Consider the following 144,179-nt stretch of genomic DNA (forward strand, 5'->3'; position numbering starts at 1 on the left):
GTAATTCTTATGAATTTTTTTTTTAAATGTAGTTTGTTAAGGAAAAAATGCTGGTTGCACTGTACATGGGCGGTAAGCTAACTAAGGGTGTAGAGGGCGTGTATTACTCGAAAGATGCCTCATTCGGCTTGCAGGTTAATGAAAGAACCACATTTATTGAACTTAAGCAACTACTATACGAAAAGACCGGTGTAAACCCCAACCGGTATGACTTAGAATTGGCTACCCGAATTGACACACAACGGGCTGGGGGGGTAGACCTTACTTTGTGAGTTTTCCTATAACAGGTGAGGAGTTGTGGAAGGCTGTGTACCAACAATTTGAGTCTAGGGGGGTCGCGATGATAGACTTATATTCCAGGAGGGTTCCCCAGGCCGGGGCTAGACCTTTTAGTGCGGCTGGGGCTGGACCTTCTAGGGCTCCCCCTGCTGGACCTTCAGGTTATGACAATTCGGCTTATGACAGCCAGGGGTACCACTGTTGGGGTTTTTGACGGTTCAAACCCATTGATTTAGCTTAAGGTGTGGAAAGAGTAAAACAAAAAAATTTACATCTACCTTAAGCTACGGATTAAATGAATCAAGAAGATCCGTTTAATCCTATTTACATATCTACTCGATGATTGATTTCTAAAACTTTAATCTACTTACCAATTAAATAGATTAATATAACATATTTATACCTTGTTTCCAAATCACAGTTGGAATGCAGACCGAGCGAGTAGAGCCTCACCAGGGAAGGAATCGACTCGGAGTATCACACGTGTGATACCTCTATTAGTTATCCACCAGGACTAACCGGAGAGCGGTTTATTTCTTTTGCCAGAAATACTATAAACCGCGGAATTCTGCAGAAACACTATTCACCGAAATAGGGACAGATTAAATATATTTAAGACTCCAAGTTATTCCGTTTCACTTAAAAGCAAAACAAGAAATACCGTAGAGTTTGCAAAAATATATTTTTCCGAATCTCGTAATAACCGAAACCGGGAAAGAGAGAAATTCCGATTAACGAATTAATCAGATTAACATGTGAATTAGTAAGTTTTCTCTCTACCCTCACCCCTCTATTTATAGTGTTTTGAGGAGGTTCGCAAAAGACCGAAATACCCCTCAAAACAAATCTATTTACCAAAAACCCTTGACACCTCATCCTTTAATATGTGAAAAGACCAAAATACCCCTTCCACACTCTTCTCCATGCTTCTACACCCTAAGGTGTCATGCAAGGTGGCATAGGTGTGAAATGACCATTTTGCCCTTGGCCCATTAAGGCATGAATAGTAAAAGGCTTTGATTTTGGGCTTTGACTTTGGGCTTTTAATTTTAATTAAGGCTTTGATTATTTTGGACTTTTAAACCCATAATTCAAATCCATAATTAACAAATTAAAATCCAAATCAAATATATATAATTATCATATACAATTATATTTCTTTTCGGTTGTTGTTCGGTAACTTTTATACAACGTAACGTGTACGTTTATAAATTAACCGTTGTTTCTGCTTGTCATTCTAAATGACATTTATAATTTAATTATATCACGTATAATTAATTATAACCATCTTAATATTAATTATAATCAATTTATAATTAATCAGTAAGATTCTCCGAGTAGCTCCTATATGGTGTGACCCAATAGGATCTGTGTTATGTTGGTAAACAGAGTTAAAACTGTTTTAACTTCTATAATCATGAGTGGTATCTGGCAACACATCATGACCATTCAATTACACAGATGATGTTGTACTGTACAATATCACGATCCAGTAAACTATTTACTTGTGTCAGTTCTTTTGTCTCATAGCTATCAGATTAGTTTCAAGGTAGATGTGTGTCATCCTTGCAAACTTAATCTTTTCTTGATCTTGAGCAGATTATCAAATATAATTACTCTTGTAATTATACTGCTAGCAGATAATCCTACTCTATCAAGGGGCCCAGTGATGCTATAGCTCGTATAGAGATACGAGGGACAATAGTACTTTTGGTAAACCATCACTACCTCAGCTAAGCCATGTATACCGAAGAGCTACCGTTATAACTGCATTTTACCGACAGCGTTTGATAACAATCACATATATACATTTCTTAGTAGGAAAGATGAATACCTCATACTTTAGAACTTAACACTGAATGAAAACATTAATGACACGAACACAATTCTATTTAATGTTTCATTCGGGGTCTGTCAAATACCATGTTCCTAGAACATGTATCTATGTGATTAAAATGACATCTCGTGTCAGGTGGTTTGTAAAACTTAACCATCTTTTAATCCACATACTAACCTTATCGCGGTAATTAGTGTTCCTGCTAATTACCTTGGTCAGTGACTTTTAAGAGTATATATCATCTATATTATGGAGTTTCACAATTTCAGTCATGAACTCGAAATGATCCATAAATTCAATAATACTCATGGCAACAAAATGATATATAAATAAACATTCAATTCATGAACAAAGCTTTATGATAAATTATCGTATTATTGACTTATAGATTATTACAAACTAACAACCACTGTTACATTCCGAAATTTTAAAACACGATTAAATTTCTAAATCGATCATTTGGCTTAAATAAAAAGTTTAATTAACTTAACGATCGTTCAGAAATTTTCTGACCGACTAAAACGAAACTAAAATTTCGTAATATAAATAATGTATGAAATTAAGTATAATAAAATTTAGAGATTTAGAAATAAAATAAAATATAGCACTAGGAATAAAATTATAATTATTCGGTAAATTAGAAACTTAGAAAATCCGTTACAATTCTTTTTAAGTTTTAGGAAAGAAGAAATTGATTTAATTAGATTCGTGTAAATAAATAAATAAATTAAATTCCAAATTAAGAGTATAATTATACGAAATTATTCATACGAGATAAATTATATAAAAGTTACCAATTTCGTTTATTTGATAATTTTAAGGATTTGATTTGATATTTATATATAGAGTTAGGCTGGGGTGCTATGGATAGCATAGAGGCCTCTATGCTACGGCTCAATATTCGAGTTTTCAAAATCCAAACGGTCGATCCGAACCGTTCATCTTATTCTCCATATTAATATCTGCTTGGAGACCAAATTTTACATTTTTCTGAATTTTTTTACTATTTATTAAGTATTTTACAAAATTGTTGATCCAACGGTGGCTGCACAAAACAGTAAAACCGTTGGATTAGCGATTTTCAAAGTGGCTTAATAAATAGTAAAAAAATTCAGAAAATTATAAAATTTGGTCTCCAAGCAGATATTAACATGGAGAATAAGATGAACGGTTCGGATCGACCGTTTGGATTTTGAAAACTTGAATATTGAGCCGTAGCACGGGAGGCCACTATGCTATCCATAGCACCCCAGCCTAACTCTTTATATATATATAGACTTATATATACTATCCGATATCGAATTATTCGGATTTTAAAATTGAATTATAAAACACGTAATAATATTCATACGACACTATAATATTTTACGAAACTTCGATTCGAAGTTATAAAAAGAAACTTAATAATTAACATAGAAGGTATTCACACCATATACATATGCATCAATAATTAAAAGAGAACTATTTACAAAATATCCCTTTGATTTCGTCGGAATAAGTTCGCACCATGCATATATCCATCTAGGAATATTTTTGCTCTTTGAAATATTTCAAATAGAATTGGCACCAATCTCAAGCCATTTCCACGTTGAAAATTTTGGAGCAAATTCACTTCTAACCATATTTGATAATTGGATCGGATCCGCACCATATGCAATTTGAAATTAACCCAATTGAATTTGAATTTCGGGTCCACCCTCAAATTAATTCACCTCTGAGATATCTCATACTTGCGTGACTTTTTGGAAAATCTCAAACCGTTTAGATATGTTCAGCACGAATCTTAAAGCAGTCCAAATAATAAAACCTTTCTCTCCTCTCCCTCCCTGTCCGTGAGACCCCCCCCAGCCCTCTCTTCTACGCCAAAGAAAAGAAAAAGAGAGGGGCTCCGCCCCCTCCCGTCGCCGGCGAGCCGCGCAGCGCCCCAGTCCCATCCCTCTCCTTCTCTTCTTGGTCCGACCCGCCAGACCCGCCAGAAACCCGCCTAGGATCCGAAACCCTAGAAATTAGGGTTCGGCTTGGTGCTGTCCCGGTGCTCCCTTGGTGCTGCTATGGTGCTTGCTTGTGCTCGAGTGAGATGGCCGCGAGGCGAGGCGAAACCCTCGGAACCGATCACTTCTTTTGACATCCTCTCTTTTGGTTAATTTCTAAAATAAATTATAAACTTCTTGAATTGTGTCCGGATGAACCGATTAATGTCGTAGGATGTGAAATTGCTAGTTTTCGAGTACGGGTTGTTGATTTTCCCGACTCGATCGATTTGCTCGAATAAATTAAGTATAAGGGGTTATATTGCAAAATGATTTTCATTAATGGTAGGAATTGTAAAATATATAACCATTGTGATTTGTATTAATTAAAGGGAATTGTAGTTAATTTCACCTTTGCTCGGGTTGTTGATTTTCCCGGCAAAGGTGCTGCCTTGTTGCTGTTCTGGTGTGTGCCTTGTTGTGCCTTGTTGAGGCTGTTCTGACCTGTTTTGCTGGCCTGTTCTGACCTGTTTTGCTGGTTCTGTATTGATAATGTGTATGTGGATGGTGTGTTGTTGAATGGTGCTGATTTTGTGTGTGTACCAGCCCTTGACTTGACAGGGACCAAAAATGGAAAAATAAATTAAATTGAGGGTTGTTTTGTGCAAAATACAAGCCTTGGAAATTTTTATAAAAATAAGGGGTATGAATTGTAAAATATAAGGCCTTATGTAGAGTAGTATAAATTAATAGCCTAAATGTGAAAATGTGAGGTTTTGAATTAATGACCGGCATACGCATTAGAAATGTTATAAATGGACTTGGAGTAAATTGTGAATTGGTAATTAGCGGCTTAAACCCTTACTAAATTATGAGTCTTTAATTAAATTGAATTGGAATAAAATAATTGATACGTCCAATGGACCAAAGTGTAATAAGGTGAAAGTTTATATAAGGGCCGACCATATATATATAATTTTGGAATTGGACTTGAATTAAAATGATTATAAATGAGCCGAAAGGTATAAAAGAATTGATGAATTGAAAGACGGCTTTTGGAATTTAAGTTTTGATAATGTAACCGAACTAAACCAAGTAAACGTATAATATAGGTGTAGGCTCAGTCGAGCAAGATTTCGCGAGGTAATTCGAGACGCCTGATCTTTAAATTAAGCGGTACGCTTGTCAATCAGGTGCGGGATTCTTGGACTTGTTTGATACTTTATTTTCAGGAATTAAACTGTGTTTTCGTTTGTCATGTTGAATCTCATTGATTGCATCATTGAATTGTGTATAGCATTTGCATAGTCCAATCAAATTAAACTCGAATTGATATGACTTGAGTGATTTACATGCTGGTATGGTTGTAGGTTGTGTCGATCTATTATGATATGATTTGATTGAAAGTCACCACGATTTGATTTGATATGTATGTGAATGGATTTACGAAGTTAAGCACTTGGATCCAATGAATTTGCCAAGTCGGGCTGTATGCTGACTTGGATTCCCAGGATCCTAAATGGCCTTAGGTGAACGGCCCTCGATATGCCCAGTACCGGTTGGGACGAGGGAGGGTGATTATGTTATGAGATGTGATTGGAAATCGTGGGTGACATGTGTAACGTCTATGGCTCGGTGGCATTCTCCTACTTGTTAATGCATTTGAAAGGTCAATTGAATATGACGAATATTGGAAACGATTCTAAAAAGGATTTTCTTTATATGATTCAAACCAGACCTTAATAAACTGTTAAGCCAAGCGATTGCAGATGGGTGTCAGATAAAGGGTCCAGCGGTTGGCCATCTGTAGGTGTCAGTAACCCTACAGATGTGGGTTTGATAATGGTTCAACTCGAAAGAACATCTGTAATTGCTACAAGCCCTAATGAACTGAGTTATGAATCGAGTTAAGCCAAAATATATGTTGTGTTTGAAATTCATCTTGGAAATTCCGTAAACTGTGTTTCAGGTTGATTAAATTGTTGTCGAGCATTGGCATTCTGTTATTTATGAATATATATATCTGTTTGAACTGTTTTGAGTTTGGGTTTCATTTTTGAATATAGAGTTTGATTGCAAGTCCAATAATTCAAACTGTGGCAAATTTTCGCACTGAGGATTTATTCTCACCCCCCCACCCTCCCGATTATTTTCAGGTTTATTGGACGGACGCAGCAAGTGAGGATATTGGTAATGCATATAAAAGATCCACTGCCTTGCGTGTATATGTGACACTTGATTTATACACGCGGCGGGCTGTCAGACCCGCGGGATTTGGGGTGTGACAACCACCACTCCCCTCATGACAGCCAGGGGTACCACCACTCCCCTCATGAAAACCAGGGGTACCACAGTCCCTGTTATGACAACCCGGGATACCATAACTCCCGTGAGTTTACTGAAGTTGTACCACCACCACCACCACCCAGGCAGGCACCCATAATCCCTACATTTCCAGCTATACCAGAGTCAGTACCAGTACAGTTATCCGTTAATCGAAATGATACTAATATTGATGTTGATGCTATTGATGCCATACCGAAAAGAGAAATGGAAACTGGAGATGAATACTAAGGAATTTGGGAATCTGATGACTTATCAGATGGTGATGCAAATGTACCAGGTTTATCCAAGGAAGAAAAATTCCCAATCAAAGGTCGGGGGAATAGGCATCCGGTCGCCACATTCAACGATACCACAGCTTTTGAAGAGGCTGACATTAGTTTCTTTGGTCCTCCTGTTGTATACAATCGTGAACTTGCCCCATGGCAACTTTATACCAACATAGATGAACTTGTAAAGAAAATCCATGAGACTCATGTTCACGGCAACTGGGAATGTATATTACAAAAAAGGGAATAAAAAAGATTGGTTGTGATATGCAAAAATGCCCCTCGTTGCGAGTTTCGCCTTTATGCAACCCCTGCGAGTTCGGGAGAAGCATGGATAATTAAAAAGTGTGAACCACCTCATACATGCAAGTCTGCGTCCACAAGGACAGACCATTCAAATCTGACAGCATCACTAATTGCCGATGCAATTGAGGCAGACATTAAGTTGGACCCATCGATGAGCATCAAGGTGGTGGCTATGGCCGTCAGACACAAATACATACATGTAATCCCAAAATATAACAGGTTGTGGAGAGGTCGTGAACTTGCAATTTGCAGAATATTCGGTAGTTGGAAGGATTCATACAACTATCTGGCACCATTGCTCCAGGCCATGGCAAGTACAAATCTTGGCACTGTATTTCAGCGGTGGCATGGCCCCATTTATGACAATAATGGAGTACTAATAGAGGGAGTTCAACAATTCAAGGGCATAGCATGGGATTTTGGTCCTTGTATCCAAGTTGTGCCATTCATCAGACCCGTTATCAGCATTGATGCATGCTTCATGTCTGGCCGTTACGAGGGGAGGCTACTGATAGCATGTGCATATGATGCTGAGAACCAGCTGTTGCCTTTGGCATTTGCAATTGTTCAGAAAGAGGATGGTGAGAACTGGGGATTCTTTATGCAGTTTTTAAGAAGACGGGTGGTTGGGCCAAGAAAGTTTTTCTCTGTAATATCAGACCAACACAAAGGAATAAAATATATTTTTGATCGTGAAGAATACGGTTGGTCAACACATACTGGCGAGTGTGTGCACAGGTTGTGTATGCAACACATTGCGGAGAACCTTAGCAAGGCAACCGGACACGATACATGGGTCCTAGAAATATTCAGACGTAATTGCAAAGCCGAGAAGGGTGGAAGAGATGAGTAGATAATTTGCAAAGGTATGTGTTTGTTAATTGTTTACGTCTTATTGTACTTTGTGGACATATTTTTATTTTAATTGTTTACTTATATTATTTTATTTCCTTATTTATATGTAGTATATGCCGAAAGCAAATCTCTACTTAATGAAGGTGGGCAAAAATAATCCCAGAGATGTCCAAGAGCCACCAGCATACGAGAAAATATATCAAGCACGTGATGGAGGTTATCGTTGGGGAATTATGACCACCAACGGTTCTGAATCGCTGAATGCAGTCTTCAAGGAGAGCCGGACGTTGCCTGTGGCTGCAGTTGTAGAAGACACTTTTTACAAGTTAAATACCTGGTTTCAGGAACGGCGTGCTAAGGCCGCAGAATTAATAAAGATGAACCAGTCATTTTCAACAAGGGTGGAGGAGAAACTAAGAAAACACAGGAACAAAGGTGCAACTATGACCGTGATCCCGATGGGTAATGATGGTACAAAATTCGAAGTGCACAATCTAAATGAGTACGTTCCTTCCAGCCGTAGACCAGATGGCACTATGGAGTTTGTGAAGAGGGCTTTCAAGTACGTAGTGCAATTCCGAGAGGCAAGAGAGGTGACCTGTACATGCCAAGGACCCCAACTAACACAAATACCTTGTAGTCACGTGATGGCGGTATGCCGAGTGAGAAACTTCTGCGAGGATCACTATGTCGCTGACATGTATCGTACCGATTACCTTGCTTCTACTTGGGGTGGATCTTTCCATTCTTATCCCAACCAGCATGAGTGACCTGTGTATGTCGGTGATAGAATACTCCCTTCAGAAGGATGGATAAGGAAAGGAAGGAGGAGACACAAACGTGCTATAATGACCATGGACGAGATGAGTGGTAGGAGGCCATCGGGAAATCAGGCTCGCCGTTCCGTTTCTGACAGGCGCAGGGCAGGTATGTAGCATTTTTCGGAATTAATTTATGATTTTATTATATTAATAACGGGATTCTGTTGTTATGTTCAGATGCCATAAACGAACACAATGAAAGAGAAAATGCGAGAGTTGTTGCTGAAGCAACTGGTAGAACACAACAACCTCTTGCGACCCAATCATCTAGTAGCCAAGGGTCTACAAGTACTGCCGCACCTGCAGCTGGCACCAGAAAATCTTCTCGTCTATTGGGTTTATTCCGACGTCGTGAAAGATGAACTTATTATTTTGCTTGGGTGAACTTATTAATTCGGAGATAAATGATAAATTGTTTGACAAGATGATAAAATACATTAAGAAACATCTCACAATGGAAAAACTAAATTGACGAATTTAAAATCCTATTTCTTAGCAATCGGCATCTTACCAACTGACTTCTTAGCAGCCGGATTCTTAACAACAGTATTCTTAGCCGCCGGCTTCTGATTGGTGACACCCGACGATGTGCTCGCCTTACTAGTATAAGTACATGGAACAAAGTCTGGGGTTGGAGGGTCTTCATGAATTTTTTTTTTTCAGACCATATCCATATGGATTTTCAACAAAGTCATCGTCTGAAAGGGGTGGATTTTCAATGAGATATTTGACACCAACTCTTTTCAAAAGAAGTATTGCATTACAGTGACATTTGGCAGCATGAGTACCTCTTTCGCTATTGTCCATCCTGTTCAACAGAACCACAAACATAGACTAATTGTACAGTAAACATAGACTAATTATAAAATAATTACAAAGGAATGAAAAAAAAAATTTACATGTAGATTTAGTCGTCTGAAATCGCCCAAACAATCGCCTGTGCTCGTTCTTTCTCCTTCTTTGCAGTGTGTGCTGGAGAGAGAAAATGCTGGTTTTGTAGGACAGCTAGTGGACCGCCAGGGATACCAGCGGTCTGGTCCCTGGCGGACCGCCCAGGTGCCTGGCGGTCTGCTATGGAAGTGGACCGCCAGCAACCCTGGCGGTTTGGTCATATTTCGAAAAATTCAGATTTTGAGGTTATTTTTGTAAAAAACCTTTTTTTTAGGTTATTAATAAAAATGGCCGTTTAGAGGACAAAGTTTTTTCTCTATTTTATAATAATTCTCATATTTTATATATATGTAAACATTTAAATAAATCAATTAATGAAATGGTGGAACCATCGATTCGTCCAATAAATCGTTAATCCAAAATTTTACTGGGTCGATATCCAATCCAGTTATGATAATATTGGTGCTCGGAGACCAAATTTTATAAATTGGGAAATTTTTTTTACTATTTTTAATATGTATAAACTCATTGATTGTCAAAATATTTCGAACTATCTAAAAATAATGATTTGTACCAATATAAAAATATGATTTTTTTTCCCCAGAAAATATATAATTGCTTGGAATTTTAATATGAAGATCATGTTATACTGTTTAAATTTATTGTTTGAATTTTGAAAACAAGAATGAAAATGCAAAGTACAATTGAGACAATGAAAACAATGAAACAATATTTATTTTTTGTTATATTTTAAAATTAGATTATACTGACTATCAATTTATTAATTCTCCGTTAATTTAACACGTAAAAGTCAAGTTCGGTTTCTTATCCGAGACATGAACCTTTTGCTCCTTTTTCTCTTAAATCTTTGTCAGATGACATAATTCTTCATATTAAAGGAGCTAGTGTTACAACTTGCAACTTATACTTTATAATTCATTAATGACATTATACATGTTTAGGAAAACCTGCCAACTAAGCGTACCTCCGGGCCTCTGAAACTGAATGAAGATAATTTTAAACAGTTAAAATGCAAAATTATCCGAAGCATCATAAAAAAATAAGTCTAGATTACGGACCTAAACAATGCTATCACTGGATAAGTACTGAAAGATGAATTATTGAATTTAAAAAGGTTATTTCCACGAACTTTCCCGGTTCCATTTTTTCTTGTTTGTTAGAAGTCAATAGAAAAAGAAACAGATGAACGGTCTAGATGTCGTTAGAAACCGCATCGATCAACCAAACGGAGAGGTTTGTACGTATTCAAGTCGTAACTCGCAACACACGCAATATCAAACAAGAAATTGGTCCGATCGGAATGAATAAATAAATATTCGCATCGCGTAAAATCTCCTGTTATAATCACTTAATACATGAGCTCTTTAATCAAGTAACTTGTGTCCGGATCCTATGAAGTAGCTCAAATTTTGAGTTTATATCAGGACCGTCCGATCAGAATCCGGGCCAATCCAGCCGAGGTGGAATGCAGACTCTAATATATTTGCCAAAAGATTTGACAGTCCAGATCTAAACTCAAAATTTGAGTTACTGTAGGTGATATGAATTCTCCTTTTTTTCTTTTCATCCCCAACCTCGACGCTTTTTATTCATCTTTGCTCAAGGGCAAAGAATCAGTGCCTTTCTCTAATACCCTTCCCCCCTCTCTGGGTCTTACAAGAGTTCCTCTCTCTCTCTCTCTCTCTGTTATTCTGTTGCACTCGCGGAGTGACAACCACCTCCGCCGCCGCCGAGTATTCGAAGCTTGTGTGAAATGGCTTTACCTTACCTGGAATTGGTTTTAGGTATGTTCGATTGTCTCTCGCTGTTATGCGATTTCCTTGGGGGAAAATGATTAGGATGCAACAGTGGATATGTCTGAAATTCGGAAAATTTGCATTATTAGAATGGATCTAACTACGCTTAAGCAGTAATAGAATGGGGACAAAAGTTAAGATCGTTTTAGATAATTTACTAGGTATGGTAGTGCTCAAAATTCAATAACCTGTCCTTGAAATGCCTAGCCAATTCTTGTTTATATGGTTTTATATATAACATTTTTTTTACAGGGTTTATGATCCTAATGTACATTTTTGAGACATATTTGGATATGAGACAACATAGGGCCCTTAAGCTTCCGAGATTACCTCGGCCACTCGAAGGACTTGTTAGCCAAGACAAATTCGAAAGATCTAGGGCTTATAGTCTTGACAAAAGGTCAGATTTTAGATCAATATTGTTCATATTTCTCAGAAGTTATTGGCCTTACCTTAGATTCAGTTTAACACTTGTTATCTTTTGAAATTTACAGTAACTTCCATTTTGTTCATGAAGCTATAACCATATTGATGGATACTGCAATATTGTATTATGGACTTCTACCCTGGTTCTGGATGGTAAAATATAATATATTGATGTAATTATAAACTGGCATGTGTGTATTTGCTTGTTTCTCATCGGGTATTTTGTTATCTAATGTGTTTATCATACAGAAATCTGAAGAGTTTGTGACGCGTGTAGGCCTAAATCCTGAGAATGAAATAATACACACTCTTTCGTTCTTGGCTGGTGTCATGATTTGGTCCCAGGTATATAGTTACATTTCTTTAATTACCCATTTTGGAATTGGTTTATATATTTATAGCAGTTCATTTATGCATTGTAAAAGATTGTATATAATTCTTGTTGCACAATCAGGTGCAGTGAACCTCATTAGGAAGAAGAAATATGTCATATCTTAACTAAAGCATAAACAAAAACAAAAAAGGAGGCTCGAAATGAGGCTAGTATTGGATATTATTATCCTTGCTTCTCTAACTTGTTATTTTAAATTATTCTTGTTTAATGATGTACGTAACTTTCACTTTCACTTTCACTTTTACTTTTATTATTTTTATTACTACTTTATTACCACTCATCTTTATATTATGATTGTGATTGGGTTTCATTTCTAGCCTACCCCAACTTGTTTGGGACTAAAGGCTTTGTTATTGTTGTTGTTAATGATGTACGTAACCTATTGCATTTAACAGATTACAGACTTGCCATTTTCCCTTTATTCTACTTTTGTAATTGAGGCGCGCCATGGATTCAACAAGGTTAGTTGTTATTACCGCCATTATTTTGTTGTTCTTAAATGGTTCCAATGATAATTTTTCATGATACATCTTGTATTTATTTTTGTAGCAAACCATATTGCTTTTCATTAGAGATATGATCAAAGGAATTTTTCTCTCCATCATACTGGGCCCACCTATAGTTGCTGCTATTATTTACATTGTTCAGGTACCTTTTTTGTATATAAATGCTTGTTCAATGACCACAGTTTTAGTTTTTTATTTGATTTTCACAATTTGATCAGATAGGAGGTCCATACTTGGCAATTTACCTCTGGGGCTTTATGTTTGTCCTCGCAATTGTAATGATGACATTATATCCCGTGCTAATCGCTCCTCTTTTTAACAAATTCACACCTGTAAGTCGATTTCTTGCATTCACATTTAGAAATGCTAATTTCATACATTTACATATTCACATAGAAATGTATCTTTTCATGTCAATTCAGCTTCCGGATGGAGAACTTAGGCAAAAGATAGAGAATCTAGCAGCATCTCTCATGTTCCCTCTTAAAAAGCTGTTTGTAGTGGATGGATCTACTCGGTCAAGCCATAGCAATGTGATATTTTACTTGTCAAACTATATCTTTCTTTTTCTTTTCTTTTTTGGATCTAATACATATATTGTTTTGATAACAGGCTTATATGTATGGATTTTTCAAGAACAAACGCATTGTTCTCTATGACACATTAATTCAGCAGGTCTGTGTAGCAGTATCTCCATTTAGATTTTTTCTGCTTCAGTGTTTTTTTTTTATAAACTAATGTTGTTTGTTAGAGCATCTCCAACGGCTTGCAAATGCAATTGCAAAGTCCTTGCTGGCAGTTACAAAATCTGAGTTGGCAATTTCATTTCTATTTTCAGAGATGCAGAACCCTTTCAAATTTTGAAAGCTTTCATATTTTCAAAAGCACTTTCATGTGACGAAAATTGGCAGTTACTATTCTTTTAAAAGCGCTATCATCCATGTAACATAAATTTTTGCAATTATTATTCTTTCATGAATGCATCTATTTTGCAATTAATGACTACTTTCAATTTGACAACTGTATTGCAATTGCTAATGAATTGCATTGATGGAGATGCTCTATGGAATATCTTATAATAACATGCTGTTGACTGAGTTGATATTGCAGTGTACAAATGAAGAAGAAATAGTAGCAGTGATAGCACATGAACTAGGCCACTGGAAGCTCAACCATACGCTGTATTCCTTTGTTGCCGTCCAGGTAATCCTTTTCTCCATATTTGAAAAGCATTTCAATTCTTTTCAACTCTCTTTTTTATCCCGTAAAGGCTAGCTAGAACTTTTAAGCTGCAAAACTTGATTGGTACCAAATTTAAAGAGGTGATTGTTTTACCCATATTTCTATTTCATGAGCAGATTCTTACATTTCTGCAATTTGGAGGGTACGCTCTGGTGAGGAACTCGAAGGATCTTTACCAGAGCTTTGGTTTTGATACACAACCTGTTATTATCGGCCTTATAATATTTCAAGTATATATTTTTTTCTCTTTTTATTATCTACTTCTTGTCAGATTAGTATGATATAGCACCTAATTTACTGATGCTATTTCTTTTGTAATTTGGTAGCACACAATAATACCACTGCAGCACCTTGTTGGCTTTGGCATGAACCTTGTCAGCAGAGCATTCGAATTTCAGGTAATTTCAGGTTCTTTCTTTACTCAAATTTTAATGCAATTGAGTCACATGTAAAACATACATTTTACTCTTTCGATGTATCTTCTAGGCTGATGCCTTTGCAAAAAAATTGGGATATTCAACATCACTTCGAGCAGCTCTTGTGAAGTTACAGGTGAACTAATCAATTTTAATTATTTTGTTCCCTTTTTGGTATTTAACTCCACGGATTATCATTTTAACTGAAATTTTGAATTTTTGTGGAAAGCAGGAAGAGAATTTGTCGGCCATGAACACTGATCCATGGTACTCTGCTTATCACTACTCACATCCTCCCCTTGTTGAAAGGTTATCTGCTCTAGAGGATTCTGATAGTAAAAAGGAAGATTAAAGTGTTACTGAAATTTTGTTTTTGATTTAAGTGTCAATGAGAATTTGTAATGAAGTTTAATGAGCTAGCAGCTTAGTGGTAGTTCACAGTGTATTTTAGATTAAAAATGAAAGTAGTTTTATTTTTTTTATGTGAGTTAAAAAAATTGTGGATTTGCAACGATATTTATGATAAAGATCAATAAGCTCATTAATGTTTTCTCACATGCCAATATAAAATCAAGCTCTAGTGGGTTAATCATATCTTTTGGTGAAAGCTTGATCTTTTTTTTTACTATTTTTAGAGAAACAGTTCATAGGACTCCTTTTTTTTGTGATTTCCGAAAATTCCAAAGACAAACAGTTCACACGAGTACACGACTCTTTATCTTAATCAGTTTGGTCCTGAGATGTTTCATTGCAAAGAAAAAGATGAGAAATCTGAATTGGCGCAAATTAAGGAACTATTTATTTTTGCGGATATCCTTCATTGAAAACTGAAAAGCCACTCAATATTAACAAGAAAGGATTTCATATAGCTCAAATTTTGAGATTGGATCTGGACTGTCCGATTGTTTTGACACAAACATATCACCCTGGGCTGGGCTAGATTGATAGGATTCTAATCGGACAGTCCGGATCCAAATTCAGAATTGGAGTTGCTTTAGCTAATAAGATGCGGTTAGCTTCGCTTTTTATTTATTTTTGAAGAAAACAAAAAAACTTGTTTTATTTTGAACCAGCTCATAACTCGCAAATGGATTTTATTAAAATTGGAGTTTCTTCAGGAGTCCGGACTCACAAAAGGTTACTCTTTAGTATTTTTTTGCTTTTCACTAAATCACGTCTATAATTGATGGAATTAAGTCAATACAAAATTACCTCAAAAAGTTGAACACTGTAAACCTCACCACAGAAGAGCCAACCCCAACCTACTTTTCTCTTGAAATAAGCACCACAAATTCAAGGCAAAGAACTTCCTCATACAACAATAATTCCTCTAAGGGGAGAGAGCAAACAAACCAACACAAAAAAAAATGGCATCCTTTCTCAGACCAAATTCTATCTCCTATCTTGAACCCACCCGTTTTGCAACATCTCCACACCGAATTTCTCGCCGGCACTGGTGCAACATCCAACTAAAAGCCAAGAAACAGGGGTCCTCAGAGAGCATTGATAGTTCTCAATCAGAGAATGCAGTGCTTAAGGTAGCATGGTATGGCTCAGAGCTCCTTGGCATAGCTGCGTCGTTCTTCCGGCCGGGTTCTTCAGGACAGATGTCAGAAGAAAGCACAAGGGATGATGATGATGAGTCAGAGTGTGTCGGCCGAACTCAAGTGGTGCAGGCCATTAAGGAGGACTTTGAGCGCTCCTATTTCGTCACAGGTTCGAGATTTATAGTGTATGTTTCAAATTAATATAGCCAATTTCTGTCAGAATACATACATTTAGTCAAATTTACTTCTTTTTCTTGTTTTGATAAAAGCAGCCTATTGATACCAGTAACACCAGCTTCCATTTTTCTTGTAACTTTTTACAGCCCTTACAGTAAAATAAAAATCTAACTATCCTGCTAAGCTCACGGTGTCAGTCAAAGGAGAATGAAATAGAATCATGTATTTGAACCAAACAAACTCAATTCCAGTAAAATAGCAAGAAACTAACATCATTGTATTGGTTCCTGGTACAGTTCTAGACCAGGTACCAGAAACTCACTAAAAGAAAAAAGGCCAATGTTATATATAGTTTCTATGGCGCCTTTCACTATTTTCGGAGAAGATGCACCTATTAACAGACTAACAGTACAAACATTAAGCTTTGATACTTTTATTATTTTTACAAATAAACCCGTAGAAACTCCAGGTTTTCTGCAGATTATTATCTCGGGCACTTTTAAAAGTATTAGTGTATAGAAAGAAAAAGATGAACTTTAAACTTTTGATTGAACAATATTAGTAAAAGAAAATGTGGTAGAGTAAAGATAAGGACAATTTGAAAATTTCACCTGGAAGATTATAATTTTTTTTAGATATGAATTATGTTGGCCTTTCCAGGTAACTTGACACTTAAAGCATATGAAGACGACTGTGAATTTGCTGACCCCGCTGGTTCTTTTAGAGGCCTTAACCGTTTTAAAAGGAACTGTTCAAATTTTGGATCCCTGCTAGAAAAATCTAGTATGAATCTCATGAAATGGGAGGACCACGAGGTAAAATTTGTTCTTTTATTTAAATAATCTGTCTAATAATTGATCCGCTAATAATTTTGAGGTACACCTAACTGCAGGATAAATCAGTAGGACACTGGCGTTTTAGCTGTGTAATGTCATTTCCCTGGAGACCTATTCTTTCTGGTATCAATTAATTATTTTTGGCCTTTACATTTTCTTAGGATTTTTTCTTCAAAAAATAGATGGAACCACATCAATGGTGCAGTTCAAAAAGGATGTGCTGCTGGAATCGTACCAATGTTGCAGTTCCAGTAGTTTTTGGTGTAAATCTGTTGTCTAGATGGATTTAATGACTATACCGGAACTGCGCCATTTGTGCAGTCTCAGAAACCTGCACTTGCTAGAAAACCATAGCATTTGTGTGATTACATCTATTTTTTGAAGAAAAAACAATCCATCTCTTTTCTTTGAACTTTTAATTTCCAAAAAGAAAAAAAAATCTTTATTTTGCCATGTGTTGTTGCTCATATTGGCTATTTTCTTATTTTCAGCTACTGGGTACACAGAATACTATTTTGATGCCGAAACAGGCAGAATATGCAGGTAATACGATTTTAACTGCTATGTTCGATTATTTGTTTAAGTTCACTGCTACTATAATTTTATTTTCTAATTTTAAATTAGGCATGTTGAACACTGGAACGTTCCCAAAATGGCTCTACTGAAGCAAATTTTCAGGCCAAGCCGCTGGATTTGGGAGAAGCAATGAATGAACTGGCATGTCAGCATGTGTATATCAATGTTAGCTATTTAGTTAGATATTATTGTGAATAATACTACTTTAATTTTACTCATGACCTATTGGAGGCGTTGCGTAACCCGTTATTTCAGTGTTCTTATAAGTAGTCATGCTATTTCACGTAAAAGAAAACTATCACACACAATTCTGTTGCTGCTCAGAAGAGCGCTCTTTCGCTGTCACTTGAAGTTCGACTGAAAGTTGAATGGAGGACCAGAACCTGAACACTTGTTGGGGCCTGAGTTTGTTCGTTTATTCGAATTGAAAGTAATCAGATTAATTATTTTTTTCATTTTTTTAGATATAAACAGAATTAACTGAACAAACTAATCAATTTAATTGAGAATTGTAACTAAATAAAATGGACTTTAATTCGATTTATACAGTTCACGTGCATAATTGTAGCACTAATATAATAGTTATTAATACCTTGATTTATTTGGTTTATCAGTATATTTAATTTTCCATCTGTTAAAAATTAATCTGCCATAATTTTTAATAAAATATTACAAAAGTCTGAAATGAAATGGGCCGAAGTACTAACATTTTGCTTCAAGTACTACGGGCTTTTGTTTTGGAAGAAATGGGCCGGGTATGGGTTTTATTTTTGTTAAACGAACAGTTGTATCTATTAGACCGGATCTAACAAATACAATCCCCTCCAATAAGGGAGAAACCCGGCCCATTTGTGATGGTCGCGCTGCGAACAAAATTTTTAGGGTTTCATCTCTAGTATTTATAATCACAAACGGAGCCGCACGATTAGTACCCAATTCAGATACTTCCCTTTGCAATCGCCTCCGCTGCCTGTTCTCTTTGTTCCCTTTACCAATTCATGTGTGGTGTATATTATATTTTACAAAACAATTCAATGTTTTTTCTTTGATCTTTCTGTGAAGTTCGCCAAAATAATTTTGATTAGATAAATAAAAGAATCAAATGATGAAGAAATACTGCAACAAAATGATGGAGTAATTTCTCCGTGATTATTAGTATTTAAGTCTCTGATGCTATTTCAACAAATTACAATTTTTTTTTTATTTGTGTTTAATTCTTATTCTATTTTATTGTTCTGTTATTTCGATTGTTTTTATGGGTGGGAATGATGATAAACTTTGGTCCGTGTTGCTGATTACATTGTGACTGAGAAACTAATCTTTTGATTATGTCTGACCCTCTTCGTACCTGAAATTCTTTTTATTTTTGGAGATCTTTTATCTAATTTTTTTGAAATGAATTGCTATGATGAATTATGGTAATTTCGCATGTCAGACTTCGGAGATGCTACGGTATCAGTGAGATTATATCCATATTTCTGAGCTAAATGTTTACAATATATGTAATTTTTGGTGGCTTTTGAAACTGAAATTTCGTATAATATTATTTCTGTGTAAATGTTTAAATCTTTTGGACTCTTTTCAAACATAAATCCCACGAACTTTCTTACTTTTCGACGCATAACTGCAGCAAAAATAATTGAGTTTTAAATGAAACAAGAGGTAGATTTAAAGAAAAAATAATTTCTAAAATAAGCAATAAGATCGCAAAACGGAGTATCTGAAATCAAATTTGAATATCAACCTAAACAGATTTAAGTTATGAAATTGTTTCAATTTGGATTTTGCTTTGGCAGTACCCATTTTGAAAGTTAACATAATGATTATAAATTAGGACTCGTTCGGGTCTAAATTGTGTAACTATTACTTCAATCAAATTTGATCTACAGGATGATGCCATAAATTTTTGATGGCACGGAGCTAGTTTGTTAAAATTTGAATTTTGTCAAGAGTTACAAGTTAGGGAAAATTTCGGGCTACTCATGTAAAGTTTCAAAATAAACAGTATCCATTATCAACAGTTCAACAACCCCTCCTGCGAATTCGTATCCTCTGCATTAACAGAAAAAATCTGGACCACTGCGTATTAACAGGAAACCACTTTCCAACATAAGAGCTATAACAGGAAAATATAATTTTTTTTTTTTTTTTTTTTTTGGTTCTTACATGGCCCGTAGGCCAAAATAAAATTATATCTATGATTACAATGTCTGTTTATAGTGCTTGCAGGACGCGCATATCAAGTCAGTATATGGGCTTTATGTTCAATTACTAACGTAGAACAGTTTGAAATTTGAACGAGCATTATTTTTTTGTTTGTTATTCTTTTCAGTATTAACTAGAATTTTTTTTTGTTTTTGTTGGATAACCAGTTTATCATCCCACATAAACGCAAAGATTTCCAAAAATCATGGATTTAGATTTGATCAGCCTTTACAAAAATATATACACAAGCCTATCTACCACCTCATCAGTAGCAAGTAGAAGCACACTACTAACATTTCCACGAATCTAACATCAACTATCTCATCATGGAAACCTTCAATATGTAAACATTACAGAGCAAAGTTGACTTCTCTCTTTCCAAAAAAGCCTCTCCAGTGGACCAATTCAGGCGAACCTAAAATTGATGGCCTTACAAAATACACTATACACTATACATGCATCTTGGCACAACATTTTCATTCCACGGGCCCCCTGTTCCCTTTTTCTTCTGCAAATAAAAATCATGTTAGTAGTCTAAAAGGAATATGAATATAATATGATTATTACTAGCGATCGCTGAGCTTCAGTTTGGGCTTACATATAGGAAGTGGGCTCAAGGGCCTATTGGGTTGAAATACACTCTCAACTGCTCCTAAGTCGAGCTCATCCGAACCATCATAAGTCGATAACAGGTTCCTCTGCATTACACCATATTGCTTAGACAATCAGGTCATGATTTACAGAATTACACAACTGAATATGCAAAAATCATAGTGTAATTCGTTGAGATCAAAATTTAATGCGAGGATTAAAAAAAGTTCAAGTATCAAAAGGAGCTTACATGATCCTCAAAATCAGGACTAGTCAAGTTGATTGACAGATTTCGCATCAACAAAAGAGCCTACATAAATAACACACAACAGAAATTCAATACATTACTAACGACTATACCAAAGTTAAATTGAATTAAAATTGCTCCTACTTACAGTATTATATTATAATATAGAACTTGTGGTTACATACCGTCTCCACATCAATAGGAGCCATCTCCTTGAGCTTTTGCAAATGGCCGTCAGTGCTGGGGTCAAATATGCTGCCTAAGAAGGTGTACACTAGCGCAAAATCTGGCATAACTTTTTACAAACAGATTGAAAAAAATAACAAATTAGAATAATTAACCACAACAATTAATAGTACACAACTTTTGTGCATATGCATATTATAATTGGATCACAACAATGGTTATATATTTCAAAAGAACTAGAAGGGTTTGGAGTTCACAGAAATACTAACCCCGAAGTGATGCAACCTGATTTATTTGATCAGTTGTACTACTTGAACAGTAATTATTTGTCCCGAGCTCTCCACCCCCTCCATCCTCTGCATACAACAGAGTAAATTCATTCAAAATAATTGTTGATTTATTATTGAACATAGTAATGCTATCAATTTGGGTTTATTATAAGAGAGGAACCTTTGACAGCATAAGATGCAGCAATTGGTTGAACAGAGCTATTGGCCCAAGATGACACCACTGCAAAACCGGGCTCTATCACACATGACGATGATCCTTGCAATGGTATCGGAGGTTGGGATAACAAAGGGGCTGAAAAATTAACCAAATCAACATTTTTATATTTAAAATCTTCAAAAGAATTTCAAAGGAAAATAATATTGTTACGATAATGGTGAAAGTAGGCAAATACTAACTATTTTTGGATGCTTTCTGAGGATATGGATGGGCCGCTTTACGCTTGGGCCGAGGAGGCGGAACATGTTCACTGGTCCCATTTTTCTGAACTTTTAAGAAGTATTTTTGTGCATGACTCCTTATCTGTAAGAGCAAGTCATATTCACAATTAGAACTTGTTACGGAAAAGTAAGCCTAAATTGCATACAGATAAACTGACTGACATTACTTGACAATTGACATCATAGAAAAATAAAATCCACAAAACCTAAGTACTAAGAAACATTGATGGGAACTGAAACATCTTGTTATGTGTTAGTGTAATGATTGAAATAAGAAGGATACCTGGATGACTGTCTTTGAGCCAACAAATGCTTCTATCTTTTTCCAGTCACGGTCAAAACTGCACAAAGGTAAATCAGATAACCACATTATTTTTAAAATAAATCTTACTAACAGATACATTGGCCCATAGAATTGGACAAATGCTATATGAATTTTGGTTAACTTAAGCCACTGAACAAATCCCAAAACAATACTGTAATGCTACTTTTAAATTACTGACACCGCATTTTTTTCCTTATTGCTAGCCTAAGTGGAAAATGAAACGAACTATCCAAGCTACAGCAGACGGGAATTGGATTACCAGATCCCTCTATTCCCCAACTGGATCTTGAATCTTCAAATTTTAACAAAAAAACTAGAGACAAGATTAAAATAATTCCTCCTGACCATAAGAAACCTCAAATTTGCCCCAAAAACAAAATCCAAGTCAGAAAAACACAACGGAGATCAAACAACTGATAGTCTAAGACTACAAAGGAAAGATAAGAGTATAAAAACCCTTACAGCTGAAGTGCTTCTAGAAATTTATCGTGCTCCTGCTCAGTCCAGCTCTCTCTCGACTTAGTAATCGTATAAGGCTTACGAATCTTCTTGCTCAGATCCTCCACCGCCGCTCCAGAAGCCGGTGTCGCAGCCGAGGGACTGCTCACCGTCCCAGGCACGGCCATGCCTAAGCTGCTGCTGATACCTTGCTGTTGCTGCTGTTGCTTAGGCGAAGGTAGTAAAGAAGCACCGCCGGTCGAGCCGCCTTTTGAGCTGCCGCCGCCGTCGGACTGAGGGTTAACAGAGACCATAAAAGAGATTTCGATTCGGATTCGGATTAGGACGACGACGTGTCGACTCGAGGTGTGCTCTTTGTGTGTATTTGGTCTGGCCCTCCTTTTACTTTTTTAATAATTTTAATATTTATTTTGTGGTGGGACGGGGGTGGAGTGAATTCCTATCCCTAGAGTAACCAAATTTTTAAGTTTGGATCTGAACCGTCAATCTTATGTGGCACGATTATTAAAGGGATTCCGTGCATTTCACCTCGGGCTGGATTGGCCCAGATTCTGATCGAACGGATCTGATCTAAACTCAAAATTTGGGTTACTTTGTGAATCAGGACCCGGGGAAGGTATGCTATGGGTGCCGACTGCGCGGGGCCTTGCGTTCCTTCTCGCTGTACACTTCCTTAGTTAACGACCTTTTGTTCTCAATTTTTTTTAATAATATTTAATTCTGAAACTTTCTTATGTGGTTGGATGTGCGGCCTTGCTTGAAGCGCTACCAGCCAATAACTTGTCAAGCATCTCACCAACTGGAAAGCACGACCAGTTCTTTTCCACGCAACGTTTCTACGATTACTTACAATATTCCCACTTAAGGCGCTCTCATCCAGAATTTAGGTACTGATGAATTGTGAAGCACAAATATTTCATACTTTAAGCATTGGTGAATTTATGTAAATAATTTGATGTGGTCATAGGCATAGCCTTCCCACATTTTCAGTGCCGGCCCTGACCCAGAGCCATCGCCCTGGCCTCAAATTTGCAAAGGACTCTGAAAAAAAAAAGTTTATATGTATTAAAAACTTAAAATCATAAAACAGAAAGATTAAAATTTCATTTACAGACAGCTGACTGGACAAAAAAAATATTTCGAATTTTTTCATTTTTTCACCAAAAGGAAAGGTTCAATAATTTCTTTTTTTGCTTTTTTTTTTACCATTTGTTCAAAGTTTTTTCATTTTGACAACCTACCAATTTTTTAACAGTAATAGCTAACGGGACTCAAAAAATTAAAAACCTAAAAAATTGAAAACCTAGTTCCGCCGTTTTTTCTCAGTAAAATCAATAAACGAGTAAATGAGGGAGAAAAAAAATTAAGAAATCTTGCTCTTCTCACGAGCAATGGCAGCGACATAGCGCGGCACGGCAACGATTGAACTGGATGAGACAAGGCGGTGGACCGCGACCTCGAGATTGGACTGCTCTGCCTCATTACCTAGGTTTTATCGTTCTATTACTTTGTTTTATTTTTAATTTAAAACAATGTTTCCTATAAAATATGGATCAGGTAACGAAAAGAGAGGGGAAGAATTTTTTTTTTGTCCCCCATATTTTGTATGGTCTATTGACATATTAATAAAAAAAATATTTATATTACGATCACAAATTTTTCTCTCGTCCCGGATCCTAAAAACTTCAGGACCGATCCTGCACATTTTCACATTACGAACTATATATATATATAAGAGTTAGGCTGGAGTGCTATGGATAGCATAGTGGCCTCTATGCTACGGCTCAATATTCGAGTTTTCAAAATCCAAACGGTCGATCCGAACCGTTCATCTTATTCTCCATATCAATATCTGCTTGGAGACCAAATTTTACATTTTTCTGAATTTTTGTACTATTTATTAAGTATTTTACAAAATTGTTGATCCAACGGTGGCTGCACAAAACAGTAAAACCGTTGGATTAGCGATTTTCAAAGTGGCTTAATAAATAGTAAAAAAATTCAGAAAATTATAAAATTTGGTCTCCAAGCAGATATTAATATGAAGAATAAGATGAACGGTTCGGATCGACCGTTTGGATTTTGAAAACTCGAATATTGAGCCGTAGCATAGAGGTCACTATGCTATCCATAGCAACCCAGCCTAACTCTATATATAATATAGTTCTTGGTTATCCGTTTACTGTTTTTTTTTCTTTTCTGAAAACCGTAGGCACTGGGCAGTTTCTATATATATATATATAGTTCTTGCTTATCCGTTTACTGTTTTTTTTTTTTTTTGCTGAAAACCGAGGGCACTGGACAGTTTTATTGATAGAAACTTAGAAAGCTGTTTACTGTTTCGGTGTATACTTTTACAGATTTTTGGAACTGGGAACGTTTCTAATTCGGGACACCAAATTATACACTCTACAAAGATAGGTAACATCCGAAGTTGCGGAGAATTTTGAGCCTAAGATCACATCTCTGCTGTTAGATTATAATGAGATTCGTTCGATCATCTCATCGGAGGGTTGATATTTAACTGAGATAGCGGGAGAGGGGGCATGGATGAGTGCGTATCCTCCGAGAGACCTACACAACCGAACACGCCCTAAACAATTCAAAGGTGAGCAAAGCGAGAGAGGAAGAAAGTACTGCATGGCGGGCCCATTGGTTAAATAAATTGTCCATGTTCTTTTTATTTAATAAATAATATCACAAATACTTCTCAAAATATTACTTACATTACATATTCAAACTGTTGCATCTACTAATCAAATTTATATTTTTTTTAGAATTGTTTTACTATTTTTTTAAATAGATAGAAAATCACAAAAATATAAATTTGGAAAAATAATTAAAAATTAAAAATTTTGATCTTCAGTACATTGTCATATAAGATTCATATTGAATTTTTGGATCGATAATTTAAATTTTAAAATGAAAATATGAATTAATGGTACAAACTTTATGTGCGCATTCAAAAGTAGCCTCATTCATTTTTATAACCAATCTATCATATAAGGTTAAAATATATGTTAAAAATAAATGTAGCTATAACCTGGCTTGAAGGCTAGTTTTAATATTTATAGAGTAAGGCTATGGTGCTATGGTTTGCATAGAGAGCTACGGTGCTATGGCTCAATATTCGAGTTTTTAAAATCCTAACGGTCGATCCGAACCGTTCATCTTGTTCTCCATATTAATATGTGTTTAGAGACCAAATTTTACATATTTTGAAAAAAAATTACTATGTTTTTAGATAGGTAGAAAATCACTTGATCTAAAAAATTCTGCACTATTCAGATATTTGATTTTCTATCTATCTAAAAATAAAATAAAAAATTTCCAAAAAATGTAAAATTTGGTCTCCAAACACATATTAATATGAAGAACAAGATGAACGGTTCAGATCGACCGTTAGAATTTTAAAAACTCAAATATTGAGCCGTAGCACCGTAGCCCTATGTGCAACCCATAGCACCGTAGCCTTACTCATATTTATATCACTAATGCTTAATGATCTACATGACGATATTATATTTATGGTTAATATTTAGGAAATAAATCTGCTGTTATTCGAAAGGGATAACAGGACCATGTTATTCCTATCCCAACCATTTAAAGTTTTTCATGTGTAAATCTCAAAGAATTTTTTTTCATGTGCGAATCATGACAAAAGTCAACGGCTGTGATCGGAATAACAGGGTCTTGTTATCCCTTTGGAATAACAGCAGATTTATTTCCTAAAATTTAAAATCCAAAAGAAAACAGCTGCGCTGCGCTCAGTATCATATAGGGTCCATGCGGGACCAAATTTATTCTCCGGTCTCCGTTGTTCGATATATCCATGGCGAAATCAAAGTATTCTAAACACCTGTCTCTTTAATTTGGTTCTGACCTACTTTCTAGAAGTATGTTTCTCTGGCTGGGGTATGGAGTCATGATATGTAATCAGCTGTCAAATTTGATTATTCAGATCATATCTTATTAATTCAAATTCTCATTTTGATCATCTCAGACTTTATCTCTTTATCCCACCAAGCTATTTGTTGTCACACTCGCATGCATGAGACGCGATCGCAACTTGTCAGCCACTAAAAATTCTCTTCGGATGGTTATTTTATTTGGAGACATCTTTTATGGATTTTTAATCTAACGTAGAGATTTCTATTTTAATTTTAAAGATGTACTGTAGTCTTTTATTTATAAATTATTGGACAAAGTTTCTTATTAAGAAACTGTTTATAACCTCCATACTAGTTAAATGATTCACTCAAACTATTTTTCCTTTTCAATTTATTGTTGATGTAGTTTAATAGAAACTCTAAAAATTAATTTCAGAGATATGAAAGTTTATAAATTTTAGAGGCTTTAATTTCTAAAAAGTGATTAATAGTTATTTAGAAACTCGTTTTAATTGCTCGGATGGAGATGTTTTAAATCAGACTTCACATGCTTTCTTTAGATTTTACTAGTTCAAACATTCTTAAAAGTTTTGAATGGTTTTTTTTGCATTTGATTGTTTATGTTACAATGTAACTGATCTGTAGAAGTTGATCTTGAAGAGTATTTATTATGTTTTTTTTTTTCAGTAGACGATGAAGTTTGAAAGTTAAATTTTTTATGAATATTAGACAATATTCTTTTCTGAATGTGTAACTTTTTGAATCACAAATGTAACTTGTTTCATAGTTGGATATGTAGAGAATTTTCTATATATCTTTTCAAGTGATTCATTTGTTTACAATCATTTTATTATTTTCGATTCTCTTTAATTGGATGATGATTATTTAAAAATTATTATCTGGTTAAAGAGAATAGAAAATATAGTAAATATGTACATATTATATTCTCAAGATGGTTAAAAGATTATTATTTCAAGTGTTTAAATTTCTGCTTTGTCATTTTTAGATAAAAAGATACACATTCTAAAATATGCAAATAACTTATTTTCTTTCGAACTATGAATGTTTGTATATATTAATAAAAATGTCAAGTTATTGGCAAAGATTAAATTAATCAATCACACAAAGATTAATCAATATTCGTTCATCTATCAATTACATACCGATTTTTACAACACTTATTTGAAATTCATGTATGTTTTCCCTTTTTTTTTTTTTGTCTAAAAAGACCCTACTATTTCTATATATTTTGCTTATAATCCTAACTTTATCTTTTTTTTTGAGTTAAAGCCCTTAGGCAATCCTAACTTTATCTCCTTTTTAGCTCGTGCACTAGAGCGTTAAAAAACTACCAAAATTAAAGGAAACTCATGATTAAGCCTACTTATTAATTATATTGTGTGTTTATACTTTGTAGTTTAGTGGTTAGAATTTTACATTGTGATCGTGAAAATTGAATTCAGTGTGCATGTAGTACAAAACGGATCCTCTAAGATAACTTAATTTTTGAGTTTGTATAAGATTGTACTCCGCAGAAAAAACGGACTTGATTGAAATTCACGCAACAAATTCAATAAAGTCAAAGAACCTCAAAATTCGACTAAGTTATTATTATTATAATACAATTCGTTAATCCCGAAGCCCATACTGCAATATATATAATATCATTGAATCAACGAAATCATGTATCAACAAGGCGCAATAATCTGCGCAATGTCAGCTCAAGCTATTAAAGCATGCACAAGAAAAATACCAGTTCTTTTCACGCAACATTTCTACGATTACTTACAATATTCCAACTTAAAGCGCTCTCATCCAGAATTTAGGTACTGATGAATTGTGAAGCAAAAATATTTCATACTTTAAGAATTGGTGAATTTATGTAAATAATTTGATGTGGTCATATAGCCTTCCCACATTTTCACTAGGGATGTCAACGGGTATGATACGGGTCGGGTGGAGATATTTTCATACCCGTACCCGTTATGATAACGAAAAAAAAATCTTTACTCTTATCCGTCTTTTCGAATACGGTACGGGTCGGGTAAACGGATAAAAAAATGCTATTAACATTTCGATTTGTGCTTTCGATAAAATATTTTTTAAATAAAAAAATAATAATGAATACAACTAATTTTTATTATAAAAATTTAATAAAATACAAAATTTTATTGTATCATGTATCATCTTCATACCAATATATATATATATATATATATATATATATATATATATCGATAATTTTTTTTTAAAAAATTATCTTATACGAAAACGGGTAAGATAACGGAAAAAAATTATTACCTGAGAACCAGATCTCCTGCCCCCAGAATCACTGCGGGGTGGGCTCGGTTACTGTTAAAGGATTTAGGGTTAAAGTGGTTTTGGGTTTAGGGTTATATAGGGACCAACTCTGCAGTGACTCTGGGAGCAGAAATTTCCTGCCCCCAGGGGGGGAGACGATTCGGTTCCCTGATTAGCTAACAGAAAAAAAAAAAAAAATCTTATCCTTGTATTTTCGATACGATACGGATAAACAGATAAAAAGGTGCCACTGACACCCCTAATTTCCACAGTGCGAACTTTTTTTTTTTTTGAGTGAAAAGCCCGTTACCCGTAGGCATCACAGTACGAACTATATTAGAATATAGTTCTTGCTTATCCGTTTACTGTTTCGGTGTATACTTTTACAGATTTTTTGAACTGGGTACGTTTCTAATTAGGTAACATCCGAAGTTGCGGAGAATTTTGAGCCTAAGATCACATCTCTGCTGTTAGATTATAATGAGATTCGTTCGATGATCTCATCGGAGGGTTGGTATCTAACTGAGAGAGGGCTTGAATGGGTACCTTTCTGGGGTCCATACGGGGCCTAATTTGTTCTCCACCGTAAACGATTCAAAGGTGAGCAAAGCGACAGAGAGGAAGAAAGTACTGCATGGCGGGCCCCGTTGCCATGTTCTTTTTATTTAATAAATAATATCACAAATACTTCTCAAAATATTACTTATATATTCAAACTGTTGCACCTACTAATCAAATTTATATTTTTTTTCGATTCTCTCTGATTGGATGATGATTATTTAAAAATTATTATCTGGTTAAAGAGAATAGAAAATATAGTAAATATGTACTTATTATATTCTCAAGATGGTTAAAAGATTATTATTTCAAGTGTTTACATTTCTGTTTTGTCATTTTTAGATAAAAAAGGTACACATTCTAAAATATGCAAATAACTTATTTTCCTTCGAACTATGAATGTTTGAATATATTAATAAAACTGTCAAGTTATTGGCAAAAATTAAATTAATCAATCACACAAAGATTAATCAATATCCGTTCATATGTCAATTACATACCTTTTTTACAACATTGATTTTTGAGTTTGTACAAGATTGTACATGGCAGAAAAAACGGACTTGATTGAAATTCACGCAACAAATTCAATAAAATTAAAGAAGTTCAAAATTCGACTTAGTTATTATTATAACACAATTCGTTAATCCCAAGCCCATACTGCTATATATATCATTGAATGAACGAAATCATGTATGAACTATGAACAAGGCGCAATAATCTGTGCAATTTCAGGTCAGCCTATTAAAGCCTGCACAAGAAAAATACAAATAAAAGAAGAAAGGATATTAGAAGGATAGGATTGGCGGGCCATATAATATCTTGTTGGGTTAAGCTCTGATCCTTGTACAGATCCACCTTCCAAAATAGCGAATAATGCATGTTCTGATTAGACGATGTGGGTTCAGTTCGATTTGTTCCCTTTCCAGTTTCCACAATGCTAGCTGCTATGAGCCTATGAGCTGTTTTTAGATATGGATTTGGTTATGAGCAGAGCAGGTTTATCTTCCCTGAATGTTTCAGGTTCAATACAAAAGCCTACGCGGCCTTTCTCCAAAAAAACCGTTTTTTTTTTATGTACCACCCTAATAAATAAGAATTAAATCAATACCACCCGTTAATTCCGAATTCAAATTCCGCCACGTTCGCACACTGGATCTGCGAACGGGTCGCTACTCGTTCGCGCAATGGATATGCGGACTGACCCGTTCCCGACGACCCGTGCGCGTAACAGATCTGCGGACGAATGACCCGTGCGTGTAACAGATCTGCGAACAGACCCGTTCGCATTGTTGATCTGCGCACGTGGCACATTCTCCCTATATAGATATAGATCAGTTCTGCAGAGTCTACACCCTCATTTTCACCGAAGCTGCTGCATAGGTACGTTTTTTTTCCTTTTCATCCTTTTTTTTTAAAATTTATTTTTTGTAGTTTTTTTAATTTAGTTATTTTTTATTATTAGGTTTATTCAACCAATTATGATTGGAATTGCTTGTTATTTTGATGGTGAAGTATTACAAGGACCAAATGGCGCTTATTATAGCCACCAAGTGCCGAAAATGTTCAATATCCGGCTTGGTTTGGATTTTAGAGGTTTAAATAGGGAAGTGTACCAACAACTCGGTATTGACCACCGTAATTATGAACTGATAATTACCGCAAGAATCAATATTGGCAAGGCAATCAAACCTGGTTCCAACAGCTACCGGTACAAGACGATAGCAGTTGGGAGTTATATGTCCAAATGACAATGAATATGACTTTCAAGTTCCTGGAGTTATATGTTGTAGCCAACCCCAGACAAAACTCTAGACATAACTCCAGACAGAATACTAGGCAATTGTTGTAGTTGACTCAGGATTTGGGGCTCGAGCAATCTGTAACGGGTCCTAGCCGGGCCCCATCTGTAGCGGGTCCTAGTCGGGCCCCATGTGGAGCGGGCCCTAGTAGGGTCCAATCTGACAGGGGTCGATCTCAGATTCCATCCTCGTCCTCTAGCCGAGTCCAATCTGAGAGGGAGCGGTCTGAAACCCCTGAACGACTTTATTATGCTGACAATACGGACGATGATCCTGAAGAAATGGAGGCAGAGACTAATTGGGATGATAATGGGGACGGTGGGGTATCAGATCACAGTGATGAGGATACTGGTATTCCTGTGCTTGGTAGACGGAAGTGGCCTATAGTGGATCGTGGGGAAAGACATCTGTTTGAGGAATTTCATGACACATCAGGGTTTGGAGAGGCCGATAGCTCTTTTTTTGCGACTTGTGAGGTATGTTTGTTAATTTATATTTAATTTTAATTTAATTATTAAAATGTTGTTATTAAATTGATGTTGTTTAATTTTTGTTGTTTCTTTTGTACAATAAAAGGGAGAAAGACATGAATTGTCTGAGGGGATGACATATGACAACAAGGATAAGATGAAAGATACAATTAACCACTGGCACATCAAACAAAATAGGGAGATTAAAAATACACACAGCGATACCACCAGGTTGAGGTACAAGTGTGTTAGTGCCCGGTGCAGGTGGGCGTTGGTTGCGAGGGCTACAGACTTTGGTAATACTTGGGCCATCACGAAGAATGTGGCTAAGCACACATGTCACGCATCGGCATCCAGGTTAGATCATGCACAGTTGACGTCCGCTATGGTCGCCAACTGTATAAAATTGTCATTGGAAAAAAATGCTGATATTTCTATCCGGGCAGTCGCTGACTTATGCGCTGAAAGGTACGAGGGCATCGTTCCAAAGTACAACAAATTATGGCGTGGTAGAGAGTTAGCAATTGCTCGGGCCTTTGGTAGTTGGGAGGGGTCTTACGGGCTGATTGTCCCTTTGTTGGAGGCAATAAAAAGGTCAAATCCGGGAACCCAATATAAAATTGTTTCAAAGCCAACCACTAAGCCAGGGTATCGTTTTTTCATGAGAGCAGCATGGGCATGGGGACCATGTATTGCCGCAGTCGGTCACCTCAGACCCGTCATCAGTATCGATGCTTGTTTCTTGTCTGGCAGATACAAGGGTAAGCTGTTAATTGTAACCGGATATGATGCAAAGAATCAGTTAATCCCGTTATCATTTGGACTGGTAGAGAACGAGGATTTTGAGAATTGGGGATGGTTCATGAAGTGGGTGCGGGAGTTTGTAATTGGGCGAAATAGATACATGTGTGTGGTATCTGACCGACACAAAGGCATAAAAAAGGTGTTTATTCAAGATGATTTGGGTTGGTGTGAGGAGAAAGGAGAGTGTGCTCACCGCTACTGCTCTCAACATGTGTTTGAGAATTTTGGAAAGCACACTAAGGATAAGGTAGCTTCCACTTTTTTCAAGGTTATGGTTAAAAAGAAGAAGAGAAGAAGATTGCAAGGACTTGATGCAATCGGGAGGCGAAATCCTGCTTGGTTGGCTTATTTGGATACATGTGGCAAATCCCCAAAGACAACTGACATCCTGGAGAGACACCGTAATCTCTTCGACAGGCATGTGAAATGTGTGTGTCTCCGGCCGCCACCTCTCGACCAACGCAGATAGAAGAGCGACATCTGCGACAATGGGGGTCAGCTGTGAGACATGCCACAGACCCAAACTCTTCAACACGGGAGCGTATCGATCGTCGTAGAGGATACTCATCTGATTATTCCGCATATTCGTCAAGGTATGAGTCTGCATTCAATTTCAAAACAAAGAAACATATAACTTACCTATTTTTATCTAAATGAAAATTAAAATTATTTGCATTTCTCAAAACAAAAACTTACATATGCGTTTTTGATCTTGTGCTCCTCGAATTTATACCAGCAAAGAGGACTGATACTCTCTTCCGTCATATTTGGAAATACGTGACGGGCCAGTGATAAATCTAACTGTAAATCATCTTGCGTCCGATTTTGATTGGTACCGCTGGTTGACGCCATACTAACAACAAATTTAACAATTTTATCAATTTTGACCTCTATTGATAATTTCAAATAATACAAATCTAACAATAATACAAATATCTATGGTAATTCAATAATATATCACCATTCTTGAATGAATCGGTAAAAAATCTTACAATCTACGCTAATTCAGAAAAAAAATAAATTCTGAATTGGTGCATTTATACTCTATTTTGGTCTAAATACAACATTTCTAAATTTGTCGATTTGTAAATTGGTACATTTCTAAATAGGTACATTTCTAAATTCTAAATATAATTTCTAAATTCTACATACAATCACAATTCTAAATTGGTTTAAATACACAAATATTTTGGTACCCAACTAAACTACTATTTTAGTGTAATTTACAATATACTACTATTTAATAAAAAATATACACAAATAATAGTATATCGTAAATTACACAAATATTTACAAATAGATCACAATATACTATTTTGATCTAATTAACACAAATATTTACAAAACTAAAAAAAAAATAAACAACTATTTTGGTACCTAATTTACAATATACAATATACAACTATTTTGATCTAATTTACAATAAACTATTTTGGTACCTAATTTTGATCTAATTTACAATATACAACTATTTTGGTACCTAATTTTGATCTAATTTACAATATACAACTATTTTGGTACCTAACAAAAATAAACTACCTAAAACTAGAAAAAAAATTAATCTAATTTATAATATACAACTATTTTGGTACCTAACTAAAATAAACTATCTAATAAAACTAAACTACTTAATAACTAAATTAAATTAAATTATTTAACAAAATTAAACTAATAAATTTTTTTTTACCTTTTTACCGTGCTGGACGCGGCAGTGCGGAGACAGGGACAGGCATAAAAACCATTGCGGAGGGGCTTATATCCGGATCCGCCACGTACGCATATCTATAGTGAGAACGGGTCATCGGGAACGGGTCAGGTCGCGCACGGGTCCGTCCGCAGATCAGTTACGCGCACGGGTCGTCGGGAACGGGTCAGTCCGCTTATCCATTACGCGAACGGGTAGCGACCCGTTCACAGATCTACTGTGCGAACGTGGCGGAATCTGAATTTGGAATTAACGGGTGGTATTGATTTAATTCTGATTTATCACGGTGGTACATAAAAAAAACGGCCAAAAAAAAAAAGAGAAATGTTCTGATATCCCGAGTCATCAAATTCGAGCTTATTCCTGAACTAGTTTAATTGGATTTAACCGTCCGCTAATAATTAATTAATTAATGGTAATTTATTAATTTATCATCAATTAACGCATCGCTATTTTAATGCATCGCTGTTTTAATTTGATTGTTTTAAACGTTAGCTTTGCATGCTTTTGTACTGTATTTTAATTTTGTGGACAGTTTGTTAGAAGCAGTTGTAATCACCAATCCCCGAGCTAGTCCCGCAGCTTGTTAACGGTCCTCTAATCATTTGCTAACTACTTAAGTACTTTAACTAGTTAAACTAGTTATAAGTACTTTAAAGTAAAAGTTATAATGATTAGCTTGGGGACTAGCTCGGAGATTGGTTCTAATTTTAATGATAAGCACAAATTTTAATGATGAAAATTAACTGCTTTTGATATTTAATAACTAAAAGAAGAGTCTCAAATTTGAAGTTCTATTTTGTTTATGTTTTGCTTCGTTTCTTCTCTCTCTATTTTCTTCCTCTTTGTGCTTTCCATCGTTGATCGATGTTTCAAATCTTACAGCATAGTAAGTTTGAGCATTTTTTTTACTGAATATGTTTATTCCTCACTTTTGTTTGTTAATTGATGTTTAAATTATGAAGTGAATAGATTTATATGGTTTGTACGTTAGCTTTGAATGCTTCTAATTTGTTATAGTTAATGGTTTGTAAAGGGGGATGATTAGTTAACTCATTAGTTTTTAATGTTTCTAATTTGTTATAATGAATGGTCTAAATACATGGATTATGAGTTAGCTTTCAATGTTTCTAAATTGTTATAGTTAATTGTTTACACAAGGTGGATAATGAGTTAGATTTACATTGTTTATGTGATAAATTTATTTTAATATGTGCTCGAAGCATTCAAAATAGTAGTTTCATTGTTATTTAATAGATGTTTACTTGGTTATAAATTGTCATTGTTGTGAAAAGTTGTAATTTTGACAACTTAAAATAATTGATGAGTCTGATAAGAATGATTGTTTCAAAGTAGTAGTTTTATTGTTATTTAATAGAGGTTTGCATGCTTAGAAATTGTCATTGTTGGGAAAAGTTGTAATTTTGACAACTTAAAATAATTGATGAGTCTGGTAAGAATGATTGTTTCGAAGTACTAGTTTCATTGTTATTTAATAAAAGTTCGCATGCTTAGAAATTTAGAGTTGTAATCATTCTAGAATGTATGGAAAAAATTTGTGTTGGGGGACGTGCTCGGGGATTGGTACAAATTTAGATCTGTTAATTTGTGCTCGGGGATGCGTTCGGGGATTGGTTGAAATTTAGAGCTGTCAACATTCTAGAATCTTTAAGAAAAATTTGCGCTCGGGGACGAATTCGGGGATTCGTCTTTTTAAAAAAAAAAAAAAATTTAACTCATTTACAATGAAAGTTAAACACTAGAACGTAGTTGATTAAACACTTTCTTTTACATGTTTAAATTATACGATTGTTTGCTGCAATTGGCGCTACTTTTGTTAACTTTTTGAACATAGTATTTTTCGCTTCATGCAGTGAAAGGCTATACAATAAAGAAAAAATTGTACTGTTATTGCACTGTATGAAGTAAAACCTGCTCGGTTTGTCACTGACATTCTAGAAAATTGGGGGACGCGCACGGATATTTTATTTGGAGTACAATTATCAGCTTCCAAAAAATAATGTCCTCATTAATTATACTTGCACTCTATACTTAATTAAATCGAATGTATATATGATATGACATATTTTTTTAACAATATTTTAATTTGGCAATAAATGCTTTCTTTAATTTTAATCAATTCAAAATGTTGAAATTTTTTTTTTTGACAAAACAACATCTTACAACATTTGCATTTACCTCATTTTCGACAAAATATTTATTATATTTCTAAAAATGGAAAATTCTGCTTGACCGTAACACATGAAGGATATAAGGTCAAGTCCTGACTTACGATGGATGTAAAATATGAACGATTAAAAGATACAAGGTTAGGTCCTGACCGTAACAGATGAAGGATATAGGGTCCGGTGGTGGTTACATCTTAATTTTTGGGTGGTGCAAAATGTATCATTAAAAGTGAAGCAAACCCTTCCATATACAAAGAAAATATTACGGGCCCTGTTGAGCTGAGAAGTTGCAATCTGGACCGTCTGGTATTATACTATTATTATCATTTTGTTTTTTAATCAATTTTGTGTTTGGAGTTGACTAGACAATAGACATGCTCAAGCAGGATATTATTATCATTGTAAAAAGATCCTATGCCATACGCTACGCTTGGTTCGGATGATGACAGAAACTCATATAACGTTATATATCTTCTGTTGCACTACCAGTACTATAGTTTTTGTAACGAATCGTTAAATTCAGTTATGGGAGTACCACCGTGACAAACAAATAGTTTGGGTTCGGATTCAGTTCAGCGGGATTAAAAATTCGTGATTCAGATATAATTCAGGAATAATTCAGTACAATAAAGAAGCAAAATCAAAATTTTATTTTATTTTTCGCTTTTTCTCGTGAATAATTCATGACTCGCGTTTTATTCACGAATAAAATATATTATACGATTTTTTGTGTTTTATTCAGAGTTCGGTTCAGAAACGTAAAAAAAAAAGTTTAATACGCGTATATTGTCACTATGGATGGGACTAAGAGAGATTGGTACTAGAAAATTAAGTGTAGTGTAATTTTATTTTATATAGAGACTAAAAATAGTAATGCATACAAAATTTAACGAGTAAAATTACAAAATTTTAATTTGTTAGTACCCTTTTCAATATACACGAACATTATGTTTCTGGTTAAATTGAAAGATGCATATATAACGAAATGTTATTTGTCATTTTGGTTTAGTTTTGATTGCAAATTTTTTTCGGATAAATCTTTTTTACATTTTGCATCCTGAAAATGACGATATTAAGTGAAATTATATTATCACTCACTTTAAAAATTGAAATTGACAAAAAAAAAATTCCAAAAAAGTCTCACAAACTCTTCTAGTTAATTACCCGCTACACAAGTGATAATTATATAATTAATTGTCGTCCTAGCTAACTAAAGAGAATGGCTACTTTAGAGCTAGAATGGGTTTAATTAGTAACTTTCAACATAACATATATTACTGGATAAACCCCATGGCACTGTGGGGGAATTCATGTCACCTAATTAAGGTAATAGAATATTTGTGTTTAGATTCGGACCGTTGGATCAAATTCGCACGAGTGTTAAAGAGGATTTGTGCATTTCACCTCAATTAAATTGATCCGTATTTTGATCGGATGATCCGAATCTGAACAAAAATATTATGTTATCTCAAAGAATATGGACTCCGTTGTCAGTGACGAAACATATATAGGTATGGTTGGGGGTGCTAAGCCACCTCTAAGTTTGAAATTTTTTATTGCTAAATACATAAAAACAATATTATATAGTTTGTTTTACATGTATAAGCCCCCCTAATAATAATATACAAAGTTATAGGACTTCAATGTAAAATTAAAAAAAAACAAAGTTAAATTTATTTATATTTTGGACCAGTCATGTCAATGAGCTTTCTGATTACAAAAATAGATTTATTTCTATTTCTATGTGTTTGCATTTGAAAAGAACAAATTAAATTAAAACCCTTTATAACACTAAATATCTGTCTCTCTGAAATAGACAAATTCTCAAATTGAAGAAGACAATTTCAATTATAAATTATAGCATCGACGTCCGATCAAAAAATTGAAATGTCTCCGACCCTTCATTCTCCACGACTCCAACTAGGCAACTACTTAGCGTCTCCGTCTGGATTGTCTCCACAAATTTCACTTCTTCAGTTTTCGAGGGCAATACGACACCTCAGTAAAGTGTAAGAATATATAATTTACTCTCTTAGTCTCTCTTTATTCAATTTCAGATCATTGATTCTCAAGAGATTTGTGTAAAAATATTTACATCATCTATTAAATTATTGGATTTGTGTAAAAAAAATAAGTTATGTTAAGAATAATTTGTGTGTGGAATTAAGCATTAAGTGATTTATTTTTTTTGTGTAATTTGTATATAGATAGTATTATGTCCAAGAAAAAAATGTTCACACTAATTTCAAGATGAAGTAAATCATCGTGCAAAATTACTTGAGATGGGATTATTACTGCTTTTGATCTTTAAGGAAATCATACGACGAAATAAAATAAAATATTTGAATATTATGTTTTTAGTTTGATTTTTATAGACATGATATTTTATTGGAGTAAGTTAATAGTATCATTTTGTGAAATCAAATTGTGAAGGGTCTTCTTATCTTGTGTTATATTGTGTGATGTTTTTTTTATTAAAAATATTAATGATATTATTTAGCTCTTCCTATATTCAAATTCTGATTCCGCCCCTGTCCGTTGTGGGTTTGGTTGGTACCTGTTACGGTTCTGGTGGGTAACATTTCTTTATCAGACAATAACAAGCTTGATTTGGTACATATATAATTACTGGTTGGAATGTAACAACACCATTTGATCTGCGTAACGGACATGACAGCATAAGTGATTGGCTGAGTGCTACAGAAATTTGCAAGTTTAATTGATGGTTTTTTTAAAAGATTTTTTCAGAATTAAATACTATGCATTGTTATTAACTATGTTGCATGGATACGGGTACGGGTATCATGTCGGATACGACATGGGTACGGCGACACAGCAATTTTAAAAAATCTAGGATACAACACGTTTATTATATATATTATTTTTTATTAATTTATATATTGTATTTAGATAATTATAACTTAAATTAAATTTGTTTAGAAAATAAAGACTTCATATAAGTATATTAAATAGAGGAGGGTTCAAATGCCTCCATCATGTGTCCATTTTTAAAAACTTTAATAACTCAAAATTTAAATCTTAAAATTCAAAATAAAACCATTGAATATGAACTATATCATTTTATCTATGCACATGTAAAAAATTATGGCATTTCAACTTTGTTTTGATTGTCATCTTGAGCTTGTAATAATGTATACAAATGTGGATAATTTCTAGATGTTGATTTTTCAACTTATTGATTCATATAAAAGCAAAATCAAAATGTGATAATTTTTTATGGGCACATAGAGAAAATAACATAGATCACATCTAACAGTTTTATTTTGACGTTTAAGTTTTAAACTTTGAGTTATTTAAGTTTTTAAAAATGGAGGCATGATGGAGGCACAAAAAATGGAGGCATTTGAACCCTCCTCTATTTAATATTATACTTACTAAAACATAACATATATGAATGTTTGGTGTAGTGGTTAAAGGTTTTGACTTCCATTTGAGAGGTCCAAGGTTCGAATCCCATTGCCAACAATTATTTTCTTCGGTCTACAGGGGCGGGTGGGTGTCCACGGGCGCGTTTCCAGTCCGTATCAGACGTTTCGGGCCGTATCGGCAAGGGTCAACCAAGTGTCGGAGACCGTATCAGACGGGTAGGGACACGCTAGCTCATTTGACACGCCATCTGGCGTGTCAGATACGTATCGTACGCATGTCGGAGGCGTGTCGGTGTCGAATACGTGTCGGACACGGGTACGATGACTTCCTAAGAGTGTCAGGCTAACATAGGTTATTAAAGTTTTATAGTATACATGCAATAGATGATCACTTAACAATTATTTATGTTTATGTTGACTATCACATTAATTTTTTAGAAATAAAGTTTCAATATTAAATTTGTTGGCAAGTAATTAACAAACTAATTTTAAATCTAAATTATGATCAGTAAATAAATAATAATTATATTCAATATTTAATCAAGAACATAGTAATAATAAAAAACTTTATTACTCGAAACTGCAAAATGCAAACCTAAGGCAACTTTTCGTCCTACGTGCAAAAATAATCGGGTGAGGCAGTCTCAAGTTGTGCTGGGATTCCTCGACATACGAGCACGACTGTGGTAAAAATTGATGTAGTTTCTTTCAAAAACGGTAGCAAAAATAATATTGTCTGTGGCCTTGTGCATGGGAGAATTGAAGTTGATTATTTTTATGAATTATAAAGTCAAGAGAAATAACAAGAAAAATTGTTATGTGAATTGTAAAATGGATAGCCCTCTAAATAATATCATGTGCTATTTATAAGCAAATAACACAAACATCAATGAGAATCAACATTTGGTCCTCTTATGGGGTAAGTTGAGAGTTAAAAATCGAATGGAAAAAATCTTTTTAGTGTAATAATATGTGTTTGAAAAAAGTGTTGAGTGGTTTGATCCTTAACCCTCTTATTCACCAAAAGAAAAAAAAAACATAGGTATCAATAAATCTGTGCATTCAAGGCAATTTAAATCCTAGCTATTCATTCTATTACTGTTTCTATATATTAACAAAATAAAAGGTCAAATATGTGACATCAACGTTTCTATCCATAGCAATTAAATGAATAAATGTCATTTAATTGTGCATCAACAAACTAAAGAAATTAACAACTCCATATATAATTGATAAAGGAGAAATTAATCCTCTAAACATACCTTTCGAAGAAAACCTAAACCTAGAAGCTGCCACCCCGCCCCTCTTTCGTCCTCCCTCTGCCACCATTTTTCAATTTGTATGGACTCCTTCGGTCAGCCATCAGTCTTGCTCTATGACCTCTCCGGTTGTCATTTCTCTCTTCTTTCTCTTCAGTGAGGATCGTCGATTCCAATTTGCTTGCTCCTTTAGTGTCTTCTCCGGCCGCCACCAGTCTTCCTTCATTCTTTTCCACCACTAAAGTCTAGATCTTAAAGAGAAAGTGAGAGAGAGAGGAGGCGTAGCCCCTCCGCCTATTCCCTCCGCTTCCTTCAACCACCACTTTTTTTAACCGTCACTCTAACCTTGTTTTCGATCTCTAAAACCTCTACACCGAAATCCTAGTCAGAGATGAGGGAGGTCGCAGCCAGTGCCGGCCTCCCCCACCTGCCACCGCCCCCTTTTCCTTTTAAAAAAAAATTATAGATGCCTCTACCTTGGTGTTGTTAGCCAGCTGGTGTAGCGTAGAACAAGAAAGTGAAAGAGGAGATTGACGATCGCTTGAAGTCGATTCGTTAGATATTATTGTTATGTTGTTAGTGGTTGTATTGTGTTTTTTAGATGTTGTTGTGTGTTTTATATTTATTTTGTTGTTTGGACGATATTGTAATGATGTTGTAATGTTGCGGTGATAGATGTAATTTTACTTTTATTTAATGAAAAATTATATTTGGCAACCGCCGCCAAGGCTTAAATACATATATATGCTACGCGTAGCATAGCTCCCCTCCGTGCAACGGCTCAATATTCGACTTTTCAAAACCCTAACAGTCGATCCGAACCGTTCATCTTGTTCTCCATATTAATATGTGTTTGGAGACCAAATTTTATATTTTTGTAATTTTTTTACTATTTTTTTAGATTTATTGAATATCGCTTTTTTTAGCAAATCTGGACCATAAAAAAATAGCGATTTTCAATAAATCTAAAAAAATAGTAAAAATATTTCAAAAAATGTAAAATTTGGTCTCCAAACACATATTAATATGGAGAACAAGATGAACGGTTCGGATCAACCATTAGGGTTTTGAAAAGTCAAATATTGAGCCATTGCATGGAGGGGAGCTATGTTACGCGTAGCATGCTAGCAGGTTCCATATATATATATATATGAGGAGGGATCGAATGACACCTTTTTTTGGTGACATCGGATGACACCGTGCATTTTTAAAGTTCAAACGGTCGATCCAAACCATTCAACTTGATGGATATATTAAAATGTGTCTGCAGATCAAATTTTATATTTTTCTGAATTTTTTTACTATTTATTAAGATGGGTACAAAAATTCAACGGTCTGAATATAGCGATTTTGTTAAATACTTAATAAATAGTAAAAAAATTCAGAAAAATGTAAAATTTGATCTGCAAACACATTTTAACATATCCATCAAATTGAACGGTTTGGATCGACCGTTTGGACTTTAAAAACTTTGAAAATGCACGATGTTATCCGATGTCACCAAAAAAGGGTGTCATCCGATCCCTCTCTCTCTCTATATATATATATATGGAACTTGCTAGCATGCTACGCGTAGCATAGAGGGCCTCCGTGCAACGGCTCAATATTTGACTTTTCAAAATCCTAACGGTCGATCCGAACCGTTCATCTTGTTCTCCATATTAATATGTGTTCGGAGACTAAATTTTACATTTTTTGGATTTTTTTTTACTATTTTTTTAGATTTATTGAAAATCGCTGTTTTTTTATGGTCCAGATTTGCTGAAAACAGAGGTTTTCAATAAATCTAAAAAAAGTAAAAAAATGTAAAAAAAAATGTAAAATTTTGTCTCCAAATACATATTAATATGGAGAACAAGATGAACGGTTCGGATTGACCGTTAGGATTTTGAAAAGTCGAATATTGAGCCGTTGCACGGAGGCCCTCTATGCTACGCGTAGCATGCTAGCAAGTTCCATATATATATATATATATATATAAAATTGATAAAGTTTACGATGTTAATTTATAAACAAGTATTTATTTACATTAATTTTGAGTTTAATAAAATAAATTTCTAACAATTAACTTAACGCGCGTCGTAGTCAATTTCTATATAACGCGCATATATTAATATATATATATATATCATCATATTCATAAGCGGAGATGTTTCTTCTCAATTTAAGTCTAATTATATACTCAATTAGAAGCAGATAAAGCTTAATTCAACATAGTTTAGACTAACCATGTTGCTGTATATATATGAAATCTTATTATCAATGATCATATATTGTATCTCTATTATTTTACTCTATTTGAGATGTTGTAGGTTTGAAATTAGATAAGATTTTTTTCATAAATATTTAAAGATAATTTTTTTGTTTCTTATTTTATCTTAAAAATTAGTTTAGATAAAAATTCACGAATCTCTAATAAAGATTCTAGGTACCTCCAATTAATTTTCTTACAATCTTGGTTCAAGGTCCAGTCACGTTTTAATTTGGACTTTTCAAACAGAATTTGGACCTAATTAGTTTCAACTTTGAGCAAATTTGATCTGAAACCGATCTAAATCATGTGACCTGCATATATACTCGTACAAATAGATTAAAAACAATTAATAAATTTAATCGGTCAAATTTTGATGTGAATCCAACGGTTTAAATCCGACTTTAAATAAGATTATCTTTTTTTTAACTTCAAAAAATCTCACCCTTGTATAAAAATAGAAAAATCAAAAGAACATAGAAACCTTCCTTCCTATTATTTTTCAGAAAAAAAAAATTAAAGACAAAGTTATTATATTGTGTATATTAGGTTTGTAAGTTGGTTACATCAATGATCCCTTTCCCAGAAATGGTCCCTATTGTTTCTACTTACGTACGATCGATGTAGCTTGTGCATCTCTCTCAGACACACACACTATATATATATATATATGCCACCAAATCATAATATATATATATCTTATCCTATACAGCAACCCAAATAAAAAGAGAGAGAAGATCAGAGGGAGCCTCCAAGAGTGATATATATAATAAAAAAGAATGAGCAGAGGTGGGAGCTATGGAGGTGGCAAGAGCTCTCTTAGCTACCTCTTTGAACAAGATGAGACTAGCACAAAACATGCACAAAAAGTTCAGGCCAAAAAGCATGACAAATCAGAGGAAGCAAATAGAACTAGCCTTTTCATGTCAAAACCAGCTGGGGAGAAGCCTCAGACGTCTACTGAAATCACCAATACAAAAGTAGTACAAGAAGGCAAACCACAAAAACACATCAGCTCCGACGGCACCGGTCGTAAATATCAAGACCGAAGCGCCGTTCACTTTCACAGTGTAAGTATGATCTCGTGCATATATATATGTCATTCCACTATAAGTTGAGAGCTCATGGAACTAATTGCGTGTATTTTGTTTTTGATCAGGGTCGTTCGTCGACAAAGGTTAATTCAGTTCCGGGAGGGCAATCCTCTCTTGGATATCTCTTTGGAGACATCTGACCTCATGCTTTAGATGAATGCTCACATGAAGCTTTCAAATGGGTGTAATTAAGAGTGTTTTTTATTATTTTTTTATTTTTATTTAGAGGTTTTGTGTGGATTATATATATAATGGCAAAATGGTTTTGCCAATACATATGCAGTGCTGTATGATCATGGCTGAGTCCATAGCATACCATGGATATCACTTTTGATTGTAAACCTTAATTTAAATATATATTAATTGCTTTGGGAAAAATGCATCTTGTACTCTTTATTTATGGACTAATAAATATAATAATTATGTTTTATAACAAGTAGTCTGCAGTTTCATTGTTCTTGTGTATTAAAGCTGGTTTATTTTTCTTGTATTAATTGAACTCAAAATAAGTTCAATGTCAAATTTTCCATCCCGTGGCAAGAGATCGAGTTAGTTGATAAGGAAATAAATCTGCTGTGATTCTAAAAGAATCGCAGGACCTGTACGTGATCCCAGAATCTACCCCTTCATTTTTTGGAATGCACAAATCTCAAAAACACTCATATTTTTTGCACGAATCTCCAAACATATAAATGAATGGATTTAGAACAATATTGCATATTGGCATTGCACTTTTGTGGCCCCACGATTCATTGTACGGAATTGGAAACGGTCCGATTGACATGGGAATAAATTCTCGGTCGGAGCAATTCGGTCAGCATCAAAATTAGCACAGAAAACTTCAAGAGACGAGTAGTAAAGGATGCACGAATCTTAAAGCGAGTCAAAACCGAGTATTAGACTAAAGTTATTTTCGATGCTCATCGGACCGCCTGTTGATCCTTCACTGAACTCGGTTGATATCTTCTTGTAAAATATAAAGCTCTTGATGGGCTTTCTGCTGCATAAACTTGCGCTGATGCCTTAATGGGCCAGAAATATATGATTTATTTGATTGGAGGACTGTCAAACAAAATATAACAATTCAAGGGCCTTCTGTTCTGTCTTTGATTACGTAGTCCAAAAGCTGAAAGGCAACCCGAAAATCAAACGGGTCAGGGATCTCTTGAGGTAACCCAAAATAAGTTTTGATATCGACCGTCCGATCATAATTCGTGCCAATCCGGCTCAAGTTACAATTCACGGCGCCCTTTAATATTCGTGCGGATTCTGATCGGACGTTCTGGATCAGAATTCAAAATTGGCACTCGAATCCAATTCACACCCGCGAAATTTCTGGAATCTTCGCTTTCCATTTCCGATCTTTTCTCCTTTGTTCTGGGCTTGAGAGTTCGTTCCTCGATCGATCGAAAGCTACTCCAACGATTCGCAAGCGCAACCGGCTATTCATCGCGAAGAAGAGGCGATCAGGTATCTATATGTTTTATATTGTGGTCGTTTTCTGCTTACTCTTTGGAAGACGTCGCAACCCAGCGATTTGAGAAATGATTGGGGATAGTCGTTTCCATGAAGATTACTGTGCATATTATTTTATGTTTTGATGCTGTGTGCATAAGAGGCTAATTTGATTTGAGAATTAATAATGGTTTTGAATAATCTGAGGGGTGTTTCTTTGTGCTGCATTCGTCTCTTGTGCGGTATGGCAGTTAAATGAGAGGCATCAGTGAGGGTTCGCTTGTTTTTTGATTGTGTAGGATTTAAGATGGGTATTTATTTAAGAATCTTTGTGATATTGTTCGTAATGAAATTGGCAGTTTGCTACTTTTTCAAGAAAAAAAAATGATTTGAGAATTTTGAATCCAAGGGAGAAACGGAGCAGACCTTGCTTTTATCAAATTGGAATTCTAGATTTGTAAATTTGCACTCTGTATACTTTTGTTGGATCATATGATTTATAACGCATTTTGCGACAAGATAAAATTTTCTTTGTTTAGACCTGGGAAATGTATATTAGTCTCTAGCTGGTTGAGGTCTGGTAAAATATTTTTGTAGCTTTTTGATGACAAAAGAAACCTTGGTCTGGAGCGTGCCTGATTTGAGAGAGATGTTTTTTTTTGTTTGAGCTGGGAAGATATTAATTTCTAGATCTGTAAGTTCAATTAATTTAGATTCAGGAGATCATTTTTAATGTTGAATTTTGCTTGATTGTTTGTGGCCATAGAAAAATGTATTTTAATTTTGGTTTTCTTGCTGTTTTTAAAATGCTTTTCTAACTTTGATAAAAGTTTTTTTAAACTTTCTTATCTAGGTCAATTTGGCTACAAAAAGCTGTAGGATTATGGGAACTAGTGAATTACTCATGAAGAATGTAATCAAGAAAACATCTCTGGCCATTACAAGACAGAGTAATGTCGAGCTAATATTTAGCTTTTTATTTATATCAGAATTTCAATATGGCTCTTCTTTGTAACAGAAATTGCAATTTGATCCCTACTTATTGCACACGTGTGATTTAAAATATCTGTTTATGAGTAATGTGCAATTAGTAGTCTCTTCTTTCTTCCCCATAATTCAATCAAAATGGATCATGCTGCAACTGTAACAAGGAAAGGCTGTTTGCACTTTGCACCTCTTACTAATTGTAGCATTTTGGTTTGGCAAAACAGGATTTATGACTGTTTCAGTCCCACAAAGGAATGACAAGGGAGAGTTCAATGCACAAAGTTCTGTCAGAGGTGATGATATCGGCTCGTGTGTTGCTTTTAATAACCCTCATTTGCCACCGTTTCTAGGCCCAGCTGTTATTTATTATCTTCTAGAGATGTTCAATAAGGATGGAGACGACAAGTGATTTACACCTGGTTGAGTGGTTTTTTCTGGTATTATCTAAAAGGGGTTTCAGTTTTTGGGCTAGGAGAATTCGGGTTACTCTTGCTTACCTGTAAATATCGTTACTTGGAAATCTAGAAGGATGCTGTTATGTTTTTACTAGTATGATATATATATTTTCCTGTCAGTGTAATTTCTTTTTTTATGGAAACTTTTTTACTAACATTGGTAGCATTTGGATGGGCGATGAACAACGCTAACGCAACAAGAGTGCTAAATTGGAATTTTATTCCGTGTTTGGACACTACTCTCTATGTTTTCTCTCTCGGGTTAGTGACTATTCCGCTATTCTGACACAATGTTGGATTAACGGCTATTCCTAACCCTTTATGAGCACATTGTGTTAGCAGCTATTCCTAACCCTTTATGAGCTAGTCTCGCTAACTTCATGAGTTCATGATTCATCCAAACACATTTTAATTATATAATTGAAAGAATTAGATCAGCTTTTGTATCTTGCAATTGCGTTTATATCTGGCATGACAAAGCTTTCCAACCAAGACTAAAAGTCACTTAACATAAGTAATACATATTAACAATTTAAAACACAGAAACAAAAAGAAATTAACAGGAAAAAAAGAAGATCAGATGCATGATGCTATGGTTTGTGTCCATGGCATCTCTGTTATTTGTACAAGATGCATGATTGTCCACAATTTCACACATTCAAACCAACACGACAAATTGTTTCCGGACATGCAACCAAAACTTGCACGAACACTCTTTCTGGCATTTGTTCATCACCAGTTGAAGCTGATAGATTCATAGTGAAGATTATCAGCCAGCCCTGACGAGCAGATAGCCGCCGTTTGATGACGCAACCCAGTGGGCCCACTTGCCATGACTCCAACATTCTCATCATCAATCGCCAGTAGAATCACTGCATTACACAGTAAAAAGGATGATTCTGATAACATAAAAAAAATAAGTGTTTCATAGTGTGTGCTTAGAAGGTGAAAGTTGCGTACTCTTTAGGTCAGGCCTCCTGCCGTAGTGCACATTTGTAGCTTTAACCAGCGATTCTTGTGGCAAACTCTCCACTTCTTTACCAGTACAATGATACCATGAACTAGGGGAAGTCATGGGTGTTGGCAAATCCAAGCTATTAATTTGTTTTGCCCCCTTCATGTTTTCCCTCTTGTTTTTGAGGAATAGGACAGAGCAGGCAACTGCAATACAGGTGCACATGACCAACAGGTACAAAACTGTCATTGAGCTCAGTGAATAGATATCACCTGTATTTTTGTCAATCGGATAGATGTAAAACCGTTGGAGGATTCCAATTAGTATAAGAAAAGCAACGAAGGAAGTAGAGATTATGATAGCCAAACAGAGCCAGCTGTTTGGACCAAGGACTGGAGAGATTGGCATGTGAGATGGCTTCGGTTTGAAGCAGATTGTACGGATCATTGTCTGTTCATCGCTGATCAGAGCCTCTTTTTCTCTCGTTACATAAGCCTCAATCTTTAAATTTAGGTGTGACAGGTCAGAGACATTGCCGCTTACTGGTAGGAGGAGATCAAGCATTGTGAGGTCCATTGAATTCTTGAAGGCACAAATTAAGAGGAGATTTGGGGTTGGGATATTTAGACTATTGCTTCGGTGAATGAATTCACGTATGATTGAAATGAAAGGGGTGATGCCACTACCACCACTGATCATCACCAGTGACTCGTACCTACAGAAACAGAATATTTTTAAAACCCATGACTGGAAATGCTACGATTAATCTTAAGAGAAAAATTATATATGTTTGTAATGAACCTCAAGAAATTCTCCGATATCGGGCTATATGGCCCCTCAACTGAGACGTCAAGGCCGTCAAGAGTGGCATGTTCTGAAAGCGTTCTGTACAGCTTCTGAGTCCAGCTTCCTTCTTTTTTCATGATGACACTAAGCCTCTCAGGTTCCAAATTGCTGCTCGAAGAAATAGTAAATGGATGCCATTGGAGACGTGAAACACTCGGAACATTGATGAATATTGTGCTCAACGGATTGTAGCTGAACCCTACATAAGGCATATGACATTAACAATTATACTCTATTATTTTAAATACTATCCACAAAAGTTGTTATGATCACTTGGTGCATGACTAAATTAAAAAATAATTTCAGTCCATAATTATTTATCTAAAGAAGTAATGATGAGGCCTGTTATATCGGAAGTTCCTAGTCAGTAAGTAAAATATTAACCTGTCAAAATTCATTGACCTCAAACAGTATCAATTAACCTCAATATATGTGCCTAATTGTGCAAATATATACTTCTTTCTTAAGTTAAGAGAACTTTTTACCTGGGTTCTTGGAGAAGTTAAGCTCAATTCCTTCGGATGGTAGAAGCCGCACTGAGACAAGATGCACTTTCGTTCGTGATTGCAAGAACCGCAAGTATCGGTCAACCATAAACAGGAAAATTCCAGGGAGAATCTGGCAAATGAAACCGATGCCTACATGAAGCATATAGAAGAAGAAAAATGCGATGTAGAGATGGTGCGTGTAATAAAAGAGCTCAAACATGTTGCGCCTTATGCGAGGAAAGGTGGTGGCCCACAAGGCAAGGCCTGAGAGCAAGGCTAGCTCTCCAGGCACATTAGCTATGTCGGTCTTGCTCCATTTTATCATCTGTAGTTAAATTTTGACAAAAAAATTGCATCAAAATGAAATTTATGTCTACCATAGTAATCATGATGGATTTACTTGATTTATGGTATTCTCTCATTCCCAGTCAAATTTTGTTCGATAGTAATTTTTTAACAAATTATCAGTTTCTTCCTTTAAGCTGTTACTATATATAACATGCTTAAGAAGAAACAAGACAAAGTTTATGTTGTCAAATGTGTGGCAATTAATAATATGAAGAAACAACTAAAGAATTACAAATAAATATAATTTTACTATTATTGTGGTATTTAACCGCAATTAATTACCTCATCTAATTGGTTTGTGGAAGCCCAGAAGATAAAGTAGCAGACTCCATGAGCAGTAAATAGCACCATGACAATATGTCCCAACCATATGTGGTACTTGATGCTTGACTCTGATGTGAGGCCGACCAACGGTAGAAGAGATGAACATCTCGTAACAGGAAAGAATAGAAAAGCGCAGCATAGGTTGCCAATTAGACCCAACCGCAGAGCCGTGCTATCCAGCTTAGCTTGCCACCTGAATGAAAAAAAATATTAACAGATTTCTTAAGCTGTAACCTTTTACAGGTTAAATACATAATAATTTAGTTCCGTTAACCAAAACAAAAACATTGCCATCTGCAATATATCATAATATTCTTCTTTATGTTTGTTCTTTGCATGTTTCATGCATGTTTGTTAGATTAGTTGTTAATTATCTAGCATCTGACTAATTCAAGAGGAGTGATCTCTTACACTTTCTCTGAATGATGAACTTTCAAGTTGGCAAAGGAAACCTTTAAATATGTCGTAAAGCACCATACCAAAAGTGCCAGAAACATAAGGCTGAAGGTCAGTTCAATTCCTGAAACGACTCCTAGTGGCCCTCTTACCAGTACTGGCCTCTTCCATGCTGCCAGAGATGAACTGAACCTGTTTCTTCTGTCGAAAAAAGAGACAAAAATTAAAGCACGAAAAAAGCTAAATAGTACAGGACCATTTCTTCATGCCACCCCACACTTCCACTTGATTAAATCAGAGAGTAAGACTGTTAACAGTTTGATGTATATACCCTTGATTTTTTTTGTCGTCATTTTTCTCATGCAAGTGCAGATAAATGCACCCAAGAACAGCAACGAACATGACAGGAAACGCGTAGATCAAAATAGTGGTTCCTACCATATAAAAAACAGAATGTTAAATATTTTTTTTTTTGGAAATACATATATATAACATCAAATATTAGAAGATGAAAGGTTTATAACCTAGTCTTCCGAAGTAAGTAGAGTTGGTATCGGCATAAAGCTTTGGGGACCAGGTGTTTCTAAAAGTATTGGTCGGTTTTATGGTCCAGGCGAATATCCATCCAGCAAATACCAGCGCCAAAAATATCTTCATTAGTTTGAGAATCATTGCTTTGTCGATATCATTCATTGAAGACCGCGAGGAAGAGGTGCTCGCAGCCCTGTTACTATTCATGTTTACAATTCAAATCTTTTCAGATGTAGTTTGCTTTGCCTTTTGTTTTGTGCTCTTGCTTTCGGGATGGTGTTCCATTTTATAGGGTTTATACGGGTTGATGGCATGCTTCATGTCCTCCATCCGTTTAGGAAATTGCCTCTTTCATGCTGCCACCATTGTGCCAAGACAGCGATAACAATTCTTCATTATTTTTGTTAGCCTCAGAATTTAGTGATGACAACCAGAAGTTATTCTTTAATATATATTCCTGATAACAGTTTGCGCACCTCATGAAAGGGCCCCAAATTGTTCTGATTTCGTAAATAATGAACTTTATTTTGTTAAAAATAATCACTGTCATATTAATTGTATGAACAGTTACGTGAAGATAACAAGTCTTTGTGATATAATACATACTTACAGAGTGTGGTGCTAATGAGTATTTTGAGGGTGCATATTGGGGACATCATACCAGTACTCTTTATTTATTTTTAATTCATAGATGGAGGTCAACGGCCATGATTGGCTATTAACATTTAGTGAATTCTCCCAATGTTTGGAGGTCAACTTGTATGGCTTCCGGTTACTGTTTGATCTTTTATTGCTCCACTATATCACTTTTACCTCCAATAAAATTAGGAAAAATATAAGAAAAATTGTCGATGTACCACGTCGGGAAACCTTTTCTTGAAGCTCTAGGAAAGGTGCGATGTTAGATTGATAATGGAATATGACGCAATAAGTAGTGAGGATAATTGTTTTTTAGTTATGTTAAAAAAAGAAATAGTTTTTTTTCTAGATAATATGAGAAAATACATCTAGTCATTCTTTATAGGACTGTTTTAGTTCGAAAAAAATACAAATACTTAAATAGATAAAATAAGAAATATGAGTTCGAATTTATGTTAAGCCCGCAGAAAATTCTTACGACTCGCAGGAAATTTTTGTAGGCAAAACAGAGTTTCAGGAGAAAAAAGAATTTATCCGCAAAAAATTCTTACAACCAAAGAGAGTTTCGAGAAATAGAAATTTAATTTTTATGATTTCTTCAGCATTTTTTTTTGTCAACCATGCCTATAAAATTCTCGACAATTTGCTCGCATTGTAGTTATTGAAATTTAGAGTTGAAAGAAGAATGATGAAATACTGTTTTATTGATTGCTATATTTCAACTGTTTGTGAAATACAAGGTCTATACATGAGTATTTATAGCCTAAAATTCAACTAGCCGTTGTACTGTTTCCTAAATTACAATGGTTGTAATTAATATGCATCCTAATTGTGCCATAATTACAAAGATTTACTAGCCGTTATCAAGATTCAGCTAATACTAAAAATAGCTTAACAGCTATACACTTGCAAGCTAGTTTATTTGTTGCCTAAACTGTTAATAATGAATATTCTGAGGCAGATTTCTTTATTCTTCAATAGTAATATTAAACTTTATATATCCTCGAGAATTTTTTTTTTTTTTTTTGAGGGTAAGGTGACAACTTGCCATCTTACAATTTTGATTGATAAAAGGTTATTTACAATTTTGATTGATAAAAAGTTTTTTTGAGGGTAAGGTGACAACTTGTCATCTTACAATTTTTTTTTTTTTTTTTGAGGATAAGGTGACAACTCGAGAAATTGAAATAATGTGATTTGTCAGCTAAATTGATTGCGAAGTCATCGATCAGTCAACAGAGCATACTTGGGTTTTAGTACATTTTCAAGTGATGAAGTACATAAAGAGTTTAGGTTTTGATTTCTTCTGAATTTTAGTAAACTATCTTGTCTCTCCACCATGCATGCATCATTGCCAAGTCTATCGAGATCCCAAACATGTGCTGCAACCTTAAAGTTAATCCAAGAATCAGCTACACCTTAATTTGTATTTTAGTAGCGCGTGAAGTGAAAGCAAAGGCGCGCCATGGATCAACGTGCCGCCAATCGAATTGTGAATCCGACGCATATTGGGGAGCCCAGAATCAGAGGAAATCATTTGGAGAATCATGAATCAATGGTGTTGGTGTTGAATCTAGGAACCCAGAATCAGGGGAATTCAAAACATAAATTAACCCACAACTGAAATAAACATGATTAACATAATTGACAAACCCACAAAGTACATCCATGGACCTGATGATGTTGATGATGATGGTAATAAAAGGGTTTCCTCGTGCAATTTTTTTTATAAATAAGATGGATTGTTTTTATTTTGATTCCATTGATGGAACCACACCAATAATATATTTCTGTTGGGGTTTTCTGACTTTAAAAATTCAAAAATTATTGGAACTAAATCATTGATATTTTGATTCTAAATAGGTGCTATGAAATTAGTATGCTCTCTCTTAGGGATCTTAAAAAGTTATGGCGTGATCGGTTCTGTCATGGCAGGACACATGTGTCAGTCATGTGGTGTGACTCATGTGTCTCGTGTTGTGACTATTTGCATAATGCAACTATTTTTTGAAAATTTGTCACGACATAACACGTGAAAGATCTGATCACGACACGATACGGCACTGTCAACACGTGTTCATGCGAGTCGCATGTAATTAGAACCGTTAGATCTTGATTGAATGGTGAGTTTTAAATAAACTACCATAAATTATTAAAATAATAGTTAAGCATGACCACATTTGAACATGTCACGTGTGATCATAGCGTGACTAACGTGTGGTGAGCATTCTTCCAAATTTAATCATGATGTGACTAGTCAAAGCACGACACGTATTTAGATCCCTACCCTCTCCTCTCCTTCATTTTCTCTCTTCTACTCGAGCTCAATTTGAAATAGACCACTAGGAGGAACCATTGATACATTCACATCTATTTATCAAGAAAAAAAAAACCCATCCTATTTCCGATAATTTAATTATTTTAGTTTCTAAACATAAAAAATAATTGTTGGGTAAGCTAATGTTGAGGGAAGATTTGCACGTGTTCGCATGCGCAGCCATATAACTGCCACACTTCCGCTTATGGTGGCACCATACATTGCATTGAGGACGTAATAATCGTAAATATTAGTTCTTTCTCGTTTCTTTTGCTATAAAAAAAATTAAAGTAGTTGACTCTACTAAAGTCCACTTGTCCTGGTTCAAACCGATCATTCATACAAGCAACTTTTCACCTTTTTTAAGAAATGCATAAGATGGTTAATAATAGTGACCATTAAATTGTCCATTTTAATGTCTTTCATTAAAACGAAAATAAATATTTGAGCAAGGAATTAGAGAATTTAGAGATTAAGCAAACTGCAAGCTTTACCAGCAGCTATTAGGAGTGCCAAAAAAAGCTTGTAGCTCGTGGCTCGATTGTAACTTGTTCGCTAATAATTTGTTCATTACTGGATCGAGCTATTAACGAACCAGCTCACTAGTAGCTCGGTTCAGAATTAATACGGATCCTATACGGAGACCCATGTAAGAAATAAACAGGTTTCCGTATAGAATCCTTCCCCATCGCCATCGTAGTGGGTCTTCGTATAGGATCCGTCAGCTCGCGAGCTAGCTAGCTCGGTCCAGCTCATGACGATTTCAAGTTAAAATTTCAGCTCAGACCTCTAAAGTCAGCTTGTTCATGACTCAGACAAGTCAGCTCGTAATAAGTTCAAGCTAGATCCAACTCGTGACGAGCTAGCTGGTTACCACCCCTAGCATCTATAAAACTATTTCCTAGCTAGTAGATTGCACGGTGTTGATTGTTCCAATCAAATCTTTGCATCCGGACTCCAATTTATTGCTTGGCTATAATTAAAGGCTGGACTAAGCACAAGTTTTCATACATATCTGAATTAAATGATACCTGCCGTTATATCTACTACGGTTACTAGAATTTATTAAAAATAAATATATATTTTAGTACAAAAAGGAGAGTATAAAATAAAATAAGAGCTATGTACAACCCACATAAAATCAAAATATTTAAATCCTAAAATAAAAAGGCATCATCGCTGGAGCTCGCTAGCGACCTTGATCACCTTGACAAGCACTCATCGGAGTAGAGAATATTGCTCATCGCAGATTTGAGTTACAAAATCCATCCAAAAAGCACCAGCCCAGATATATCTTTACTACTATCAGAATCAGAATCATGTTTTTTGAAATCACGCGAGTACATCTGCGAGCTAGAATTGCGCTCAACTGATTACGGGCCTAAAACAACATAATTTTGGGCCTCTGTTACTGGCCTTTCAGAACCGGAGAAATGAAAAGAAAAGAAGAAAAACACATTAACAGATGCATGATGCTATGGGTTGTGTCCATGGCATCTCCGTTATTTGGGCAAGATGCGTGATTGCAAACAATTTCACACATGCAAACCAACACGACAAACTATTTTTAGACATCCAAACCAAAAACATACTCTTTCTGGTATTTGTTTATCACCAGTTGAAGCTGATGGATTCATAGTGAAGATTATCAGCCAGCCCTGACGAGCAGATGGCTGCCGTTTGATGACGCAACCCAGTGGGCCCACTTGCCATTACTCCAACATTCTCATCATCAATTGCCAGTAGAATCACTGCATTAAACAGTAAAAAGAATGACTCTAGTAAAATTAAAAAAAAAAAAAGTTTCATAATACGTGTTTAAAAGGTGAAAGTTGCATACTCTTTAGGTCAGGCCTCCTGCCGTAGTGCACATTTGTAGCTTTAACCAGCGATTCTTGCGGCAAGCTCTCCACTTCTTTATCAGAATAATGGTACCATGAACTAGGAGAAGTCATAGGTGTCGGCAAATCCAAGCTATTAATTTGTTTCGCTGGCTTCATATTTTCCCTCTTGTTTTTGAGGAATAGGATAGAGCAGGCAACCACAATACAGAGACACATGACAAACAGGTACAAAACTGTCATTGAGCTCAGTGAATAGATATGACCTGTATTTTTGTCAATCGGATAGATGTAAAACCGTTGGAGGATACCGATTAGTAGAAGAAAAGCAACGAAGGAAGTGGAGATTATGATGGCCAAACAGAGCCAGCTGTTTGGACCAAGGACTGGAGAGATTGGCATATGAGATGGTTTCGGTTTGAAGCAGATTGTGTGGATCGTCGTCTGTTCATCACTGATCGGAGCCTCTTTTTCTCTCGTTATGTAAGCCTCAATCTTTAAATTTAGGTGTGACAGGTCAGAGACATTGCCACTTACTAGTAAGAGGAGATCAAGCATTGTGAGGTCCATTGAATTCTTAAAGGCACATATTAAGAGAAAATTTGGGGTAGGGATGTTAAGAGTATTGCTTTGTTGGATGAATTTGCGTATGATTGAGATGAAAGGGGTAATGCCACTACCACCGCTGATCATCACCAGTGACTCGTATCTGTCACACCCCAAACCAGGAATTCTGGATTAAGGTGTGATCAACCTCGCCTCGTGCTTAATTAGTCATTAAGCACGCAAGGCTAATCATCAATAATAAATCAAACAGCAGCGGAAGCAAAATAATATAAATATCAAGCATCAATCACATAGCTAATAAATAAACATACACGTACATAACTTATAATCTGATCCATCTCGGATCCAAATAACAACATCTATAGAAGGGGATACATGATCTATCGAGCCCGTATATATAACACAGGAATACGGGACTCGTAAACCTAATCAAAAGTCTAACTCTAGCTAATCAAGCGGTGTGGCCATCGGGGACAACTCCTGACAACTCCTGCTGCGGATCGCCAGATGCTGTACCTAAAACCCACGAAACAACTTGTGGGTGAGCGACGAATCGCCCAGTATGTGACCCAGAATTATCCCCTCAGGGATCCTCTACGGTCAAAGCACTTTTATTTTATAAAATGAATACAATTAAAATATGCACATGTGTAAACCTATATTAATATCGAATATAACTTATAATATTTTTGAATGATGTCATGATGCGATTATTCTATTATCCCAACATGCGAAATAAACCCAAAATAAAATCAAGGTGTAATATCGGATATAAATCAAATCGGAATCCAGTACTCATTGCACTGTGTGTCCAAATACAATAATAATAATAATAATAATATGGATAAAGCAAATCACCCCGTGCCGTGCCAATAGTATCAAAAGAATCGAATAATATAATCCAAGGACTGTGATCAGAGTGCAATGATACACGTTGCCTAGTGACATCGAGCATTGCTCCACAAGAACTGCACACTAGCCGATGGTTATACCTTTACCAAAAGAATCTGAATAATATAATCCAAGGACTGTGATCAGGGAACAATGATACACGTTGCCTAATGACATCGCGCATTGCCCACAAGAACTGCACACTAGCCGATGGTTATATCAAAATCCGATGTGTCATCTCGCCTAACGATTCATCACCCAAACATATCCAATAGGAGAAATCATACAATGCAAGTCGTAAAAAGTTAATCTCTTCCCTCATGAGCAGGAGAGAACTCTACCGTCCGGCCAGACCAATAGGATCAGGGGCTCGTCGACCCCGTGCATCAAGGCTCGTCGACCTTATGCACTTGCACATCATTCCTCAAGGCCTGCACTAGCCTTGGGAACTTCCGTTCTAGGCAAAGTAGCTCCTAATGTAGGGAAGGAATAAATCCCGAATCGTTCGTGCCTCAGGGCTCGCATCCGGCCCGCACGCAATGGTAAAATGAATCGAAAAGAATACATAATCAAGTTTATACATATAATATAAATCCTAAAGCCATCCAAGGATCAAGTGACCCTCAGCTCAGTGGCTGTCGGGCCGTCCCATGCCAAGTGACACCAAGACGGAACGAAGTCACTCGCCTCTGCTCAGCTCTCACCAATGCATGCGTATGCACGTAATATAATAATAATATATTGTCTCCACGAGAAGAAGACAAACTAGTATCCTAATATTCTAATAATATAAATATAGTATTATTTAATTACTCTACTCCTACAATACAGTAATTTCAGGTTTTTCGGGGCTTATGCAATTCTACCTATAGTGCAGAAAAGGATAAACATGCTCTACAGTTTTAATGCAACTACTTAAAATAAAGTGCGAATGTCAGGTCAGATGGATCGACTGGTAAGAGTACGCCCACGAAAAGAATAATTCAGATATCCCACACCTGAGGGGGCTGGAGTCTCTGTCGCTAAAAATCAGCGTGCTCCACGTATGCTCCGATCTGCGGGTCAGTCGGATCGGCCCACGGGTCGGACTCGTACGGAGTCGACTGATCTGTGATCACGTAATTTAAACTAATTAAAATATATGCTAATTTATTATAACCCTCGTCCCAGTTAATGTGCAATTCAATTTCTCGATTAGTTCGATTTTATAAAATTACCGATTCAGTCAGTCTGACTGATCCGGTTAGGCATATATTAATTATTTAATTTCATGTCATCGAGCTTAGCGTTAATCTTAATTTCTTTATAAGTTCGTCATATATTGATCATTCACTTTGATCTAATTTAATCTAATTTAATCCTAATTTAATTTATATATTTAATAATTTAATTTGAAGATATATTGCTTGTAGAAATTCAAATGTCGAATTATTCGTAAATAAAAATAATTGTTCGAGAGCTACGGTAAATTAACGGGTTTTACTTAACTAATATATTCTAATTGCCTATCTACTTTGATTTATTTTAAACGGACTACAATTAATCTTAATTGATCAAAATTCGGTTTCGAAAGTAAATTCATAATCAAAAATCTCTAATGCGAATATTTTAATAAAAATATATTGATTGTATGGTCATTGCAATTTTTATAATCCGTTTTAATATAGTTTAGTTATTTTATATTCTAGATGTATAATTCTTTTATAAAATTTTAAAACAAAACCTTCAATTATTGTACGCGTTTTCTAATTAATTTATTCCTAAGTCGCGCAATTCGTTATTTTTATAACTAAATTAATTTCTACGTTTAATTAGTCGTTTCGAATCCATGTCCAATAAATACTTTCCGTTGCTAAATAAATTGGTCCTTTAATAATTAACAACAAATTTTTGTACAAGTTCGAAAAATGTTTAAAAGAGTTATTTTAACTTTTAAAACTTTTTATAAAACTTTTATTTTAGTTTAATGTGTTGGGTGTTTTAATTTGGTTTGTTTCGGGATCATACAGTTGTCCAATCGGGTTATTTTAGTATCTGCTCAAATTATGTTATGAGTCATCATCGAGGCATCAGACCCTGGACGGTATAATCATCTCCCGAATTAACTTCAAGTTTACATAAGCATCCGGTTTTATTCGGTTACGTTATTAAAACCTAAATTTCTAAGCCACATTTTAATCCGTCAATTTATGCACCTCAGCTTAAGCCAGAGCCCATAAATTAATTTAAAAATCCAAATTTCCATTTTTATTTGCATATGTACATCATGCCATATTCAATTTAATCTATAGGCCCATGCATACAATTCAATTCAAGGCCCAATACAATTAATTCAATTCAACCCCGTGTCACAACAATTTATTTCAAAGGCTCATAACAAAATTATACATATGCATAGCCGGCCTACATCTCAAAATAAATCACATTATGCAATTTGGTCCGTGACAATTCAGATTCGGGTAAAAATCAGATTACACCATACCAGAATTTTACGGGACTGGTACACTGGTACCAGCCACATACACAATTCATCACACATCATTTACATACACATCATTAACACAGAACCAGCACAGAACCGATATCAGAACTGCACCTCCAGTTACCAGAATCAGAACAGGACAGAACCAGGAAAGTAAGTCAGAGAGCATGGCAACACAGCCAGCAAAATAGAAAGAGCACCAGGTCAGAAGGCAATGCACCTAGCCAAACAATAAGCCGGACCAGCAAAACAGAACAGAGCAAGGGGAGGCGCAAACCAGCCCACACAAAACAGAACCAGTGACAACAGCACAACAAAGCCGAATAGGCATGGATACAGTTCAGATCAGAGGGGGGGGGGAAATCAATAAGCAGCTGCCCCTGCCGGGAAAAACAACAACCCGAGCAGTCAAGGCGATATAACTAATCAACCGAACCAACGAATTTCTAAGGTGCTTACTTACCCGATTAGCAACGGAATCCAAGAAGAGGCTTGTCAGGAACGACCGGTACCGAGTCTCTACACCTCGCCGCTCGGTCGTCTAAATCCAGCACCGAATTCAGCAAGAAGCACCAGCAGTAAGCACGAATCAATGTCACAAACGGGTATGTCACAGGAAAACGGAAGGGAAAGAGGGGTATAGTCTCAACTCATGAGCGAAAGAGAACCAGGGAAACCAAAGAGAGAGACAAAGGGAGTCTATATACCCGGAAAGGAGAGAACCACACGCAATAGGCGGTACGGTCGGCTGACGACGAAAAGACAGCGGCTACTTTCGCCGTTTCGCATTAACTTCGACGGGACAACGAGAGAGAAAGAGAGCGGGGAAATCAAACGCGGATTCCATCTCCTAAAAGGAGATACCAGGAGAGAATGAGAACTGGGGCGGGGTCGGGCTGTCAGCGGCAACAACGAAAGGTGGGTCAGGGTTGCAGCGAGAGAAGAGAGAAGAGGGTTCGCTTCCTCTGTCTTGCGCGAAAAAGGAGAAGAGGAAGCGAAGAGTGGGAGAATAGAGATGGAGGGACCCGCTGTCGGTGAGAGAAGGGAAGAGAAAGGGGTCATGGACCCGAAATTTTACTCAAATAGAGTTTATTCTCTATTTCACATCCAGTCAAGGATCAAGGGTTGAGGATGCTTCAGGATTGGTGCAAGATGTAATCTAATGGTTCAGAAAATTCCAGAATTCCAATATGGAGTCACTTGATTCAAAATCAAAGGTTGAGATAACTTCAAAATTCGTGCTATGAGAAGATCCAAGGGTTAAAATAAATCAAGCAATAAAATGGGGTCCTAATGGGTATAATTGGATGAATTAATTGATTTCAAGTGAAAATTTGGTTTTGAAAATATTTGTTATAATATCCATTTACACCTATAAGTATGTAATTTGACTAAATTATCTATTATGAACGGGAATTGTAGATTTTTATAATTTCGTTTGCGTGAACATCTATATCCTTGTACATCTAATTACTTATCTGATTTATCCATTTTCACGTACCCTGTTAGTTTATTTTCAAAGTTTCTAATATTATATAAATATATACATCTCGTAATTTTTAGTTTATGTTTTAATTAGATAACAACTATTTTCTAAATGACCGTTTATTTAATTAGGAATAACTTTTATTTGAATGGAACTTTAGATTAGTATCATTAATCCTGTTTTAAATTTATGAGATATAACAACCTCCCCCCCAAATAAAAAGTTCGTCCCGAACGTCTAGGGCTACTCAGTCGATGCGAATAACTGAGGGTATCGCTCTCGCATCTCGTCCTCGAGCTCCCAAGTCGCCTCTCGTGGAGTATGATACTCCCACTGCACTAGTACCCGGCGAATAACTCGTCTCCGTAACTGTGTATCTTGTGCGTCCAGAATGCGTATTGGACGAGCCTCATAGGTCAAGTCCTGAGCCACCTGTAGCGGCTCATACTCTAAAACATGTGACTCGCCTCTCATGTAGCGTCGCAACTGAGATACATGAAAGACATCGTGTACACCAGCAAGAGACGGAGGTAATGCAAGTCGGTACGCGGTACTACCTACTCGCTCAAGAATCATAAACGGGCCTATGTAACGTGGTGCTAGCTTGCCCTTGACTCCGAACCTCATGACTCCCTTGCGGGGAGACACTCGTAAAAGGGCGTGCTCGCCTACCTTTATGCTGAAGTCTCGACGCTTCGGATCTGCGTACTTCCTCTGACGGTCCTGAGCCGCCTTCAGCCGATCCTGAATAATTCGCACCTTATCCGCACACTCCTCGATCAACTGAGGTACGGTAGGGCGAATCGCGCTAGTAGGCCCCCAACAAACAGGAGTACGAACTCGGTGTCCGTACATAGCCTCGAACGGTGACATGTCGATACTCGTGTGATAGCTACTGTTATACGAGAACTCTGCCATGTGCAGATGATCCGTCCAGTCACCTCGCATCGTCAGCGCACATGCGCGGAGCATATCCTCTAACGTCTGGATCGTACGCTCTGACTGACTGTCGGTTTGCGGATGATGGGCGGTGCTAAAAACTACCTTGGTCCCGAGAGCCTCATGAAAGCTCTTCCAGAACCGAGCCGTAAACCGAGGGTCGTGGTCAGAGATAATCGTGGTCGGAACGCCATGTAATCGGTGCTGATGTACCATGTATAACATGGCCATCTGCTCTCCAGTCAAACCATATCGGAAGGCGATGAAGTGAGCCACCTTGGTCAAAGTGTCAACTATGACCCATATCACGTCATCCTTCGACTTGGTGTTCGGCAGACCAGTCACGAAGTCCATGGTGATGATGTCGAACTTTTGCTCTGATTTCTTAAGTGGCTGAATGAGTCCTGGAGGTCTCTGACGGTCAGCTTTAACCTTCTGACAGGTTAAGCACTTCGCTACGAAGAGTGCAATCTCTCGGCGCGTGTTTCTCCACCAGTAGTATCTCTTCAGATCTTGATACATCTTCGTCTCGCCAGGATGGATAGCGTATACTGAGTCGTGTGCTTCCTTAAGGATCTTGTCCTTAAGTGAAGCTGTATCTGAGACGCATAGTCTGTCACGGAATCTCAAGGCGCCCTCCTCATCTACTCTAAACGGGGTGCTCCGACCGGATGCGACAGTGGCGCGAATCCTCTCGAGTCGGTAGTCACTACTCTGAACCTGTCGTATCTCGTCCAGCAAGGTCGGCTGTACCACTAATGAGGCTACCACTATCTCGCGGCTACTGCTAGCCTCGCATACCGGCTCCTCGGATGGAGCTACCCACAGATCCAGTCGCCTCATGTCCTCGAGCAAATGATGCTGCTGTGTGATCATCGCCGCCATGTTGCCTCGACGCTTGCGACTCAGAGCGTCTGCCACTACATTGGCCTTCCCTGGATGATAATGTATCTCCAGCTGATAGTCCTTCATCAACTCGAGCCACCTCCGCTGTCTAAGGTTGAGCTCCTTCTGCGTGAAGACATACTTGAGGCTCTTGTGATCCGTGTAGATCTTACACTTGTCACCGTAGAGATAGTGACGCCAGATCTTCAAAGCGAAGATCACGGCTGCAAGCTCTAAGTCGTGGGTGGGGTAGTTCCTCTCGTGGGTGCGCAGCTGCCTCGAGGCGTAGGCAATGACATGGTCATCCTGCATCAGGACGCATCCTAGTCCGCAATGAGAAGCGTCAGTGTAGACGGTATACTCCATACCAGAGATAGGCATAGCTAGGACCGGTGCTGTAACGAGCCGACTCTTGAGCTCCTCAAAGCTGCTCTCGCGCTCAGGAGTCCACTCGTACTTGACTCCTTTCTGCAGCAGCTGAGTCAACGGTAAAGAAAGTCGTGAGAAGTCCTTGACGAAGCGATGGTAGTAGCCCGCTAACCCCAAGAAACTCCGTACCTCCGTGACGCTCGTGGGTGCCTGCCAATCAGTAATAGCCGATATCTTCTGTGGATCAACTGCTAATCCATCTCTAGATATCACGTGTCCAAGGAAGTCAACTCGCTCGATCCAGAAGGCGCACTTCGAGAACTTAGCGTATAGCCGATGCTCTCGAAGTCGCAGTAGCACCATCCGTAAGTGCATGGCATGCTCCTCCTGACTCTTGGAGTAGACCAAAATGTCATCGATAAATACTACCATGAAGGAGTCTATATAATCTGCAAAAACTGAGTGCATGAGACTCATGAAGTAGGCATGAGCGTTCGTCAGTCCGAAGGACATGACTCGGAACTCGTAGTGTCCGTATCGGGTGCGAAATGCGGTCTTCGGAACGTCGGTCGCTCGAATGCGCATCTGGTGATATCCGGACCACAGATCAATCTTCGAATACACCTGTGAACCCTGGAGCTGATCGAACAAGTCATCGATGCGCGGTAGAGGATACCGGTTGGGCACCGTACACTTGTTCAACTCTCGGTAGTCGATGCAGAGACGAAGGGATCCATCCTTCTTCCTCACGAAGAGGACAGGAGCTCCCCAAGGAGATGTACTCGGTCGTATGAAACCCTTCTCGAGAAGGTCCTCGAGTTGTGTCTTGAGCTCTCTAAGTTCGGCAAGTGCCATGCGGTAGGGAGCTCGCGCAACTGGTGTAGTCCCGGGCTGTAGCTCAATGCAGAACTCAACCTCGCGGTCCGGGGGCATCCCAGGTAACTCCTCCGAAAATACGTCAGGAAACTCCCTCACTATCTGTATGCTATCTAAATCTCCATCTCCATCCTCGCCCTCAGCCATGACTACGGATGCGAGAAATGCGCTGCATCCAGACGTGAGTAAGTGAGTCGCTCGAAGTGCAGATATGACAGGAATCCCTGTCCCTGGCTTTCAGCCCTTGAAGACGAACGAAACCTCGTTCGGTCGACCGAACCGTACGACGTGTCTCTCACAGTCGACTACAGCGTGATGCGTGGCCAACCAGTCTAGACCCAGCAGTACGTCAAAATCACACATGTCCAATACCGTAAGGTCTACTGCTAGATCCCTATCGGCGATTCGGACCTTGCGGTCCTTGCAAATCCTGTCTACCAGGACTCGCTTCCCGAGGGGCGTCTGTACCTCCATGGCACAGGCCCTAAGCTCGGTAGTCCACTCATGCGTACGAACGAAACTAACTGATACAAAAGAATGACTAGCGCCTGTATCGATAAGTACGTATGCCGGACTACTAGATATAAATAGCGTACCCGTGATGAGACCCACGTCCTCATGTATCTGCTCGTCCAAGGTAGGGGGATCTGGTAGTACCTCCCTGTCGAGTGTCTCGTCAACTGGAATCTCCTCCCCTAATGTAGCATGGATGCGCGCAGAGTCGCGTCCGCCTCCAGATCCAAACCTACCGCCTCGCTGTGGGGTGCTGCCACCGCTGCTGCGAGGAAGTACCGTGCTATGACCCCGACCAAAGCCGGACTGACCGCGACCTCTGTATCTATCAGGGGGAGCTCGGGCCGATGTCTGGCCACCTCCTGAACGCTGTGGACATGCGGATGCCCAATGGTTAGGAAACTGGCAGATGAAGCAGGCGCCTGATGGTGGGCGAGGAACTGCTGATCCCGACGGACCACGGAATGGCTGAAACTGGGGCTGCCTCACTATCTGCTGGGAGGGGACAACCCTACCTCGTCCCTGGGAGGCAGTGAAATCGGTCCGCGGTCGGACGCTCCGATGCTGGTGCTGGAGTCTCTCTATCGACTCCGCGTGGTCTATCAAGGTGTCGATGACCGTGCTCGGACAGACGGTCGTGTGCAGTGCTAGTGAGGGCTGCAATCCCTCAATGAAACGCAAGCGACGATCCTGCGGATCTACCACTAAGTCGGGAGCATAGCGGGACAAACTGATGAACTGGGACCCGTAGTGGCGCACAGTCGAGCTGCCCTGAGTGAGAGACTCAAAGCTCTGCCTAAGGGTCCGTAGACGTGCCTGGCCCATGAAACGGGCACGGAACGCAGTGGTAAACCATGTCCAAGGTATAGGGCCCTCGTGGCCCTCGTGCTCGTACTGGGGCTGCCGTGAGGCCCACCAATGACGGGCATCTCCGTCAAGGAGTGTAGCTGCGAGCTCAGTATGATAGCCCACAGGAGATCGAGCAAGACGAAGTGTCTCCTGTACCGTTGCGAGCCACTCCTCAGCTACGGTATAAGCGCCACACCCGTCAAACCGGGGCGTGTGAATACGAATAAAGTCTCGATGAGCTGTAGTGAAGGGATCGCGCTGGTCAGGACCCGCAACAGCTCCCTGACCCGCAAACTGGGCCAGACCCTCAAAGAACTGCCGCATGAGCTGTGCAGCGTCCATGCCCCCACGGGGTGGTGACGGTGGTCCACTCCTACGTGGTGGAGAGCGAGGGGGTGAATGTGGGTGTCCACCTATGCGGGGTGGGGAATGAGGCAGTGGTGGTGGTGGAGGCTGGTATACCAGATGGCCAGCTGCCTGCGAGGGGCCAGCTCGGCTGCCCGCGCTACCTACCGAGAGCTCCGAGTGGGGCTCAATCGGCTGAGATGCGGCTCTACGGTGCCGCGGACGTGCATCGCGATGATCATCCATGGTGCAACTGAAAATCAATAGTAACAATAAATGTAACATCCATGATACGTATGAGATGGGGCGGATGACAAGAGGGAATTTCGATCATAAGTATCTATATGCAAGTTTTTCGTTTGAAAGATATTGCTCAAAGTGCTTTGACTCGTATTTTTATATATATGTATATACATATAGATATATTTAATCATTGGCATGTGACTATGCTTGGTTTCGGTTTTCTTCGAGTGATCCCTAGCTCAGCCTATAAGGATTACGGTAAGCTGAGCTCTGATACCACCCTAAGGATGTCACACCCCAAACCAGGAATTCTGGATTAAGGTGTGATCAACCTCGCCTCGTGCTTAATTAGTCATTAAGCACGCAAGGCTAATCATCAATAATAAATCAAACAGCAGCGGAAGCAAAATAATATAAATATCAAGCATCAGTCACATAGCTAATAAATAAACATACACGTACATAACTTATAATCTGATCCATCTCGGATCCAAATAACAACATCTATAGAAGGGGATACATGATCTATCGAGCCCGTATATATAACACAGGAATACGGGACTCGTAAACCTAATCAAAAGTCTAACTCTAGCTAATCAAGCGGTGTGGCCATCGGGGACAACTCCTGACAACTCCTGCTGCGGATCGCCAGATGCTGTACCTAAAACCCACGAAACAACTTGTGGGTGAGCGACGAATCGCCCAGTATGTGACCCAGAATTATCCCCTCAGGGATCCTCTACGGTCAAAGCACTTTTATTTTATAAAATGAATATAATTAAAATATGCACATGTGTAAACCTATATTAATATCTAATAGAACTTATAATATTTTTGAATGATGTCATGATGCGATTATTCTATTATCCCAACATGCGAAATAAACCCAAAATAAAATCAAGGTGTAATATCGGATATAAATCAAATCGGAATCCAGTACTCATTGCACTGTGTGTCCAAATACAATAATAATAATAATAATAATAATATGGATAAAGCAAATCACCCCGTGCCGTGCCAATAGTATCAAAAGAATCGAATAATATAATCCAAGGACTGTGATCAGAGTGCAATGATACACGTTGCCTAGTGACATCGAGCATTGCTCCACAAGAACTGCACACTAGCCGATGGTTATACCTTTACCAAAATAATCTGAATAATATAATCCAAGGACTGTGATCAGGGAACAATGATACACGTTGCCTAATGACATCGCGCATTGCCCACAAGAACTGCACACTAGCCAATGGTTATATCAAAATCCGGTGTGTCATCTCGCCTAACGATTCATCACCCAAACATATCCAATAGGAGAAATCATACAATGCAAGTCGTAAAAAGTTAATCTCTTCCCTCATGAGCAGGAGAGAACTCTACCGTCCGGCCAGACCAATAGGATCAGGGGCTCGTCCACCCCGTGCATCAAGGCTCGTCGACCTTATGCACTTGCACATCATTCCTCAAGGCCTGCACTAGCCTTGGGAACTTCCGTTCTAGGTAAAGTAGCTCCTAATGTAGGGAAGGAATAAATCCCGAATCGTTCGTGCCTCAGGGCTCGCATCCGGCCCGCACGCAATGGTAAAATGAATCGAAAAGAATACATAATCAAGTTTATACATATAATATAAATCCTAAAGCCATCCAAGGATCAAGTGACCCTCAGCTCAGTGGCTGTCGGGTCGTCCCATGCCAAGTGACACCAAGACGGAACGAAGTCACTCGGCTCTGCTCAGCTCTCACCAATGTGTTGGGGTTTCGCGCGGTGTGCTAACCGGAAACCCGTTTTAGGCTTAAGTTGCGGAATGACCGTAGAACAAAAATTTCTACGGCCAACTTAAGCTCAGGATTAAACGGGGTATGTCAGGAAACTTTCCAAGGCGGTCCACCTTCAGTATTCCTTTGGCATCAAAACCCAATTTAATCCTTTTACAGATCTACTCCATGATTGATTTCTAAAACTTTAATCTACTTACAAATTAAATAGATTAATATAACATATTTATACCTTGTTTCCAAATCACAGTTGGAATGCAGACCGAGCGAGTAGAGCCTCACCAGGGAAGGAATCGACTCGGAGTATCACACGTGTGATACCTCTATCGGTTATCCACCAGGACTAACCGGAGAGCGGTTTATTTCTTCTGCCAGAAATACCGTAAACCGCGGAATTCTGCAAAAACACTATTCACGGGGAAAAGACGAAAACCCGTAAACACGAATTTTCGGTTGCTCAGTTTCATCAATATGCAAAACTGACATACCGCTAAATTCGGTAAAACACTATTCATCGATCCCGTAAATATTCTCCACAACAACCCGCAAGATTATACGTCAACTACGTATAACTTTCTTTTCTCAACCGAAACACTATTTGGGAGAGAAACCGAGAAAGAGAGAAAATACCGATTCGTTTCTGCACGAAAAGATACATGTGAATGTGCATATGTATATATGTGAATATGTGTTTCTCTCTCTACCCCTCCACCCCTATTTATAGTGTTTAGATTCGGTTGCAAAAGACCAAAATGCCCTCCAAGTTCGGCCTATTTACAAGATATGCCATTGACACCTCATCCTTTTATATGTGAAATGACCAAAATACCCCTTCCACACCCTTCCACATTCTTCTCCATGCTTCTACACATGCAAGGTGGCATAGGTGTGAAATGACCATTTTGCCCTTGTGGATAGGATTGATGACATGTCATCTGGATAGGATCAATGACGTGTCATGCGGATAAGCACGAATCTGAAAAGACCCGAATGCCCTCGGCCCGAACACAAATAATATTCGTATAATTATTCTGAACAATTATATATATATTTTTCTTTCGGTTATTTGTTTCGGTATCGATGACGTGTCATCTGGATAGGATCGATGACGTGTCATGCGGATAAGGACGAATCTGAAAAGACTCGAATGCCCTCGGCCCGAACACAAATAATATTCGTATAATTATTCTGAATAATTATATATATTTTTCTTGCAGTTATTTGTTGTTTCGATAATTTATACAATGTGTCCTGCACATTTATAAATTAACCGGTTAACTTTTATACAACGTGTCATACACGTTTATAAATTAACCAATGTTTTTGCTTGTTATTTTTACATAACATTTATAATTTAATTATAACACGTATAATTAATTATAACCATCTTAATATTAATTATAATCAATTTATAATTAATCAGTAAGATTCTCCGAGTAGCTCCTATATGGTGTGACCCAATAGGATCTGTGTTATGTTGGTAAACAGAGTTAAAACTGTTTTAACTTCTGTTAGTCATGGGTGGCATCTGGCAACACATCATGACCATCCAATTACACAGATGATGCTGTACTGTACAATATCACGATCCAGTAAACAATTTACTTGTGTCTGTTCTTCTGTCTCATAGCTATCAGATTAGTTTCAAGATAGATGTGTGTCATCCTTGCTAACTGAATCTTTTCTTGATCTTGAGCAGATTATCAAATATAATTACTCTTGTAATTATACCGTTAGCAGATAATCTAACTCTATCAAGGGGCCCAGTGATGCTATAGCTCGTATAGAGATACGAGGGACAAATAGTATTCTTGGTAAACTATCACTTCCTCAGCTAAGCTATACATATGGAAAAGCTACCGTTATGACTGCTTTTTACGGACAGCGGTGGATAACAATCACACATACATATTTCTCAGTGGGAACGATAAATACCTCATACTGTAGAACGTGACACTGAATGAAAACATAAATGACACGAACACAATTCTATTTAATGTTTCATTCGGGGTCTGTCAAATACCATGTTTCTAAAACATGTATCTATGTGATTAAAATGACATCTCGTGTCAGGTGGTTTGTAAAACTTAACCATCTTTTAATCCACATACTAACCTTATCGCGGTAATTAGTGTTCCTGCTAATTACCTTGGTCAGTGACCTTTTAAGAGTATATATCATCTATATTATGGAGTTTCACAATTTCAGTCATGAACTCGAAATGATCCATAAATTCAATAATACTCAAGGCAACAAAATGCTATATAAATAAACATTCAATTCATGAACAAAGCTTTATGATAAACTATCGTATTATTGACTTCTAGATTATTACAAACTAACAATCTCCCTCTTAAGCTAGGAGCCAATCATCGTAGGCCCTACTTATATACAAAATTCTTTATTCTCTAAGATCTCGTAGATCCTGAGAAAATCACACAGCCAATCTTCTATGTGTTCCAGACCCATAGAAGCATTAAGCATCTCGTGCTTGGCTTGAGGAAGAGATTTTGTGAGTGGATCAGCTGTGTTGCTGACTGTGTCAACTCTACTTATCTTTACATCACCTTTATATTAATTATATCTTTTATAATTAATTATAAGCATCTTATGATGTTTACGATCTCTCGTATTAGGTGATAACGTTGTAGACGAGAAACATATCCTTAGTTCTCCTCAAGAACTTAAGGATATTCTTTACAGCATTCCAGTGCTTTATGCCTGGATTAGCCTGATATCTACTCGTCACACTCAAAGCATACGAGACATCTGGGCGAGTGCACAACATGGCGCATATGATAGAGCCAATAGCCGAAGCGTATGGTACTCTACTCATAGTGCTTTGCTCATCAGTTGTCGAAGGAAACTGAGTCTTGCTAAGCAGTGCACCATGATTCATTGGCAGGAATTCTCTCTTAGAATCCTGCATGCTGAACCGATTCAGCACTTTGTCAATGTACGTGCTTTGACTTAATCCTATAAGTCTCTTTGATCTACCTCAGTAGATCTTTATGCCTAGTATATAGACATCCTCGCCCAAGTCCTTCATCGAGAAAACTTTTCTTTAATGAAGACTTGGCTAATTGCAATAGAGGAATATCGTTTCCTATTAAGAGTATGTTATTTACATATAAGATTTAAGAAAGGCGATGACACTCCCACTAGTTTTTTTGTACACATAAGATTCTTCTTCGCATCTGACGAAGTCAAGCTTTTGACTTCTTCGCCAAATCGAAGATTCCAACTCCGTGATGCATGCTTCAATCCATAAATGGATTCAAGAAGTTTGCATACCTTCCCAGCATTCTCTGGATCTTCAAAACCCGTAGGCTGTGTCATGTACACATCCTCTTCTTAAATTTCCATTTAAGAATGCGGTTTTGACATCCATTTGCCATATTTCATCATCATGAAATGCGGCAATTGCTAGGAGTATCCGAATTGACTTAAACATAGCCACGGGTGAAAAAGTTTCATCAATTCCCAGAATTTGTTTGAAACCTTTTCGCTACTAGCCGTGCTTTGTAAATAGTCATATTGTCATCCATGTCTGTTTTCCTTTGAAAACCCACTTGTTAGCTATGGGCTTCACCCCATCAAGTGGTACAACTAGGTTCCAAACCGTGTTGTCATACATGGACTGTATTTCGGATCTTATGGCCTCCAGCCATTTATCAGAGTTAGGCCTATCCATTGCTTCCGCATAGGTCAGAGGATCTTCAGTGTCAAAACTGAGACCTCGTGCAGTCCCAAGTACCTCTCGGGTGCATGGACTGTTCTCATTGACCTACGTAGCACTTGTTCTTCAGGCTGTCGAACTTGATCCACAACTGTCTGCGGATCCAGTTCTACTTCAACTTGCGTTGAAGCACTTGAGCTCGAGACTAGAACCTCATCCACAACTATTTGTGGACTTGGTACTTCCAGATGCTCATCAGCCAAAAAATCAAGAGGTGGGTTAATCTGATCTAGTTCAGATATTGTATTGTGTGATGTATCTTGAATTTCTTCAAGTATTACATTACTCCCACTACTTCCTTTTGCAAGAAACTTGTTCTCCAAAAGTATACCATGACGAGCAACAACTAATTTGTTCTCGGACTGGTAATAGAAGTAATATCCTTTCGTTTCCTTAGGATACTCTACGAAAAAGCACTTGTCAGATTTGGGACCAAGTTTGTCAGACGTTTGACAAATACTTCGCAACCCCATTTTTAAGATAAGACATATTTGGGATTTACCAAACCATAACTCGTATGGAGTCTTTTCAACTGACTTGGATGGAACCATATTTATCGTTAGTGCGGCAGTATCTAGTGCGTGTCCCCAAAATGATTTTGGGAAGGGTGGCGTTACTCATCATGGAACGAATCATGTCCAGCATGGTTTGTTTCATTTTCTTGGCAACACTGTAACATTGCGGTGTTCCTAGAGGTGTGAGTTGTGAGACTATCTCACATTCCTTTAAGTACGTTTTGAAAACCATAACTCAAGTATTTGCTATCACGGTCCTACCGTAATGCCTTAATACTTTTGTTCAGTTGATTTTCTACTTTAGTCTTAAATTCCTTGAACTCGTCAAAGGATTCAGACTTATGTCTCATGTAAGTCAATACTTTCATGAAACGTTTTGAGTCTTTTGTTATTGATGTTAAACACGTGGTTTTCCATTTCTAGCATATAAAGATCATTTAACAAGTAAGATGATCCATAATATGTCTCATTTTATAAATAGAACATCTATTGTCCTTTATAACAAACGAGAAACCATTCATCTCTAAACACGAGATTGATATGATATTTCTAGAAATGGTAGGAACAAAATAGACATTTTCTAGTTCCAGAATAAACCCGCTAGGCAAGTACAATTCTATCCTACCGACTGTAACGGCTGCAACTTATGCTCCGTTTCCAACTCGGAGTTGTACTTCCTTATTGCGTAACTTCCTTTTAGTGCGTGCATATTCATGCAAATATGAGCACATGATCCAGTAGCCAGTACCCAATCATTAAAAGAGGTCGCAACATTAATTTCAATAACATAAATACTTGAGACTGAGACTTTTGAGACATTCTCAAACTTCATATCTCCAAGATACTCCGGGCAGTTTCTCTTCCAGTGACCTTTGCTATTGCTAAAATAGCAGTCAGAGTTAGCAGAAACATTTATCTTGGGAGAGTTCGTTCCTGGAACCAACTTCCCTTTGCCTTTGTACTTAATCGCCGTTTTTCCCTTTTGCTTTCTTGATCTTCCTCCCACCTTCTTGGATCATGAGGACATGAGAGCTATTCTCGATGTCTTTATCAGTGATCCTCAGCATCCCTTGGGGCTCCTGCAAACTTTTATCCAACTCTTGCTTATGGGAGTTCACAATGAACTCCGAATAGCTGGGAGGAAATGAGTTCAGGATAACTTCTGTGGCCAACTCGTGGCTCCACAGACAGTTAAGCTTTTACAGTTTCTCATCATCGCTTGTCATACGAAGCGTGTGAGTACTGACAAAGCTGCTCTCTACTATTTCAGCAGGGACCGGTGTATTTAGGATATATTCCCTTTTCTCACGTATGTCTACCTTTTTGAGTAGGTAGCGTAAAGAAAAAGACGTTTCTTTAGCCATATTTCTACAACGTTTAAAGTAAAGATTTTAGCTTTGTTCATGTAATGTTTTATTCCAATAATAAAACTCCCACTGCAAATTTGTTCTATTCCCATTTTGCAGTAGGACCAAGATCCATGTTTTCACCAATAACCAAGGCAGTGTATGCATATCATGGCTATCAGTTATCTTAGGTAAGCAAACTTGCTAATCACATCTCTTTGTGATTCTTGGTTTCGTTAAAACATCACGTGTATTTAACGAAGACTTTGCCCCGAGCCCAAAACTGTTTTGGAAATCATCGGTAAGTAACCTCACTCTATTTGGTTTGATATGTCGGACATAACCCTCGACCACCAAAGGTAAAAGGCGATGTCTACTGAGTAGTTTAATCATCAACCAATGAACAATGGTTTGAGGAGAATAGAGTGGGAAGGGCATACTACTTAATATTTAATGGGTTGGTGTTTATGCTTAACAGTGCCAGCAATCTCCAAAGGGGTATGTCAGAAAGAACGACTAATGTGATTCTATTCGTATCTTTATAGCGACTTCTTTCATATGCTTCATTAAGCAATTATGGAAAGGAAGTCTTGAATACGGAATGTGATCTCCATTTCTTTTCTTATCTTATGTCAGAAAGAACGATTAATGTGATTCTATTCGTATCTTTATAGCGACCTCTTTCATATGCTTCATTAAGCAGTCGTGGAAAGGAAGTCTAAAATATCGAATGTGATCCCCATTACTTTCTTTTCTCAGCATATGTAAGAATGACTAAATGTGATTCTATTCGTATCTTTATAACGACCTCTTTCATATGCTTCATTAAGCAGTCGTGGAAAGGAAGTCTTGAATACGAAATGTGATCTCCATTAGTTTATGTTCTCATCAGTACCTCTTTGATACGCTTAGCTTTGTTAAGCAGTCAGTTCTTGTAACTGACTTTGGACATCGTCTATCTTGTAGAGGTAGTTTATATGGTTTCTTATAAAAACGGTAAATCTAATCTATACGTTTTTATATAATAGCAGTAAATCTGATTTACCTATATATGTGACCAAGTCACGTATATTTCTTTCAGTTCGTAATGTTGACCTTGGTCAGCGTTACGGACACGTGAAAGTTGCTTGTCAGAAAAATACCGATTGTGATCCACTTCCTATCTTCCTCAAAGACCTCTTTCATATGCTTCAGTAAGCAGTCGTGGAAAGGAAGTCAGACAGAAAGAATAGTGAATATGATCTCATTTACATTTTCCTAAAAGACCTCTTTCATATGCTTCAGTAAGCAGTCGTGGAAAGGAAGTCAGAAAGAAACAATGTCAAATGTGATCCCACATTCATATTTTTCTTCAAAGAAAGTTTTCTTTCACGGTTCCTTAGAAAGACGGTAAATCTAATTTTACTCATTTTTCATTTTAAAGCAGTAAATCTAATTTACTATAAGCTGTAAATCTAATTTACTTATATACAGGACCAAGTCGGGTATATAATCTATCAGTTACCAATTCTTTATTTTGCAGCTATACTCAGTTCTTATTTATACCATTTAAAGCACATAAACAATTTATATGTTTTAAAATCAGATATTCTTTTCGGTCCATAAAGCAATTTGGTAACGTGACAAAGTTCCTTTTGGGCCAGCCATTAGGACACGTGAAAGGGGCTCCCAGGAAAGATTGGGGTCACGAGGACCGCTTAGACTCAATCTTTCCTAGACAGAACCATCTCTTTCTTGTGTGGAAATGACAGCTCTTACTCAGGTACTTTATTGCTTCATCACATTCTTCGATGAACTTTACTTATCCGAAGGTTTTCGAAAAGGCGAAAAACTTACACTAAATTTTGCCATTTCAAAAGCGTTAAAGCAATTTGGTAACGTGACAAAGTCCCCTTTGGGCCAGCTATCAGGACACGTAAAAGAGGGTTAGACGAAAAGCCGAGACTTTTCTTGTCATTAACCTTGTCTTTTACGGGTGGAGATTAACAGCTCTTACTCAGGTACTTTATTGCTTCATCACATTCTTAGATGAACTTTAACGCAATCAAAAGTTTTGAAAACGAAAACATAAAGAAAGCATAAAATCCTATTTTATCTTTCTCGGTCGGAAAACCGATCCAAGAAATGTAAAAGTTTACATTTCATAAGAAAGCATAAAGAAAGCTTAAATCTAATTTAACTTTCTTAGTCGGTAGAACCGATCCAAGAAAATCTCATTTCTAATCGGTTTTGGACTTAAGCTGCAAATGTAAGAATTAAACTGATATGCGGTATATGCACCTAATTTGCATAAGTTATAACTTTTAGAAAATCAATCAGCGGGAGAGCCTTGTGCTCTGATACCACTGTTGGGGTTTCACGCGGTGTGCTAACCGGAAACCCGTTTTAGGCTTAAGTTGCGGAATGACCGTAGAACAAAAATTTCTACGGCCAACTTAAGCTCAGGATTAAACGGGGTATGTCAGGAAACTTTCCAAGGCGGTCCACCTTCAGTATTCCTTTGGCATCAAAACCCAATTTAATCCTTTTACAGATCTACTCCATGATTGATTTCTAAAACTTTAATCTACTTACAAATTAAATAGATTAATATAACATATTTATACCTTGTTTCCAAATCACAGTTGGAATGCAGACCGAGCGAGTAGAGCCTCACCAGGGAAGGAATCGACTCGGAGTATCACACGTGTGATACCTCTATCGGTTATCCACCAGGACTAACCGGAGAGCGGTTTATTTCTTCTGCCAGAAATACCGTAAACCGCGGAATTCTGCAAAAACACTATTCACGGGGAAAAGACGAAAACCCGTAAACACGAATTTTCGGTTGCTCAGTTTCATCAATATGCAAAACTGACATACCGCTAAATTCGGTAAAACACTATTCATCGATCCCGTAAATATTCTCCACAACAACCCGCAAGATTATACGTCAACTACGTATAACTTTCTTTTCTCAACCGAAACACTATTTGGGAGAGAAACCGAGAAAGAGAGAAAATACCGATTCGTTTCTGCACGAAAAGATACATGTGAATGTGCATATGTATATATGTGAATATGTGTTTCTCTCTCTACCCCTCCACCCCTATTTATAGTGTTTAGATTCGGTTGCAAAAGACCAAAATGCCCTCCAAGTTCGGCCTATTTACAAGATATGACATTGACACCTCATCCTTTTATATGTGAAATGACCAAAATACCCCTTCCACACCCTTCCACATTCTTCTCCATGCTTCTACACATGCAAGGTGGCATAGGTGTGAAATGACCATTTTGCCCTTGTGGATAGGATTGATGACATGTCATCTGGATAGGATCAATGACGTGTCATGCGGATAAGCACGAATCTGAAAAGACCCGAATGCCCTCGGCCCGAACACAAATAATATTCGTATAATTATTCTGAACAATTATATATATATTTTTCTTTCGGTTATTTGTTTCGGTATCGATGACGTGTCATCTGGATAGGATCGATGACGTGTCATGCGGATAAGGACGAATCTGAAAAGACTCGAATGCCCTCGGCCCGAACACAAATAATATTCGTATAATTATTCTGAATAATTATATATATTTTTCTTGCAGTTATTTGTTGTTTCGATAATTTATACAATGTGTCCTGCACATTTATAAATTAACCGGTTAACTTTTATACAACGTGTCATACACGTTTATAAATTAACCAATGTTTTTGCTTGTTATTTTTACATAACATTTATAATTTAATTATAACACGTATAATTAATTATAACCATCTTAATATTAATTATAATCAATTTATAATTAATCAGTAAGATTCTCCGAGTAGCTCCTATATGGTGTGACCCAATAGGATCTGTGTTATGTTGGTAAACAGAGTTAAAACTGTTTTAACTTCTGTTAGTCATGGGTGGCATCTGGCAACACATCATGACCATCCAATTACACAGATGATGCTGTACTGTACAATATCACGATCCAGTAAACAATTTACTTGTGTCTGTTCTTCTGTCTCATAGCTATCAGATTAGTTTCAAGATAGATGTGTGTCATCCTTGCTAACTGAATCTTTTCTTGATCTTGAGCAGATTATCAAATATAATTACTCTTGTAATTATACCGCTAGCAGATAATCTAACTCTATCAAGGGGCCCAGTGATGCTATAGCTCGTATAGAGATACGAGGGACAAATAGTATTCTTGGTAAACTATCACTTCCTCAGCTAAGCTATACATATGGAAAAGCTACCGTTATGACTGCTTTTTACGGACAGCGGTGGATAACAATCACACATACATATTTCTCAGTGGGAACGATAAATACCTCATACTGTAGAACGTGACACTGAATGAAAACATAAATGACACGAATACAATTCTATTTAATGTTTCATTCGGGGTCTGTCAAATACCATGTTTCTAAAACATGTATCTATGTGATTAAAATGACATCTCGTGTCAGGTGGTTTGTAAAACTTAACCATCTTTTAATCCACATACTAACCTTATCGCGGTAATTAGTGTTCCTGCTAATTACCTTGGTCAGTGACCTTTTAAGAGTATATATCATCTATATTATGGAGTTTCACAATTTCAGTCATGAACTCGAAATGATCCATAAATTCAATAATACTCAAGGCAACAAAATGCTATATAAATAAACATTCAATTCATGAACAAAGCTTTATGATAAACTATCGTATTATTGACTTCTAGATTATTACAAACTAACACAATGCATGCGTATGCACGTAATATAATAATAATATATTGTCTCCACGAGAAGAAGACAAACTAGTATCCTAATATTCTAATAATATAAATATAGTATTATTTAATTACTCTACTCCTACAATACAGTAAATTCAGGTTTTTCGGGGCTTATGCAATTCTACCTATAGTGCAGAAAAAGATAAACATGCTCTACAGTTTTAATGCAACTACTTAAAATAAAGTGCGAATGTCAGGTCAGATGGATCGACTGGTAAGAGTACGCCCACGAAAAGAATAATTCAGATATCCCACACCTGAGGGGGCTGGAGTCTCTGTCGCTAAAAATCAGCGTGCTCCACGTATGCTCCGATCTGCGGGTCAGTCGGATCGGCCCACGGGTCGGACTCGTACGGAGTCGACTGATCTGTGATCACGTAATTTAAACTAATTAAAATCTATGCTAATTTATTATAACCCTCGTCCCAGTTAATGTGCAATTCAATTTCTCGATTAGTTCGATTTTATAAAATTACCGATTCAGTCAGTCTGACTGATCCGGTTAGGCATATATTAATTATTTAATTTCATGTCATCGAGCTTAGCGTTAATCTTAATTTCTTTATAAGTTCGTCATATATTGATCATTCACTTTGATCTAATTTAATCTAATTTAATCCTAATTTAATTTATATATTTAATAATTTAATTTGAAGATATATTGCTTGTAGAAATTCAAATGTCGAATTATTCGTAAATAAAAATAATTGTTCGAGAGCTACGGTAAATTAACGGGTTTTACTTAACTAATATATTCTAATTGCCTATCTACTTTGATTTATTTTAAACGGACTACAATTAATCTTAATTGATCAAAATTCGGTTTCGAAAGTAAATTCATAATCAAAAATCTCTAATGCGAATATTTTAATAAAAATATATTGATTGTATGGTCATTGCAATTTTTATAATCCGTTTTAATATAGTTTAGTTATTTTATATTCTAGATGTATAATTCTTTTATAAAATTTTAAAACAAAACCTTCAATTATTGTACGCGTTTTCTAATTAATTTATTCCTAAGTCGCGCAATTCGTTATTTTTATAACTAAATTAATTTCTACGTTTAATTAGTCGTTTCGAATCCATGTCCAATAAATACTTTCCGTTGCTAAATAAATTGGTCCTTTAATAATTAACAACAAATTTTTGTACAAGTTCGAAAAATGTTTAAAAGAGTTATTTTAACTTTTAAAACTTTTTATAAAACTTTTATTTTAGTTTAATGTGTTGGGTGTTTTAATTTGGTTTGTTTCGGGATCATACAGTTGTCCAATCGGGTTATTTTAGTATCTGCTCAAATTATGTTATGAGTCATCATCGAGGCATCAGACCCTGGACGGTATAATCATCTCCCGAATTAACTTCAAGTTTACATAAGCATCCGGTTTTATTCGGTTACGTTATTAAAACCTAAATTTCTAAGCCACATTTTAATCCGTCAATTTATGCACCTCAGCTTAAGCCAGAGCCCATAAATTAATTTAAAAATCCAAATTTCCATTTTTATTTGCATATGTACATCATGCCATATTCAATTTAATCTATAGGCCCATGCATACAATTCAATTCAAGGCCCAATACAATTAATTCAATTCAACCCCGTGTCACAACAATTTATTTCAAAGGCTCATAACAAAATTATACATATGCATAGCCGGCCTACATCTCAAAATAAATCACATTATGCAATTTGGTCCGTGACAATTCAGATTCGGGTAAAAATCAGATTACACCATACCAGAATTTTACGGGACTGGTACACTGGTACCAGCCACATACACAATTCATCACACATCATTTACATACACATCATTAACACAGAACCAGCACAGAACCGATATCAGAACTGCACCTCCAGTTACCAGAATCAGAACAGGACAGAACCAGGAAAGTAAGTCAGAGAGCATGGCAACACAGCCAGCAAAATAGAAAGAGCACCAGGTCAGAAGGCAATGCACCTAGCCAAACAATAAGCCGGACCAGCAAAACAGAACAGAGCAAGGGGAGGCGCAAACCAGCCCACACAAAACAGAACCAGTGACAACAGCACAACAAAGCCGAATAGGCATGGATACAGTTCAGATCAGAGGGGAGGGGGGAAATCAATAAGCAGCTGCCCCTGCCGGGAAAAACAACAACCCGAGCAGTCAAGGCGATATAACTAATCAACCGAACCAACGAATTTCTAAGGTGCTTACTTACCCGATTAGCAACGGAATCCAAGAAGAGGCTTGTCAGGAACGACCGGTACCGAGTCTCTACACCTCGCCGCTCGGTCGTCTAAATCCAGCACCGAATTCAGCAAGAAGCACCAGCAGTAAGCACGAATCAATGTCACAAACGGGTATGTCACAGGAAAACGGAAGGGAAAGAGGGGTATAGTCTCAACTCATGAGCGAAAGAGAACCAGGGAAACCAAAGAGAGAGACAAAGGGAGTCTATATACCCGGAAAGGAGAGAACCACACGCAATAGGCGGTACGGTCGGCTGACGACGAAAAGACAGCGGCTACTTTCGCCGTTTCGCATTAACTTCGACGGGACAATGAGAGAGAAAGAGAGCGGGGAAATCAAACGCAGATTCCATCTCCTAAAAGGAGATACCAGGAGAGAATGAGCACTGGGGCGGGGTCGGGCTGTCAGCGGCAACAACGAAAGGTGGGTCAGGGTTGCAGCGAGAGAAGAGAGAAGAGGGTTCGCTTCCTCTGTCTTGCGCGAAAAAGGAGAAGAGGAAGCGAAGAGTGGGAGAATAGAGATGGAGGGACCCGCTGTCGGTGAGAGAAGGGAAGAGAAAGGGGTCATGGACCCGAAATTTTACTCAAATAGAGTTTATTCTCTATTTCACATCCAGTCAAGGATCAAGGGTTGAGGATGCTTCAGGATTGGTGCAAGATGTAATCTAATGGTTCAGAAAATTCCAGAATTCCAATATGGAGTCACTTGATTCAAAATCAAAGGTTGAGATAACTTCAAATTCGTGCTATGAGAAGATCCAAGGGTTAAAATAAATCAAGCAATAAAATGGGGTCCTAATGGGTATAATTGGATGAATTAATTGATTTCAAGTGAAAATTTGGTTTTGAAAATATTTGTTATAATATCCATTTACACCTATAAGTATGTAATTTGACTAAATCATCTATTATGAACGGGAATTGTAGATTTTTATAATTTCGTTTGCGTGAACATCTATATCCTTGTACATCTAATTACTTATCTGATTTATCCATTTTCACGTACCCTGTTAGTTTATTTTCAAAGTTTCTAATATTATATAAATATATACATCTCGTAATTTTTAGTTTATGTTTTAATTAGATAACAACTATTTTCTAAATGACCGTTTATTTGAATGGAACTTTAGATTAGTATCATTAATCCTGTTTTAAATTTATGAGATATAACAGTATCTACAGAAACAGAATTTTTTTTAAAACTGAAATGCTGTGATTAATCTTAACAATGTAAATATATTTGTAATTAATGAACCTCAAGAAATTCTCAGAAATCGGGCTATAGGGCCCCTCAACTGAGATATCGGTACTAACCAAGAGTGAAAGTTGCGAGATCTGACAACCTTAAAAAAAAACTATAACATAGAAAGGGGTAATGCCACTACCACCGCTGATCATCACCAGTGACTCGTATCTACAGAAACATAATTTTTTTTAAAACTGAAATGTTGTGATTAATCTTAACAAAGTAAATATATTTGTAATTAATGAACCTTAAGAAATTCTCAGAAATCGGGCTATAGGGCCCCTCAACTGAGATATCGGTACTAACCAAGAGTGAAAGTTGCGAGATCTTACAATCTTAAAAAAAAACTATAACATAGAAATATCAGCTCAAAAAAGTAACAGCCAAGTCAGCTTTGGCTGACTTCTACCGGTCATGTACACAAAACAGCCACAAGGATAAGAAATAAGACGTGCAACAAAAGAAATGATATATTGTGAAAGAAACTTATCTTACAAGCGATATCGCAATGAAGTCATGGTTGTTGGATGCGTGCCGTTCCAAGAAAGCAGTCCACTTCAAAAAAAGCTTCATCTACAAAAAAAAATACAACTCAAATATCGGTACTAACCAAGAGTGAAAGTTGTGAGATCTGACCACCTTAAAAAAAACTATAACATAGGCCTATCAGCTCAAAAAAGTAACGGCCATGTCAGTTTTGGCTGACTTCTACCGGTCATGTACACAAAAGAGCCACAAGTATAAGAAATAAGACGTGCAACAAAAGAAATGATATATTGTGAAAGAAACTTATCTTACGAGCGATACCGCAATGAAGTCATGGTTGTTGGATGTATGCCATTTCAAGAAAACAGTCCACTTCAAGGAAAGCTCAATCTACAAAAACAAAAATACAACTCAAATATAGGTACTAACCAAAAAAAAACTATAACATAGACCTATTAACTCAAAAAAGTAACGCCCAAGTCTGCTTTGGCTGACTTCTACCAGTCATGTACACAAAACAACCACAAGGAGAAGACATAAGACGTGCAACAAAAAAAGGACATATTATGAAGGAAACTTATCTTACAAGCGATACCACAATGAACTCATGGTTGATTGATGCGTGCCGTTCCAAGCAGTCCACTTCAAGAAAATTTCCATCTACAAAAACAAAAATACAACTCAAATATCGGTACTAACCAAGAGTGAAGGTTGTGAGATTTGACCACCTTAAAAAAAACTATAACATAGACCTATCAACTCAAAAAAGTAACGGTCAAGTCAGCTTTGGCTGACTTCTACCGGTCATGTACACAAAATAGCCACAAGGATAAGAAATAAGACGTGCAACAGAAGAAATGATATATTGTGAAAGAAACTTATCTTACGAGCGATACCGCAATGAAGTCATGGTTGTTGGATGCATGCCGTTCCAAGAAAGCAGTCCACTTCAAGAAAAACTTCATCTACAAAAACAAAAATACAACTCAAATATCGGTACTAACCAAGAGTGAAAGTTGTGAGATATGACCACCTGAAAAAAAAACTATATCATAGACCTATCAACTCAAAAAAGTAACGGCCAAGTCAGCTTTGGCTGAATTCTACCGGTAATGTACACAAAACAACCACAAGAAGAAGACATAAGACGTGCAACAAAAAAAGGACATATTATGAAGGAAACTTATCTTACAAGCGATACCACAATGAACTCATGATTGATTGATGCATGCCGTTCCAAGTAAGCAGTCCACTTCAAGAGAAGCTCCTTCTACAAAAACAAAAATACAACTCAAATATCGGTACTAACCAAGAGTGAAGGTTGTGAGATATGACAACCTTAAAAAAAACTATAACATAGACCTATCAACTCAAAAAAGTAACGGTCAAGTCAGCTTTGGCTGACTTCTACCGGTCATTTACACAAAACAGCCACAAGGAGAGGAAATAAGCCGTGCAACAAAAAAAGAAATGATATATTATAAAAGAAACTTATCTTACAAGCAAAACCGTCAGGAAGTAATGTTTGTTGGATGCGTTCATTTCCAAAAAAGCAGCCCACTTCAAAAAAAGCTTCATCTGCATAAACAAAAAACATCTTAAATATCGGTACTAACCAAGAGTGAAGGTTGTGAAATCTGACCACCTTAAAAAAACTATAAAATAGACCTATCAGCTCAAAAAAGTAACGGCTGAGTCAGCTTTGGCTGACTTCTACCGGTCATGTACACAAAACAACCACAACAAGAAGAAATAAGCCGTGCAACAAAAAAAAACATGATATATTGTGAAAGAAACTTATCTTACAAGCGAAACCGCAATAACTCAATAAATTGGTTATATAATAAACTTGTAGAATACTAATTTTTATGATTTATGAAATATGACAAAAAATGGCCTAAAATATTGACAATTTTCTTTTATTTTAGATTATTTTTTGCCATCTTTCATAAATCATAAAAAATAAAAAAAATTCTATAAATAGTAAAAGTTAGTATTCTACAAATTTATTATATAACCAATTTATTGAGCTACTTAAATCGAAATTTGAAGTTTATACGATAGGTTTTTGAGGCCGTAGCACGGATGACCTCATGCTATCCATAGCACCCAAGCCTTACTCGTAATATAAAATAAAAGCTTTTTACTATATTTTCAATCAAGTTAGATTTTTAATGCTCTTCTTACCCAATAATAAAGAAATTAATAAATCTAAGCGATTTTTTTTATTTGTAGTAGTAAAATAACTATAAATTTTAATTAATTCATGAATAAAAAAGTTTATATGACAGCGGAAGAAATATTTAAGCGTGTGTTTTAGACTTTCAGTTGATGAAATGTTGTAATATACTTGATAATAATTTAATATTTACTATGAAAAATAATAATTCATTCTTTGTCTTCTTTTTGTAAGTTAATTATCAAAAGAAAAGATCGAGTATTATAATTTAAATGTTATTCTTCACAAACATCAAAATTCATTTACCTTTCGAGTTATTTGAATATGAACACACAAGTGTTGCATGCATAAGTTTAATGTGTTTCAAATAATATCTATTAGAACATCTCTAACAGCTTGCAAATACAATTATAAAGTCCTTGTTGGTAGTTATAAAATATGAGTTGGCAATTTTATTTCTATTTTTAGGGATGCGAAACCTTTTCAAAATTTGAATATGAACACTTTCAAAGCACTTTCATTTGACGAAAAATGACAATTACTATTCTTTAAAAAATGCTTAATTCGTGTAACATAAATTTTTGCAATTACTATTCTCTTATGAATGTGTTTATTTTGTAATTAGTAGCTACTTTAAATTTAACAATTGTCTTGCGATTGCTAATCAATTGCATTGATGGAGATGCTCTCAGTAGTTTATTTAAAATAATATGGTGAACAAACACATAAATGTAGTTCTTTTTTTATGCTTAATGTTAACTTTGAAAAATACACAGTATATTTCAAATTTTGACAGCTTACATGAAATAGATGCTCCGTAATCGGTTTAATAGAGATTTCAATTTGTGCAATTTTCAGTCAGGGGATTATTTGGAGTTTAAGGGTTTGATTAAAATTTGGACAATTTTAGGTTGGAGTTAGTTTTGATTTTAAGCCCAAATGTGATCTTGCGCTGTTTTTTATGATTCACCCAAAATTGATATTGGGTTGTGGTTGAATTTTCGTTTATCAACTTAGATCGTCAATTGGATTGAGCGAGTTGTACAGAATCTATATTATATTGATTGGCAACGAACATGTAATTAATTAGATTAAGAAAATAGCTCTTTTGAAAATTAAGCAGACAAAAGGTGGTTTAATTCAAAAAAAAAAATAGTTTTAAGACAAGAGAGACTTAAACTTTAAAAAGAATAATTTTGGACCGTCCGATTCAATTATACTCAGTCCGGTAACCTGAGGGGATGTGAATTCTTTTGAGATATATGAAAGTATGGATGGTACTATGCATATCACGGGTTGTTACCGTGCTACGGCACTATATTTGAGTTTTCAAATCCTAACGGTTGATCTGAACCGTTCATCTTGTTCTCCATATTAATATGTGTTTGGAGACCAAATTTTACATTTTTTGAAATTTTTTTTTTACTATTTTTTTAGATTTATTGAAAATCACTTGATCTGAAAATTCTGAACCATCCAAAAACAGTGATTTTCAATAAATCTAAAAAAATTGTAAAAAAATTTAAAAAAATGTAAAATTTGGTCTCCAAACACATTAATATGGAGAACAAGATGAACGGTTTGGATCGACCGTTAGAATTTGAAAACTCGAATATAGAGCCGTAGCACGATAACAAATCGTAATATGCGCAGTACCATAAACTCGCTCATCATTTGTTGCCTTTAACAAACCTAACTTTTGTGGGCCCATTTGTAATTGTTTCTCTGGTATTACGGGCCGATATAAACCAAGCAGAGATGCTTACTGATTTCCATGATATATATATATTTTTTTTTTATATTGAAATTCAATTTAAATTTAAAAAGTTATATAATTTAATCTCTCTCATAAAATGTTAATGTGTGATTGTAGCTTAGTGATTAAATAGTTGTGAAAAAATTGAATTCAAATCTCATCTCTATCTGACTATCTGTGAAAGAAAAGAGATGTTTAATCCGCGAAGATTCATCAGCTCAGCTGCACCATATCAAAGTGGTAGTCATAAGAATTTTGGTATTTTGTAAAGGATGTTTATTCTTATGCTACCAGAATTCTAGCCTGCTTTGCTAACAAGTTCATACAAAAGTGTTACTATTACTATCTATTTTGGGCCTAGTTAACAAGTTTCATATATCGTAAAATTGTGTCCAAGCTATTTTGGGCCTAGCTGCGAGCGAGAATTGTGCTCAACTGATTACAGGCCTAAAAGAACTTTATTTTGGGCCTTCGTTAGTGGACTTTCAGAATTGCAGAGAATCAAATCCCCTCCCTCTCGCAAGTCAAGACTCTAGACCCACTGCTTATCAGTGCATTTCCAATTAGCGTTTGGGCGAGAAATCATCGCTTACGATCGGTAAGTCGCTTCCCTTTTTCTTTCCGAAAACACTCTTGTCTTTGTCGTTCTTTGTTTTATTTTGAAACTTCGATAGACTTTTGGTTTAAGTCTTGTTATGAACTATTGTTAGTTAAAATTAAGCAATTATTAACCATTTAACCGATTGATTAAGGGAATATTTATATGAGTATTGTGTTAAAATTTACAAGTTTCTAAATCCCAGGTTTGGGCTTTTTCAATGCAGTCAACTTCAACTTAAAATCTAATGCTAGTTACAGATTTCCTATTTTAGTCCCTGTATCATCTGTTGAATGCTACTCCTTTAGAAATTAGAAAGAATCTAATTCAACATTGTCCACAGTTTGTCTTCTTCATTATTTTATAATCTATAATCATAATATATGTTTGATTTTGGTTTTCAAATTAGATGCTTAAAATAGAAAATATCTTTTTCTCATTATCTTCATCCTTGCATTATAACATATTCCTGTTCTAATATTGACTCTGTTGGTGACAGATGATATAATCACTACTACAAAATAAAAGACAAAATGAATAGAGTAAACAAGCTACTAAGTAGCTCATATCTCAGTGCCAGCAACAGTTACTTCAGAGAAAAAACAATCAAACCTTATGCTGCCTTAATTAATCCAACAAGTTTTATTAATCAAGCACCTCAAGAACCTCAAACTGTTGCCTCGCATTCTGCACGGAAGAAGACCAAAGTATCCCTACTCTACTGTCTACCGACCCATACAAAACCCTTCAGAAAACACATGTTTCAACCACAAAAGAGCCTTTTCCCCTCTACACTCACCACTACAACATACCACCGGTCCTACTCATCAAATGCCCAACCAAACAACTCAGATGATGGTACCAAATTGACTGACTTCCTTGAAAAGGCGTACCAGTCTACCGCAGATGCCACCTCAGCCATCAGCAACAAGGCAAAAGAGATATCTGACTCAGTCATGCCACATCTACAACAGTTGTATGATACGTACCCAAATTTGGAGAAAGTGGTTGTACCAGTTGGTGGTACCCTTTTCGGTTCGGTGCTTGCATGGTTTGTTATGCCGGTTTTATTTCAGAAGATTCACAAGTACACATCACAGAGCCCTCTTTTGGTTTTGTTGGGAGGGCCAACAAAGATCGAGGTTCCTTATAAAAACAGCATGTGGAATGCTTTAGAGGACCCCGCAAAATACCTGATCACTTTTATGGCCTTCTCTGAAATGTAAGTTTTCATATCATCTTTGTTTTAGAAGGATTTACATCAGTTATATTGCACTAAACACCTTTCAGTAATCCTTATTCGCAGATAGTGACACATGCTTTGGTACATGTCTGAATTATTTTTTTTTTCTGTAAATCACTTATATATGGTACAAAGGAAGATTTTCTAGGAGGTGAATTGACTAGAGGATGGAATCATTTTTAATTGGCCTAGAGTTCTAGACTCGAGGATTGAAAAATGCTGGAATCAATAAATGCAAGGGCAAAGTCATCACGTAGAGCTAGAACCCAATGAGTGCTCATCTTACTTGTTTGGGCTTTTTGCAGAAACATAATAATGGGTTCTTTTTGCTAGTACATATAACAGGGGCTTTTTTGTCATCTTTATTTTTGGGTGAAATCTCCCATGTACATAATTGAGCTTGTATTTTTGTAGAGGGGCAATGTTTGCACCGAATATTTCAGCACATCTCCCACAATGTTGGAGGGGTGCAGCGTTGTTGTCACTGGTTTGGTTCCTTCAGAGGTGGAAAACTTACATCCTTTCTAATATTGCTGCTAACCAAATTAATGTTGGTCTCGACCGGGAGAAACTATCGGCACTTGACAAGGTGTCTTCACTCGGGCTTATTTTTATTGGTGTGATGGGCCTGGCCGAGGCATTTGGGATTGCTGTGCAGTCAATCCTAACTGTTGGTGGAGTTGGAGGTATTATCTTATTTATTAACTAGTTCAAGGTGAAATTTAAGTAAAATCATTTATTATGGATGATTTCACTGGTGCAAATTGCATATTCCAGTTTATTCATTTGCAACTGACAGGTATTTGCTGTGACTGGTAAGTGCTATATTTACTCAGGTTGTACCATGCATTCCAGTTTGCTTTATATGTATATATTAAACAGTATGCTTTCTGTTTGCTACATAACAGTAACAAGATTCACAAATTATTCAATTTTTGTACCTTACTGAAAAATTCGGTAATTAAACGGAATTTATGAGTTAACCGCTAATTTGACAAATTTTGCGAATTATTCCCAAACTACAACGACAACAACCAAGCCTTTAGTCCCAAACAAGTTGGGATGGGCTAGAAATGAAACCCAATCATAATTAGAATTATTCCCAAACTATTTGTAGAATTTTGTTTTCTTTTTTAAAAAAACATCAGATGTTTGTTTTATTTAATGCATTTTAAGAAACTAAATTAGGTCTGAATTATACATACCTGGATCATGAACTTTAGACCTTGCCAAATTATTCCCAAGTTTGAGTTTGTCACTGTGATCATTAGTACCTTAAATATGTTATAATTATTCACAATAATCTTTTGCTTATTGGGCCATACAAATAGAGAACCCTTTCTTACCTTGTAAATATATAACAACCTTATTTTGTATTATATTTTTATTGGGTAAAAAAGACACCGAGATTGGTAAGTGTACTGACATTGGATACCATTACCGATTCAGAAAAAAGTGCTGGCATTCTTTTTCTGGGGTAATCTGGCCTTTTACTGATGAGGGACTGAGGCAAATGGTACATAAATTTTAGGCCAACATTATTTAAACTAGAATGAACCTAATTAGTGAGTATTAGAGAGCATAAAGTCTTAACGGGCCGAATATTTATAGTTTGTAGTTTTGATGGGTAATTTCAAATTAGGAAATTTTAATGGATATAACAATGACAAAGCCTATTGATTTTTTATCTTACTTTGGCAAAGGTGTGGCGACTGCTTTTGCTGCTAGAGATATATTGGGTAACATGCTGAGTGGATTTTCTTTACAATTTTCAAAGCCGTTTTCTATTGGTGATAACATTAAAGTACCTCTCTCTATCTCTCTACTTATTTGTCAAGAAGAAAAAGTTTACGTTTCTAAATTGCAATGGAATTTATGATATTTTTTTAACTCATTGAGTGTGCAGGCTGGATCAATAGAGGGAAAAGTAACTGATATTGGGCTTACAAGTACATCTTTGATCAATCCAGAAAAGTTCCCTGTTATAGTTCCAAACTCCCTTTTCTCCAGTCAGGTACGGTATTATTTATATAGTAAATGCACTTATAACACTGATCTTTTTATGTGTAACACACACACACAAAAAAAAATCCACCCGTACCTTCTCTTTCAGCAAATTTCGATGTATACCCAAACTGCTGAATAATATTTCAAAAAAAGAGTGTGGCTGTGGTGCTTTGCAATGTACAACTATCTAGTGTGCTTCAATACAACAATCGTTGGGTGTGCTTCGATTTGCATCCAGCATGATCTTGACACAGATCCGACACCTGCTGTGTCAAAGCACACTTGGTAGGTGTACATTGCAAAGCACCATAACCTCATTTTTCAAAATCTCTCTCGTAAATCAAAATTTGCTGAAAAAGATAGGTGAATTTCTTTTTTCTTTTTTTGTGTTACCGATGAAAAAATCGGCTTATCACAGGAATGTACTATGCCTGTATTCTCTAATTTTTCAAACATTGCCAGGTGATAGTGAACAAGTCTCGGGCCCAGTGGCGTGCCTGTCTTACAAAGATACCCATAAGGGTTGAGGATATAGAAAAGATACCCCCAATTTCTGAAGAGATAAAGAATATGCTCAGAACCAACCCAAAAGTTTTCTTGGAACAAGATGCTCCATTCTGTTATCTCTCTCGACTTGAATGTTCTTACGGTGAACTCACAATTGGTTGCAACATTAGATCCATGGTTCGTCTTTTCTTTTTCAATTTCTTTCTTTTTTCTAAAGTTTTCCTCATACTTGGCTATGCCAAATCTTGCCTGACCCAGTACAAGCCGTGCAGGTCAACAGATCATACCTAGACCTAACCCAACATGACAGCATTTAGAAGTTAATTTGCATTATTGATAATTAAATAGATATTTGTATCTATTTATAAAGTGTTAGGATCTATTGGCTATGGATTTTGCTTGACAATCTTTATGATTGCCATAAAAAATATTAAAATATGATGTTTGTTGTACTATTATTGAACAAAATGAAATTTGTCATGAACTGGCTTTTAATGGATAATTTTTTAGCGTATTACTTGCAGAAAAATTTGATCGGTAAGCCACCTATGCCCAATAATATGTCCATATTTGATGAGATTGCTATGTTTGATGCATTGACAACAGATCATAAAACCATATTATATATGTACAAATTATTTTATTTCCATCAAACCTAGGTGAACTATAAATTGGGATTGTAAGATAGTCTACTTATTTTTAATATCAAACAAAAAAAAATTTATACATCATTGAATTCTTGTAAAGTTAAGATGAAATGGATGTGTCTAATTCTCTGTTTGGCCTATCAACCCATAAAAGACCTAACTGATTGGTGATGCTACTTGCATATAGTGATTAATTTTTGAATAATTGTTGTAGAGAAAAGATGAGTTATTTGCAGCAGAACAAGATATTCTGATACAAGCTGCCAAGATCATTCGACAGAATAATGCTGAGCTTGGAAGCACTTATCAAAGTAGTTAACATTGTCAAAAAAGGTAATTGTATAAACAAATGAACATGTCCTTTGTACTTTTCATATCTTGTAGTAAATGATAGAGTCCATATCCTCTGAGGTAACAGAATATCTGGTTAGATCCTGACCATCCAATCAGAATCCGGGCCAATCTGGCCCGAGGTGGAAAGCACGGGGCCCTTTAATATTTGTGCAAATTCTGATCAGATGGTCAGGATCTAAACGGAGATAGTCTGTTACCTTGGGTGATATGAGTTTGTGGGCTGTCCTTGTGGTTCTAGTTCTTTCGATTGAGCTGGTTTCTCTTTGTCAGGTGAAAATATTGGAAAGTTGATCATTAAACATGCTCAGCCACAAATAGATAGTACGGCTTCCCAGTTTTCCCCCGATCTTTGCTTCCTCTCTTGTCTCTTCACTGTATTTAGATTTTAGCATGAAAGCAAATTTTTGTTGGCACTGTTAGCTTAAGTGTGTACTTGCTTGCTGGGATTACGAAATGGAAAAGATAATGGAGATTGTATTTGTTCCCAGTTTCCCTTTGTAGTGTAACAGTAAAAATATTATCTTGTTACCTGTGATTAAAAATGCTGGTCATTTATTCATTTGCATGCAAGACCCGTGAACTGATTGTCTGTGTGTACACTGTACACCAAACTGTAGTTTTTGCCTTTGTGCTGGAGTTTAGTGCATGAAAACTAGTTGAATATTGACTCGATATGTGTGCATTTTTACCCTGAATCTTAGGAATGCTTTAATTTTTTGTTAGGTAATATATATGCCCATTGAAATATTTTAATATTAAAATATTGCCCATTAAAACTATAAATTTATTATTTATTCATCAAATCTTCAAATGTAATTGCTACACTAGTAGCCCCTCAATATTAAAACCCTAACTCTTGTACCATGCCACTGAACCTCAAGTTTGGCACCCTCAGTAGCTCAGTCACGATTTTCTGTTTCAAATTATGTTATCTATACAAATATTTAAGTCTGGTAAGATAAACGTGACAGTGACTTGTGTAATTAAATTTATGCCAAAAAAAAATGTAATTAAAACATAGGGATCTCCAGGAATTTTTTTCATAAACCATAATTAATAAAAAGAATTTTACGGAACCAATATGATTTTTTTTTTTCAAAAATCATAAGCCACGGTCTCAATTTTTTTTTTTTTTTTTAAAAACAGGAATTTTTTTCCAGACCGTGGGGTCCCACGATCTCAATTTTTTTTTATAAAACAGGATTTTTTTTAATTTTTTGTATTAAAATATTAGAAATGTTGAATATATTTCTTTGAAAATAGATGAAATACAATATAATTTGATTTATTAGAAAGACTGCATAAATAACCCGGATCAATATTTTTCAGGTCGGATTTTTCGCGGCTGTAAGAAAAATTAATATATTTATTTATGTGTTATTAGAAAAAAATAAAAATGCTTAGATTCTGAGTTATTGATCCCAGTTCAAAAGTCACTTCTAGGTAATCCAGAAAATATTGTGATCCTTCTAGGACATTTAATTTATAAAAAGTTATATCTATTTTGAGAATTCTTTTTTAATTACAATCATTAAATAACTTAAAAGTTTTTGTTTTTTTCAAAAATAGATACAACTTTTCATAAATTAAATGTACTAGAAGGATCACAATATTTTCTGGATTACCTAGAAGTGACTTTTGAACCGGGATCAATAACTCAGAATCTAAGCATTTTTATTTTTTTCTAATAACACATAAAGAAATATATTAAATTTTTTTACAGCCGCGAAAAATCCGACCTGAAAAATATTGATCCGAGTTATTTATTGCAGCCTTTCTAATAAATCAAATTATATTGTATTTCATCTATTTTCAAAGAAATATATTCAACATTTCTAATATTTTAATACAAAAAATAAAAAGAATTATGTTTTATAAAAAAAAAAATTGAGATCGTGGGACCCCACGGTCTGGAAAAAAATTCTGTTTTTTTAAAAAAATATATATGTATATTGAGACCGTGGGAACCCCACGGTCCTTATGGTTTTTGAAAAAAAAAAAAACCAATCATATTGGTTCCATAAAATTCTTTTTATTAATTATGGATTATGAAAAAAATTCGATCTCCAGCATCAGTAATAAAAATGTACGAGGTTTATCCATGATGCAGTTAAAAAAAATTGATCAGAATCTAGTGTGTGTTTTTAAATAATGTCATTCTGTCATGTTGGTTTGTGCATTTATGGTAGTCACCAACCCCCAAAGTTTTACAAGGGGCCAACAAACTTTACCACAGACACGTAACACAAGGAAGATGCTCTTAACGCAGAATTAAAAATGGTTGTAGCATTATTCTATGTTTACACCTAATCCTAAAAAGTCAAGAAAGGAAGGACCGTATGTCGGAGCACTATTCTATATTTAATGTTATCTCACTTCTATAAAACATCGATATTTTTAAAGTTATTTCACATTTATTTCACTTTATTTGTTAATCATAAGAAAAAGGGAAGCAAACGACAACAGCATATCATCTTCGTGGTGCACTATCTTCAAGTTTTTACTCAGATTTAAGGCAGAGCTTAGTGATCATATTCACAAATTATTTATATTTAGCAACTTTTTTAATCTTTTAAAAAAATCGAAATATTTTAAACACAAATTGTTTTCGCATTACATTGGTATTTTATACAAATTATGAATGTTATATCCTATTAAAATATTTTTAAATTATGAATTTTTCACATGGCTGAAGAAAGAATGAATTGTGTTTCTATTTTCCAGGTCATAATCAACACTGGTCAAATTGTGTGAAAGACGGTTACGAAGTAGTCAAAGTTTGTACAAGAGCGAGCTAATTCCGTTCTAGAAGAATCATATATATATCTTAAATCTGTTCCAGTTAGGCAGTTAGTGCAGTATTCCCTGTGTTAAGGCATACGCAACAACGGTTGTGGATTAAGCCCAACTTTTATCAAAAAAGAAAAAGAAAATAATTATAAGATCTGGCTGCCGCGTTGCCCGTACGGAGCAGGAGCAGGGAGCAGGATTACAGTAGGGATTTATATTGTAGATTATGAAGAAGGTTCACGAATCTTGAGACCGGATACTATCTATACACAGAAGCGTGCAAGAAATTTGAATGCAGGGAAGGGAAGGACCACCGACCACTGGGAATGAAATCGATCAAATGATTTCAATTACATCTGATTTATTTGTGCTTTGAGATTCGTGCCATGTTAAAAAGAAATTGAAACCGTTTGAGCGATGTTGAACAGTTCAGATTGAAGAATAGAAGGTTTCTCCTTTTCTCAAGAAAAGGAGTAGCTGATTGGCTTCCCCGACCACTGCACTGAATGATGTAACATGAGCTCATTAAAACATGGAAGAAGACTAGAAGAGTCAAAAGGACGAGAAAAGGCATAGGTCCCCGTCCCATTAATTGACTTGGATGGCTTAAATGATAGAGCACAAGTGTATTTGTCGTATTGTTCTTCTCGTACTCTGCACACTCTTTCTTAATTAATCCAAGTATCCAACACTTGAGGTCTTGCGCTGACGGTGGGGATGGGCTTACGCAACTTAACATAAAACGCTTCAAGCTCTGTTGGTTGGCTTCGCGTTACAATTTCAACTCATCATTTATTGCACTTTATGGCTAGTCTTCTGACCGACTTTTCTGTTTATATATACATATTTGTAGCATTTTTAAAAAAAAAAAATTCAAAATACTTTATTACGTGTAGGTATCATTGAAATATTTTTTGGGTATGACATGACCCCAGGACTTGGACTTGCGCCTCAAACTCTACAAAAGAACTGTAAACTGATCTAACATATACTGAACCAGTTTGGCATTTTGGCCCCAAACATATCAAGTGCATTGTAACTTGTAACACACTTTCATCTCCTTTTAGATAAAAATTGTTTTCGGATAAAATAATCAATCAAATTAAAGGCTCGAGTTCAAATTAATATAAAAGGAAATTTTAAAAGAAAGAAGTTTTATGTTCCAAAAGGTATTTAAATTTTATTTTTGTTATTTATTTAGCAGCCTGAATTTGAATACCTTAACCAAAAAACTATTTGAGAATCAAATAAATAGTTCAAGCAATTATTATCTCGTTGACTAATGACTAGTGTCTTCATGTCAAGCATCAAATAATTTGTTTTTTTTTTAAAAAAACCTACATAATCGATCTCAAATAATTTGAAAGATATTATGTTTCACTTGTCTAGTTGTCTGAGATGTCAACAAAAGTTTCGAAAAGATCATTGTGCTAAAAACTGGTTGAGTATAATTATTATTTATTTAACAAAAAGTATCTTATTTTGGAAGCTTTTTTTTTCTTGTATAATTCATTAATTTTGGTGTGACACAACTAATAGGCTATTAGTAGATTTAGACATCCAATCACTTGCTGAAAAAATAATTTTACGGGTACACGATATTTACAACTATGCACTGGGGCGTAGTACATTGTATTCAAAAGCAACGACTAAAATTATATGGAGCATTAAATTTGTATATCTCTTTCCTGATGGTAGAAATTTCCTCTGTTAATTATGTTCGGAAGGAGATTGAACTTGCAGTAAATGCATGTTTTCACTACTCTTCAAGTTCAGGTCATGTCTAATTGTGGAGTAAAATTAGTAAAGATTAAATGGTTTATTCTATTTTATTCTAGATATTTATCTTATTTGGTAGTTTAATTCATGGTTTAAAAAAATCTATCTAGAAGATTAAGATATTCAAAAATGAGTCTATCACAGTGGATTTTACATGTAAAATAAGTTAATCCACCTAAAAAAAGTAGAGTAACTTATTCAAAATTAATTTATCTCTTACTTCACCTTACTCTTCTTCTTTTACTCTTCACATCAGTGTTTTAATATTCGGTTCTTATTCGGTATTCGGAAAGCCACCGAATACCGAATATACAGTATGCGGCCGAATATTCGGATTTTTATTCAGATTTATATATTCGGATTTTCAAATAAAAAATCATAGGCATTAACTCTAATAAACATAGATAAACATTACAAATAAGCATAAATAAAACATAAGTTCAAACTTAAATAAATAAAATTATAACTTATTCGGTTCTTATTTAAATTCTTATTCTCTATTCGGAAATATTCGGTTCATATTCGGTTCTTATTCGGATTCTTATTCTCTATTCGGAAATATTCGGTTCATATTCGGTTCATATTCGGTTCTTATTTGGATTCTTATTCTCTATTCGGTTCTTATTCGGATTCTTATTCTCTATTCAGTTCATATTCGATTCATATTCGGTTCTTATTCGGATTCTTATTCTCTATTCGGTTCATATTCGGTTCATACTCGGTTCTTATTCGGATTCTTATTCTCTATTCGGAAATATTCGGCCGAATAGATAATATGCGGAAAAATATATTCGGTCGAATATTCGAAACCGAATATTGGACCGAATACTCATTTTCCATTCGGTTTCCAACCGAACACGAATATTCGGCCGAATAGGCCGATTTTTAAAACACTGCTTCACATTACTACTTAAGTGTCGAATAAAGAAGAATAAAGAGCTTACTCCACTTTTACTTTACAACCAACCTCAAAACTGCTCGGAAGTACTGTAACAATTTTGAAAAGAAAAATAAATACATTTCGCATTGGATAGTAATAAAAACGCGTCAAGTTTAGGAAAACCTTAAGCAAGGCCAGAAACTACGTCAGACAAATATAATAAAAGTAACCTGACAAATATTGCACTGAACAATCCCAATTGCTAACCTTAAAAACTTGCATATACACTTGAGCGAAAGGTAGCTACATGCCTACATCAACTCTTTACCAGAGCTCCGATCTAAACTCCTAATAATCTCATAAAAGAGAAAAAGAGAAAAAGAGAAAAAGAGAAAAATAAGAAAGAAACGAAAGCTTCTACCAACAGAACACTAACAATTCCAAGCTATTCAATACTGATCGTAGAAATCAGTTGTACTGTTCTGAATTCTGTTTCGACAGAAATACAGCGACCTCTGACCGCTTTAGCCGGTCATAAATGTCCCTAAATCCATGGCAGTGTGCATCCCGCCAGCATAGTCCCAAAAGGATTTCATGACTCTGAAATACTAAATTCAGCCGTCTAAATTTTGTATACACGAATCTCAAGGCAGAAAGTTTTTATGCACAAATCTCAAAATATATATTGAAACATATAGACCGTTAAAATGAGAAATTAGAAATTCAGGTTCCTGAAATCCTAGGGGATTTCAGCAGATTTGTTTCCCGTCTGATAACTAAAAACAAAACCGAACTCAAATCTGTGGCCCATTTTGGTGCATGATATGTGTGAAACATCCATATGACTAAATTCGATCACATCCTACCTACTTTCTCTCGTGACTCAACCAAACCATTACCCTTTTTTAGGTAATCACATGCCAATAAAACCCCACAAACCATCTTATTGTCAACTTCCTCATTAGTCACTTCTATACCAGGCCCATGCTACTAGACTTTGTACTTAGAGAATCTTTTCAAAAAGTAGCCTCGTATTTTATTATTTTCATGCGCATTTCCAGAAAAACCCCACCAAGAGAATTTCTAAAAGCTAAATTTTATCTAAAAGAAAGGCAAATAAAAGTGCTTGTATTGACCTAAATCTGACTGAACTCGCCTTCCTTACATACACCTACATCAATGCTCATGGTGCTTCGGTCACCGGTCGGTGTGCTCACCACCCTACAGCAATTCCTTCTAGGAGACTGTAAATTCATGTAAAATAGCATTAAATAAACAGCAACCTTTTTTGTTCTTCCATTAAATTACACCATAAACCCCGGACAGGTGACAACTACAGTTCCAGAGAGACCGAATAATCGAATATGCAATTGTAAATTAGAAACCCCAAATGCGGTTAAAATTAAACAGAGAGAATTAACAGAGGAATTAGTTACCCGATCCCACAATCCAGGGTCTGGTTTCTTGTACACAACAATGTGGTCCAGTATGGCAGCCGGGTCGGCCATCCTCCACCGACAAGCCGGTCGATCGGTACGGTTAAGATCGTACCGCGTAACGGTGGTGCGTTTGGATTCCACAAACCTTGCATCAGACATGTAATACACATACGGCTTCTGGCATGGATTTCGCGCCACTGGCCGTGTGTTAAAGGCATACGCGGTATAATCAGCCCGTCGGTACCAGTTCAAGAATGTCCGTGCCGGCATCTCCATTTCCCTTGGCGACATGATTCCTCGCACCACTTGCACCGCAAAACCCCAGGAAACCGAAACTGTCCACCGGTGAACCTTATCGTAGCATATTGACTGTTGCATCACGCCGCCTGAGTCCAGCCTCACCGGCCCCGCAAAGAGCTTCCTCAATGCAACGGCCCTAGTGGCAGAGTTTGGGAAGATCGGCTGCACGACATCAAGGTGGTGGAGGGAAATCAATGGGGCCACTGGATGTGCCAAAAGAAGCCCTAGTAAGTCGCCATATACGTCATATTGGTGGAATCCTGGGTGCCGGGTTAGCGGCACTCCCAGCTCAGCCATGCATGCCTGAATTCGATCATCACTTCCATACAGTGCAGGGTATCTATTAAGGCATCCATCTTGCATTGTAGCAAGTGCCTGAGCGAGCGGTCGGCTGATTGCAAAGCCGCCACCCCCATAAGCCATGTTGTACGAGAAATAGATGTTTTGCAAATGGCTCTCAGAATTCGACCCAATGTAGTACATCTGACGGTGGTCGAGCTTGGCAAGGGTTCTGACAAGGTTGTCAGGCAGGAAGACAGTGTCCTCGTCGCCCATGACATACCACCGGACATTGGGAAGAAAGAGACGGTGCGTCTCAGAGACGATTCGGGACAGGCGAATTGCTGACCGGTGACCCTGCCGGTGAGTGTAACGGAATCTTGATGTATTGGAGGAGAGCCTGAGCATGGGTAGACCGAGCCGGTGAGGCGAGACAGTGGAATTGAACTCACTGACAGGCTTGTCTAGCCAGACGAAGCCTCGCATTCTATTCGGTCGCCACCAGACCTTGATGTATTCTTTCCGCTTGTCCCAGAGACGGGCTGAGGCGGCAATGCCAAAGACTATGTGCTGTAGACCTGTCTCAGCGAATCTTGTTTCAGAAACTTTCGAGCTGTTGATCAAGAAGAGGCGATTGGTGGTGGCAGTGGAGCTGGTGGTGGTGCTTGGGCAAGGTTTAGTAGGCGGATAGTTTGCGGAGGAGAGAACAAGGTTTAAGGTGTAGAGGAAATAAAGAGATAAGAGAGGAAGGAGAAGGTACAGCATTAGACGGCGCCGGAGCGGGCATAGGTCGGTGCTGATGTCTTTGTAACCCGATAACCCGTTGCTGTACTTCATTTTTTCTACCATTGATTGAATTTGAGTGGAAATCGGAAAGGGGGAGAGCTGAGGTTAGATTTTAATCTAATCCGATGCTCCTGGAAAAAGCGAAAAGGGTAGAGAGGGGTTAAGAGAGGAGAGAGGAATGGCGTGGTGGTTGTCAGGTGCACACCACCCTCCTCGGAATAGCTCCTCTATTTGGTTCTATTTAGAAATCTTACTTTCTTGTTCTTATTGTGTGGGATACTCGACGCGAATTTTTTTCATATGAGGTAACAGAGCATTATAGGTTACATAAGGACCGTTCGATCACAATCCGCACAAATATTAAAGGAACCTGTGCATTCCTCCTCTGGACGGCTTGGTCCGGATTCTGATCGGACGGTTCTTAGAAAAACAGAAATATTCTGTTACCTCTGAGAAAACCTCAACTTGTCCTTATTTTCGGATTAATTTCTTTTCTAAAATTTCCGATTGCTCATTTGCTCTGCATGCAATTATACCATTCTTCTATTAGCATCTAGTGTATACAATATTAACTAAATCTTCACTACAAAAAGGTAAACCTATAAAATATATGGTGCCTTGTGCAGTTAATGCTGTATATACACTACTGATTAAAAAGAACTTACTTTATTTTTGGGTAAAATATTGAGAAATAATTTTACTATTTGTAGACTGATTTAAAAAAATGTTTCCTTATGCTATATGTAGACTGATTCAAGTTTAGAATCTGCGCCTTGAGAATTGTTAACCTATCAGTTGTTAATTATAGAATTCAATTTTGTTTCATTTTTTTTTCCCTTGGGAAGAATCATAGGATTCACTTTTAATCGGATATAAATAATTCGTAAAATCTACGTCCAAAAAATAAAAAATAAAAAATGCACAAGTTCCATTTATAACTAACCGAAAGAGTCAGAATGTGAGAATCTAATTAAGAGAACTAGAATAGTGATCGGTTGTCTCCAGTTCGTTCCACTGGAGATGATAGGATATCATGTTTGGGAGAATTATTTTAGATTTCTGTTTTTGGAGAAATGGAGAGGGCTGAACTATTTCCTTGTAAACAAATTTAGTATATCCGATAAACGTGGTCCCAGTTACGCGCCATTGCTAACAAACTTGGTATTTATAATTGTTTTTGAAGATTGCAAGCAAAGGAAACCGACTAGATTGGAAATGCAGTAAAATTATTTAAAGAAAATGTAAAATGTGACAATACTGTCGGTACAATATTGCTGAAAAATAGAATGAAGTCTCAGTCAAATCATGAGAAATTCGAATTTTATTTTAGTCATTGGGACATTGGGTTTGTACTTTAAAAGTCGTGCACATTTATGCTGAATAATACGAATCTAAGTTTATAGGGTCAGGTATCCGTCTAAGACGGATAGGGAGACCAATTACCAACCCCATGCGTCCCGTCCTTGCACCACATGCCTCTCCGATGTCACATCTCATAATTCACGTAACTTTCTTCAAATTTATTTTGAACTCACCTATCATATTGAAAAATTTTAAGGTTTAATTTGTAAATACGCAAACGTTAAAAAGAGAAGCTAACGTGGCACCCCTTGCCACGTGGCTCATAAAACCCCCAGCCCTCTGACTGCCTTTGACCCATGTATATAAAAGAAGAAAACTTATTATGAATCTACTATTCCGATCTCAACCGTTTAAATTTTTTTATACGAAAATAGTATATTTTTCATACATAAATCTCAATGTAAATAACAGGTTCTTATTATTCTCAAAGAATAACAACATCTATATTTTGTAAATAACAACATCTATGTAAAGGTGCTCTCATACATATTTAAGATACGTCGTCCAACAAAAATACAAACATAAACAATTCAGTTTATCCCTGAACTGAATCAACGGTACAGTCCACCCCTAGATCGAATTAGTGGTTCATTCATTCCCCCGCCCTAAGTTATTTGGAAAAAAAAATCTAGATTGTGTAAATAGATTTCAAAATGAATGAGTTTTGGGTCCATATTTTGAAATCCTATGTGGGACCGAACACCGAAGCAATGTTTTGATCACTCTCTCTTGGATTTTTAATATTGTCTATCATGTAAATTAAGATGTGACAAATAATGAATCGAACTATTAATTCAGTGATCTCTCGATTTGGATCAAATTAATAGTTTGATCCAATTATTTTTGAATGAAAAAAAAAATCATTTCATTTCATGACAATTCATTTTTTTTAATTTCTATAAAAGAAAAATGACAGTGGAACTCAGAAACAAAAATTTCCCTCATACATATATATATAGAGAGAGAGAGAGAGATCGGGAACTACCAAAAAAATGATCGAATTAGTAATAAAAAATGAAGTTGAAGAGAATCATCATTTTAATTTAGTGGCAAAAGTTATACTTTGTGTGTGAGGAATTGCATATTCAAAATTCAAAAAATATATTATTTTGAAATATTAAAAAAATTAGATGGCTTGACCTCTAATCTTTACTAAAAAAAAAAGTTCAATTGAAGCTAATTGATGGAATTTTTTAATCACAATTAAGCACAAATGCTTGCTTTAGCCGCTGTTTTGCCAACCCCATTGAAAGAGAAACTGTGCATAGAACTTGTGAATAGAGAGTGCAACATATATATGATCATCATAAATTTTTCAATTGGCTTATAAATCTGTAATAATTGACATAAAAGGTAGTGTCTTATTCACTAAATCGGAATTGATTATTGATCATTATATAATAATAAAGTAGTAATAAAAGGGACAGTCTTCTGCCATTCTCTCCTGTATAATTTCCGTACGTATGCTTATGGAAATATGGAATAGAACGGTAGTTACGTTGTACGTACGAGACCAAGTGCTCCATGAACTGTTGTCCCCAATTTAATGATTAGCACGAGATTGAGGTCGAAGCTAGGCGACAGTTTGAGTTTGTTTGATCTCTACTCTCTTGTCACTTGTCAGTACCACAAGACCAGGACCATTCATTTGCACGCGTATTACTTTGTAGAGCGAGGGTTAACGACTTGCATTGATAAGTTATATATCCATTATAAGAGAATGCGTGCGCATCCATCAATATCTTTTTCTTTCACAATTAATTCAATGCATGACAATATATTATATATATGCTTCAGATATATATCTCTCTTGGTTTTTTGTTGTGACATATATATGCACGGAATCAGACTTCTTAGCTATGGAGATCGATTAAATTGACTACATTCAATACGCATGGGTTTTTTCTTAATGACATCATGATGACTTATGATAAACTGATTGTATTTGTACATACAATTTCAATTAATTTTTCTTCTCAAAATTGGTAGTAAATAAGAAAGATGAGGATTTTTCTTCTAAAAAATTATAGCCTTCGTGAGATACTAGAAAACTATATATATATATATATAGTACGGCTAACGCGCTTCCTCTAGCATATGGGCCGAAATGTTTCCAGTGGAAATTTGAAATTTCAAAATCCGAAAAGTCGATCTGAACCGTTCATCTTCTTCTCCATATTAATATCTGCTTGGAGACCAAATTTTACATTTTTCTGAAATTTTTTACTATTTATTAAGCCATTTTGAAAATCGCTGATCCAACGGTAGCTTCTGATTTTTACTGTTTGGTAAGCCACCGTTGGATCAGCGATTTTCAAAATGGCTTAATAAATAGTAAAAAAATTCAGAAAAATGTAAAATTTGGTCTCCAAGCAGATATTAATATGGAGAAGAAGATGAACGGTTCAGATCGACTTTTTGGATTTTAAAATTTCAAATTTTCACCGGAAGCATTTCGGCCCATATGCTAGAGGAAGCACGTTAGCTGTACTCTCTCTCTCTCTCTCTCTATATATATATATATATAGGACTTGACTACGGTGCTATGGGTAGCTAAGAGCCCTCCCGTGCTACGGCTCAATATTCGACTTTTCAAAATTCTAACGGTCAATCCGAACCGTTCATCTTGTTCTCCATATTAATATGTGCCTGGAGACCAAATTTTACATTTTTTGGAAATTTTTTACTATTTTTTTAGATTTATTGAAAATCGCTGTTTTTCAGACAAATCTGGACCATAAAAACAGCGATATTCAATAAATCTAAAAAAATAGTAAAAAATTTCCAAAAAATATAAAATTTGGTCTCCAAACACATATTAATATGGAGAACAAGATGAACGGTTCGGATCGACCGTTAGGATTTTGAAAAGTCGAATATTTAGCCGTAGCACGGGAGGCCTCTTAGCTACCCATAGCATATTAGCCAAATCCTATATATATATATATATATATTTTAGGTAGAGGAAGGACTATGAGATTTCATATTCAATCTTTTCTGATTTCTCAAGTTCATAAGCTAGCTATTATCTAACATCTATCTAGGAAAAGCTACTGGTCTTCTAAGTTTACTGCTTAATTGTATCATCACGATGTGTGGGTTTGCTTAACAAAATAAGTTCTAGTCTTAAACATAATTATATATCATGTAGTACTACGGATTATCGAATCATAGAGAGATATCAGATACTGTAAAATTGACCATATTCGCAGTATGAAAATTTCATACGATTGACCTCCATTCGTATTTGATCCCTATAGTTTAATGAAAGTCTAGCTCTCCCCTCACCCTCCGAGAAAAATAACACGTGAACTTATATGATCTCGACCCAAAATAGCAAATAACATAAAATTTATATCATTATTTATCTCAAACATTAATTAAAATTTCGACAGTAAAATTATTTTTTCAAAATAATACGCATATCAATTGTCAGAAACTTTTAAAAAATTAATAAATAATGAATTTGTCTTAGCGTAACAAAATTCTGAGACGCAATATATTTAATTTTCACTTAACAGTTAACAGTCATGAACTCATAATGTGAGCACAGCGCAGACTATGCGAGGCATTGGGAAAAATAAAATTGAAATACTACTTATTATTTTCTTTGCTTATGATTTTTCAAAAATTAGCCACTTATTAGTAGAAAAGCAATTGTTTTGATAATTTTCAAAGATATATGAAAGTTCAAATGGAGAGGAAAGATTCCATCAGTAATTCTTCGCCTATAGAACTATAAGTAGGTCTCGCTAAATATAAAGTTATAAACCATTGGTTGTATATAATTTTTAATATAAAAGTATCCAGTTCGATTTTTTTTTTATATAAATTAAAATTTTCGAATTAATTTGATTAATCTAATAGCTAGAGGTGTAAAATAATAATGGACAATTAAGAAGTATAGTACATATCATGCTCCGTTTACTCGAAAACCGTCTCTTTCTGATAAGATACTGAAAGAAATAGCCGAAATTTTTATTAATATCTAAAAATAATAATAAATTTTGAATTACAAAATTTCTAAAAATGAACTAACCGCAGTTTTATTATAAGATTTTAGGTCCCAAAACTACAAATTTATTTAATTTACAGTTTTAGTCCTCTCAAAATCGCAGAACAAATCTACAATTTCATAAATCCGTAGATTTAAGGCCAAACCAGTTTTACCAATAAAATAATAATAATATGTATGAATTAAAGCCAAACCAGTGTTTATCAAATATTTGTCAATATTTTTGTCCTCTTCGGCGAGGTGCATGTGGTGTATTTTAATGTCTGGCCAGGACTGATTTATTTATGGGCTTCATTACGGCCCAATTAAAGAAAAGCAGGCTAAGCATAGCTCTTCATTTTTAATATAGGCTTTGCATATCCCTTGTGAACTGTTGGGCTGGACCTTAGTTTCCTAATCTCTCCATTCTTCTCATTAACCGGCCTACACAACCAATCTACTAATCTGTTTTAAAATGAGAGAGTTTCAATTAGAGTAACTTGTTTTAGATTAGAAGAACCGAACATCCATATTCCATAGGGATAATTAAAATATATATATATATATATATATATATATATATCCTTGTTAAAGAAAAGCTTAAAATATAAGAACATTAATTATCTTTTGAAGTGAAACTATCTGACGATAATATCTGGATGATTCAATTTAAATTGGTGGCCATCACAAACTCGACTTCTGCTTGGGTCCGATGCCCATTGGACTCAAAATGGTTCCAATGGGTTCGGTAACTGTCGGATCTGCTTTAGGATTCGTGTATACGGATTTTAAAGCAGACGCGAAATTACGGGCGCGAATCTTAAAGCAGATCAGACGGTTACCGAACCCATTGGAACCACTTTGGGTCCAATGGGCATCGGACCCAAGCTGCTTCAAACTCTGATCCAACACGGTGTGTGTGTGTGTGTGTGTTGGGGGGAAGAGACTTGTAAACGACGGAATGAGGCATATACTTCAAACACAAGAATGAAATAGGGAAAAATAAATACAAATGGCGCGGAGCGTATACTTGGAAGAATTATTACGGAAGGCATGATGTGTGTGCGCAATAGACAAATAATGATATTTTTATTGTTGTTGCTGCTGCTTTAAAATGCGACTATTAATTATGAAATGAACGGAAGGAGAGGAGATGCGGCGAGATCTAATCTAATTGGATTTGTTTGCGCTATCGTTCATATCACATCACAAAGTATCGAGTTCAAGTTGATTGTCTCGTATATGTTAAATCATTTGAGATCTACATTATTATTATTCAAGTTAGTATTAATCCAATATTGATAGTACTAATTGCTGAATGTTGTTGTAATTGCATCTAAATTTAATATTGATAGCCACTATCAAATTAAAAAAAATAAAAATAATCCAATTCAGTCAGCAATTAACTATGCTATGTGGATCGTTTGCTAGACATAATGACATATTTTTGTATTTTGGTCATATAATTTATTCATACGAGTTCTAATAAAGTGATTCAAAGTTCTACATAAACTTAATAAAATGTTTTACAACTTGTTAAGAAAACTAGTATGTTTAAATTATTTGTGTTATTAATTAGTTATGTGTGGAGTAGAACTAGGGTACTCTTAAATTCACCAAATCATTTTGCGAACTCAACTCTAAAATGATGAATTGACTTCAAATGACAAATTCAAACCGTTAAAATTCTTCTATCTTACAAGTGGTGCGTCTACATGCGAAAATTGTAAAATTTTAAATTAATTTTGTATAGAGTTTTTTTTTTTTTTTGAAATTTGTTGACAGTGGCTGTCAAACTGAATTACATCCTACTAAAGAAAACGAATTTAAACAGCAAACTTTAGCACAACTTTTCCCATAACCTACTCTCTTGACATATTTTATCTCCTAGCACTTCGGGGGAACCAGTTCTCCTCTGAAGATGAGGTTGTTCCTCTGCCTCCAGATCCACCAACTGGTACAAAGCAACGTGCATAGACAAATCTCCCTTGTCATCCTGTTGGTAGGACTGAACTCAGACCAAGAGTAATCCACTATCTGTCTTGCTGAGTTGATACCCGGTACCGTCCCTTGTACCAACCTTGCTGTCAGTAACCGGGTCCGTAACCTCTGATCCATATACCTCCATACCTGCAATTTTGTATAGAGTTAGGTGGTCAAAATTAGAGAGTTTATAAATTAATTTTAATGCATTCATTTTTTGGACGCCTTTTGACCACCTATACAAAATTAATTTTAAATTTTAAATTTTTTGCATGTAGATGCATCACTTGTAAAGTAGAATAATTTTAACAATTTGGATACGTCGTTTGAAGTCAATTCAATAAGTTTTAGAATTTAGTTCACAAAGGAGCTTGATGAACATAGAACACCCTAGTTCTAGTCGTTATGTGTGTTTCATTATTATGGTCAAAAGAAAGTTTGTATTCTATTGTTTCAAGATGTATTTTATGGATTTTTAGAAAGGTCTTTTGAGAGTCTTTGTATAGTTATTGAGAGTAGACAGAATATTCAAAGTAGTATTGATGTTTAGGTGACTTTTGAGTGGTAAAGTAATTTAAAAAAAAAAGTAAAAAAAATACTTTTTTAAAAAAGCTTTTGAAATATTACAACTTTTATCTGTTTGGGTTAAGTTTATTTTTTCTTTATCCTTTATTGAGTTGAGCTTGCTCCCCCTTGTAATGTATTAATTGAATTAATTTGTATCCTTTTGAATCTCCTTTGTCGAATAAGGTCAGTTTGCAACAAGAGAAAAATCAGAAGAGAAAAAAAACATACAATTAGAGGAAGAGAAAAGAGATGAAGTGTTCTATACAAACTCAACAATTTATAGCGACTTTTGTCACCTCTGAATCGATGTGTGAAAAAAGTAATCTGGTGATCTTTTCCCTCTTTTTTTTTTCTATTTTTTCCCACGAACAATTAATTTCTGAAGCACAATTTGTCAAGAATAACGAAGTGCGAATAATAAATTCAATTTATATAATAAAATATTTGTCTAGCATAGTCAGATAGTAACAATGGCGGAGGTAAGAACGAGGTATGGAAACTTAATAATAGCTATCAAGATTTAATTAATAAATATGTTTACAACCACATAAAATTACATCAAAATTAAAAAAAGGTTATTCAATCCCTCTTAGCACATTTGCTGTTGATATCGTAATTTGAGACCTGGCACAGCTTGAACCTTGCTTCCCACACACTTGGATGATTGGATCCATAATCTTGCAAGCACTCATGACTCATGCATGGCTGCACCTTTTTACCTCGAAATATATATAGCCCGTTTCGTTGCCTCCAGATAACGGAACAGCCATATTTTTTATCGCACTTTTTGCTTGTTGAGGGAGCCGGTGTGGCGGTGGGTTACTGTTCTCACACTTTTTGTTTTTCTTTGTTTTTACAAGGATTAGGTATGCGTGACCCACATCATTTTTTTTTTTTTTTTTTTTTTTTTTTATGCTTTTGAGTTGTGAACCCGTGAGAAATCATTTCCACGGAATAGTCTTGTTTTGTTTTTAGAGGATTGGTTGAGGACATGATAAAGCAAATAGAAAAAAATATATATATATATGATAACAATTATCTTAATAATTTTGATAATACTTCTACAATTAATTTCAAAATATTTAAATATTAAAAAAGTTCATTGATATCAGTTTGTTATATATTATATTTATGCAATTCAAATATTTTTATATTATATTAAAATTTATTATATGTACAATGTTTCAAATTCTAGTGTTTGATAAGATTTCTTTGTTATATATTATATTTGGTTCGGTAACAAAATTTACCAATATGTGGTGAATAGAGTCAATTGACCCAGTAATTTTCAAAATTTTTGTAATTTTATATAAATTTCTATATAGTTTAGAATAAAATGTTATGAATAATGTAAAATTGATTCCTATTCAGTATGAAAAAAATTATATGATTAGTATTTAGCTCTCAATCTTTGTTTAATCTTCATAATTTAAAATTTTGGCTCTGATCCTGCCTACAATGATATAATACTTTTCTTCCTAGTATAATTTCATTTTTCTTTGAATAACCTGGATAAAATAGGCTAATCTCATCGTTCAAATTGCATTACTAAAATAGTAGATCAAGCTATTGTAATATAATTAAAAGAGTAGAACTAGGGTGTTCTTAAGTTCATCAAGTCTCTTGGTGAACTCAAGTCTAAAATCTATCAAATCGGCTTCAAATGACGAATTCGAACCGTTAAAATCCACCTATCTTATGAGTGATGCATCTACATGTGAAACTTTTAAACATTCGAATTAATTTAGTATAAAGTCAATAGGTCAAAATTAGAAGGATAATAAATTAATTTTAATGCATTCATCTTTTGAACGTTTTTGACCGCTTGACTTTATACTAAATGAATTTGAATGTTTAAAATTTTCACATTAGACAGATTTTAACGATTTGAATTCGTCATTTAAAACCAATTTGACGAATTTTATACTGAAGTTAGACCAAAAAAAACTTGGTAAACTTAAGAACACCCTAGTTCTACTCGAATTAAAATACTGTAATAACTAATAATGAAATATATTATTCATCATTCATGTTGTAGCCATGTGGAACTCTATTTTTTTGACCACTAAGTATAGTCAACACACTCAATTAAAAGTAAAATAATTTACCTTTAATTGTCTCGGAACTGAGCAAAATCAAGGTACCATCATTTGATGCAGCCGGCCTCACCAGTTTCTCCACCCTCTTCCTCTCCTTCGCCTCTTTTTAAGTATTGATTACAAGTAATAACTCTAAGATAAATATTTATTTGATCATGCACTCGCTTACTTTTACTTTTAGTAAGATGAAATGTTTGGTATCGATCTTTTAGTAAGATAAATATTTATGTAATGTTGCTTTTGATGCTCTATGGACTATGAGCATGTTTTTGTTGTTAGTACTTTTATGTTGATTTTGTTGCTATGTGAGCATGCTTTTTATTTCAGTACCTATATGTTGTTGTGCATATCATTGTTGTATGTCTTTTTGTAAGTTGTTATTAGCTTTCTTTTTAAAGTTAGTACCAAAATGGAAATAGGTGGATTTCCTCACTTTAAAAAAATTTTAATATTTCAAGAAATATTCATTCAAAATTTTCAAATCTACTATATTTTATAGAAAATATATTGTTTTTGTCACTAAAACAATGACATATACTTGAATATGTACTGATAACTCAACCATAACATTAAAATCATGCCGAAAAATAATAAATTGATTGCTCCTATAAAAAATTTATTCTGCTCTTTTTTCACATATAGTCATCTTCAGTTTTTTTTTCCAAATGTTATATTACACTAGGAGTTTAATCCCATATATATAGAGAGAGAGGCCGAGATTTTTATTTTTACCCAAAAAATAAATAATTTTATTATAAATAACCACGTTTTTCGAAAAAATTTATTTCTACCCAAACCGCATATATTATGTGCGGCCCGAATTAAAAATTCGGACCGTATAGAATATATGCGGTCCGAAATTTTTTTTTCTTTTTTGGATTTAAAAATTCGGACCACCTAGAATATTTGCGGTCCGAAATTTTTTTTTTTTTCTTTTTTCAAATGGCCTAGGCAATTTTTGAGTGATAATATCTCACGATCTGTTTAGATATTTTAAATAAAACTTCACAGACTTGTTCTACGATGTCAAGAATATATGTCGGTCAATTTTCATGAATTTTGAAAATGGTTTCCTATGTTAACCAGGGATGCAAAGTTGGACTCAGAAGCACTCCTTTAGCAGTTCGGGCAATATTTGAGTGATGATATCTCACGATCTGTTTAGAGATTTTAAATAAAACTTCACAGAGTTGTTCTACGATGTCAAGACTACATGTCGGTCAATTTTCATGAATTTTGAAAATGGTTTCCCATGTTAACCAGGGATGCAAAGTTAGACTCAGAAGCACTTCTTTAGCAGTTCAGACAATTTTTTAGTAATGATATCTCACGATCTGTTCAGATATTTTAAATAAAACTTCACAGACTTGTTCTACGATGTCAAGAATACATGTCGGTCAATTTTCATGAATTTTAAAAATGGTTTCCTATGTTAACCAGAGATGCAAAGTTGGACTCAGAAGCACTCCTTTAGCAGTTCGGGCAATATTTGAGTGATGATATCTCACGATCTGTTCAGAGATTTTAAATAAAACTTCACAGAGTTGTTCTACGATGTCAAGACTACATGTCGGTCAATTTTCATGAATTTTAAAAATCTCTGAACAGATCGTGAGATATCATCACTCAAATATTGTCCGAACTGCTAAAGAAGTGCTTCTGAGTCCAACTTTGCATCCCTGGGTAACATAGGAAACCATCTTCAAAATTCATGAAAATTGACCGAGATGTATTCTTGACATCGTAGAACAAGTCTGTGAAGTTTTATTTAAAATATTTGAACAGATCGTGAGATATCATTACTCAAAAATTGCCCGAACTGCTAAAAGAGTGCTTCTGAGTCCAACTTTGCATCCCTGGTTAACATGGGAAACCATTTTCAAAATTCATGAAAATTGACCGACATGTATTCTTGACATCGTAGAACACCTCTGTGAAGTTTTATTTAAAATCTCTAAACAGATCGTGAGATATCATCACTCAAATATTGCCCGAACTGCTAAAGGAGTGCTTCTGAGTCCAACTTTGCATCCCTGGTTAACATAGGAAACCATTTTCAAAATTCATGAAAATTGACCGACATATATTCTTGACATCGTAGAACAAGTCTGTGAAGTTTTATTTAAAATATCTGAACAAATCGTGATATATCATTACTCAAAAATTGCCCGAACTGCTAAAGGAGTGCTTCTGAGTCCAACTTTGCATCCCTGGTTAACATAGGAAAACATCTTCAAAATTCATGAAAATTGACCGACATGTAGTCTTGACATCGTAGAACAAGACTGTGAAGTTTCATCCAAAATCTCTAAACAGATCGTGAGATATTATCACTCAAAAATTGCCTAGGCCATTTGAAAAAAGCAAAAAAAAAAAAAAAAAAATTCGGACCGCATATATTCTATACGGTCCGAATTTTTAATTCGGGCCACACAGAATATATGCGGTTTAGAAATAAATTTTTTCGAAAAACGTGGTTATTTATAATAAAATTATTTATTTTTTGGGTAAAAATAAAAATCTCGGAGAGAGAGGGTAGTTAACTTGTTTTGAGAATTAAAGATACTATTTTATTTCTTTCTCATATTTTTATTTTCAAAGTTTAAATAGTAGATTCGAACTTTCCAACATGATCTTCATATTAAATGTGCTTGGTGACCAAATTTTATACTTTTTTTTGAAACTTTTTACTATTTTTTTAGAATTTTTAAAAATCACAACTTTTCATTAAGTAAAAAATAATAAAAAACACTGATTTTCAAAAATTCTAAATATATAGTAAAAATTTTTAAAAAGATAAAATTTAATCTCAAGTACATTTTAATATGATGATCATATTTAAAATTTTAAAAATAAAAATATTAGCGAAAAGACTGTTTAATTCTCAAAACACACTGTATATATGAAACCATTTAAATTAAGAATAATTATTTCAATCCCCACACTCCAGTACCCGCATTATACCTCCATCTCTTAAACAGATTTTAACTTCCCATAAACTAACTTAACTAACTAATTTAATTAAATTTATTCAAAACACTAGTATAAATACTTGGAAAATAATAAATTAATACTTGCAAATTAAGATATTAATACTTGCATGTATAACTATATGGAGAGACCACTCAAACTACATGGGGGAGAAGAATCATACACGTTTTTAGAGGTGAGTTTTTCTTTTTCTTTTTTTCAATATCTTCCACATTTCTCACGTTCTATGAGAAATTTTGCGAATCTAAAACCACGAATGTATTCTACGCAATTTTATCTTTCAAATGAGATCCATGATGACGTACTTTCGGATTCATCGTCACACAAGTATTTATACCTCATTGTGCAAGTATTTATACCGCATCGTACAAGTATTTATACCTATACTTCTAAGTATTTATCTCCAATCGTGGACCCCGCATCTCCGCATCACATTTCCCTAACCGTCCCTGCGTCAACCTTTCTCTAACAAAAATAGTTGACCACATAGGTATAAATACTTTAGTGCATAGATATAAATACTTGTAATACTTGATATTAATACTTTTAAATGTCAGCAATGTCATATGTGAAAAATACTATGTATAAATACTTAAATGACGAGATATAAATACTTGTGTGATGACGAGCTCGAAAGTATGTCATCATGATCTCATTTAAAAGATAAAATTGTGTAGAAGACGTTCGTAATTTTAGATTCGCAAAATTTCTTATAGATCATAAAAAATGTGAACGAAATTGAACAAATAAAATTAGAGAGATAATAAAGAATGAGAGTGCGGCTACTCATGTCATCTCCCTTGAATTAAAAGTCGGAGGCTCTTCTAAATCGTAATTGAATAAAGAGGTGCGGGACCCAGCGATTGTTTCCAAGCGACGTCAGATATATATATTATAAAAAGAGAAAAGAAAAGCTGATTTGAAAGGGAACGCACATGGCCGGATTTCCTTGCTTGGGTTCGATGCTATGCTAAATGTCCCGCACACTTCTCCAAAATTCAGACCAAAAAATAATTCGTGCAAGTAGGCCCCGGTTCACATGCTTTTCTTTTGCTCTGACAGTCTTACCTGTGTTCTTTACGGTTATAACCCGACCTAAAAGTTGTGCGCACCGATCACAACTCGTGGCTCGTGGGTATCATTGAATCCACAATCATCTATCAGATTGAGGTTACAACTAAGTTAACTAACCGGTGTTGATTTTATTAGTTTGGAAAATATCAATTATATTTTGTTCATGATTATTTACCACCTTTTTTGCTCGAGAAAAAATAAATTTTGTACATTTGCAGAGCACATCCTGTACGAATTATAAAATAGAAAATGATAAATTTGTACCGGTACCGGACATCTCAATTTTAAAATTATTAAAAGGTATCTTATGGAAGAAGGATAAAATTAGAATGTTCTCTTCATTGATTTCGTTGTCTGTCACGCCTGTTACACTGTAGTTGTTTATATAGCAGTTTCCATTTACATTTGAACAGAGAGTAAAAATAAATCTAACTATGGTAACTAATAAGAAGGCTCAGAAAGTATCATTAATCCTCTTGAGTTTGATCTTGACTGGAGCTCTCCATTGGATGTTTAATAATTATCCTATTAATTTTAGTTCTCAGATCTCAATTATGAGTCAATCAAAATGCCGTTGTCTTGTATTACGTGATGCCGTGATGGTATACATTTTTGTGCAAGATCGATTTGGCTGCATAGAACTGACTTTAATGCAAAGCTAAAATCTGGACATGATTTCAATGAAGGACGCAGAGGCAGAGCAGATGACATCCGTCCGATGCTCATCTTCATATTATAAATCGGACCCGAAAGTGGCTGAGAACCACCTCGAGACAAAAGATACCTAATTGGCTAATTGCAACCGACGGTCTGTATTTATTGTGTAATTTATTGTACGCTTCCCAAATCCCTGAACCTCCCTCTTTCTTTATCCACGCTGCATTTAATCTTCTTCCTGACACTGACACCCTTAATTCTTACACCGCCTCCTCTCTCTCTCTCTCTCTCTCTCTCTCTCTCTCTCTGCCATGGCCCACGGCCACTCACAGTCACAGCTCCGGTTTTCTGCTACAGCAACAGCAGTGTATAAATACGCGATTACGAGCAACTAATCATCGGATTCCCCGTTTTATAGGCAATCAATTACTCATTTACTCTTGAGTGTTAACCCAAAAGACGACAACTCCAACTCCGACTCCGACCTTAGCAGCGTGGTGGGAATTACTAGAATCTCTGTCCTTTCCCACTCCAACCCTCTCTCTCTCTCTCTCTCTCTCTCTCTCTCTCTCTCTCTTCGATGGCTGCTTCCTCCCACCTCAAAACACAAACCCAAACCCAGACCCAAACTCAAACCCCATCCCAACCCCAATCTCACTCTCATTCCCACTCCGCCAAAACCAAGCGCCGCAAACGTCGAGAAACTGTCATCTCCACATCTGCCTCAGCTTCCTCCTCTCCCTCCACCCCGACGCCGCCTCCTCCTCTACATTCCACTCATATTGTCTCCACCGACGCCAACTGGTGTTGCACGCCTCTCTCTGCTCCTTCTCCTCCTCTGCCCCACAATCGGACTGCGATCCCCTCTCAGACTGAACCCGATCCGGGGATCTCTGACACTTCACCGGCTGTTCTCTCTCAGTCCCCATCTCGCAGCTGGGCTCCACCAACAATGGATCCGCACCAACCCGCCACGTCTTTCCCTGCTTATCCCAACTACCCTTCCAGTTACTCTAAGTTCAATTCGGCACTTAATGCTGGTTTACTCAACCCCATGTCACCGCCTCCATTGCCACTGGACAAGACCAGGTCGAGCCCCACTCTGTTTGACATGATGTCAAATGAGCAAGAATACCATCCCCGAGGGCCCACCGCCGGAATCAGCAATCAGATTCCACCTTCCATGCCCTCAGGACCGCCTCGAGTGCAGGACCGGCAATTGATCCTCCAGGATCGCGTGGCTGAGTTGCTCGGCAACTGCAGTCCCGGCAATCAGTTCAATGACCCTAATTCAAGCGATGTGCGCCTCACACTTACTTCAAAAGATGGGCTTACAGTCTCATTAAATGTGCACCGGCATATACTTGTTGCGCATAGCCGATTTTTCGCAGCAAAATTGTCAGACCGGTGGTCAAAACAGCAGCGATCTCTACCCCACATTGTAGAGATCTCAGATTGTGATGATGTTGAGGTCTATATCGAGACTCTTCGCCTCATGTATTGTAAAGATCTCCGTCGGCAACTGATGAAGGAGGATGTCTCAAAAGTGCTCGGCATTCTTAAGGTATACCTTAATTCACCGGCATCAATTACAATTAAGCAATTATAATATATATATATATATATATACACACCATTTTAATCAACTCTAATTTGTGTGTTTTCCTCTATTGGGTAGGTATCAGCGGCAATTGTGTTTGATGCAGGTGTACTGACGTGCCTGGAGTACCTTGAGGCAGCACCATGGGCTGAAGATGATGATGAAAAGGTTGCCACATTGCTAACTCAACTGCATCTCGAAAACTCAGGAGCCGGGGAGGTGCTGAAGCGAGTCTCCCTTGAAGTGACCACTTCTTTTTCAGCCGAGGAGGCAAATGGATCTGGAATTGGAATGGGATATGGAAATGGAAATGGAAATGGAAATGTCAACAGTGGCGGGGAAGAGATTCTAGTTCGGCTGCTCCAGGTGGTGTTGGAAGGCAAGGATGAGAAGGCAAGGCGTGAGATGAAGGGTTTAGTGTCAAAAATGCTCAGGGAGAGCAACAATTCTCATAGTAGCAGAGGCACCAGTGGTCCCTCGGGCAGCGATCTGAGCAAAGAATCTCTGTATTCCGCTTGCAACAGCTGTATCAAACTCCTTCACGATCACTTTATACAAGCTGCTGCATCCAATCTCGCTGAGGCAACGCGTATCGCACGTCAGGCTGACAATCTCCACTGGATGCTCGACATTTTGATAGATCGGCAAATAGCCGATGACTTTTTGCGTGCATGGGCAGCACAGACTGAGCTTGCAGAATTGCATCCAAAAGTTCCAGCAATTCACCGGTATGAGGTGAGCCGCGTCACCGCAAGGTTATTTGTTGGTGTGGGCAAGGGGCAGGTATTGGTCTCAAAAGAGGCCCGATGCCTTCTTCTAAAGACTTGGCTAGAACCATTCTACGAGGATTTTGGATGGATGAGGCGAGCATGCAAAGGGCTCGATAGACACTTAATTGAGGATGGATTATCTAACACAATTCTGACATTGCCGCTAGGGATGCAACAGGAGATATTACTGGCATGGTTTGATCGGTTTCTAAATTCGGGTGAGGATTGCCCGAATATACAGAGGGGCTTCGAGGTGTGGTGGCGGAGGGCTTTCTGGAAGCGAAATGGAGAGCCCGAGCAGCCCCCTCGGCTTCGCATTACTGCAGTTGAGAATTCGGGATGAGTTGCTAGGTTAAATTAATTGATTCTGTTTTCTTTTTTGTTTTTGATTTTAGATTTTGTATCTTGGTGAGTGTTTACTGTACTTGTAATTCTGATTTTAGTTTAACTCATGCATGAACTTCTGTTGGTTTTATGGATGGTTTTAAAGAAAAGAAGTTGGTGATTATTCTGATAACCATAATTGTTAGATACTGCTGTGAGACAGTGAGAGAATATGGTAATTTTTGGTGAAGGTATAGGAGGTTAGATTCCCTAAGAACAAATTGTTTATTTGTCCTAGCATGGATCTGTTTTAATTTAGATATAGGAGAACCTGACTGGACTAGCGCATCACATGGGACTCCTTGTAATATCTTGATTCTGTGGTGTACAAGCATTATAAAATTGGACTAAACTTTGTTCTTGTATTAATAAAACTCTCCTAGATAAGACCAAAGATGCAGGAAGGTATTCAAGACTAAAATTTTGGATTATCTATTTTATCTGAGAAAATAAATTTCGGTTTATTTTCTTATTATAGCTTTAGAACTAATTTATAGTGAACATGTGCAACGGTGTCTTTTTCCTAATTAAAGAGAACCTCTAAGGATCTGTTTATTTTCAATGGACATAGACTGTGGCTTGGCAACCATAAGGGAAAACTATCAGATTGGGATGCTTGTCATGGAATTTTATGTATTGCGCCGATCAAGGTTAGAAAGGTCGGTTGAGATGCAAGTTTGCTTGGTACCGGTACCAGACAGTACTGGTCACTATTGGTACAATATTCTGGCTTGATACGGTGCTACTTCGGTGGAAATGGGTTTGGGTAACTTGGGGAAGGTCAGTGCTTTTTTTTCTTATTTTATTATCATAATCGTTCCTGGTTTTTTTTTAAAAGATCAAAATCTTTCGATGAGCACCAAATTATCCTTTGTAGAAAAAGCTAGAGATGTAATAACTGTGGAATCTAATCAAACCTCCTGGCAGGTAAAGAATATTGGCGCATGTATATGATCCGATAACGGGTCAGGTTGACATGTTAGATGAATTGCTGAATATCATTCCTTTCACTTACCAACAATAATACTCAAAATTTTGAGTTTTGATCCGGACTATCTGGTCAGAATCCGTACCAATTCGGCCCATGTTGGAATGCACAACCTCCTTTAATATTCGTGCTAAAGCAGATCGGATCCGGATGGTCTGGATTGAAACTCAAAATTTTAGTTACCTTAGGTGATATGAATCTTATATAGGTCAGGACCCTCGTTTCCCATTACAACTTTTCTGTACTGGTATGATGAGAACCATTTAAACGCAGCCAACTTAATTATCATCTCTATCATTGAAACCTGTCAAGTTCAATTACAATTAATAGGCTATAATTGCTTTCTGCGATTTATATTTCTCAACCTTTATTTAAAAATGCATAATCATGTAATTACAAATTTTCTTCTTTTGGAAAATGGATGCTAATTACTAAATTACTTTGATTTGAATCAAACTTTTACTTGTTGAAATTCTGCAACAGCATCATTAATATCAGATAAGTCCAGTTCTCTTATAATTATTCGGTCCTTGAACTTTATCAAAGGTATCATTGTTCTTAATTTTCAAATATTCCAAATTGGTCCTCAAGTTTTTTTTTATATGAAAAGGACACCTATGTTGGTCCTCCTGTTTGCCTCTGGAGTTGCCTGAGACAGCTAACTGACTAATGGTATTTAGTAACAAGTATTACACCACACATTGGGATTGATAATCAAGGTACATGATTTTTATGTCTTCAATTTCCAATTGTTTGATTTTAGCCTCAATCTAATCGAATTGAGCTTGAATTATTATAAGCTTCTGTTGCTAGGCAATTTGAACCTGTGTTAAAATGTAGGTCACAAATCCATAGAGGTTTTCTGTACATATCCTTTGCCAGTATAATCAATAGAGGTTTCAGTTGATCTTGATATTAGGCTTTTGATTTGTGAGATAAGGCATTGTTACAGTAAGTATATTTCGTCCAATAGCCCGATACAATCAAGTATGGAGTTCCTGTTGAAGTGTGGTAATTTGTTTTTGCTAACTGGTACGGACTACTTAACACTAAAGCCTGAGTGAATGATTTAGAAGCCCAATACAATCGAGGTATCTAATCAGAATTAATTTGTTGGTGGTAGATAGTGTGTTTTATCTTTCTTCTCCATCTCAGCATTTTCCTCGTCATCATCTGTCCCCACCAAATTTTGGTACCGATGACGTGGAATTCCTCCTTAACAGTAGTCTTCTTCTTTTTCAGAGATCAGTTTTGCTCTTTTTTTGTGTACATTTAACTTGGTTTCTTTTTTATTACAAAAGAAGGAACGCAAGAATATGTACACATTGGTGCTAGGGCGTAACCTGTAGATCAACATTAGATCTAAATTCACATAAACATTTGTAAAGATCTAGTTTTGCAAAACCTGATGCTGTCATAATATGTTGTGCCAGGTTCGGGTCTTATCCAAGTATCCAACAAAGTGTCCTTTTCAGCCTTTCAGATCAGATCTTGATACTTAGCTGGGGAATGTGCATTAATTGGTGGTAAATAAATTATTTAGGTTAAATTGTTGTTCGGTGATTCTATTTTTCTCATGTCTTGATTTTCCTCTTGCAAATTACACACAATAATTAGTGCTTATTTTAATTTAATTCCTTGACTAGTAGTGATGAGTCATGTCATTTTGTTGAACTGTCATGCCTATGATTGATTGGTCTTACTGAGGTTGTGCTCATTTTCTTTGTTAAGTGGAGACCAAGGAATGAATGGTAAGGTAAGCTTTTGCTGTTTTGTACGTATCTGATGATTTTATCAAATTTTAAAACATATCTAGGATCAAGCCTTACAACTATTTACAACTATTTAATATTAACAAAGGATTTTTTTATTTTGAAACTGAAATTTCTTATGCAGAGAGCATTGCTTTTCTTACTATATTAAAAACTAATTCTCAAATTGCATTGGAGGAGGCTTGAACCCATTACCTATGATAGTATGGTAAAGAGCGCAAACAATCTATATACACTCCTGAATATTGGCTGATGTAAATTTATACGAGCAAATCTAGGATGTGATGTGCTCACCAAGAGAGTTTGGTGAACACAACTCCAAAAGTCTATCGGATTGGTTTCAAATAATGAATACAAACTGTTAAAATTCATCTACTTTATAAGTGATGCGTGTACATGAATTTTTTTTAAAGTTTGAATTCATTCAGTACGATATCAAGCGGTAAAAGAAATAAACATTTTATAAGTTATTTAGAAGTTGTTTTATGTATTCATTTTTCATTATTTTTTTGACTGCCTAACTTTGTATGAAATAAATTTGAAACTTTCAAAACTTTACATATACATCTATCACTCATAAAGTAGATGAATTTCAACAGTTTGAATTCGTTACTTATAGCCAATTCAATAAACTTTTAAAAATGTGCTCACCAAACTCTCTTGATAAGCATATCCTTACCTTTGTGCTCAATTTATACTACGGACCAACGTACAACTTAGCCTTACTCTTTATACAATATTTATATACACTCCTGATTGGGTGATTCCATACACAATATATAACGCTAAATCACCTAACCTTGCCTCAAAGTCAACAAAACTTTTTACGTAAGAGCAGCGATCATGAAATGCGAACTAACAGTAGAATCTCAATCAATACATAGTGTCTGTTGAAACTCTATCTTTGTAAAGCAATGCAATTTCGCGTGCTTTACATTGGTCAAATGAGATCCACAGATTTGATTAAACAACGAATTTGAAAATGTCGGTCTTTGAATTTAGTGCGCCTCATGAGTTCTTGATCATTCATTTCGTCAAAAATATAAATTGAGATTTGAGAGCAAGTATTATTTAGTACCTGATCTGATAGTGAAATGAAATGAAATCAACGATGTAAATCTCCTTTTAGGATTATTCAGAATAAGTCCTTTGAAGTTTTGGGCCCAATTAGGCCCATTTTCTAAATTAAAGAAAGAATTACTACCCAAGTACCAACTCGGCGTGTTACACGAACAGTGACGTAATCTGAAAGAGATCTTAAATGAAAAACAAATCCAACAAATTACATAATTTATTCCTCTTGACAACCCATTAGATTGGCCTTTGAGATCTAATTGAGCTATACTTTTTGTGTATGATTATAGTTAGATACATCAGAATCCTCCTCTTTTTATTTTAAGGAGGTAGGGTAAGTTTCAATAAGATGACAAAAGCATAGGTCCGATGTACTTTAAGATTTGTGCGCACAAATCTTAATTTGCATCGGACAACTTTGGTGTTCAATGGACTAAAAGGTAGGTCCAAAGTCCATCAAACTTGCTCTGTGCTCCAATGAGAAATAGTTGAGATTGATGCCTAATATGTTATGGAATCAGCAGCTGTTCGATGTTCATTCAAAGCTACAATAAAACTTTTGCGGACAATTTTAAAATTAGTACATATTAAATGCGTACAAATTTTATGTGGATCAAACGATTCTGGTATCATATTAAATTTGATTGAATGTCATTGGATCTATCCCACCAGATTTGAGGTTTTTTTTTTTAAATAGAATTAATTTTAATTATTTTAACAAAACAAGCACTATCAATTTAGTTTTTATAAAAAATATAGAGAATTTAAATTTGGTTCTAAAGAGTATTCGATTGATCATTTCTACTTATTTTCCCTCCACTGATTTCTAAGATGGTTGAAGATGTTTTTCATAAAATTAAATTAATAGTGTTTATTCTATTTATTTAATTAAAATTGGTTCTGTTTAAAAAAAAACTCCCCAAATTTGTTATGCTCAAATTTAATTTCTTGCTGCACAGTGACATCATTCTTTGCTGGCTAGAGGTCAACTTTCTGATCTCAAACCGCCTCTGGCTCGCCACAATGGCACAACTAGGCTGTGACTTGCAATAAATCAACATAGATATTTTGCATTTTTGTTCGTACAAGTAGATCTGAGCTCTGAAGGCGAAAATATCTTCCACCAGCAGTTTCATTAAAGGGTAAGGCTGCGGTGCCATGGGTTGCACAGACAGCTACAGTGCTACAGTTTAATATTTAAGTTTTCAAAATTTTAATAGTCGATCCGAACTGTTCATCTTGTTCTTCATATTAATGTATATTTGAAAACCAAATTTTATATTTTTTGCAATTTTTTTACTATTTTTTTAGATAGATAAAAAATCAGTTGATCTAAAAAATTTTGCACCATTCAGATATTTGATTTTCTACTTATCTAAAAAATAGTAAAAAATTTCCAAAAAAATATAAAATTTAGTCTCCAAACACATATTAATATGGAGAATAAAATGAACGGCTCGGATCGACCGTTAGAACTTTGAAAACTCGAATATTGAGCCATAGTACCGTAGCCCTCTATACAACCCATAGCATATTAGCCTTACCCTTGATTAAATATATATATAGAGGCTTAAGTTTCATTTTCATTTTGCTTAAAGTTTGCAGATCTTGAAAAGCACCTACTATTCTCCTTTTTGTTTGCTTTATAATGTTTTTCATTTGAACTCTGCAACAAATTGCATTTTTAAAATAGATTTCTCAACAAATCAACGGGTGTGTTCATCACAAGTTGGGTTTATTTTTAAAAGCACGCGTTTGGAAATCAATCCAAGTACATCCCCTCAGAAAAAAATACTTCAAATATATATCAAGATGATATAATTTAATGTCTTTGAAAATGTCCCTCGCTTTTTCCAAGATCAACATCCACTTCAGAACTAATTAAAGTATATCCACCTGTAATTTTCATCTAATAAAACAACCAAAAGTTTGCCACAAAACTAGTCTTTTATTTGCAAAACCATAATAAACAATTAGGCAGTTGATCAGTTTGTAAAGCATTTAAGAGACAGGCAACACAACTAGTTGCTTCTAAGTGCCTTCTAAATTAGAATTTAATTCATCAAATTAGAAGTTTCCTTCCAACATGTAGCTTATTCTTTTCAGTTCCTTCTATTTATTAAAGTAGCTGTCACTTAAACCTGTGATAATAATTTTGAAATGTCATATCAGAAGAGCATAAGACAAAATAAAACATGCTCTTTTAACCAGGTTCTTCGTTGATTGTCAAGTCAAAATCAAGAACATTCAAACGGAAGTAAAGGGGAAAAAACAAAATCCATTGTAATTTTATACCTAAATATTTTACTAAACAATCGGCGCAGCCGGTCTAACAAAAAAAAAAACCCAAATTTCGATTCCAATTTTATGGAATGAAAGTATTTACAAAAACCCAACATGTAACTTTCTCTCCCTATTTTCCCTACCATTTTTTTTTTGCTTGCTTGTTATATACAATTAACCATCCTCAATTCGACTAATAGCCGGCACCGAGCAATTGATGCGGCTGGAAGAGAATTGGGCTCGGCAACGGCGAAGAAGGCAATGATGGAAAAAAGTAATCATAATCCGAGAAATCCATTGTACCGACTGAATTCACGGTATCAGTCATAATACCAGTAGCAGAGCTGAGGAGCACACTCCCCATTTCATCTGGGATGAGCTTTGCACGGCACAGCGGGCACGTGTGCTGATCATGATCCATCCATCGATCGAGGCAGCCGCGGTGGAACACGTGGCAGCAATTCGTTAGCCGCCGTACCTCTTCACGACCGGCTATATCATACAAGCACACAGCACAGCACACGGCCTCAGCCTTAGAATCCAATTCCTCAAATTTGACAACCGGCAAAACCTCCTCAATCCGCACTGACGGGACCGACTTGAATTCGGGCCGGCGGTGTTGGAGAGTACTGGATGCCACGTGTCCCTGTACAATAGGCTCATCAATTTCCAACAAGTCACCGAGACCAACAGCACAGAAAACCCACAAAAGAAATCGACGCACGGCGCCGAGTAGCAATAGAAGGTGGAGCACCAGTTTAGGCAAGAGCAAGTCGGAGTAACCTACGGGGAAGCCCATTGTTGTTTTGTGTTGCAAGATAATAATTTCTATCTCTTCTCTATGTAGCGTTTTGTGGTGAGATGAGGTGCTTAATTGGGAAGGAGAGGCTTTGGATGGAATTATATAAAGGGAGAAGGCAATGACGCGGAAAGGTCATGTGAGGGGGCTTTGATCGATCATAGGATTGGACTCGAGTTGAAGGGAATAATATGGAATTCTTATCCTAAAGTAACTTAAAGTTTAAGTTTATATCACGACCGTAAGATCTGTTTTGACACGATTATGGAAGAGGAAGCGTGCATTCTGTCTCAGATCGTACGGTCCAAATCAAACTCAAAATTACTGTTACTTTAGAGTAAGGGGACTAAATAATACGAGGGTTTGGTGATTTGGTAGCACTTGGTCGTGAGCTTTTTCTGGAGAAAGTTCCGTGAGATTAAAAAAAGTATTGGGTTGGAAGAAAAAAAATACTTTTTATCTTTTGTTTTGTTTGGTTGGATCATCTCCATATTTGTATGCATGCAATCTCATATGATGTTGTGGATCTGATTGAATATAAATCAAATAAATATTAGTTAGATAATAAATTAGAATTAAATCTAATCTGATGATGTACCAACTTGACATACTAAAATTTTATTTTATATCTTTTATACCTTTTATTGAAATAAATTTGAGATCTCCAGCGTTACAAATGTGTTACTGTTATATATGAGTTTAATTTGCAGACACAAGCAGGCTTAGATTATTTTGAGCAGTTGATCTTCAGATAGATGAATCAAATTTGTTGAGAGCTATTAAAATGTGCTTCTACAGTTGGAGAGGATCCTGAGTGATGGTTAAGGAAGGTGCTTCGTCGGTGCAGGGCTGACTGCCTGACCCCAAGTGGTTCCTCACACGCTTCAGCAAAACCAGACAATTGGTCGTCCCAAGTAAATTTTCAAACGTCAAAATTTTCAAACTAATTTAAAATTCTGCGAGCAATTTTTTGGTTCTTTAAACTAATGATATTGCTTTCTCGTAAACAAAAAAAAAAAAAGAAAAAGAAAATTGGATATCACCGCTTCAGTTTTCAAAAGAATTTATTTAGAAATATAAAAAATGAATTATCAAGAAAAGGATAGATTTTTTTTTTTTGGAAATACATAGCATAATTAGGATTTAGGACGTCTGTATATTAATAGGCTGCAAATAGCGGTGTCAATGGTACCTTTTTAGCCGTTTAGCCGATCCGTATCGTATTTAATAAGGTGGATATGGATAAGATTTTTTTTTCGCTAGCTTATTGGGTATGAATATGGGTAAAAAAAAAATTCGTTAATCAAATGGATAAGGGTATGGGTAATGATTATTTCGTACCCGTTACCCTATAGGGTAACTATAAAATTTACATATATATATAATTCAATTTCCAACCCACTTAAATATATATATTTGTGTTTCTGAATTTTCTTCATTTATAAAAAACAATTTAGTTGGAACTGATTGCACAATCATTTTTATTTTTTTATTAATAATACAATTACATATTGTGAAATGAATGAGTTTTTGATATTTCATTTGTAAAATATAATAAAATTAATTATTATATTAATATTATCCGTTATTGCCCGCTACCCGATAAAATCACCAGTTACGAGCTTTTTTGCACCACTATGATATATATCCCTTCATAAAGAAAATGAAAGATTTTTTGTGGTCATATTGGTGTAATTGAAGGATATTAAAGGGACTGAATTAAATTATTGCTTCCGTTCCTTTATGATTAAATTATCGATTTGGTTTCTTCTATTGCATTGAGAGAAAAAAAATACTCCACTTCTTTTCTGAAAAAATAATTTTAATATTTCTAAAATTGAAAAGAATTGTTCAATTTTTGGCGAGACACTAGCCTATTATTTATTTTTTCGAAAACTGAATAGTAGCTATCAGGATGCTACCCTATTATTCATCTTGGAATGGAACAATGCTAATCTGATACAAGTTGCTCGCTTTAGTCTTCTTTTTTAATTTTACAAAATAATTAAATCGAGTACCTTTCAAAAACAAGAAGTCAACGTTTTTTTAAGAGATTTTATTTGTGAGAAATGTTATGGTACCTCGAGCCACCAAATCCGAGCCAGTCTCCGAACTGGTTTAACTGGGTTTAACTGTCCACTAATAACGGTAATTTATTAATTTGCCATTAATTAACGCATAGCTGTTTTAATTTGATTGTTTTAAACGTTAGCTTTGCATGCTTTTGTACTGTGTTTTAATTTTGTGGACAGTTTGTTAGGAGCAGTTGTAATCACCAATCCCTGAGCTAGTCCCCCAGCTTGTTAACGGTCCTCTAATAATTTGCTAACTACTTAAGTACTTTAACTAGTTAAACTAGTTATAAGTACTTTAAAGTACAAGTTATAATGATTAGCTCGGGGATTGGTTCTAATTTTAATGATAGAAATTAACTACTTTTGATATTTAATAACTAAAAAAAGAGCCTCCATTTTGAAGCTCCATTTTGTTTCTGTTTTACTTCGTTTCTTCTCTCTCTATTTTCTTCCTCTTCGTGCTTTCCATCGTTGATCGATGTTTCAAACCTTACAGCATAGTAAGTTTGAGCATTTTTTACTTAATACTTTTATTCCTCACTTTTGTTTATTAATTGATGTTTAAATTATGAAGTGAATAGATTTATATGGTTTGTATGTTAGCTTTGAATGCTTCTAATTTGTTATAGTTAATGGTTTAAAAAGGGGGAGTATTGTTATAATTAATTGTTTACACATGGTGAATAATGAGTTAGATTTACATTGTTTACGTGATAAAAAAAATTTAATATGTGCTCGAAGCATTCAAAGTAGTAGTTTCATTGTTATTTAATAGAGGTTTGCTTGGTTACAAATTGTCATTATTGTGAAAAGTTGTAATTTTGACAATTTAAAATAATTGATGAGTCTAGTAAGAATGATTGTTTCAAAGTAGTAGATTTATTGTTAGTTAATAGAGGTTTGCATGCTTATAAATTATCATTGTTGGGAAAAGTTGTAATTTTGACAACTTAAAATAATTGATGAGTCTCGTAAGAATGATTGTTTCGAAGTACTAGTTTCATTGTTATTTAATAAAGGTTTGCATGCTTAGAAATTAAGAGCTGTAATCATTCTATAATGTATGAAAAAAATTTGTGCTGGGGGACGCGCTCGGGGATTGGTACAAATTTAGAGCTGTTAATTTGTGCTTGAGGATGCGTTCGGGGATTGGTTGAAATTTAGAGCTGTCAACATTCTAGAATGTTTAAGAAAAATTTGTGCTCGGGGACTAACTCGGGGATTTGTCTTTTTTAAAAAAAAAAATTTAACTCATTTACAATGAAAGTTAAACTCTAGAACGTAGTTGATTAAACGCTTTCGTTTACATATTTAAATTGTACAATTGTTTCGCTGCAATTGGCGCTACTTTTGTTAAATTTTTTAACAGAGTATTTTTCGCTTCGTGCAGCGAAAGACTATACAATAAAGAAAGATTTGTACTGTTATTGCACTATATGAAGTAAAACCTGCTCGGTTTGTCACCGACATTCTAGAAGGCTGGGGGACGCATGCAGTTATTTTATTTGGGGTACAATTATCAGCTTCCTTTATTTATTTATACTATATTTAACAAAAACAAATCAGAAAATCACGTTTTCTGGAGAATTCTAAAAATATCCGGGCCGCCAATTCAATATGCGGTCTCATTCTTCAACGTGGCACAGATTACATTGGAGACCCCAAAAAATAAAAAATACACTATAATATAATGATATTTAGTTTTTTAGATATTATAAGATAAAGTGTGTGTTAATTTTTATCATTTACTTTTTGGATAAGAGTTATCCCCATCTACCTTTATTTGAAGTTATCACATATATATTGTACACCTACTTTATTTCACTCTCAACTGTGATTTATGAATCTATTTGGCACCACAAAATTAAAAAAATATATACTAAACTATTAAAGTGGGATTCAAAATATTAATTTGTACAAGACTTTGGCTCGCGGATGGAGATATGCAAAAAAGACTATATCTTACCTATGATTTTTAAATATACATGAATGTGCTTAAAAAATCAGAACAATTATGTACCTAATTTAGAGAAGAGGGAATTTCATGTATACCCCTAAAAAACTTCAAAGTTACATATTTTCACCTCTAAAGTTTTAAAACTGACAAATTTATCCATTTGTTGTCTTTTATACTAAAACTTATTTTAAATTTGAAAAATACTCATTTTACCTTTTAAAAGAAACACAAAAAAGTGTAGCTTGTTTAAGAAAAATGTCGATCTTATAAGACACTTATTAGGATGCGTTTGGGTGATACGGGAATAGCGCTAACCCAGAAATAGCTGCTATTCCTGATGAGCTATTCTCAACACAACACGTTTGAGTGAAAAAAAACGCTATTCTCAACAAAGAAATAACTCGGGTTAGCTGCTATTCCGGTATTCCGAGCTATTATTTGTTTCATTCAAACGCACTAATCTTTATTCTTTATAAAATATCTATTTTGTCCTCGAGAACCAGATATTTATTATACCTTTACCTTTATAATATATCTATTTTGCCTTCGAAAACCAATCAAATATGAGACCGATATTTTTCTTAAACAAGCTATAAATTTTTATGCTTTTAATGTAGGGTAAAATTGATATTTTATAAGTTTAAAATTATTATAAAATGGATAAATTTGTGAGTTTTGAAACTACAGAGAAAGAAATCCATAATTTTGAAGATTTTGAGGGGTCTTCGTGAAATTTCCCCTTTTGAGAAAGAGACTTAAAAAAAAATCAGTTCTAGGCTAGGGGACATGATTTTTATTTTTATATTTTCAATGTCCAATCAAAACGATTTAAAAAAATCACTTCAACGTCCAATCAAGGTACATATTTTTTTTTTTTTGGTTCTTACATGACCCGTAAGTCTAATCAAGGTACAAGACTTCAAAATAAAAATTAGTTCAAAGTACCATGAATTGAACGAATGCGTAACCTCTCCGTGAACTCAAAAAGGAATCTTTTGAGTTAAATGAATCTGAATCGTCTGATTTTAAACGGAGCTAATCCGGCCTCTGTTTTTGATATAGGGACCCTTTAAAATTAGTGTGTTTTTCTAGTTTACACGAATCTTAAAGCAGATCGGATGGATAAATTCATTAACTTAAAAGATTCACTTTTGAGTTAACGCAGAGGATACGAGCTCGAATTGAACGGATATCGAAGTGGGAGATTTTTTTATTCATAGAAATTAAAAAATAAAAGGTACTGTTTTTTTTTTCAAAAGTAGGGGAATATATTAACTAATTTTATATTGAAATCAGTACTAATTTGGATTTGATACATAAAACATGTGCTAAGAAACGAATGCATATCCTCTGCATTAACTCAAAAACGAATATTTTGAGTTAAATGAATCTCAACCGTCTGATTTTAAATGAAGCCAATCTGGCCTCTGCTTATGATATAGGGGCCCTTTAATATTAGTGCGGATTTAGTCTGCACGAATCTTAAAAAAAATCGGATGATCAATATTCATTATCTGAAAAGATCCCCTTTTGAGTTAATGCAGAGGATACGAATTCAGAGCAAAGAAGATGGTTCAAATGCCGCAATTTTTTGTGCCTCCATCATATCTTTATTTTTTTTAAAACTTTAACAACTCAAAATTTAAAACTCAAATTTAAAATTTAAAACTCAAATTTAAAATTTAAAAGTGAAAATAAAACCATTGGATATGATCTACATCATTTTATTTATGAATGTGTAAAAAAATTATGATATTTCAACTTTTTTTTGTTGTCATCAAGAGCTTATAAAAATGTACTGATGTGAATAATTTCTAAATGTTGATTTTTCAACTCTTTGATTCCCATAAAAAGAAAACCGAAATGTAATAATTTTTTTAAGCACATAGATAAAATAACATAATTCACATCTAACGATTTTATTTTGACTTTTAAATTTAAAATTTTGAATTATAAAAGTTAAAAATAGATGTATGGTGGAGGAACAAAAAAATAAAAGTATTTGAACCCTCCTCTTCTTAGAAAGATTGAAAACAACCGTTCCGATTCAAAATTTTGGATCGGACTCATAGTGCCGATTCAAAGTATTAAAACTTACGGAGATTATTAATAGCAAAAAAAATACTAAAACACTGTTTCTATCAATATTGCAAATCGAACCGTTGATACTAATCTTCCTATGAATATTGCAAATCAAACACTGTTTCTATTTCAATGCATCTTATTTTATTAATTTATATAGATGAAAAATTCTCTCGGAAGTCGAACGGACACTAGATGATATTATTAGTGCGATCTGATCGGATCTTTTCTAAACAATTTTTAACTCTACAAAATTAATTATGAATTGTAAGATGAGCAAAGATTGTTTAATTAAATCGACACTGTCCCTGTCTTAAATTGATTCTCACTGACTTTAAGACAAAGCAAAGAGGCTGCTCAAGACAAATGTCACACATCTGCAGTAGTTTAATTAGATTTGGGGATTTGATTACTGATATCAATTTGAAATGATTATGTGTACTGGCTCCATAAACTGAGAGCCACGACACAAAATATATCTCTGCAAGTAGAGTAGAAAAAACGTGTGTAATGTTGTGTGGTACTGTGACTAATATGTTGTGATTTTAGTCTCGTGCCATGTCATATTGTGATCAAATTAATTTTTCATGTGGCGTATTATGCCGTGACCAAAATGTTAAAGGGTGGTCACGACATGCAAATAGTCACGCCACGTGAGTCATGCTGTGCCCAAACGTGTCTCGCGTGACTCATGTTATCGCACTGACCATTTGATCATGATTTAAAGTTAGTTTGTTCAAAATTCACAATTTGATCAAAATATAATGGTTCTAATTACACGTGACTCGCGTGACCACGTGCCGTGCCGTGACTAAATCTTTCACGTAATATGCCATGCCAAAGTTTCAAAAGATAGTCACGATACGCGAATGATCATGACATGGGACACACAAGTCACGACACGTAACTGACATGAGTGCCGTATTGTTCCGTGATGTTTCGTGACAGGGTCAGCTTCTCCGTGCCATTTTTTCCACTCTATCTGCAAGGCAAATGGAAGTTAAATGATTAAATATAGAACAACATAGTTAAAATGTCTTGTTGATTTTTTTTTGTTCTAATTATTTTACATATTAAAAAACAATAAGTTAGTCCAGACCTGTAAATTTTTATAAAATTTCTATGAAAACAATAAAATAATATTATTAACAGTGCATTTAGATTGGCCTGACGAGCTTTCTAATTCTAGAGAGACAAAATAATTTTCAAAGAGAGCCAAAGTGGTACTCAACCTGTATTTTTCCATTTAATTTCAAAATTCAAGAGGGCAACTGCCCCCTGTCCTGAGTACGATGCCCATCGAATTTAAATTGATTCCAACGTGAGTATTTTTTATCAATAGAAAATATTTTAAAAAAAAGAGAGAAACAGAAAGAGTGTATTGGTTTTATCATGCACAGAAAGATTGGTAAATTTTGTACCGATCCAAACCCTTTCTTTATTTTTTTATTCAAATAATTACAAAAGAGTGGTCCAGCGCTTACCATCTGACAAAATTTAAGACTTAATCTGTGTTTTTATTAGTCAAATAGTGGGGGTCTCACTCATTACATAAAAACCTAATAAAAAAAGAAGAAGAAAAAGATGAGTTTGGATCATATTTTTTTAGATCCATAGAAATTCTAAAAACTGAACAGTAATCTTTTCATTTCTCTCTTGTTTTTTAATGTTTTTTCTAGGGATAAAAAATAATCTTCCAACGCAGTTAGACCGGAATTGATACTCTTAGAGCAGCCTATAGGCGTGCTGCAGCTGCTGTGTGCATCTGGCGAGAGTTCATCAATCATTGTCAATTTGTCATGCTCTGCAGGTCCACAGACTTTTGTATCTTTTTCCAATGCCACTTGGCCCTTGTTACTTGTTTGTCTTCTTCCGCTGGCTTCATCTCTGGTTTATGATTCAGTGTACTGCGCGCCATGCAATGATGGAACCCAAATCGAATCTCATTCAAGAAGAATTCATGAATTCTTCTTTGATAAATTCTTGATGGGTTTGTTTTGTTGAGTATTGAAAATGCACATTTGAATCTGGAGTCTGGATCGTGACTGTCAAAATCAGAATTACTCTCTACTCTAGTCACTACTGAGCATTAACATTAAAAAAAAAAACATTCATCAATGGAGACTGGAGAGGCATTGAATTGCATTTTAGGAGATCGCATCCTCTGCTTGCCTCCAGAGTCACTGTCAGTGGACCCAAAATTCAAAAATGAACAGTGACCGGCCCCTTTAAGAGTGACCGGTCCCAGCCACAGGGATAGAGGGGGCAGAGAATCTGCTCTCGCATTTTAGACCTCAGGCGTCCAATTTAAATTTGTTTAGAAATCAAATCACAAATATAGATAAGTGGGGCTACTAGAAGCATTAACTCATAAAATAATTAATGCATCTGAACTGTTCAATATGCTTTAAGAGATCCGTGCAAACTAGATCTACAGTTCCACACTAATTTTAAAAGACCCCTTGAATTATAGACCATAGCTGGATTGGCTTCATTTAATATTAGACGGCTGAGATGTGTTAACTCAAAAGATGCTCTTTTAAGTTAATGTAGACGATGCAGACTTGAGGCTACTATACTAGGCATGACGTTGATCGGTATGTATTATAAATCAATATTTTTATTTTCAAACTTCAAACAATTGATCTAAACTTTTCAACATAATTATCATGTGAAAAAACATTTCAAGATCAAATTGTATATTTTAAAATTCTTTTACTATGTTTTGAAAAGGTTAAAAAATCTCTAAAAATTATGGAATATTTGAATTAGTGATTTTCTATCCATCTAAAGAATAAAAAAAAAATAAAAAAAAAATTTGATCTTCAAATCAATTTCTATGGAGATCGTATGAACAGATATGTACATAATACCACAACCTCTCTCTATGCGAAACGCCTGTAAATTGAAATTGTTGTTTTGCTCATGTTTAAATGCATAATTTTTTTGTTGGCTATATATACTCCTCAAATCAAATCTGTACCAAATATTTGGCCCCTAATTTTTGTGTTTGATTGCATGCGGTAACATAACCACCTGGATTCATGCACTTGGTACAAAGAAAACGTGCGCAAAAATTCAACCGTAAAATTATGCATTTGTTAAAACGGGGTCCAAATAATTTGTCGTCAGCATAATCCATGATAACCCCGAGCATTAATTTTTACACGATAATTTAATCACTTCTGGAGATTTAATATGTCATCGCTTTCCAACTACCTCCATCTCTCAATCGGAATTTTTTTATAAAACATAATTAATAAAACGTTTTTTTGGGAACCAATATGATTGATTTTTTTTTTTTCAAAAACCATAAGGACCGTGGGGTTCCACGGTCTCAAATTGTTTTTTTTTTTTTTTAAAAACATATTTTTTTTTTTTAGACCGTGGGGTTCCCACGGTCTCAATTATATTTTTTTTTTATAAAACAGAATTTTTTTTAATTTTTTGTATTAAAATATTAGAAATGTTGAATATATTTCTTTGAAAATAGATGAAATACAATATAATTTGATTTATTAGAAATACTGCAATAAATAACCCGGATCAATATTTTTCAGGTCGGGTTTTTCGCGGCTGTAAGAAAAATTAATATATTTCTTTATGTGTTATTAGAAAAAAATAAAAATGCTTAGATTCTGAGTTGTTGATTCCGGTTCAAAAGTCACTTCTAGGTAATCCAGAAAATATTGTGATCTTTCTAGTAAATTTAATTTATGAAAAGTTGTATCTATTTTTGAAAAAAACAATAACTTTTAAGTTATTTAATAATTGTTATTCAAAAAGAATTCTCAAAATAGATATAACTTTTTATAAATTAAATGTCCTAGAAGGGTCACAATATTTTCTGGATTACCTAGAAGTGACTTTTGAACCGGGATCAATAACTCAGAATCGAAGCATTTTTATTTTTTTCTAATAACACATAAAGAAATATATTAATTTTTCTTACAGCCGCGAAAAACCCGACCTGAAAAATATTGATCCGGATTATTTATTGTAGTATTTCTAATAAATCAAATTATATTGTATTTCATCTATTTTCAAAGAAATATATTCAACATTTCTAATATTTTAATACAAAAAATTAAAAAAAATTCTGTTTTATAAAAAAAAAAATTGAGACCGTGGGAACTCCACGGTCCTTATGGTTTTTGAAAAAAAAAATCAATCATATTGATTTCCTAAAAAATGTTTTATTAATTATGATTTATGAAAATAATTCCTCTCAATCTCATCTCTCTTTGGCCATTAATTTCTATTCTGACAATATCACTATCAGAAGTACATTCATACTACCTATCTTCTATTTCCTAGGCTGCAAATCAATTCAACCAAACTCTGAGAAACAAGACAAAATACAACATTTTAATCGTGAAATATAGTTCTATAACTTTTTAAAATTAATTGTCAATTTGTGTCGTCCTCCGTTCATTTTTTGTCATGTACTAGCTATGTAAGCTCATTCGAATCTTTCTAGAAGAAAAACATTTGGAAGGTCATAGCTATTACGTTTGGATGCACTCTAAAATAGCTAGAATAGCTACTATTTGATAATAGTAGATAAAAATAGTGATTTTTGAAATAGTGTGACAATAATGTTGATGTGATGCTATTTGGAATGACGAAAATGTTGTTTGGATTGAACATTTGAGAGAGTACCAATTGTTATTCCGACTTTTTGGAAGAATAGCGGAACAACGCTATTCTTGATGTTTTGAATAGCAATTGAGTATGTTTGAATGGATCGAAATAGCGCTATTCTCACTATTCTCAGTACATCCAAACATAGCTACGCATTTTTCTGTTGATCGCTCTTTATTTAGCAGTCTGATTGCGAGATCTAATTATTTCTCTCTCTCTCTTTTTCTTTTGAGAAATAGTAATTCAGTTTAGGTTATATGCTTTCATTTCGTTTCGAAAGCAAATTACTCTGCATTGTTTGATATAGCAGCGCTCTGGCTGAGACAGATTTTCAAATTATAGAGATCAATCTAAAAAGTTTTATATGGAAATCAATTATATTTTTTTCACATAAAAATATGGCTCAATATTACTGTATTTATACCATTTACTCTAAATTTTATAGCAAAATTATGTCAAAGTATAATTATTTTGAAATTAAATGAGAGTCAATTGACTCCTATTCAATGTGAATGAATCTGTCATTGACAGTGCTATATCCCTGAAATTTTTATTAATACCCAAATTTTTTATAAAATTACAAAATCTATCCAACTTTTTCAGAGCAATTCGAAATCTGCCCTTTCGGTGACTAAATAACCGGACAAAGTCCCTCTTTCCGGTTATTTAGTCACCAGATCCAGAAATTGGTCCGGTGACTAAATAACCGGTTTTTTTTGTCTTTTTTTTTTACAAAACATAATTTTTTTAAATTTATTTATTTTTTGTATTTAAATATTAGAAAGGTTGAATATATTTATTTGAAAATAGATGAAATACAATATAATTTGATTTATTAGAAAGACTGCGATAAATAATCCGGATCAATATTTTTCAGACCGGATTTTTTATGACTGTAAGAAAAATAATATATTTCTTTATGTGTTATTGAAAAAAAATAAAAATGGTTGGATTATGAGTTATTGATCGCGGTTCAAAAGTCATTTCTAGGTAAATATAGAAAATATTATCATCCTTCTGGTACATTTAATTTCTAAAAAGTTGTATCTATTTTTACAAAAAAACAAAAACTTTAAGTTATTTAATGATTGTTATTCAAAAATAATTCTCAAATTAGATACAACTTTTTAGAAATTAAATGTTCTAGAAGGATCACAATATTTTATGTATTATGTACAAGTGACTTTTGAGCTGCGATCAATAACTCACGTTCAAAGCATATATTTTTTTTTTCCAACAATACATAAAGAAATATATTAATTTTTCTTACAGCCGTGAAAAATTCGGCTTTAAAAATAATGATCCGGATTATTTGTCGCAATCTTTCTAATAAATCAAATTATATTATATTTCATCTATTTTCAAAGAAATATATTGAACATTTCTAATATATCTATAAAATTTTTTTTTAAAAATCTATATTGTACAAAAAAAAGGAAAACATAAAACTGGTTATTTAGTCACCGGACCTATATCTTGAAACTGGTTATTTAGTCACCGGACCAATTTCTGGATCCGGTGACTAAATAACCAGAAAGAGGGATTTGTCCGGTTATTTAGTCACCCAAACGGGCAGATTTTGAATTCCTTTGAAAAGTTGAATAGATTTTGTAATTTTATAATTTTTTTGGGCATTAATAAAAATTTCGGGCTATATCCAATAAAAGAAAGGAAGCGTCTAATTGTCCACAGCCTTTTGTCCACCATTTGTCTACAGCTTTGACTTGCGCGAATACTGTAAAAGTACTTCTACATGCTGTATAATTATACAATATATCACATAAAATATATCAGTTAATCACAAAACATCCAACAACTATTTGAAGTGGTCACATGATAGTTAGAAAAAGATTGCAACTTGCACAACATCACAAAATAAATGTACTTTCAAACTGTACTTTCAGAAATTACAGTTATAGGAAGTTATTGGCAGTTAGAGTTAGTTATTAGCGGTTATTAGCGGTTATTGGCAGTTAGAGTTAATTATTACCGTCCGCACTAGGTTGAATCTTGTATACTGTAAAATTGAATCTTGTATACAGTAAAATTTCCAATTGAATCTTGTATACTGTAAAATTGGATCTTCTACACAGTAAAATTTACAACTGAATCTTGTATACTGTAAAATTGAATCAGCAGATCTGTAAAATTAAATCTTGTATACAGTAGAATTTTGAATTGAATCATGCATACTGTAAAATTGAATCTTGTATACTGTAAAATTTTCAAATAATACTGTAAATTTTCAATTGAATCTTGTATACTGTAAAATTTTCACATAATACTGTAAATTTTCAATTGAATCTTGTATACTGTAAAATTTCTAAAACTAAATCATAAAATAATACCATCTATACTGTAAGATAAAATGTAACAAATGCTACATTTCAGTTTAAACTACAACCTATAAAGAATCATATATACTGTAAAATTGCAAAATATAAACCATAAAATAATACCATGTATACTCTAAAATGGCTAAATCTATACATACATCCATCATCACACAAAAAATCTGTTCACCACAAAATAACATATGTTCACCACAAACAACATTTGTTCAACACAAGATAAAAATATTCACCGCAACATTCAGAATAGCATAATAGCAACAAAAAAACTATGGACAAATAACTTTTACATTAAAAACATCTTGTGTTCATTGTTTGGATGAGTAAGAAGCCTCTTTATCATCTCTTTCCTTCAGATTTTCACAAGATGAAAACTGTAAAATTACAAGATGAATACTGTAAAATTACAAGATAAATACTATAAAATTAACAAATCAATACTCCATATCGCATTTCTATCATCTCTTTTCTCCAGATTTTCACAAGATAAATACTGTAAAATGACAAGATGAATACTGTAAAATTAACGAGGCAATACTATAAAATTAACAGATCAATACTCCATATCGCCTCTCTATCATCTCTTTCTTCTAGATTTCTACAATATGAATACTGTAAAATGACAAGATGAATACTGTAAATTTAACAAGGCAATACTGTAAAATTAACAGATTAATACTCCATATCGCCTCTCTATCATCTATTTCCTCCAGATTTCCACAAGATGAATACTGTAAAATGACAAGATGAATACTGTAAAATTAACGGGGCAATACAGTAAAATTAACAGATCAATACTCCACATCTCATCTCTATCATCTCTTTCCTCCAGATTTCATTTGAAATGCTAGATCTGTTACTGCATACAACAAAAACATCAAATTCAACAGAAATAACTTACTAGATTTGAATTTTGCCGTGCTCTTCAACAAAAACACCTTCTATTCGATCGCGCTCCACGATTGAAGGTTCCATTGCGATCATGTATAAAAAATGAGTTCGAGTCAGTAATCTCAATTAAAATCGACATTGCAAAGGAAAAATGAATCAGAGAAGGTAAATACAAAAAACAACAATTACGATTTCGTTGCCGTCGCGGCCGATCCAGATTATTTTTCCGATCCGATCCGATCAAAGATGAAAAATGTCATAAGCAGATTATATAAGAAAAATAAATAAAAAAGTTACAGATTATTATAGGAAAAAGAAAAAAGTTACAAATTGAAGAAAGCGGACAAATTGAAAAATTCGGAGCAAATATTAGTTTTCTTCACCCATCCAAATCGATTTCTTGAAACTTAAAGTCAAGAAGAACTTCTTAGGAGGAAGAGCGAGCAGCTGATCTCATTTTGACTACGATTCGATCTCTCTCAGACTTCATAAAAGGGGACTGACTCTTCCACTGCTACATGAACAATAAAGCATCGGTCGAATAAATCAATCGGTCCAATCCTTTTTTGAGTAAAGAATAAGAGATCGGAGAAAAAAGTTACCGATTGAAGAAAGCGACAAATTGAAAAATCGAAATTTAAGATATCGGAGAAGAAATCGCCTCAGAAATTTTTATCCGCTTTACGGAGAAGAAATCACCTCAGAAATTTAAGATATCGGAGAAGAAATCCTTTTTCAGATATCGATCGATTTTTAGATTCAGAAATTTTTATCTCCGTAAAGCAAAAAAGTAATATCGGAAAGAAATCGCCTCAGAAAGGAAACAAGTTGATCGGAGAAGAAATATTTTGAAAATGAGATTCACAAAAGGGAATAGAGGCACGGAAAGAAGGTTAAATAGACGGAGTAAGTGGTTAGAAGTGGGGACCGGTGTCCGTTAAAATTAGTTAAACACGGAGTGGATAGTGCTGTGGACAAATGGTGGACAGAAGGCTGTGGACAAAAACTTTTTCTCTAAAAGAAAACAGAACTACAATTAACTACACTACTATTATCTTACCCAGTTGCACCCAGAAACTGAATTGCTGAACTTTTTTTTAGTTATCATTCAGAAAAAATAAAAATAAAAAGACCTGTCATATTTATTTGATTATTTTCATTTTTATCTGACACGCAAATATTATCTATGCACCCTTCGGATGTGGCACACAGGTCATATCTGTGCAGAAAAAAATAGTATGACAAACTCTACCAAATTTTACTAATTAATTGGAAGATAATACATGTGTGCCATCTCTGAAAGATGCACAATACCTGTGTACCGGATTAAAAAATGTATTTTTTTTCCCAAATAGTAACTTCAAAAAATTCGGCTGAACTAGGATTCAAAGATGGAATGGCTAAACATCAATTTTTAAAATGAATAATTGAAATGGCGGTATTTTCATTACGTAATTTTACATTTAAGTCCTTAAAGAATATTATATCGTGTTACTCTAAAAATTGTAAAAAGATGTGTTATTAAATTAAATAACAAGATTTTAATCTTTTACTGTGTAGCACATAATAAGAAAAATTAAATCAACACTTCAAAAGAGACGGTAGTGAGTAGCAAAAATAAAATAGAAAGGCTAATATATTCCAAAAAGAAAAGTTAAAAAGTTCAATAAACATAAGTAAAATTTTAAAAATCACGAGATGAATAAGCACCCCTAATTATAGTGTAGTTCTGCTTATGATTGCAGTTCACACAACTGTCAATGTTAAAACACCTCCAAAGTTTAATTAATCTTTTATTTGCACAAAGGTTTATCCGCATCATGGATCAATCATCAATGTCTGTACCACCACAACATGATAAAATGATAGTACGGTGGTTTAATTTTTTAAGGGGCCAATAGTTAAAAAAGGCATTTCCAGCTGGTTTCTTTTTAAGGCGGAGTTATCTTCTGCTTTTTATCCAGACACGTCGATCAGCTTGGGTACCGTCAGCACAGAAATATCACATGGAAAGATCCGTTTATTGGTACGGAGATAGGTAACCTGTACACCTTTTCTTTGTTTTGAATCCAAAATAATGGATAAGAGGATCCCATGCATGATTTGCAATGGACAACGGAAGCGTCCAAACCGTTTGATTGAATTTGAAGGCCCAAGTAGTCTTTCATCTTTATGGACCAACACTTCTCAGACTGAGATGCTGTCCGTACTGTTTCAAGTCCTTTCTTTCTTTATAGGATGGTGCTAAACATAGAGGTTTAATGGGCGGGCAGGTACGGGTAACCCGGGTATACCCGGGACGGGTACGGGTACGTCTCGGGTACGGGTACAAGGGTATACGGGTACGGTTATGGTCGGGTATATTTTTCAAAAATCATACCCTACCCGACCCACAGTATTGTTAATCCACTAGCTAAACATAGTAACAGTTGTAAATAATGGTATGCGGTTATCGGATAGACAAAATACTGTTAAGCAATTAATCGGAAATAATTGAAAATAATCGGCTATAATAACAGACATCTTTTATGACACTGGTAACAATATATGTGGTAAATTCGCGAATAATTTCTACTTTATTCGTTTTTTTGACGTTTTTGAACTGAAATCTGAATAAAACGTAAGAAAAACATATAATACATTTTATTTGCGAGTCATGAATTATTCGCAAATTTTTTTTATTTTTTTTGCTTCCTTGTTTTACCGAAAAATTCCCAAATTATACCCGAATTATACTCGAATTATGAATTTTTAAGCCCGCCGAAACGATCCCGAACTATTTGTTTGTCACTATTGTGCTAAGCGGGATGGAATCATAAAATTGAGATTAAAGAGACTTGATGAATAAATTTTATGTCATTTTATATTATGAGATTAATTAATAGTAATATTTTTTGTAAATATTAAAAAATGAGTAAGGCATAGGTGAGATAGCATAAGGCCTTTCGTGTTACGGTCTCAAAAACATATCGTATAAACTTCAAACTTTGATCTAAATAGCTCAATAAATTGGTTATATAATGAACATGTAGAATACCAATTTTTAGTATTTTTGAACTTTTTTATTATTTTTGAACTTTTTTATTATTTTTGATAATTTATGAAAGGTGACAAAAAATAGCCTAAAACATTGATAATTTTCTTTTATTTTTAAGATACTTTTTGCCATCTTTCATAAATAAAAAAAATAGCGAAATAATTAATTAATAGTAAAAATTAATATTTTACAAGTTCATCATATAATTAATTTATTGCCAAAATTTTTATTAATACCCAAAAAAATTATAAAATTACAAAATTGTCACACCCCAAATCCCCAGGGTCTGACAGCCTGCCGCGTGTATCTATCAAGTGTCATATATACACGCAAGGCAGTGGATCTTTTATATGCATTACCAATATCCTCATTTGCTGCATCCGTGAAATAAACCTGAAAATAATCGGGAGGGTGGGGGTGAGAATAAATTCTCAGTGCGAAATTTGCCACAGTTTAGATTATTGGACTTGCAATCAAATTCTATATTCAAAAATGAAACCCAAACAATAACAATGCAAACAGATATATATATAATCATAAATAACATAATGCTAGTGCTCGACAACAATTTATCAACCTGAAACACAGTTCACGGAATTTCCAAGATGAATTTCAAACACAACATATATTTGGCTTAACTCGATCAATTAGGGCTTGTAGCAATTGCAGATGTTCTTTCGAGCTGAACCCTTTATCAAACCCACATCTGTAGGGTTACTGACACCTACAGATGGCCAACCGCTGGACCCTTTATCTGACACCCATCTGCAATCGCTTGGCTTAACAGTTTATTAAGGTCTGGTTCAAATCATATAAAGAAAATCCTTGTTGGAATCATTCCAATAGTCGTAATAGTCAATTGACCTTCCAAATGCATTAACACGTAGGAGAATGCCACCGAGCCAAAGACGTTACACATGTCACCCACGATTTCCAATCACATCTCATAACATAATCACCCTCCCTCGTCCCAACCGGTACTGGGAACATCGAGGGCCGTTCACCTAAGGCCATTTAAGATCTTGGGAATCCAAGTCAGCATACAGCCCGACTTGGCAAATTCATTGGATCCAAGTGCTTAACTTCGTAAATCCATTCACATACATATCAAATCAAATCGTGGTGACTTTCAATCAAATCAGATCAAAATAGATCGACACAACCTACAACCATACCAGCATGCAAATCACTCAAGTCACATCAATTCGAGTTTAATTTGATTGGGCTATGCAAATGCTTTACACAATTCAATGATGCAATCAATGATATTCAACATGACAAACGAATACACAGTTTAATTCCTGAAAATAAAGTATGAAATGTTGTTCGTACAATAATCTTTTACGTCTATTTGACTAATTTGCAAAAACATACAATTATTGAATTTTACGATTTCTTCTATTTTGAGAATATGTAGGTCCAAGAAGAGTAAGAACTGCAGTATAATATGCTTGGACTGAAGAAATCACGAAGACTTTTATCAAGAATACAAATTGTAAAATCAGAAACTTGGTAAAGTATGTGTGAGGTTGATTAAAATGGGATAAAACGTTGGTAACGTTTTCAAAACGTTGTAACGTTTTAGCAACAAACTGATCAAAAGAAGAATCAAGTTATAACGTTATACAATCGTTGTGACGTTTTACAAACGTCATAACGTTTGACAAATGTTTTAACGTTTAATAGCTTTAGAACTGCTGAAGCACAGCTGAACTGTACCAACATGAAACGTTGTAACGTTTATAAAACGTTGTAACGTTTGAGGAATATTTAAGCTTCAAATAAATTCTGTTTTGATCAAGTTTTTACAGGTTAAAACGTTGGTAACGTTTTACTAAGCTGTCAGAGAATTAAAACCCTAAAATCGCATTTGAATAAAACGTTGTAACGTTTTATAAAACGTTGGTAACGTTTTATGTCAAACAACTTATTTTTGAGCTGACACTATAAATAGAGTGATGGGATCTCTTTCTCATTATCTCAGCCGACCCTAATTAATTCAAAAGCGATTTTCTGAGAGCTTAGCCTACTCCATTGTTGTGAGAGCTTAAAACTTCAACATCCCTCAAGCAACCTCAAACCTACTTCACTAATCTTGATATAGATTAGATTAGAGTGATCTATTGAGTGTTCCTCTTGTGTTTCTAAACAATCGAGACCTTGTTCTCATCTCCTTGAGTTGGCCGTTTGACTTCCCGCTTGGTGTGTAAGGGCTCAACGGTTCACAAGTTGTAATCCTTTCGTATTGGGTAATAGAAAGGCGCACCTCACAAGGTTGCGAAGCCCCGGAGACGTAGGCCTTTGTTTTGCCGAACTCCGTTATCACCCCGCGTGTCAAATTTCTCTAAACTCATCTCTTTACTTTTAATTGCAATTTAATTTCAATTTTTGAGCAATTAGAGGTGCCCCTAAGTTCAACAAAGTGGTATCAGAGCAAGTTACTCGAATTAAGACACACTTAATTGGAGATTAGATCAACTTGACAAATGGCACCCTATAGATCCGTGAAAGAACCCCTAATTTTTGGTACTACCACCAAAAATTTCATGCATTGGAAGAAAACCATGATTAATTACTTGAATATCCTTGAGGTGTGGTATGTGGTTGAAAAAGGGTATACACCAACATACACAAGTGTATCTACCGAGGGTTCAACCGATGCCAAAATTGAGACCGTCGATTCCAAACAAACCAAGAAAGACAATGACCTAGCAACCAATGCCATATTCAATTTGGTTAGTGAATCGGTAGCCTCACTCTTTGGTAGTGCATCAAGTGCAAAAGAAATGTGGGATGCTCTTGTAAACCGGTATGAAGGCAATACCCAAATCAAACGAACCAAAATAACCGGTTTAGAAGCAAAATTTGAAACCTTTAAGGTTGAAGATGGTGAAAGCATTGAGGATATGTATAATAGACTTATGCATATCCAAAATGAGTTTACCGAATTGGGAGAACCACTTTCTAACAATAAACTTGTAGGAAAGCTATTGAGGGTGATGCTCATGAGGGATAGATGGTCCGGGTTGGTGAGTGCTCTAGAGGCAATCCAAGGCACGCACGACACATTCACACCGGATGACCTCTATGCTCATTTTAGGAGTTTTGAAGAAAAAC

General features: G+C 35.4%; 10 protein-coding genes, 3 long non-coding RNA genes and 2 other non-coding genes across 18 annotated transcripts; 8 read left to right on the top strand and 7 right to left on the bottom strand.

Moving 5' to 3' along the window:
• Window positions 1-11,157: 11,157 nt before the first annotated feature.
• On the top strand, window positions 11,158-14,927 carry ATSTE24 (Peptidase family M48 family protein). The gene is made up of 14 exons (XM_078306593.1): window positions 11,158-11,376; window positions 11,641-11,788; window positions 11,883-11,967; window positions 12,064-12,159; window positions 12,604-12,669; window positions 12,758-12,856; window positions 12,933-13,046; window positions 13,137-13,247; window positions 13,327-13,389; window positions 13,825-13,917; window positions 14,073-14,186; window positions 14,283-14,354; window positions 14,443-14,508; window positions 14,605-14,927. The coding sequence occupies exons 1-14, from the start codon at window positions 11,346-11,348 to the stop codon at window positions 14,722-14,724; spliced, it is 1,278 nt and encodes a 425-aa protein (XP_078162719.1). The 5' UTR covers window positions 11,158-11,345; the 3' UTR covers window positions 14,725-14,927.
• Window positions 14,928-15,625: 698 nt separating this feature from the next.
• LOC144558657 (Nuclear transport factor 2 (NTF2) family protein) lies at window positions 15,626-17,816 on the top strand. The gene is made up of 5 exons (XM_078307505.1): window positions 15,626-16,088; window positions 16,757-16,911; window positions 16,989-17,055; window positions 17,424-17,475; window positions 17,557-17,816. The coding sequence occupies exons 1-5, from the start codon at window positions 15,740-15,742 to the stop codon at window positions 17,639-17,641; spliced, it is 708 nt and encodes a 235-aa protein (XP_078163631.1). The 5' UTR covers window positions 15,626-15,739; the 3' UTR covers window positions 17,642-17,816.
• A 787-nt stretch (window positions 17,817-18,603) lies between these two features.
• Window positions 18,604-18,686, top strand: LOC144558876 (small nucleolar RNA Z199). The gene has a single exon (XR_013513032.1). It is a non-coding gene; the product is annotated as a small nucleolar RNA Z199 (small nucleolar RNA).
• Window positions 18,687-18,905: 219 nt separating this feature from the next.
• Window positions 18,906-18,997, top strand: LOC144558879 (small nucleolar RNA R64/Z200 family). Its single transcript, XR_013513035.1, has one exon. It is a non-coding gene; the product is annotated as a small nucleolar RNA R64/Z200 family (small nucleolar RNA).
• Window positions 18,998-19,906: 909 nt separating this feature from the next.
• Window positions 19,907-22,832, bottom strand: LOC144557995 (protein REVEILLE 6-like). Of its 3 annotated transcripts, none has more exons than XM_078306682.1 (9): window positions 22,253-22,832; window positions 21,749-21,806; window positions 21,424-21,547; window positions 21,188-21,319; window positions 21,007-21,093; window positions 20,737-20,846; window positions 20,555-20,614; window positions 20,312-20,411; window positions 19,907-20,221 (listed from the first exon to the last, which is right to left on the bottom strand). In XM_078306682.1, coding segments are annotated over exons 1-9 (963 nt in total). In that variant the 5' UTR covers window positions 22,543-22,832; the 3' UTR covers window positions 19,907-20,219. The 3 variants fall into 3 exon arrangements, with proteins under 3 accessions (XP_078162808.1, XP_078162809.1, XP_078162810.1); XM_078306683.1 differs by having other exon boundaries at window positions 19,907-20,218; window positions 22,253-22,636; XM_078306684.1 differs by lacking the exon at window positions 19,907-20,221 and having other exon boundaries at window positions 20,312-20,466; window positions 22,253-22,637.
• Window positions 22,833-43,566: 20,734 nt separating this feature from the next.
• On the top strand, window positions 43,567-44,238 carry LOC144557955 (protein SPIRAL1-like 5). Its single transcript, XM_078306628.1, has 2 exons — window positions 43,567-43,934; window positions 44,024-44,238. Exons 1-2 carry the CDS (start codon window positions 43,644-43,646, stop codon window positions 44,096-44,098), a joined length of 366 nt encoding a protein of 121 aa, XP_078162754.1. The 5' UTR covers window positions 43,567-43,643; the 3' UTR covers window positions 44,099-44,238.
• Window positions 44,239-45,278: 1,040 nt separating this feature from the next.
• On the top strand, window positions 45,279-46,974 carry LOC144558725 (uncharacterized). The gene is made up of 3 exons (XR_013512977.1): window positions 45,279-45,428; window positions 46,267-46,363; window positions 46,625-46,974. It is a non-coding gene; the product is annotated as an uncharacterized LOC144558725 (long non-coding RNA).
• A 320-nt stretch (window positions 46,975-47,294) lies between these two features.
• On the bottom strand, window positions 47,295-51,015 carry LOC144558455 (ferric reduction oxidase 2-like). Its single transcript, XM_078307296.1, has 8 exons — window positions 50,737-51,015; window positions 50,544-50,646; window positions 50,228-50,413; window positions 49,775-50,009; window positions 49,142-49,469; window positions 48,612-48,855; window positions 47,816-48,525; window positions 47,295-47,727 (listed from the first exon to the last, which is right to left on the bottom strand). Exons 1-8 carry the CDS (start codon window positions 50,948-50,950, stop codon window positions 47,588-47,590), a joined length of 2,160 nt encoding a protein of 719 aa, XP_078163422.1. The 5' UTR covers window positions 50,951-51,015; the 3' UTR covers window positions 47,295-47,587.
• Window positions 51,016-55,195: 4,180 nt separating this feature from the next.
• LOC144558456 (ferric reduction oxidase 5-like) lies at window positions 55,196-56,238 on the bottom strand. Its single transcript, XM_078307297.1, has 2 exons — window positions 55,540-56,238; window positions 55,196-55,450 (listed from the first exon to the last, which is right to left on the bottom strand). The coding sequence occupies exons 1-2, from the start codon at window positions 56,231-56,233 to the stop codon at window positions 55,311-55,313; spliced, it is 834 nt and encodes a 277-aa protein (XP_078163423.1). The 5' UTR covers window positions 56,234-56,238; the 3' UTR covers window positions 55,196-55,310.
• Window positions 56,239-56,404: 166 nt separating this feature from the next.
• On the bottom strand, window positions 56,405-60,258 carry LOC144558587 (uncharacterized). Its single transcript, XR_013512941.1, has 3 exons — window positions 59,944-60,258; window positions 57,997-58,106; window positions 56,405-56,623 (listed from the first exon to the last, which is right to left on the bottom strand). It is a non-coding gene; the product is annotated as an uncharacterized LOC144558587 (long non-coding RNA).
• A 6,121-nt stretch (window positions 60,259-66,379) lies between these two features.
• On the bottom strand, window positions 66,380-80,636 carry LOC144558721 (uncharacterized). Of its 2 annotated transcripts, XR_013512976.1 has the most exons (3): window positions 80,322-80,636; window positions 78,374-78,483; window positions 66,380-66,646 (listed from the first exon to the last, which is right to left on the bottom strand). It is a non-coding gene; the product is annotated as an uncharacterized LOC144558721 (long non-coding RNA). The 2 variants fall into 2 exon arrangements; XR_013512975.1 differs by lacking the exon at window positions 80,322-80,636 and having other exon boundaries at window positions 78,374-78,538.
• Window positions 80,637-86,561: 5,925 nt separating this feature from the next.
• Window positions 86,562-91,917, top strand: LOC144558100 (mechanosensitive ion channel protein 1, mitochondrial-like). The gene is made up of 8 exons (XM_078306821.1): window positions 86,562-86,617; window positions 87,117-87,839; window positions 88,275-88,546; window positions 89,564-89,664; window positions 89,767-89,874; window positions 90,330-90,551; window positions 91,236-91,354; window positions 91,646-91,917. The coding sequence occupies exons 2-7, from the start codon at window positions 87,151-87,153 to the stop codon at window positions 91,338-91,340; spliced, it is 1,497 nt and encodes a 498-aa protein (XP_078162947.1). The 5' UTR covers window positions 86,562-86,617; window positions 87,117-87,150; the 3' UTR covers window positions 91,341-91,354; window positions 91,646-91,917.
• Window positions 91,918-97,844: 5,927 nt separating this feature from the next.
• LOC144558847 (uncharacterized) lies at window positions 97,845-99,867 on the bottom strand. Its single transcript, XM_078307749.1, has 2 exons — window positions 98,261-99,867; window positions 97,845-98,068 (listed from the first exon to the last, which is right to left on the bottom strand). The coding sequence occupies exons 1-2, from the start codon at window positions 99,689-99,691 to the stop codon at window positions 97,961-97,963; spliced, it is 1,539 nt and encodes a 512-aa protein (XP_078163875.1). The 5' UTR covers window positions 99,692-99,867; the 3' UTR covers window positions 97,845-97,960.
• Window positions 99,868-114,812: 14,945 nt separating this feature from the next.
• LOC144558217 (BTB/POZ domain-containing protein) lies at window positions 114,813-117,198 on the top strand. The gene is made up of 2 exons (XM_078307007.1): window positions 114,813-115,919; window positions 116,034-117,198. The coding sequence occupies exons 1-2, from the start codon at window positions 114,936-114,938 to the stop codon at window positions 117,066-117,068; spliced, it is 2,019 nt and encodes a 672-aa protein (XP_078163133.1). The 5' UTR covers window positions 114,813-114,935; the 3' UTR covers window positions 117,069-117,198.
• A 6,003-nt stretch (window positions 117,199-123,201) lies between these two features.
• On the bottom strand, window positions 123,202-124,143 carry LOC144558610 (brassinosteroid-responsive RING protein 1-like). Its single transcript, XM_078307453.1, has one exon. The coding sequence runs from the start codon at window positions 124,023-124,025 to the stop codon at window positions 123,420-123,422; it is 606 nt and encodes a 201-aa protein (XP_078163579.1). The 5' UTR covers window positions 124,026-124,143; the 3' UTR covers window positions 123,202-123,419.
• Between the last annotated feature and the right edge of the window lie 20,036 nt (window positions 124,144-144,179).

This window comes from Carex rostrata, chromosome 8 (assembly GCF_964058835.1).
Source record: "Carex rostrata chromosome 8, lpCarRost1.2, whole genome shotgun sequence".
Lineage (NCBI taxonomy): Eukaryota > Viridiplantae > Streptophyta > Magnoliopsida > Poales > Cyperaceae > Carex > Carex rostrata.

Coding starts and splice junctions, on each gene's coding strand:
- LOC144558610 (XM_078307453.1), bottom strand. CDS start 124,025: ATGGGCTTCCCCGTAGGTTACTCCGACTTGCTCTTGCCTAAACTGGTG.
- LOC144558847 (XM_078307749.1), bottom strand. CDS start 99,691: ATGGTAGAAAAAATGAAGTACAGCAACGGGTTATCGGGTTACAAAGAC. Junction 98,069..98,260: donor ACCCTGGATTGTGGGATCGG/GTAACTAATTCC, acceptor ATGAATTTACAG/TCTCCTAGAAGGAATTGCTG.
- ATSTE24 (XM_078306593.1), top strand. CDS start 11,346: ATGGCTTTACCTTACCTGGAATTGGTTTTAG. Junction 11,377..11,640: donor TTACCTGGAATTGGTTTTAG/GTATGTTCGATT, acceptor TTTTTTTTACAG/GGTTTATGATCCTAATGTAC. Junction 14,509..14,604: donor CAGCTCTTGTGAAGTTACAG/GTGAACTAATCA, acceptor TGTGGAAAGCAG/GAAGAGAATTTGTCGGCCAT.
- LOC144558657 (XM_078307505.1), top strand. CDS start 15,740: ATGGCATCCTTTCTCAGACCAAATTCTATCTCCTATCTTGAACCCACC. Junction 16,089..16,756: donor GCGCTCCTATTTCGTCACAG/GTTCGAGATTTA, acceptor TGGCCTTTCCAG/GTAACTTGACACTTAAAGCA. Junction 17,056..17,423: donor CTGGAGACCTATTCTTTCTG/GTATCAATTAAT, acceptor TCTTATTTTCAG/CTACTGGGTACACAGAATAC.
- LOC144558217 (XM_078307007.1), top strand. CDS start 114,936: ATGGCTGCTTCCTCCCACCTCAAAACACAAACCCAAACCCAGACCCAA. Junction 115,920..116,033: donor AAGTGCTCGGCATTCTTAAG/GTATACCTTAAT, acceptor TCTATTGGGTAG/GTATCAGCGGCAATTGTGTT.
- LOC144557955 (XM_078306628.1), top strand. CDS start 43,644: ATGAGCAGAGGTGGGAGCTATGGAGGTGGCAAGAGCTCTCTTAGCTAC. Junction 43,935..44,023: donor GCGCCGTTCACTTTCACAGT/GTAAGTATGATC, acceptor GTTTTTGATCAG/GGTCGTTCGTCGACAAAGGT.
- LOC144558456 (XM_078307297.1), bottom strand. CDS start 56,233: ATGATCAGCGGTGGTAGTGGCATTACCCCTTTCATCTCAATCATACGC. Junction 55,451..55,539: donor CAGGAGGCCTGACCTAAAGA/GTATGCAACTTT, acceptor TGTTTAATGCAG/TGATTCTACTGGCAATTGAT.
- LOC144558100 (XM_078306821.1), top strand. CDS start 87,151: ATGAATAGAGTAAACAAGCTACTAAGTAGCTCATATCTCAGTGCCAGC. Junction 88,547..89,563: donor AACTGTTGGTGGAGTTGGAG/GTATTATCTTAT, acceptor ACTTTGGCAAAG/GTGTGGCGACTGCTTTTGCT. Junction 90,552..91,235: donor GTTGCAACATTAGATCCATG/GTTCGTCTTTTC, acceptor TAATTGTTGTAG/AGAAAAGATGAGTTATTTGC.
- LOC144557995 (XM_078306682.1), bottom strand. CDS start 22,542: ATGGTCTCTGTTAACCCTCAGTCCGACGGCGGCGGCAGCTCAAAAGGC. Junction 20,615..20,736: donor CTCCTATTGATGTGGAGACG/GTATGTAACCAC, acceptor TTATTTATGTAG/GCTCTTTTGTTGATGCGAAA. Junction 20,412..20,554: donor GTCCTGATTTTGAGGATCAT/GTAAGCTCCTTT, acceptor GGTGTAATGCAG/AGGAACCTGTTATCGACTTA.
- LOC144558455 (XM_078307296.1), bottom strand. CDS start 50,950: ATGAATAGTAACAGGGCTGCGAGCACCTCTTCCTCGCGGTCTTCAATG. Junction 50,010..50,227: donor GTTCATCATTCAGAGAAAGT/GTAAGAGATCAC, acceptor TTTTTCATTCAG/GTGGCAAGCTAAGCTGGATA. Junction 48,856..49,141: donor TAACTTCTCCAAGAACCCAG/GTAAAAAGTTCT, acceptor TGCCTTATGTAG/GGTTCAGCTACAATCCGTTG.